Raw genomic sequence first — 144,179 nt, forward strand, 5'->3', positions numbered from 1 at the left:
CTTAGCTGCTCTTGTTTTCACTAATTCTTTCATTTTGAATACTATTTAGGAATTCTTAACTGCTCCCTGATAATATTCAAGCACTTTCCCTCTGCCAACATGATCAAGGATCCTTGACTGCCCTTCATCCACTAGCCTACATCCCATAAACTTCCATATCTAAAAATTGTTCCAAAACTGATTATCTTGCTCTGTAGCATTGCCCTTTACCAAAGAAACACCTTCAGCAGTACACCATCATTGACCCCATTGCCCAATGGTATAAACTGTTTTGGACTTGCATCCCAGCTCTATTTGAGATCACCATCCAACAAACTAAAAACCAAACTCTGTGCATCATAACTAGCCTAAAATACTTCAAAACAAAGTTAAATTACAAAGAGAGAGCCCTCTCTGGTTGCAGATTGGCTAGAATCTGCAGCTAAAAGATTGGTTAGTGGTTACCTCAGTCGTATTCCCTTCTAGAGGCAGGGAACAACCTGAGTGATAACATAATTGGCGCCTCCACTGGGGAACTGAATGACTATTTGTAACTACGGTCTATTTTCTAAAGCTACAGATGGAGCCTAAAGTTATCCAGGTAGCCTCTAAAACTGTTCTTGCTGTCCATTTACAGGAGTAAGTAAAAGCTGCTTCAGTTGATCTCTAGTCTAGTTTTAGCCCTTAGACAGTTGTCCCAAAGATTTGACCAGTTTCCTTCCTTCAACATATTCAAAGGAAAGCCCAAGGCCTCCCATATTTCAAAGAACTTCTTGTAGAAATATTGTAAAAAATTGTGATCTCAAAACATTTCCAGAAAATACCAAAAATAGATTTAGAAGCTAGCTCCAAAGAAGAAAACTCGTTACACCAGGTCAAATCTTGACCCAGATCCTCCAACTATTTTTGAAAATCCTAACTTGATCTCTAAGACCCTTAGAAAACAAGAAAGTATAGAAAAATCTGTTGATTTAGACCTTGATATACCTCAGCAAAACCCTACTAAATCTAAGTTCACCCCTGGGAGAGCAACATTCATTTCAACAGCCTCTCCTAGTTCCTCATCCACACCTCAAATTATCCTCTCCACTCCCCCATCCACTGCACAAATTTCCACTGTTGTCCCTACTGTTCTAGCTGTTTTATTTCTTCCTGTTGTCCCATTTATCCCTGTAAATATGGCAAACCGTTATGCTCCTCTGCAGTTGCCTGGAAATCTAGGGGCTATGCCTCAGGATTATCATAGAAAAATCACATATTTTGATGGTACAGGCTCCTATACAGCCCAGCAACACACTAAGAAAATGCAAGACTATTTTGAGAACTATGAAATTGATGATGATGATGTGAGAATGAAGATCTTTGTCCAAAGTCTAACTGGTGATGTAAGAATTTGGTTTAGAGCACTTGCTGTAAATTCTATAGCCGATTCAGAAGCTCTTTATCAACATTTTTTAAACAGATAGGAAAAGAAGAAAGACCCTTTACACATTTTAATAGAATATGACAATTTGAAAAGAGGCCCACAAGAAACTGTCCAAGACTATTGTGCTAGGTTCAAAAATGTCTATAATGCTATTCCTCAGAACCTTAGACCTCCACCTGACTTGGCCTTGATCAAATTCCCTGATGGATTTGACTCTGACATGGCATATCAACTGAGGGAAAGAGCCCCTCCAAGCTTAGCATACATGCAGAATATAGCTGTTAGTGTGGAGACAAACCTGATTGCTAAACGAAATAGGGCAAGAGCCGAAAGAAGAACCACTTTCAAAGAAGAGCCTTCAGCATTTGAGCAAAAACTTGATGCAATCATCAAAGGCATGGACAGACTTGGAGATAGGGTGGAAACTATTGAAAGGAAATCATCTTGCGAAGGTCAACCAAGTAACACTACAAGAAACCCAAACTTTAGAAAAAACCAAATTCCAAATGTTGGAAGGGTTGGCCCTGACCAAAGCATCAAACCTCCGTTTCAAGAAAACTATGCAAAAGCCTCAACATCTAGTGAACCAACAGAGGACACCCAAATCAATCTAATGGGGTTAAACAGTGAGCAACAAATCTTCCTAACCCAAGATGACCAAGAAGCTCATAATTTCAATCAATTTCAAACCAAATCTGGAGAGTCATTTGATTTCAGGGAAGGCTATGATGCAGCGGTCTATGAGGTTCATAAACAGTACAAATTAAGAAGCAGAACAATAGATGTGCCTAAACCTGCCAAGCTGAAAGATACTAAGCAGCCAAAGAAAACAAAAGACAAAGCTGTCCTGACAGAACTCCCTGCTAGAATAGATCCCAACCCAAAGGAGGCCACTGTTGAGGACATATCAGAGGTACAGCCCTCAAAAAATCAACCATACACACCCTCTACTCCGAAAGAAAATGTAACCAGCCCTCCTAAAAATAATTTCAAAACAGATTTAGTTCAGAACAACACTCATGATCAAGAGAAGGTCACTGAAAATTCAGCTGAAAAGGAAAAGTTTGTTGTCCATAACACAAGAATTCAAGTGGAAAAACCTTTTAACTTAGAAACAGAAATTGGCAAGCTAAAAATAGCTATTCCTCTGTCTGAATTGGCTAAACACGAAGTGTATAGGGAACAAATCAATAGGTCACTCCAAATACCAGAGAATAGGGATGCAGTCAATGTTTTAGATGACCAACCAGAACTGATTTTTGGTCCTGAAGTCAATGGTAAAATAGTAGATGGAGGGGTTCCTCCATTCTATGTGAGCTTAAACATTCATGACAAAGTGTTGCATAATGCAATGTTTGATTCAGGAGCTTCCCATAACCTAATGCCTAAGTCTGTGATGGAAAGACTAGACCTAGATATCACAAGGCCATACAAAGACTTGTTCTCATTTGATTCCAGCCAGGTCAGGTGTCTAGGCCTAATTAAAGACCTTTGTGTATCTTTGGTCCAATATCCAGCGAAAACAATCTTGATGGATGTGGTGGTAGCTGATATTCCACCTAAGTATGGTATGCTTTTGTCCAGATCTTGGGGTGCAAAACTCCAAGGGTCTTTGCAACTAGACATGTCCTATGCCACTATTTCAGTCTTTGGCCAGCCAAAGAGATTGTACAGGGAAACATTAATGAAATATGTGGTTAGTAGTCAAGAGAAACCCCAAAACTTCCCCATCTATTCTATGCATTCTGATATGGATTCATTCATTTTATATAATGCTGAGATGTGTCCCAAAACTAATGTCAAACTCCTGAAAATAGCACAAACTGAAAGCATAAATGAACAATCTAGTGCCCAAGATCAAAAAAATATTGATGTGATTGATGCAACAAAGGAAAATGACATATCATATGAGTTACGAGAGCCAAATCTGCCCACTGAACAAGGTTCCAAAACTCTTAAGGCTAGTCATAACCAAGAAATCTTATGGTACTTAGAGTTTGATGGCTCAGTGAACAAATTAGGAGCAGGGGCAGGGGTTTGGACACACAACATGCAAAATTACCATGTTGAATGTCATGCATATAGGTTAAATTTCAGATGCACAAACAATATGGCCGAGTATGAAGCCCTTTTATTAGGACTCAAACTGATCAGAGGTCTAAGGGCAACCAAGGTTTCAATTCTAGGGGAGTCATATTTGATTATCCAACAAATGAAGGGAAATTTTGTTACAAATTATCTTAGGTTGAGAGCTTACAGAGGGGCAGCCATTGAAATACTTAACACCTTCTCAGAATCTCAACTCACCAAAATTCCAAGAAAACACAATTTACGTGCACATAGCTTGGCAACTTTTGCTAGCACTTGCAAGCTACCATTTGAACCCAACCACCGCTTCACTGCTAAAATCAAACACAGACCTGTTGTCCCAGATAATGTCCAAAATTAGCAAGTCTTTGAAAATGATACACAAATAAACAATTTCCTGACTTTGAAAGAGGAATTCTCAAGTATAAACATCGACACTAGCACCATTGATGATCAACGCCAAATAGACACAAGGGAGCAAAGCATATCAGCTGAAATAGCAAATTTAATTTTGCATCCAACAACCTTTGACTGTAAAAATTTGCAAGAGCTGGAGGAATTAGACCTTGACGAAATCGTTGAGGAAGAATCTGAAGTAATTGAACTAAAGGATAATTTTCTGCCTACGGGCTTAACTCCTTTAGAGGATATATTTGATTCAAATGATATTCCAAGAAAGCCAAAAATGCAACCACTGAATGCAGAAATAGAGGACTGCAACATTGGAACCATAGAAAATCCCAAAATGATAAAACTCTCCAAAGCATTACCTGCTGATCAAAAGTTGAAATGTATTGAGTTGTTTAAGGAGTTCCAAGATGTCTTTGCATGGAGCTATGAGGACCTCAAGTCCTATGATACTTCGATCATCCAACATACTATACCTTTGAAAGAGAATCAAAAACCTTTTAAACAAAAGCTTAGAAGGGTGAACCCTGTCCTCCTTCCCCTCATTGAAAAGGAAGTTAAACGAATGTATGAAGTTGGAATCATTGCACCTATCAGGTTCTTAGAGTGGATTTCAAATCTAGTGCCTACTAGGAAGAAAATGGGAGAGATAAGACTGTGTGTTGATTTGAGAAATTTGAAGAAAGTCTCTCTCAAAGACCATTACCCTTTACCAAAAATGGATCATATCCTACAAAGGGTAGTAGGAGCTTCTAGGATCTCACTGTTAGATGGATTCTCAAGATTCAATCAGATTTTAGTCCATCCAGATGATCAAGACAAAACTGCCTTTACAACACCTTGGGGAACCTTCAAATATGTGAAAATGCCTTTTGGACTCAAAAATGTTGGGGCCACATTTCAAAGAGCAATGGACATAGCCTTTGCCAAGAAGATCCATGATTTCTTGGTCATATACCTTGATGATCTCACTGCTTTTTCAAAGTCAGACCAAGAACATTTAGAGCATTTAAGGCAAGTGTTCCTAATTTTTAGAAAGTATGGCATATCATTGAACCCAAAGAAATCATTGTTCGGCCTAGAAGAAGGTAAACTCCTAGGTCACATAATTTCAAAAGATGGCATTAGAATTGACCCGGAAAGAATACAAGCTATCCTCCAAGTGCCTCACCCAAGAAACATCAAAGAACTGCAAGCTTTTTTAGGTAAGATCAACTTCCTAAGGAGATTCATTCCCAATTTGGCCGAGCTAATAAGACTATTGACTAACATGCTGAAGAAAGATTCTAAAGTCAAATGGACAATGGAAACTAAACAAGCCTTTGAGGACATCAAAACAGCCTTAACAAAAACACCAGTCCTCACCAGCCCCAAGTTTGATAGAGACTTCATGATTTTTTCTTTTGCATTTGAGCATACTATTGCTGCTGTCCTATTGCAAAAAGATGACCAAGGATGTGAGAAGCCCATTGCTTTTTTCAGCAAAGCACTTAGAGATGCTCCACTTAAATATCAGATCATGGAAAAACAAGCTTATGCCCTTGTAAAAGCCATCAAGGATTTCAGAGTTTATATCTTGTACTCACATGTGATAGCCTATGTTCCAAATGTTGTGGTTAAAGATATTTTAACTCAAGAAGGAATTGAAGGTAAAAGGGGCAAATGGATAGCTAACATTTTAGAGTATGACATTGAAATCAAGCCTACAAAACTCATAAAAGGACAAGGGTTAGCTAAATTAATGACTGAAACCAATTTCCAAGCCCTTGACATCAATGATCTGGATAACGAACAGGAGATGGCGACTCCATATATCAATCAGGCTTTTCTACAATCACCTTGGTATACTGATATTTGTTTTATATTGTTAAACCTGAAAGCTCCTCCAAGGTTATCCAGGACTAAAAAGAGATTCTTGAAAATGAAAGCATCAAAGTTTTTTATTATAGACAATGTTTTATTTTGGAAAAACCATGAAGGTATTTTGCTCAATTGCCTAATTCAGGATGAAACTGACAAAATACTCAAGGAATTTCATGCAGGGGACTGTGGAGGACACTTGTATTGGAAGTCAACAGTTGATAAGATTCTAAGAGCTGGTTTTTATTGGCCCTCCCTATTTGCTGATGTGAAAAAATTTGTAGTTTCATGCCATAAATGCCAGATCTTTGAAGGCAAGAGAAAGTTGTTGCCTTTACCCCTCAGGCCCATTTCAACTGAAAGACCATTTCAACAATGGGGTCTAGACTTCATTGGATAAATTCACCCTTCTTCTTCTGGCCAACACAAGTGGATTTTGACTGCCACAGACTATTTTACCAAATGGATAGAAGCCATCCCTTGTAGGCAAGCCAATGACTCAATCATCATGCAATTTTTAGAAAACAAAATCTTGTCTAGATTTGGTTGTCCGGAGAAGATTATTACTGACAATGCTGCTGCTTTTAAATCCAAAAGAATGACCAATTTCTGTCATAAGTACCACATTACCTTGGGCCACTCCATAGCCTATTACCCTCAAGTTAATTGCCTAGCTAAGTCATCTAATAAGAGCTTGATCAACATCATCAAAAAATTCTTGGAGGAGAATAAAAAGAATTGGCATAAAAAGCTTGTAAATGCACTTTGGGCAGACCGATTGACCACCAAAAGATCCATTGGAACAAGTCCATATGAATTGGTTTATTGCATGGAGGCAAGATTCCCTTCATCTTTGGGAATCCAAGTGATAAAGTTACTGCAAGAAATACAAGCAGAACCTAATGATATTCAGAGAAGTACCAATCAAACTATTCACTTGCAGCGGACTAGAGAGGAAGTATATCAGAGAACCCAGGTTCTGCAAGATAAACTCAAGAAGATCTTTGAGAAAAGAGCAAAAGCTGAAGATTTCCTCATAGGAAACAAAGTGCTGAGGTGGGACTCTAAGAGGGAAGACAAAGGAAAGCATGGCAAATTTGATTTCTTATGGAAGGGACCTTATGTCATTCAGGTTGTACAAGGTAACAACACCTATTTGTTGAAGAGTTTGGATGGCACAGAAGCTGAGGAGGGCCCAGTCAATGGGCGAATACTCAAGCATTATTTTGATTCTCTTTGATCAACATAACACAACTGTATATTGTACATAAATAGTTGTTTTTCCAGCAGTTTTCATTTACAGCAATTAGATAAGGAACAAGATGCAGAAGATTTTGAGGAAAAAGTCAAGGAATTATACCACCTTTGTGTATACTTTGAATTTATCAGAAGAGAACAAAAGAAAACCTGGGAATTATAAAGATGATGATAAACACTCAGAGAAACCAGCAAAAACAGAGATGTAATTTTGCACAGATCAGCTCATGAGAACTGCACACATGCTACAAAGGTTCAGATTATTGGTCTCCAGGAGAAGGAAGTTTCAGATTACAGCAGCCAACTAAGAATAAGGCCATCTGACTTGCTATTCTTGGCTTTTCACCTGAAAAATCCATCCCCAAGTGGAGCCATTGTTCGGTTCCTATACCAATAGGTATCATTTCTCATGATTGACTATGGAAGGGCCAAATATGATCATCCTTTCCATGCTGTAAGGGTTCCATATTTTGTATATAGATATGTTGGCATTATGGCTAAATTTTTGTCCTTGATGGCAACCCATTCAGGTGATAGATCACAGTACTTCAAGTCGGCAGCAGAGATTGATGATCAGCTATCAAATATTGAAGAAAATAAGGGGTACGCAGGTACACCTTACATAAGGTGCGTACACACAAGTCAGTGTTACATAAAGTGCGTACATACCCGCAGTTATCCCGTTCAGGAGGTGCGTACCCCCAGTGCACACATTTCAAGGCAAAGAAATTCACATGTGGGGTTTTCTTATGTTTTACTCTTGGTATTTAGTCGACGGTATTGGGTTATTATGGTGTCGGCTCGTGGTATTGATCCATGTTTTAAGGAAGAGCTTTCCTATATAAAGCAAAGGAGATCATTTGGCTTGAGCATGTTTTTGGGTTGAATATCTTATGAGGGCTAGATCTAGTCTAGATCTAAATAAGGTGAATCTATTGATGGACTGAGATCTCTTCGGCGCATGTTCAGATCTGTAGATCTGATTGTCTGGGTTATTTCTGAAGTCTTTAAATCATCTATGCCCGAAGGTACGCAGGTACAGTGAAAGAAAAGTGCGTGCATACGCAGGAACGAAGCGTTTCAGGTGCGCCGGTACGTAGGCACAGAAGGGTTTCAGGTGCGCCGGTACGCAGGCACAGAAGGGTTTCAGGTGCGCCGGTACGCAGGCACAGAAGGGTTTCAGGTGCGCCGGTACGCAGGCACAGAAGCGTTGCAGGTGCGCCGGTACGCAGGCACAGAAGGGTTGCAGGTGCGGAGGTCCGTAGGCAGTTCAATGAACTCAGAGCGAGGTACGCAGGCGAACAGTTGAGCAGGGTGCGTACTGTAAGCAGTTGAGCAGGGTGCTTACTGTAAGCAGGCAAGCAGTTGAGCAGGGTGCTTACGTAATCAGGCGAGCAGTTGAACAGGGTGCTTACTTCTCTTAAGATCTTTGTTTATCATTACTGTGTTCTGGGTTTGGTTCTATTATTGTTGATCTGGTCACTACAGTTGACTGGGTGATTTTCTTATACTTTATGATCATTTGATGCTTATGGATCCAGTTTGAAAATTTATGAAAAGTGGTCCTTGTAAGAAAAGAAGTAGGGGGTTATAGCTCCCTTCCAGGAGAGACTGGAAAACGAGAGAGAGTTGTAGCTCTCTGCAGGTTGCAGCCTGTGTACTGTTAAAGGACTGCACCAGTACAAAACCATTGTAAAAGGAGTTTCTAATTTGAAAGAAGATAGAGACATATTGCAGCAGGTGGTTTTCACCCACATTGGGTTTCCACCTTACATCTTGTGTTCTTTGGTGTGACTATCTGTTTTCTTTGTTCATGCTCATTATTTGATGGTACTGACATGCAAAAATAATTCAAAGAACAAATAAAGAAGATTTATTAAAAGAATTAGATAATACTGATTCACCCCCCCTCTCAGTATTATTTCCAACAATTGGTATCAGAGCAGGTCCTTCAGAGAAGCTTGATCGCTTGAAGGTAGATCGTTCATCATGAGCAACTACAAGAGAGAAGCATCAATCAGGCCACCGGTTTTTGATGGGACAAACTTCAATTATTGGAAGGTAAGAGTTACTGCCTATCTTCAATCTCTTGGTACAAAAGTTTGGGACATCGTAGAGACAGGCTACGCTTTTCCTTCAGCTACTCCTACAGATGCAGCCGAGAAAAAGAAGTATGAAACAAATGCAAAAGCAGTCAGTACTCTATTAGGATGTATATCTCAATCAGAATTCATGAAGGTAATGCACTATAAATCCGCAAAAGAGATATGGGACAAAATTGTCACGATCTATGAAGGAGATGAACAGGTAAAGCGTGCTAAACTTCAAACTCTCAGAATTCAGTATGAGACTCTCAAAATGTATAATGATAAAAGTGTGGCTAACTATTTTCTTCGGGTAGATGAGGTTGTTAACTGTATGAAAAATTTGGGTGAAGAAATAAAAGAGGCTATTGTGGTTGAAAAGGTTCTAAGATCATTGTCCCCCAAGTTTGAATCTAAAGTATCTGCAATAGAAGGAAAATCTACGAATTCTTACTATGTCTCAGCTACATGGAATTCTAACTGCTTATGAAATGAGAAAGGGAGGTCCATCAGACAGAAGAGAAGTTGCTTTCAAGGCATCAGGCAAAGGAGATTATTATGAAGCGAGCCATGTCCCAGAAGAAGAGGAAGAAGAATCAAATTTTGTCAGAAATATTCAAAGGGGTTCTGGAAGGTTCAGAGGTAAGTTACCTTTTAAATGCTTTGCTTGTGGAAGTGTAGGTCATTATGCTGCAAAATGTCCTTATAAGGATAAAGGAAAGGAACCTGCTAGATGGAACAAGAAACAGAATGCAAATAAGAAAAGCTACTACACTCATGAAGATAGTGATGGTCTATCAAACAGTGATGAAGATGAACAAGGTAATGAATATAAGTTGTTAATGGCATTTGAAGATGATGATTATATGGATGCTATAGATGTGGATAACCTTTATGATGAAATTACTAGACTCAAGAGATGTATAGAAGAAAAGAACATGATCATTGATACTCTACAATTTCAAATTGATGAAAAGGAAAAACATCTTGAAAAATTAGAAGGTGAAATTGTTGGTCTTAGAAAAGAAATTGAGAAAACAAAAGCTATTAATCTCAAGTTTGTCAAAGGATCTGAAACTTTGGATGAGATTATCAATGTGCAGCGGTCTCCACTAAACAAGACAGGTCTAGGCTATAATGGAGAAACTTCTCAAGCATCCACCTCAAAAAGTTATCTTGATGCAGCAAGAAGAAATGAGCAAAAGCACAATGAAGATCATCAGGTAAAGCAGGGACAAATTACAAACAGAAACTATCAGGGGCAATCCATCTTAAGAGTGAAAAAAAGCTACAACTAGCCGCAAGTAAAATCTTCTCAATTTGGTTCAAGAATAGATGACAATAGAAATTACAATCAATTGGCTGGTAGATTCGATAACCGCAGAAGTTTCTTCAATGGACAATGCTTTTCTTGCCATAACTTTGGTCACAAAGCAGCTCAATGTGTTGCATATAAAACGATCATGACTAGGGAAGCTCAAAAACAAAGAAGTATGACCGGGATTACAAAAAGGACCTATAACAAGTTTTCGGTTCTTGAAAATGAAGTTGAATGTTCTATTTGCAATGACTTTGGTCATGAAGACTCTGAATGCAGGAGCAGGTTTCAGCAGAAAAAGGAACAAGCCTCAAGCACCAAAACATGGAGAATAAAGGAACCACAAATAGAAAGATGTGGGATAGCTTTTTATGCAGAGGGATAGGAAAATCTATGGTACATTGACAGTGGATGTTTGAAGCATATGACAGGTGATAAAGAAAAACTTGAGTCATATTCTGCTCTAGAAAAAGGAAAGAAAGTCTCTTTTGGAAATGATACTCCTGCAACTATAAAAGGAAAAGGCATTGCTCAGTTAAAAGAAAAGGTCAAGGCTGGAAATGTTTTGTATGTTGATGGATTGAAGCATAATCTTCTAAGTGTCAGCCAGATGTGTGATCAAAGAACCGAGGTTATATTCAGATCAAATGGATGTCTTGTTCGTGATCTTGATACAGGTAAAACAGTGATCAAAGGCAAAAGAACTCCAAATAATCTGTACATATTTGAAGAAGGACAACAACAATGCTATCTGAGTAAGGATGATGAGCACTGGTTATGGCATCGGAGGTTGGGACATCTAAGCTTTTCACAAATAAGGAAAGCATGCAAATATCAGGCAGTTCGCGACCTTCCAGATATCAAAATTCCTGACAACACCATATGCAAATCATGTCAGTTTGGAAAACAAACCAGAACTAACTTTCCAGAGAAAGAAGGATCAGCTAGCATGCCTCTTGAGCTAGTACATACAGATACATGCGGTCCTTTCAGGAAAAGAACACCTCGAGGAGAAGAATACTTGATATTATTCATTGACGATTTCTCCAGGTTTGTCTGGTTAGGACTTATGAAGCACAAAGATGAAGCATTCGAAAAATTCAAATCCTTCAAAGCCTTGGTTGAAAATGAATCAGGTCACAAAATTAAGTGCCTCAGATCCGACAGAGGTGGGGAATTTACTTCAAATGAATTTTTCGATTTCTGTGAAGAACATGGGATAAGAAGAGAATTCTCTACAGCAAGAACTCCTCAGCAAAATGGAGTTGTGGAAAGAATGAACAGAACAGTCCAACAAATGGCTCGTGCTATGCTTGATGAGTCAGGAACTCCCGCAACTTTCTGGGGTGAAGCTGCACATGCTGCAGTTGTTATTCTCAACAAAACAAATGTCCGGGTGAACAGCACTCAAACTCCTCATGAGCTCTGGAGTGGTAGGACTCCTTCGTTAAAGCACTTCAAAATCTTTGGGAGCAAATGCTATATCAAGAATACTGATGAGCAGCTTGGCAAACTTGAACCTAGAGCAGATGAAGGCATTCTTCTTGGTTACTCTCCACATAGCAAAGCATACAAATGCTACAATAAAAGACTTGGCAGAATTGTTGACAGCATTGATGTAGTGGTTGATGAGAAGGGATACATTCCTAGGCAAGTACATCATGAAGACATCGAAGAAGATGAAGGCTACCCCCAACGACAGAATGATGAAGAAGAAGAACCAGAGGAGCAAACAAGAATAGAAGAAAAGACTCCATCCAGATATGTTCAGAAGAATCATCCAGAATCTCAGATTATGGGGCAGAAAGAAGCAGGTGTACAAACAAGAAGAACAGTTGCAGAAGCTTCAAGCTATTTGGCATTACTCTCCTCTACTGAACCACAAAATGTGAAAGAGGCATGCGAAGATGAATGTTGGGTGAAAGCAATGGATGAAGAACTTGAGCAGATCGAAAAGAACAACACTTGGGAGCTGGTTCCTAGACCAAAGGATAAGAATGTTATCGGAACAAAATGGGTCTTCAAAAATAAATTGAATGAAAATGGAGAAGTAATTAGAAACAAAGCCAGACTTGTTTGTAAAGGGTATGCACAGCAAGAAGGAATAGACTTTGAAGAAACCTTTGCTCCTGTTGCAAGACTTGAGGCCATCCGAATGTTCCTTGCTCTCTCAAGTTTTCAAAACTTCAAAGTATTTCAAATGGACGTGAAATCAGCCTTTCTAAATGGAGACTTGGAAGAAGAAGTATACATTGAACAGCCAGATGGGTTCATTCTTGGAAATGATCCAAATCTTGTATGCAGATTGAAAAAGGCTCTCTATGGTCTCAAACAAGCTCCAAGGGCTTGGTACTACCGTTTGGACAAATATCTTCATCAACAAGGTTTTTCAAAAGGATCAGCAGATAGCAATCTTTATATAAAAGTTGAAAATGACAAATTGCTAATACTTGTTGTGTATGTAGATGACATTATTTTTGGGAGCAATGAAGAAGCTATGAGTCAAAGTTTTGCCTTGGTCATGCAGAAAGAATTTGAAATGTCCTTGCTAGGAGAACTGACATATTTCCTTGGTTTGCAAATCCAACAAAAAGAAGGAGGAATCTTTTTATCTCAAACCAAGTATCTCAAACAGATTTTGAAGAAATATGGTATGGAAGATGCAAAACCAGTATGTACACCCATGGTCACAGGATGTAGCCTCAGTGCAAATGATGAATCTGCAGCAGTACATCAACCAACCTACAGATCTATGATTGGAAGTTTACTTTATTTGACAGGTACCCGACCGGACATCATGCATGCAGTTGGAATAGTTGGAAGATTTCAGGCAAATCCGAAGGAGACTCATCTTCAGGCAGTGAAGAGAATTTTCAAATATCTTCAAGGGACTCAAAATTATGGCTTATGGTATCCTAGAGATACAGATCTTACACTTCATGCTTATACAGATGCAGATTGGGCCGGAAGCGTGGATGACAGGAAAAGCACAAGTGGTGGTGCGTTCTTTATGGGTTCCAGACTGGTATCTTGGTTCAGCAAGAAACAGAGTTCGATTGCCTTGTCTACAGCTGAAGCGGAATATGTTGCTGCTGCATCTTGTTGCACCCAACTCCTTTGGATGATGCAGACTTTGCAGGATTTTCAAATCACTTGTACACCACCTATCCCCATCTTATGTGATAACACAAGTGCAATCAGCATCTCAAAGAATCCGGTTATGCATTCAAAAACCAAGCACATACCAATCAAGTATCATTTTCTCTGGGAACAAGTGCTTGAACAGAAGGTCAAGTTGGAGTATGTTCCTTCTAAGGAACAAGTTGCTGATATTCTCACCAAACCATTGCCCAGGGACACTTTTGAATACCTCAGGCAAAAGCTGGGGGTTGTTGATGCATCATCTTATTGCTGAACCTCTTCTCATTGATGGTACAGGTTCAGGGGGAGCATATAATGCATTGTTGGCATTATGGAGGATGTGCAGAAGGAGATCTTGGAAGTAGCTGCAATATGTCTCTATCTCTTTCATGGTGGATTATGGTTCTTCGTTGCAGATATGGTTCATATTCAGGGGGAGCATGTTCTTAGGGGGAGCATAACCCTTTGCCCTTGATGTCAAAGGGGGAGAATGAAGCTGAAGTTTTGAGGTTGCCATCAAGTCCAAAGGGGGAGATTGTTGGCATTATGGCTAAAGTGTTGTCCTTGATGGCAACCCATTCAGGTGATAGATCATAGTACTTCAAGTCAGCAGCAGAGATTGATGATCAGCTATCAAATATTGAAGAAAATAAGGGGTACGCAGGTACACCTTACATAAGGTGCATACACGCAGGTCAGTGTTACATAAAGTGCGTACATACCCGCAGTTATCCCGTTCAGGAGGTGCGTACCCCCAGTGCACACATTTCAAGGCAAAGAAATTCACATGTGGGGTTTTCTTATGTTTTACTCTTGGTATTTAGTCGACGGTATTGGGTTATTATGGTGTCGGCTCGTGGTATTGATCCATGTTTTAAGGAAGAGCTTTCCTATATAAAGCAAAGGAGATCATTTGGCTTGAGCATGTTTTTGGGTTGAATATCTTATGAGGGCTAGATCTGGTCTAGATCTAAATAAGGCGAATCTATTGATGGACTGAGATCTCTTCGGCGCATGTTCAGATCTGTAGATCTGACTGTCTGGGTTATTTCTGAATTCTTGAAATCATCTATGCCCGAAGGTACGCAGGTACAGTGAAAGAAAAGTGCGTGCATACGCAGGAACGAAGCGTTTCAGGTGCGCCGGTACGCAGGCACAAAAGGGTTTCAGGTGCGCCAGTACGCAGGCACAGAAGGGTTTCAGGTGCGCCGGTACGTAGGCACAGAAGGGTTTCAGGTGCGCCAGTACGTAGGCACAGAAGGGTTTCAGGTGCGCTGGTACGCAGGCACAGAAGGGTTTCAGGTGCGCCGATACGCAGGCACAGAAGGGTTTCAGGTGCGCCGGTACGCAGGCACAGAAGGGTTTCAGGTGCGCCGGTACGCAGGCACAGAAGCGTTGCAGGTGCGCCGGTACGCAGGCACAGAAGGGTTGTAGGTGCGGAGGTCCGCAGGCAGTTCAATGAACTCAGAGCGAGGTACGCAGGCGAACAGTTGAGCAGGGTGCGTACTGTAAGCAGGCAAGAAGTTGAGCAGGGTGCTTACTGTAAGCAGGCAAGCAGTTGAGCAGGGTGCTTACGTAAGCAGGCGAGCAGTTGAACAGAGTGCTTACTTCTCTTAAGATCTTTGTTTATCATTACTGTGTTCTGGGTTTGGTTCTATTATTGTTGATCTGGTTACTACAGTTGACTGGGTGATTTTCTTATACTTTATGATCATTTGATGCTTATGGATCCAGTTTGAAAATTTATGAAAAGTGGTCCTTGTAAGAAAAGAAGTAGGGGGTTGTAGCTCCCTTCCAGGAGAGACTGGAAAACGAGAGAGAGTTGTAGCTCTCTGCAGGTTGCAGCCTGTGTACTGGTAAAGGACTGCACCAGTACAAAACCATTGTAAAAGGAGTTTCTAATTTGAAAGAAGATAGAGACATATTGCAGCAGGTGGTTTTCACCCACATTGGGTTTCCACCTTACATCTTGTGTTCTTTGATGTGACTATCTGTTTTCTTTGTTCATGCTCATTATTTGATGGTACTGACATGCAAAAATAATTCAAAGAACAAATAAAGAAGATTTTTTAAAAGAATTAGATAATACTGATTCACCCCCCCTCTCAGTATTATTTCCAACAAGATAAAGAGAATTAAAAAATGTAAAGAGGGTATGCCCTAAAAGAAAAATCAAAGGGCAAGAAGAATGAATTGGTCAACAAAAGAAAAAGAAAATGAACCCCAAAGAAAGACCAGGAAAGTGGCCAGTCAAAATGCCACTACTATCTTATTTTGTGCAAAGCAAGTTCACAAAGTGCAAACACTGTTTCATCACACTTGATGGATGGCCCAACAGTTCAATCTGGGCCAACCCATATTTAAATTTCCTGTTGTAGAATAGAGAATGAAGGTCTGTCCAAACAGTTTAAGCTTGGCAAATCACTAGTTAAGTAGAGAAGAAAAGGGTCTCAACTGCTTAATCTGAGCCCTTGGAGGCAATAAGGGTAGACCTAGATAGGAGGGCAGTCAAAAGAAATGAGCTAAATCAGGGTTTGCAAGTTTAAGTGCACCCAATCAAAAGGAAGAAAAAATGGTAGGAATTGTAGGATGGGCAAGTAGATTGAAGTTGCAGAAACAAGTCTATCAGCAGTATCATCTCTTTCAATATGATCTACTTCATGGATATCTCTAATGCCATGGCAAAGGTGTGATGACAGATTGGATGTTGCATGTCTAACTTCCCCTCTCCTCCCTCACAACAAACACTCACTAACATCCCTTAAAGAGATTGGGATCTGCTCAAAAACTCTTAGCTTCATTCCATTTCCATCAAATCTTAAATGAAAACTGCAGGTTTGCTTGAGATCCAAAAGCCACATTACTTGTGTAAAAGTTTTGTTTCTCCTAACACCCTAAAGCCTAGGTGATTTAGTTTCATACACCTAGCGCTTCTCCTTCATATTCATATTAATATTCTAACTTTACTATATAAATCCCCTATATTTCCCCTCCCCTTATTATGTATAAAAATCCACAACAACCCAAAAATATTGTAAATACCCTGCCCCGACCTAATATGGCTATAAAGTTTCTTTCGGGAGTCATCGGTCCACCTGGGACCAATAACAACCTGCCATTTGTCACCCTTGGATTCGTTAACCTCCGGTTGAATGAATAACCACAGCTGTCGCACAAGAAACATTGGAATTTGATTAATATTTGATTAATCAAATAACCGCAGCTATTAAAAAGCTCTTAACCCAAAGTTAATAACCCCGCTAAACTCTATTAAGCATTAAAATAATGCGCGGGTCCCCCGGCGTAAAGCCCCACCACCTACCTCTCCCGTCAATCGTCCGATCCGGCGCTGTAGATCCAACGGCCCTCGTTGATATCGGAGCCGCCCCCGCACCCGCACGTTAGCTCCTGATGGAAAGTGGTTTTGTCGCCGTACGCGGGGACGCGTGTCCCATTCCTATTGCATCGGGCCCGCTCTGACAGAAACTGCCCCCGTACCAAAAGCGGTCCGATGGAAACCATTTACCGCCTGTTCTCCCCGCCGCGCACGTCATCCCCATGTCTGCGTCTGTGTCAGCACCCCCGCCACTATGTCCTCTGTCATGTACGCCCCGTCACCCATCCACATCAGCTGCCATGTCACCCTCTGTACCCGCTACGCGACAAAGCTATGTCATGATGATGTCATCCCAAAAAAAGTGCCAAAAAGGCCCAAATTTTGTCAAAAGTCGCAAAAGTCACAGTTTTTGTTTATTTTCTGTTTTATTGGTGGTGGAGACTGTGCATGCGAATTACGTTGAATCCGCCATCAACGTCCAAGTCCGCCACCCAGGCGTCTTCATGCTGCAAACCTGACCTCCTCAACTCCGTCTGCAACTACATTTCGCACTAAACTCTTCTAAAGAAGGTATTTACCCGTCAATCACTCATAAACCTTGTTTTTTACGTGATTTCTCTGTTAAGATCACCAAGAGAGCTGAATTCAACTAAAATACACTGTTGCATGCAAACCTCTGCACTCTAACTCGTTTTTTAACCGTGTTTTTGGGCAAAACCTGCCAATTTTGTGGCCCTCTGATAAATTGTCCATTGAACTTAAACTCGAGCTCGTGTTCGCCTGCAAAAGCCGCACTTTTTCCACAGTTTTTTAGCTTCCTCATTAAAAAAACCCTACAGACTCTCTCCTCCCTTAAATTTTTACTCAGTAAGACCATTTTCATATAAAACTCAGATTGCAGAATTCCTGTTAAAAAACCCACTGTCACTACTCTGTTTCCTGTTGAGACACAGACTCAAAATCCAAGTATAAGCACAGTGAATCATGGAGGCTCCAATGGCCCTAAACATTCCACCCTTGAATGCACCTCATAAACAATTGGAGTGGTTACCTTTTGCTGATAGGGATTTCCAGATGGATGACATGGAGGGTCAAAAGCCTCACCTACAAGCTTTTTGTGAAATAAGGAATAGTCATAAGAACAACACTGACATATTTAGAATCTGGGAGTCTAATATGCCTATATACTACCTGCCTTCAGTCAATGTCTTCCCTGACCTCATCCATCAATGTTGTGCTAATTATGAGCCTTCTCAAAGGGCAGTGATGGACCCTGCTGGAAATGTCCTCTTTTATATCACCCCTCAGTCTATAAATGAGATGCTGCACTTCGAGCCAGCTCAGCCTTTGGTCCCTCTCACCATGAAAAATTTGTTGGACCAAGCCTCCAAGTTGTCCTCTGCAGAAGTTGACCGAATTGCCAAGTTGTTTATGCCACCAGATTGCTACTCCAGATACAAAATCCCCTATCACCATGCCTGGTTTACTGAGGCTGGAAAATTGCTCATAGACATGATTTCCTACATCCTGGGATTCAGAACAAGTGAGATTGTGGATGAGACTGTCTTTGCTTTGATGTCCATGTTTGCTCGAAGACAGCCCCCTGCTGTCAAGTATGACTATGCCACCTTCATAGCTAACAAAATTCACGAGCAATTCATGAACTTAGAGAGGGAGAGAGTGTTCAAATACACTGCATATATATACCATTTGATGTTGTACTATCAACCTGATAGTTTCCCAGTTCCCCTCAAAAAATTGGATGCTAAGGGGGAGCGAAGGTCTGTAATATTTTGGTCCTCAGTATTCCATCATGTTGGTAGCTCCCCATACACATATTGTGAGTTTATTGACCTTTTCATATATCCAGCCACCTGCTTGTTGTCAATAACTCCTCCTGCCAGGCTCTCTGCTGAAATGCAGAAAATCTTACACCTCTCAAAGGAATACAACATTGGTGATTGGTATTTTTACCAAAACCATACAGTGATCAGGATCTATGGCTGTCAATTGGCTCCCTACAAACTGCAAAAATATGTCCCAATGAGACTCTTCGCCCTAGAATACTATCGGCAATTCAGTAGTTCAGACTTGACTCATTTCTATGGTGCTAGGAAAAAAGCACAGCTCAAGATAAGGCACTAATGGAATGAGGCTGATACTATTTTAAGAGACAAACTTACGCTGAAACAAAGTTTTCTTTGGTCACCATATGACCCTGAACATTTCATAAGCTTTAGGAGAGTCAAACACAAGCTTACAGGATATGTGCACTATAGTATCCCTCAAATTGAACAATATGCCAATCAACAAGATTGGATAGAAGGCACACTAGTTGAGGAACTTACTGAAGAAGAGAGATTAGAAAAAGAAATGAAAGAGTTTGAAAAGACACTTGACTTAGACTCTGTTGGACATGTGTTTTTCACATTTCCTCGACACCTTGGAGAAGGTACATCATCTGCCACAACTATCCAACAACCTGCCCAAGAAAGTGCTCCACCTGTAGGGACATCTAAAGGCAAGGAGGTGCAGCATTCAGAGCAGCAGGAGACAATGGCAGACCGACCAGATATAGCAAAAGAACAAGGTCAAGGGCAAGCCCCTTCAACACAAGCAAAAGCACCTGAAGTCCCTGTCTTACAAACTCCTCTCAATGAGGAAAGAGCCAAGAAAAGGGACAGGCAGGAAGAGACACCCACAGGGGCCTCCACAGAACAGCAAGGAGAGAAAAGGCAAAGGTTGAACCCCTACTCTGAGGAAGAATTTACAGAGGAGACAGCAGGAAATCAAAGAGGTGAGGAAACAACCGAACAGCGGATTCCTCCAAGCATGGAAACATCAGCTAGCTCCTTTCAGCAGGAGCAAGAGAGACAACAAAGTGTGGAGGTTACCTCCACCAAGCAGCAGAGCAAGCAAGGCTCTGACATAAAGAAGGCATTCACTGAAATCAAGGCCCGAAATGAGCCGGTAAGGTTCCAGCTCTATAACCAATTACTAAGAATGGCTCCCACCAATCAATAGAGGCTAATGGCAGCCTATGATATCCAAGAAGGGAAAATGACCCTCATTCATTTCAGGCCTACAGTACAGCAGCCCCAGTCAGCTGCTGATTATATCAGAACCAATCTGGAAGTCCTTGTTAAATACATCCACCCAATGGACCAGATTGAGTTACACAAACAAACTGGAGAAATGGTGTACTCCACCCTGGCAGATAAGGCAATATTGGCCCACAGATTACAAAATTCACTTCACAACACTTATGCCCAATTGGAATTAGAGAAAGCCTCATCACAAGCCAAGGACAATAGAATCAAATTGTTGGAGGAGATCATTATGGAGCTGGGACATGATCCCAACGATCCCAAGGGCGTACAGGCTTTTATTAAGAAGAAAGAAGAAGGCATAACATCCCTCAAAAAACAACTCAAGCTGCCAGCCACAATACATCCTCAAGCTACAGAGGTAGCACAATAGAAAGAAGAAGAGGATGTAGTAAGTTTGCTTATGAGGATGCATGAAAGACTGATAGAAACAGAGAAAGCCTTGGAGGCATCACTGCAAGGAAAACAGGGAGAGTTGGCCTCTCAGCCAGCTCAAACAGCTTTAACTCTAGGAACTGCTCCTTGTACAGTCACCACAGCAGTCCCTCCTACTGATCCAACATCAACGGCAGGTACCTCAGCTCCAGCCTCAACTTCAGCAACAGTTACAGCAACAACTACAGCAACAGCAGAACAAGAAGCCAGCCTGAGTATGGAGGAGATGATGAAAGAAATAAAGGCTCTGGAACTGCAAATGGCAGAATTAAAAGAGGCCAAAGAAAAGCTGGCCAAAATCGAGGTAAAATATGACAAATCAAAGATGGATGTAGCTGAGAAGACAAGGGAAATAAAGGCCTTGGACAATAAAATAAAGTCCTTAGAGAAAGAGCTTACTCTAGATAAAACTCTAGCTGAAATCAAGAAAATTTTGTGGGCCAAAATCAGCCAATCTATCACTGACCAATGGCAATCGATTCAGACTATACATGAGCAAATAGAATTGATAGGCTTAGCTCAATTTGAGGCTCAAAAGGCCGGAGAATCATTGGGAAATATGCCTGAGCAAGCCAATAGAATGATTCAATTTTTGAACACTCATACCAAAGAGCAGTTGGCAGCGCTAGATATCAGGAACAGGACAGACACCATTTTGATGGTGAAAAAGGTGTTGACCCTAAGGAATTTTGTACAGACTTTAGAAAGAAAGTGCCAAGAAATGCAGGCATAAATAAATGCCTTCAAACTAAAGTTTGCCACATTGCAGAGCAAAGGATTACCCATCTTGTTAACCAACACTGGAAGACTGCTAACACATGAACAATATGCCAACAAGGTAAATAAGTATGTCTCCAATCAAATTACAACATCCTCAAGCACCTCAGGAGAAACAGGGCCTCCCTCTGGACAAAGTCTTTATGACAAATTAGAAAATCTGTTCTACATTGAACATGAGATAAACCATCTTTTTGAAGTCCAGCCCAATTTTTATAGATACACTGAAGCTGATGAAACACTGATAAAGATACAAAGAAATTAGTTGCCTACAGAAGACTGGTGGCAAGGAATGTTGGAGGTTCTACCGAGGTAATTTTGTTTCTGTTTCCTTTTTTGGTCAGCTACAGGTCAGCAAACTCAAATGCACGGGCCACCTGTCAAAGGGTAAAAACAGCAAAAAGAAGAAGTCAAATTGTGACTGCAGCTCATTAATGAATAACCAAGCACTGATGACAAGGCCAACACAGCAACACAGCAAGACATCAAGGCAGCAAATGCAGGAAACGCAGAGTAAAGACACAACTACCAGCCGACTCACTTAGTCCAAAAGGTCAAAAATCTCTGACAAATTGGACAGCCAACACACCAACATTTACTACGCCAACACACCAACATTTACTACGGCATTTATTTCTCTCATCAACTTCTTCTGAAGAGTTGGTAAAGGAAGTTATGGCTTGAGAACTTATCTACACGATATTTTGTATCCCCTTTTTGTATAAATACCTCCCCATAATATGTATTTGAGGTTGGTGATTTTCTCTCTGGACTGCGCTATAATTTTGAGACTCTCTAATACAAAGGTTGTTGAAGTTCACTGTTGCTGCACCATCTGAATGTGGATTTGATGTTCTGGGAACTGCTACAGAATTCCTGTGTCTTTCTATGGATCAATAAGTTGCTCTAACCTGCGTTTATGTTTTCTGTGTTTGCAAATTTCATACATGTTTCATGATCTTAGTAACAGAGAAAAAGAATAGCCCAAAATTTGTTTAAATACACTCTGTGTTCAATCTCTGCTATTAATTATGTTTTCTTCAGAGTTAGTCATAAATAGGAATTCTTAGCTGCTCTTGTTTTCACTAATTCTTTCATTTTGAATACTATTTAGGAATTCTTAACTACTCCCTGATAATATTCAAGAACTTTCCCTCTGCCAGCATGATCAAGGATCCTTGACTGCCCTTCATCCACTGGCCTACATTCCATAAACTTCCATATCTAAAAATTGTTCCAAAACTGATTATCTTGCTCTGTAGCATTGCCCTTTACCAAAGAAACACCTTCAGCAGTACACCATCATTGACCCCATTGCCCAATGGTATAAACTATTTTGGACTTGCATCCCAGCTCTAATTTAGATCACCATCCAACAAACTAAAAGCCAAACTCTATGCATCATAACTAGCTTAAAATACTTCAAAACAAAGTTAAATTACAAAGAGAGAGCCCTCTCTGTTTGTAGATTGGCTAGAATCTGCAGCTAAAAGATTGGTTAGTGGTTACCCCGGCCGTATTCCCTTCTGGAGGTAGGGAACAACCTGAGTGATAACACAATGGAGCCATTTTCCATTTTTCCTGAGTCAATTAGATGCTTGAAAAGATGATACAAATATAGAATATTCAGGGCCTAATTTCGAGAGAATCAGAAGGATGAGTTGATCTTCCTCTTTCTTGACGCCACATGCATCAAGTTCAACGAGAAGGGATTTAAACTTGGTGAAATATTCTTGCAGGTTTATTAAATGATTTGGACTGATGGATATGAGTTCATTCTCCAGTTGATGCACTCTCATTTCATCCTGCTTGTCGAATAGTCCTTCCAATGTGGTCCAGACCGCATCGGGAGTAGTGGCTCCACTGACATGAAAGAGGAGTTCTCTAGAAATTGATAGGCATATCAGCCCAATTGATTCATCTAATTTATTGAAATACTTGATATTCTCTGCTGCAGAAGTCGGTTCAGTCTCCGTTCCCATTGTTACCCTGTAAAGCCCTTTGCTTCAGAGGAGCAAAGTGATCTCTGTCTTCCATTCGAAGTAATTGAAATGATTTAGAATGAGTTTTGTGGGCTGAGAGAGATGATCCATTGCTGCTTGTTGCACCTCCTGATGATCTATACCTGCAAATAAAACCGTGTACAATCCACTAGATTTGAACTAGCTCTGATACCATGTAGAATTCCTGCAGAAACTCCGATAGATCTAGAATTCTAGTTAAATTAAACACAAGTAATTTTCTGATATTCAAGAGAGGAGAGAAAGAATTTGCTCCATAAAATCAATGTATTAAATTAATGAACAATAGTAATACATGAGCAACCAAACCTCTAATCCCAAAGGGAGGTGGTTATATAGAAATTGTCGAATCTAGAAACTAGGAAAAAACTAGTAAAAAACTAGAAAAGGCTAAGAAAAGCTAAAGGGAAGCCTAAAATAGCAACAATAAATCAATATAACCTATGCCAACTATCAGCCATGAGGAAAGCATGAGGAGGGGCACATTTCACAAGGCAACTTTAAAACATGCTAAAATGGTATGGGGGACCAAATCCCTTGATTTAAGGGGGAATCTTCATCTGGGGCATCAATCCTCAAATAACTCAAGTGGATGAGGTGTGGTTAGGTGTGAACATGCACTTAGATGTTTAAATGGTTTAGGAAAGTGGTTGGACCAATATTTCCATAATATTAAGCCTTTAAAGGCAAAAAAATGGGAAAGTTGGTCCACCGAGCTAGTTTACCAAAAACCAAGTGTGAATATGATTCTTAGTGCATGTGGTTAAGTCAAGGATACTTAGGCTAAAAAATAAATGTAGATGTTAGGATTATATGCCAACAATATTTTTTAATAAATATTTTCGAAGATATAGAATTACTCTCATATTTATGTGATATTTTTGAATAAATATTTTCAAAGATATAGAATTATTTATTTATTAAAGATGTTTTTCCAATATAAATGAAATATCTCTTAGGAAGGCTTTTAAAGTGTATTTTTAAATAATTAAAGAGATTAAATATTTTTCCCATTTTATATTGAAATTTTAATAAATATTTGTAAAATATTATTTTATTTTATTTTAAATAAAATTAAAATATTTTTTATAAGTTTATAGGTTTTAGTGGACATTAATCATCATCATTTTTTTCAAAGGAAAAAGGCATAATTTTATTAATGAATAAAATTATATGTTGCATTTGCTAATTACCAAGCATCACCAAGCCATTGGCCAATGATAAGCATAAACAAACAAAGGAAAATGAACTAAAATACAATGGGTGAAAAACTAAGTTTTCCTCCCTTTTTTCTTCTCAACCTTGCGCCAACCCCCTTGAGATGGCGAAGTAGTGACAAGTGTGAGCTGAATATCATCAGGTCTAGTATTGTCTTTGTCTGAATCTGAATTGTCTGATGAATGTGTACGCTTGTACCCACTAGGTTCCATTGTTCCTGGAATGTCTGTTATTTGTACCTGCTTGATCTATGGTTCCATGGGTTCTTGTGTGTGTTCCCCCTGGGCTTTTGGTGCCTGTGTTGTCTGGGTGTTCCCAAAGACTATGGATTCCTCATCTGCCTCATCCTCCTACTTTGGTGGAGGGAAGTTCCATCCTTTAGGCTATTTACTGGTCTTCTTTATTCTACTGGAGTCCTTCTTAGCATCTGGACACATGTTCCTAAGGTGTCCTGTTTTCCTGCAAATTATACACCTAAAATTTGTGTTCTCATAGTCTAATATCTGAGTCCAGTTCCTCTGTTTATGGATCAGTTGGATATGATCCGGTAGTCCTTTGCTGAGATCTACTTCCACACATATCCATGCATATGTGTAGATCCTCTCCTCCAATCTTTGAGTATATGTCTTAATATATGACCCAATAATGTTCCCAATACCAGTAAGAACATGTTCATCCCAGAAATGAAGAGGAAGATTGTGCAGGCGGACCCATACAGGCATTCTGGAGACAATCATGGTGTTTGCATCAAATTCTGGGAACCAAGGAGTGATGAACAGGCCATCGATACCTAGAAACATGGACCATCCTGTAGTATGATGTCCCTGGCCTCTGAAGAAGGGAATTTTACTATGAAGAACCCTTTTGAGCATAGATGAATTTCACAATCCATAAACCAGTTGGTCAAGATCTAGTGAAAAAGCTCACTTGGTTTTGGCCAAAAAATAGTTGAAATGACAAATGATAGCTTCTGATTCAAACGAAAAACAATTTACATATGTTTGTGTTATCAATTTCAAGTTTAGGGATGGAATTTAACTGCTCCACTATGTATGGGTTGGGGGAAGAACTTCCTGATTTTGTTTTTTCCACTTCTTCTCTTTTCCCCTGTAGAATATTCTTGAAAGATTCTTTCCCCTGCTTTTGTTTCTGTTTGGCCTCTGTGTTTTTAAAATTACTGCTCTAATATCCTCCTCCATGGTTTTTTGATTTGTTGCCTGATGCAGCCCCACCACGAAGTCTCAGATTAAGAATAATGGTAGAAGCTGCAAAGATGTGGCACTCCTTTAAGGACATGTTGTCCTACAATGTGCTGCCCTCATATATCAAATATTGCATTTGGGTTGGGTACCCAAACAGTTCCATGATGTTTTTCTTCAGATGTTTAACTCAGTCTGTACTTTTTACTCGGATTATCACTGAGGACCCAGCAGGGGTTTTAAGAAATATTTGGAAGCACAATGGACATACCTTGTTCTAGGAGTTTAAGACCCTTTCATGTTCACTGGGCCACACCACTGAGGGGAGCCCGAAAGGCCCAGAGGGCAGCGTTGAGCACCGCATGACCAAGGAAGGAAACAGGGCCTCCGCATACAAGCCCCGACCCAGATCTCGAACCCACTGAGGCAATGGTGGGCCAAAGAGAAAGACACTTTAGAGGGGGGAAAGGCACAAGGGATAAAAGCCCTATAGCGAAGAGTTGTGTGTCGAGTTTAGATATATGCCCACCCCCCGATGCACCAAGGCACAGGGGATGGAGAGCCCTCGTTCCCGCCCCCTTCGCCGCGACAAGAGTACCATGAACCAATCGTCGTAAAGAGCACTATGTTTTTCCCTGCGCCATTGAGCGATTGTTGGGTCCCTATAATACTAGTGATTACCCCATTACTATTGTAGTTATACCCCTTATTTATATTTTTGTGCCCCTATTACCCCCATATTGTTAATTATGTGCCCCATAGAATCCCTCTATTTTTATTTTTGTGGCTTTATATTATTATTGTTAGGTCGGCTGGATTATATTGTGACTCCTTAGACTCCTATATATAGAAAGGAGGTTTTGTCATTTGTATCATCCAAGAATTGTTCATTTATGTAATGTAAAGGAGGTTGCCCCCTCGAAGAGGCTGAATTCTAAGGCGTGGATCTCTCTTTTCTATCTTTTTGTGAGCTGGTTTCATAACATTTGGTATCAGAGCTTTGGATTCTAGGGTTTCGCTGCTCCAAACAGGTCATCGTGGAATTTTCGCTATAACTTTTTTTCTGTGAAGTTTCAGAAGTCGCAAAAAAAACCCATTTGAGAAGCAATCGATCTGAACCTTGGGTCCGAATTTCAGAGCTTTTTGCGTGATATTTGCGGAGATATGATCTGAGGAAGTTGGTCTTTTTGCAGACTCCTGAATTACATTCAAAACAGGTGACCTGGGGAAAATCGTCATAACTTTCTCTCTGGGGATCGGATTGAAATTTCGTAAGAAGGTATAGAAAGAGGACGGACTGTAGTTTCTTGTGTGTGTGTTTCAGATTCAAAGGTTGAAACAGTGACTCGTGGCATGTCGTACAAGTTCGCTCTACTGAACCAGTCTAAAAGCAAGTCACTGTGGGAGATTTCACATAACTCTTCCTTGGAGAATCCAATTTGGCTCAGACTTGTGGCATTGGAAAGAGGACGTAGAAGGCTACTACAGGTAGCAATTTCAGAACTGGATGATCCGAAATTACAGAGATACATCAGATTCAATATCAGGCTTCTATAAAGTGAAAAAAGGTGTGTAGTTTTTTTTTTTTAATTTTTGTGTAAGCTTGGTTTAACGGAATTCAAAGGGCATAGTAAAGCATTATTATCGGTAACTGATGCCCCGAGGAAAGAAAATGCAAACACCTAGTAAGGAACCTGAAAGCTCTAGCATGACTCATGAAGAAGAGGAAGAAATGCTACATGATATATCAAAATTACAAGAACAAGTGCAACAAATGTCACACTCACAAAAGCTAACAGAAGCTAAGATAAGTGGCGTGGAATCTAAGATAAATGGCGTGGAATCTAAGATAAAGGGCATGGAAGCTAAGATGGAGGATTCGATGGCAGATTTGAAGACAGACATGGAAGAATTGAAGAAGTTGCTACAAGAAAGGGTCACTAATGGTGAAAAGGTAGTAAAGGAAACTCATGATGAGAACAAAAGAAATGTTAATCATGATTCCATAGATGCTAATGTTGGATCGAAGAATCACCATATTCCAAAAATCGATATGAGGAAGTTTGATGGCAAGGATCCCGCCACATGGATATTACAGATGGAGCAATTCTTCGATCTCAATAATGTGCAAAACGCACAAAAGGTACGTATGGCAACTGTATATTTGGAACCAAATCAGTTTGTATGGTATCAATGGCTTTGCTCTCGTAAACAATTTATCACTTGGGCAATTTTTACGGAAGAATTGATAGCACATTATGAAGATACAAAAAGCAACACTTTTTTTAGCCAATTGATAAGTCTCAAACAAAAGGGTTCAGTAATGGAGCACATTGAGGAGTTCCAAAAATTGAACATAAGGGTAAAAGATATTCCAGAGGAGCATAGGATTGATGTGTTCATAGGGTCTTTAAAGGATAATATCCAACATGATGTTCGCCTTTGGGAACCTGATTCATTAGAGAAGGCATTCAGGTTAGCAAGAAAAATGGAAAGCAAAATTATGGCAACCAGGAAGCATACCACTCACAACTATAAAGACGGAAGTGTTGTTGCCCCTAGTCTTCCACAACCTATAAGGTTGACACCACAACAATTGGAAGAAAAAAGAGCAAAAGGGCTTTGTTACAGTTGTGATAGCAAATACACTAAAGGTCATAAGTGTGCTGAGAAGAAATTATTCTACATAGATTGTGAAGAGGAAGAAGAAAAGGAGCAAGAAAGGTCAAAAGAAGAAGATATACTCCAGGAACAAAGCCTAGATGAAGAACAAATAAATCCGACCATATCTTGTAATGCATTGGTGGGAATTACCACTCCTCAAACCATCAAGATAGAAGGACAAATCAAGAAGAAAAAGGTAATAGTGTTGATTGATTCAGGAAGCACCCACAATTTTATTCATTGTAGGGTAGCAAAAGAATTGAATTGCTTCCTATATCCAGCACCAGAGTGTCAAGTGATGATTGCAAATGGAGGAACAATAAATTGCTCTGGAAAGTGCCATAATATCAAGCTATCCATGGGAGAATATGTATTGACTAGCCCAATGCTTTCCATTCCAATGGGAGGTGTTGATGTTGTACTAGGAGTCCAATGGCTACAATCCTTGGGTACAATAGCTTTTAATTTTCAAGAACTTTTCATCAAATTTTCTACGGAAGGAAAGGAAGTTGAATTAAGGGGTATTGCAGGGAAACCAGGAAAGATAATCAGCTCTAATGGCATGACAAAGCTTCTAAAAAAGGAGCAAAGAGGTGTAATTGCACAATTATGTTCGCTAGATGTTTCCACATTGGAATCATCTATTTCTCCAGATCTCCAAAAAGTCCTGGACAATCATTCCAAGGTATTTGAGACTCCCAAAGGTCTCCCACCTATGCGTGATCATGATCATGCTATTCATCTGATTCCAGGAAGTGTTCCTCCAAACATCAGGCCGTACAGATATCCCTATGTCCAAAAAAGTGAAATTGAACGTATGGTTGCAGAAATGCTAGAGGCTGGTATAATTCAACCAAGTCAAAGTTCTTTCTCAGCTCCAGTAGTATTGGTGCACAAGAAGGATGGATCATGGCGCATGTGTCCGGATTATAGGGAGCTCAACAAGCTCACTATTAAAGATAAGTTCCCCATTCCTGTTATTGATGAATTACTGGATGAATTGCATGGATCAATTTACTTCACCAAGTTGGATCTTCGTTCGGGATATCATCAAATCAGAATGAAGATTGAAGACATTCCGAAAACGGCATTTAGAACTCATGAGGGTCATTATGAATTTTTGGTCATGCCTTTTGGCCTTACCAATGCACCTTCAACATTTCAAGGTTTGATGAATTCAATTTTCAAACCATTCCTTAGAAAATTTGTGTTAGTATTTTTTGATGATATACTAATCTACAGCAAGTCTTGGAAGGATCATGTTGAACATGTTGACAGGGTGCTACAACTATTGGAGGAGAAACAATTATATGCAAAAAGATCCAAATGTTTCTTTGGAGTCCAGGAGGTGGAATATTTGGGTCATATTGTATCTCATGAAGGAGTTAAGGTAGACCCTAGCAAAATTAAAGCCATTAAGGAATGGAAAATCCCCACATCCATAAAGCATCTGCGAGGATTTCTTGGGTTGACAGGGTATTATCGCAAGTTTGTTAAGAATTATGGGAGAATAGCAGCACCTCTAACAACATTATTGAAGAAAGATTCATTTTCATGGACTCCGGAAGCAACAAAGGCCTTTGAACATCTTAAAGAGGCAATGTGCCAAGCACCGGTCTTAGCTACACCGGACTTCACAAAAACCTTTATTGTGGAATGTGATGCTTCAGGAAATGGAATTGGTGCTGTTCTAATGCAAGATGAAAGACCCATTGCTTTTGAAAGTCGTCCAATCAAGGGAAAGTTTTTAAGCAAAGCTATTTATGAGAAGGAAATGTTGGCAATACTCCATGCACTTAAGAAATGGCGACCCTACCTAATGGGAAGACACTTCAAGGTAAAAACGGATCATGATAGCCTTAAATACTTTTTAGAACAAAGATTATCCTCTGAAGAGCAACAAAAGTGGGTCACAAAGATGTTGGGTTATGACTTTGAAATCATCTACAAAAAAGGGAAGCAAAATGTGGTGGCAGATGCACTCTCAAGAAAGGATGAGGATGTGGAAGCATTGTTGTGTGCCATTTCTATTATCCAACCAGATTGGATAAACGAAGCAAGGGAGGAATGGAAGAATGACGAAGAAGTGTGGGCACTTATTCGAAAGCTACAACAAGATTCCAGTACTTCTGATACATTTAGCTGGCAAAATGATTCGTTATGGTACAAAGATCGCTTATACCTCTGTAAGAATTCCCAGCTAAAACAAAAGATTCTTATGGAATTGCACACTTCTCCCTTAGGAGGGCACTCAGGATTTTTAAAAACTTACCACAGGGTTAAGAAGGAATTTTTTTGGGATGGCCTTAAATCAGATATTCAAAAGTTTGTGGCGGAATGTTTGGTTTGCCAGCAAAATAAAGTTGAAACAATTAAGACACCGGGTCTATTACAACCTTTATCCATTCCAAGCCAACGTTGGGAGGAGGTTTCAATGGATTTTATCACAGGTTTACCCAAGTCTGAGGGAAAGAGTGTCATCATGGTGGTAGTTGACAGACTTACCAAGTATGCACACTTTTGTGCATTATCACATCCATTTAAAGCCAGTACAGTTTCTACTGCATTTATGGAAACAGTTCAAAAGCTACATGGAAACCCAAAGATTATTGTAAGTGACAGAGATCCCATTTTCACTGGAAATTTTTGGACAGAATTATTTTCTTGTCTTGGTACTCAGTTAGCTCATAGCTCATCTTATCATCCTCAATCTGATGGGCAAACTGAGATAGTAAACAAATGTTTGGAAGGATATCTTCGTTGCTTTGTATCTGATAAACAGACACAATGGGTCAAATGGTTGCCTCTGGCTGAATGGTGGTATAACACTTCCTTCCATACAACAACAAAAATGACCCCATTTATGGCACTTTATGGGTATCAACCACCATCCATCACATCATATTTAAGAGAAAATTCTAAGGTTCAGGCAGTGGAACATCACATCGAACATCAACAACAAGTCCTCCAACTCTTAAAGGATAACCTCGTGTTGGCACAAAATAGAATGAAACAACAGGCAGATCAACATCGCAGTGAAAGAAGTTTTGATGTAGGTGATTGGGTATTCCTACGGCTACAACCATATAAGCAAATGTCCCTAAAGCAAGCTAAGAAGGATAATAAATTATCACCAAAGTATTATGGTCCGTACAAGGTGTTGCAAAAGATTGGTACTATGGCATACAAATTGGAGCTTCCTGCAGCTTCTCGATTGCACCCAGTTTTCCATGTTTCATGTTTAAAGAAGGTTATAGGTGACAAGCTCCCAATTCAAACAATATTGCCAGAACTTGACGAGGAAGGAAAAATTATATTGGAACCGGAAGCAGTCACAAAAACAAGAACTCGACAGCTACGAAATCGATCAATTTCAGAGTATCTTATCAAGTGGAAGAACTTATCCACTGAAGATTCCACATGGGAGGATGAGAATTTTATGCAGAAGTATCCAGAACTACTCAAGCGTTGAGGACAACACTTTTTTGAAGGAGAGGGGCATGTTGGGTCCCTATAATACTAGTGATTACCCCATTACTATTGTAGTTATACCCCTTATTTATATTGTTGTGCCCCTATTACCCCCATATTGTTATTTCTGTGCCCCATAGAATCCCTCTATTGTTATTTTTGTGGCTTTATATTATTATTGTTAGGTCGGCTAGATTATATTGTGACTCCTTAGACTCCTATATATAGAAAGGAGGTTTTGTCATTTGTATCATCCAAGAATTGTTCATTTATGTAATGTAAAGGAGGTTGCCCCCTCGAAGAGGCTGAATTCTAAGGCGTGGATCTCTCTTTTCTATCTTTTTGTGAGCTGGTTTCATAAGAGCGACTAACTGCAGGATTCCGACCACTGCAAGAAAACCAGGCCCGAAACCTGCATAGGACAATAGCATAGCCCTCTGCACTATATCCCGACCACGTCCACTGTAGGTCCATCCTCATGCTCCATATCAGCCTCACCATCTGGTATGAGCAGACAACAGAGTGCCTAAGTCAATAAAAAACTCCAAGTTAGCCAAGTGATGATGGTCTTACTACCTGGGATGCAGAGACCTCCTTTAACCTTTTTTCTCCTATAGTCACAAACTCCAGGGAGCCTGCGACCTAGCAAACGATTTGATCCCGCATCAGATCGCCCAAAACTACAAATCAAGACCCTTCATCTACCCGGTGCTTCGACTTCCTTGATACACTGTGTGCAGGCAATGGCAGCCGCATCCAAACCCCAGTTCTCAGACCTAGATGACCTAACTTTGTTTTGCTCCATTTTCCTATCCATTAACCATCATCATTATATATATATATAATCTATATTATTTTAATTTTTTCTTATATTATATATTTTTATAAAATTTAAATACATATAAATTTAATTTAATTATTTTTTTAATAAAAACATAATATATATAATCACGATCATAATTATAATTAAAAAATGATTAATTAAAACTACGTAAAGATTTTATATTTTATTTTTATTTTTAAAAATTATTTATTAATTTTATTAATTTAATAAAAAAATAACAATATTTTATAAATTTTTGAATAATTTTTTTATACTAATTAAATTTAAATTTAAATTTCAAATTTCAAGGATTTTGTTAAAATGTGCATAGATACTCTTTCAATTAAAATATATAAAACTGACCATCTCCAAGTCTGGCTCAATAATAACTTTATTTGCTTTCTAGAAAGGAAATTCCATACCCCCACCTCTTAAGGGAAACGAACTTTACTTTTCGAATTGATTACTAGTTTCTCTCAACCAAAAAGCACACTTTAAACTTTACTATAAAAATATAATATAAGTATAAAATTACTTTATAACTTATTCTATTTAAAATATAAATAAAATATCATTTTTTTATAATAATAAGAAGTAATAATCTTAATGATTTATTTTTTATAATACTATTTTTTTTTTTAATTCGATATAATTATATAAATTAAATAACTAATAAATATAAATAAATATTATTATACATCATACATTATTAAAATTTTAAAAATCATTAAAATTATAATTATAATTATATATATATCTATATATATATATATATATACATACATACATGAATATGTTTTTTAAATTAAGGAGATTCAACTCCACTTTTTTATGAGATTCTTAACTTATAAATAAGATTTGTTACAATATCATGATTTATTAATACCTCATACCTAATAAATGTTAACTCATTTCATATGACAATTTTTTTTAATTAATCAATTTAATTAAAATAGAAAAAAATGTCTGACTACTTTCAAAATGAATCTTAACTTTTGATGTGTGATTGTTACTAATAATATTCTAAACCATTTTGTGGATTTTAAATATCTACCATCCATCTAATAATTATTGATAATTAAATAAAAAAATTAGAAGTTCTATTTCAAAATAGACACAGCTATCGACATAAAAAATAAAATTTTAGAAATCATACTCCAAAATAGACACACATACTAATATAATTATAAGAAATTTGCAAATTCACAAATATATTATTTAGATTAAATTTGTTTTTTTTAATCCAAAAATATTTTAAATATATAAAATAATATTAAAAGAGTTTATATATAAATGACTTTGAAAAATAATTTATATATAATATTAATTCTAAAAATATTCTAATTAGCAATAAACTTGATAATAAAGTGTTATAGATTTAGAGATTCCAAATTCAAATTTCTCTGATTTATTTGTTTCGCACATGTGTGCATGGTCCAGCGGCGGGGCGGCAGGCTTATACGCTCCCCGCCTGCGTTCGATCCACCATCTTGATGCTGCTCGGCAGTGCATTTGATATATGGAGATTGATGTTGATTGATATGACGGTTTATCTGCCTGTATTCATGTAAATATATTGTACATATAGCCTAATAAATGCTTCTTCAGGGGACTAGCCACCCCATTTAAAAAAAATATTTAATTATAAAAATGTGATATATAATATTCAATAAATTAATTATAAAAATATTATTAATTTAAAACTAAAGTTTTTTAAACTCGTCCATAATTTAAAATTTTATTTTATCTATTTTAAAACAAATTCGTGGAAAATCTAAAATGAAAACTTTGAAAGTTGTATGCAGTAGTATGATTAAATCTTTTGAAAACAATTTAGAATGGTTGAGTAATGTCAACCACTAGACACATGTATGGCTAATAGACAAATAATATTAAATAGGTTATGATGTCATCAACTTTATGATGACAAACATGTCTTTAACAAGCAAATGCATGCTTCAACTATATGATATTCAACTTTTGATGTTGGCAACCTTTTATGGTCGGTCAATGAGATGATTAGATTGGCATTGACAACGATGTAGGGCCACCAACAACCAATGTGATTAAGTTGGGAGTTTGATATTTTGCATTGATTGAATTCATTACACCATCAATGTCTTGATGATTGTCAAGAAACTTGGATAAAAGTAATCCACAAGCATATAACTAATTGCCTGGTTTGAAAGTCTCTTCTTAGTGAACACTTTATTGGAGTATGGTTCGTGGATAAATTCTCAGTAGACACCTTATTGAAGTATGGTGTGTGTATAAATTGTCATGTCAATGGATACCTTGTTGGTGGCCTCCTTATTGGTGACTGGGTGACTTTTCTAATAGTGACCAAAGTCACTCTCTGGTTAGTGATCTTCTTTATTAGTTCATTCTTTTGTCAGGTTGATTATCTTAGTCATTACTAATTTTGTCAATACCTGGTTGATTATCCTTTCATTAGTAATTACCATTACTATTTTTGTCCATACCTGGTTGATTATCCTTTCATTAGTAATTACCATTTTTGTCAACACCTTGTTGATCACCCCTTAAGGAATGTCTTACCATTCATCTCTTTACATGTGGCTTACTCATCACCACCCTTCCATCGCCAACTTCCTTAGTAGAACAACCTTCTATTAATAATGCTTTTCATAACTTCCTTTTCGGCCACTTTTTCATTCAAAAGTCTTTTATTAATGAATTATTTAATGTTGAAGTCCATTCTATCATCAAAAACTTAATATATTAAGCATGGTCTTACGAATCATCTCTTGTCATGTGGTACTAAGTGCTAGCACATGATGGTAGTACATTGCAATGATCTTTATCTTTCTACCTTCTTTATCCCTTATGCTTTTGTGAAATTCATCTTCAATTAAATGTAAATGTGAATAAATAGGGTTACCTGCCATATACTAGATAGATTAATCATATTGGGCTTTTTCAGAAGAACATATATTACATGCTTAGTTGATTTAGCTTGCTACCTTTACTATGGAAGGAAAGCATGGTTTTTTCAAAGATACCTTCTCCATATATTCATTAATTATGTTTTGTATAACAGCCATGTAGAGTATTTAATTATTCTTTAATATATTTAAGACGTTTCTTATGTTTTGTATAACAGCCATGTATAGTATTTAATTATATTTATGTATATTTAAAAAAAAAAAAATCTAGTTTAACATTATGTTCCTTGGTTTATATGTGTATTGTAAAATCATTTCTAATTTAGAAATGAGGTGATATTTTTGTTGCAACACTATAAAATTCGCAATTAGTATATATGTCTTTTATGACTTATAATTATTGGATATCTGCTATATTCCTTACATAATTAGCCTTGTGCACTATGAGCACAGGGGTCAATATCCCCCTGCCTCCCCTCACCTGTTACATTAGGACGGAATCCCTCAAAATGAAATTGGGTTCTTTTAGGCTTTTTTTTGGCTAATAATTTTTTGACTCGTGTAATATAATTTTTATTAATAAATCTAATATAGATTAATATATTAGGGTTTCGGGTATTGAAAAATCCTATATGTTGTCTTTTAATGGTGAAGTTAATATAATTAGAGTTATAGGTGTAGTTCCAATACTATTTTGTTGGTTTTCCCAATTAATGATTTTTAGGATAAATTACTGAGTACTGTGTGTGAATGTTATTGTTTAGTTTTCTATTTTAGTAAGAATTCATGCATGCATTGCTTAATATAAATGTTTACAACTTGCAATAATATATTCCTGTTATGACATATAAGCTATGAGAATATCATTTTAGGCATATTTAACAATTAATTATCCATGCTTGGGAAAACACACGTGCAAAAACATACGTGTGTGCAAATTTAGTATTCTCAAATTATTGACACATGTATATAGCAATATTCTCTTTTATTCTTCTACTTATAAATTTCACCATAACATATTGAATTTTCCACACAACCTTGTTATACCTACCCTTGGTCATGTACCTATTTAGTGTAACCTCATGAAGTTTTTTAAGAATGATTATATATCCTCACTGACACACTTACAAGCCAAAGCATAAATCTCAATGTAAAATTAAAAAGAAGTTAAGAACCTATCCTAAAAAATAATGGAAACTTCAACCACTGAATACCCATAACACTAAGAATGTCACATATTTGAAGTTTTTAAATTCTCTTTTCTCAAACTAAGATTCTAAGCATTCTTAAACTAAAATTACTTGTCTCACATTTCTAAAGTTGGCACTAGAGTAGGCACAAATTTTAGAGAAATGCACAAGAGAATGTATTGTGGGCCTAAGGGATGGTCCACACACACCATGTGTTGCACCATGCATTTAAGATTGTTCACCATGAGTTGTATTGTTATATATCTTGTCTATTTTGATATAGGAATATTTCAATTGTAATGAGCTAGGTAAGTCAGTTATGGGGTCATTATGATTATTAGGGTTTTGATTAAAACCCTATAAAAGGATGTATGAGGGAATATTTAGATAGTCTTTTGATAGGCGTATTGGGAATCTTATAGGCCCATTAATAACAACATGTTTTCCTAAACCGATACAATTTGACCTTGCTTGATGTGTATTTTGGTTGTTTTACATGTTTAATTATGATTTTGGTAAGCCGCCTGAATAGTATAACCATGCTCATGTTTTTTTTTGGGTACAAATAGTGCATTAAGTATGTTAGGATGTTATGTAAAGCCTTTTACCAACAACCATAAAATAAATCAAGGATATTTCTCTTGATATAATTAGCACTCAACTAAGACTTCCTGATTTCACTTAGGGACACCTCATCTAGCTAAAGATCAAATTTGGCCACTGCAGTTACTCTGAAAGACACGGTCCTCTAATATAGAAATTTTGGAGGGAATCAATCCATCTGTAAAGGGGGGAAATTCCCTATTATTTATGTATAAATATGGCATTTTAAACTTAGAAGAGTTAATTCTTTGTTATATTTTTTCTTTTAGTCTCAAGAAACTATTCACTACTTATACTCGTTAGATTACATATTATGTTTTATCATTTTAATTAAAAATTTCTTATCATTAGTTGTTTACTAGTGATTATTTTTAGTTTCTTTAAGTAACTTGGGGAGTGACCACCCAAAGGAATCTAAGAAAAAAAAATATTATGCTTCATTTCCGTTCATTCTTTACAATTTTGTTGTTTATTCATAATTTGTTGTTCTAGAAATTTCTAGAAATATAGTTATTTTCTTTCCTGTAGAGATTTATTTCATGACATACTCACTTTCCTTATTGTAGATTCGATATCCATGGTTTTTCTTAGGCCAACCGACTAGTGTGCATGAGTATAAATACATTTCATTTCCTTTCATGTCTTTCTTTAACCCTTTGTGTAGGTTTCTTGTAGCATCATTGGGTTTTATGTAGATAGTATAGAATTTTGTTTTTCAACATATTTCTCACCTAGTAATGCATATTATATCCATAACATAACTATTGTCACCAAGAAAAGATGTTCAACAAAGGGGAGTTAGGAGTTAGATAGACTTCCTTCAATCTTGTTAATGTTATGCTTGTTTCCTTTATGATTTGAATTCTAAATTTTGCAAATTGATTAGAGAGAAATATTTCCTTTTTTCTTTTTTTCATTTTTCTTTTTCTTTTTTTTTTGTGGGGTGGGTGGGGAGGGGTGTGGATCTCTTTCCTCAAGTTGACTAAATTTAAATTAATAGAATAGGGCTGATTTGAAGCACTAGTTTGATACTCTTGCTATTAACTAAATCTCCCATTCTTTGGTAGGTAGTAGCCATGAATTGTTAGTAAACTTTCCCTTTACCTAAATATACAGAGTGATACCTAGGGTGCCACTTGCCCTACACTTATTTAGAATATTCAACATATATAGCTACATAATAAGGAAATCAGTGTGAATTTTGTATGAACCTTGGGTTGATAATTAAAGTTGGAAGCTATAGGACAACAACATTCTTATTGCAATTCTTAATTCCATCACTTTTTGGTACCATAATTGAGGAGGTGATAAAAGACATCTATTTATTTACGTATCATGAAACCATCTTGTATTATCTCTTTCGTTAAAATAGAAATAAAAAACAACAAATTATTACATTTTTCGAAAACTTTCATTCCTCCACATAGGGATAGATCAAGAAATTTTTTACCAAAAATCTCCACCTTCAAACCTAGAAATGACAACGTCCATGGGGTTTTTGATAGACGGTGATCAGGTGCTCTATTAAGGCACTCCTTGATGTGAAGTCACCGGTTCAATTCCTCTCCTCGATCGGGGTGATATATTGGACATGATGAAGATGTAGTCCTCCCAAGCTTACAAAAAAAAAAACCCTAGAAATGATAACCAATAACAACAATTTGGTTGTAATCCTTCCTCTCCAAAATAAAAAAGAACCTTACAAATTTTTGGGAGAGGTGGGAAATAGATTTTGAGAATATCTCAGAAGAAGAAGTAGCTCCATCTCACTATACCATATTTGAATATGGAGAATAATAAATGTTTTTTTTGAATTTCCTATCAAGGAAGTTAATGGGGAGGCAAAGATGAAGAACATGGACCCTTCTATGCTCCATCACTTTTATTGATTACCCATTGAAAACATTGTTACCTTCTTACTTATGTTTTCTATTGTATGTGGACTTATGACTACATAATTTATCAACAAAAGCTTAAAATATGTCCATCCACATTGAAAAAATTATCTCTAACATTGTTCATGAGCTTGGGAGGTATATCATCTCTAGCTAAGATCAAATAATGCACGCCTTTAACAACAATTACATGGATTACTATAAATAAAGAGATAAAATGGATGAAATATTTTATATGACCCAAAGAGAAAATGAATCCCTATAAGAATATGAAAAATATCCCAACTCAGCTACAAAGAACACACAATTGCACTATATATGAGGAACCTTTAGAGCTTGTTTTCCTAAGAGGATTCAAGTAAAATATCATGTAAATACTAAATATCTTGTCAAATGGGACATCGACAAACTATACTATGGATACATCAAGAAAATATTCAAAAACCTCTCTAGTTCAAGTTAGAAAAATGACAATAATGGTTAGATTTTGGTAAATCCTTCTTTCACGTTTTCTACAATCACAAAAAATTAAATAAAAGTAATGCTAAAAGAGAGAAAATTAGAAATTTTATATTCATTAACCTTAGAAATGGATACCTTACAAGCCAAAACAAAGTGAGACAAAACATATATGACAATAGCCATATTTTTGTGCTAAATGAACAAATGGGAACTCTCACAGTGAATGCCACTCAATACTATAAAAATATATCCTCTTTTTTATTAATTTCATCCAACTAAAAAATGTTCTTAATTTCCATATTTAAATATTGTGTATCAAGGAACAGAAGGAACTATGGAGTCAGTGTGCTTCTTCAATCAAAAGAGACCAACATCATCAAGACCCTTCCAACAAGGTATGCGCTATAACCCTCCCTCATATTTTGGTGGATATAATGAACAATTAGACCCTAAAACTTGGTATCTACCTCATTAAACCCCATGGGCTACGCAAGCTCCATTGTCCTATACAAACCAACAAGATCTTCCTCCATATCCATATCAACCTTTCCAAAACTAAGGCTCCTAGTGGAAAATTCCTCTATAGGGATGGAGACCTTGACTCCCTTGAAAAGAAACCTTAATGCATCCACTTCCTCCTCAACCAAATAAGATTATTTAAAATACTACCCTCCAAAATAGCCTCAATTATTTTCTCAACCAACTCTAAGTCCTAACAATAAGAAATTCCAACCAATTTACAATAATGAGGTTTCCTACCAAACCTACCCATTACATGTCTAATAGATAAACTTATGATCAGGTGAGGTGCTACAAGATCATCCCATTCCTCCATAATATCCACCTTATCCTAATGTTAAACATCAAGAAAACATAAACATCTAAGGAAAATAAACTACTCTGGAACTCAAGAACTTGTGTGTAAAAATACCCTTTTTTGCATGTTATTAAGAATGTCCCCATATATAACAAGTATAGCAAGGAAGAATGCATCAAGAAGCTTGCGAGAAAGAGAAGGTATTCTCTCACTAGAAATTTCATGGGAAAATTAATAGGCCTCCTGCTTCGAAGAGCAATCATTCCTAAGTATTTGGAACTAGTAAATCCTATGGTAAATTTCTAAATCAACCAAATCCCAATCCAAAATTCCTTTTTTTATTTAGGTGTTGCAATCAAAAATATTATGACTAAGGGCACAATAGTGAAACTAAAACTTCAAGATTCACTAAGGGAACCCACTAGTGATGGATCAATAATGGAACGTGAAGGGATGTTAGAAAATGTCACCATCTCTATTGATTCCTAGAAATATCCCACTAACTTTCTAATACTCCAACCTAAGACCAAATTTAATGGATATCCACTCATTTTGGGAAGGCCTGGGTTGGAAACAATAGATGCTTATATCAAGTATAGAGTAGGAAACAAGACCATCACAGATGAAAAATCACAAAAACAACTTATACTTTACCCTCTTGCTTAGCCATTAATTTAAATATAATTCCCAACATGGGTAGAGGAAGAAGAAGAAGAAGACTACATCCATACTTCCACCTATCCTGTTATTTCCCTGGAGATAGTTCCTAAGTATAAAGAAACTAGTGCCCGAGACATCTCAAGATTGATAATTTTTTTTAGAAATTGTTAAAATTTGTCGCTTGAGGGACAGGCCATGAGGGCTTGCAATAAATCTTCTAATTCTGAAACCCTAGCCTCCAAAAAAGAATGGTCGAAAACTCTAGGGGTTGTAGGGTCTTGGATTGAAGGAGTGGTTTGAAGAGAAATAAAGGAGTACAAAGTTTAAATCAGGCACTTAAAAATCTAATCTAAACTTATATAGAAAGAACAATGGAAGACTGAGAAAATGTGGATGAATTTCCCAGATGTGGACCACTTCATTAAGGGTTTCAAGATTAACTAACAAGAGTACAATTAAGCGAGTTCATGAAAATTAACATGAAGAAACCAACGGCATCTTACACCGTCTAATAAAAGAAAACCATAAATGAAAATATGAACATAGAGAAAAACAATAATTGTAGTTAACCCCAAAGTTGAAATCAACCCACTATGTATTCTTTGATTTCAGAAAGACTTTCTAATTACAAGCCACTCATGAACACTGGACTCTGAACCCCTTCAATGTACTAATTTTGGACTTTTATTTCTGCCCCTAAACTCACTGAGTAATTGTCCCAGAATTGATTACCAAACTAATTCTTTAAAAATTATAAAATTATTTCTTTCTTTTTCCTTTTAAAAAAAATATATAATTTTTATAATTATAAGAAATTTGCAAATTCACAAATATATTATTTAGATTAAATTTGTTTTTTTTAATCCAAAAATATTTTAAATATATAAAATAATATTAAAAGAGTTTATATATATATATATGATTTTGAAAAATAATTTATATATAATATTAATTCTAAAAATATTCTAATTAGCAATAAACTTGATAATAATGTGTTATAGATTTAGAGATTCCAAATTCAAATTTCTCTGATTTATTTGTTTCTACAAAAATTAAAAATTAAAAAAATAAAAATGTTGATATACAATATTCAATAAATTAATTATAAAAATGTGATATATAATATTCAATAAATTATTCTATAAGTTCGGTACTCACACAGATCCAGAGTGATTATATTTTTCTTATTAATGTGCTATTCTACTTGAAGGAAGCGGTTATGATTCAGAACTATTCGACAGGGTCTTTAAGCAAACATTTAACCAACATAATCGATTCACGCACAGAATGAACCCAGATTCGCATACACTTATCACATTTGCATTAACCAAATATAGAAAGGTAAACCATAAAGACAGATAAGAGATAACACATAATTACAAAATCAAACTTATCTTTATTATTATTCTCCACCAATACATCCAGATCTACCCTGCGCACCCAGCTGCAAGGGTCCGAGCACATAGCTACAAACTTTCCAGGCCTTTGCGCACACAGCTGCAGAGCCTCTACTTACTACCCAACCCTCGACTCGGACTTATAGACGCTTTCAGACTCTCTTCTTCATGAACCCATTACATTTCATCACTCAAAAGAACTGCCTTTCCCTCATAGAGTCGTGCTCTATTTATACCCTCCCTTAGCCCGCAATCCCTGCACGGGCTGACTCTATTTACATTAATTTTTATTATTTTCGGATGGGCTACCCTTTGACTCGACCTATTATAATTCACGCTCCATGCTTTCAGCGGAGTCTTTTCCCTAACTTTACCCAAAATGTCCAGCTTCGCGCCCTCTAACCATTGCGTGGGGCTTTCGCTACCCAACAGTCCCCCAACACAATCATCGTGACTCGTCCCAAGTCACTCGTCGGCATGGCTAGACGCTCTGCCTTGGCTTCGTGGTTTGCCTCCCTCTGAGTGGTGCTCATCATCCTGCTGCTCCTTCCTTGTCTCCTGCAACGCTTCAGCCATCTCCTGCTTCAGTGTTTTTACCACATCCCGCAACTGATGATGCTCATTCTGCTCTGCTCGGTTAACACAGAACACCTCCTCCGAGGATTCTAGCGCGAGCAGGGGAGTCACCTACGAGATGTCCTGGTACCACCATAGCTACTTCCAACCTTCGTATCTGCCCTTCACACTGTCCATTGCAGCTTGTGTTGCAATTTTGCAAGACCCTGGTTGTTGTCCACAAGATCCCAATCTTCGAGGGACATCAAAGACGACTTATTAACTACATATCTACCCGTGGTCACCATCTGTTCATCCTTTTGTTGTTCTGTTGTAGTGCGCTGACCTACCCCTAAGTGAGGCGATGACCTTCGGACCAATTCTGCTTCGTGTTCCCTCTTTTCCGGTACATCTCCTACTGGTGATGCTGCAGCCTGCGGGATGCCCGCAGCTGTCACCCGCATACTCCTTAGAGAGTCCTGCCTCTCCATCGACCAGATTACTACCTTCAGGTGCATACCTTGTGCATAGATAATGAATAGCTCCATCTGTATTTCTGAAACATAGGCCACCTAGTGGACTCCCCTCGATAATTTATAAGTCATGGGAAATTCAAATGCAGTGATTGTTGCTCGTTTCCATTCATGTAACATTCTCGTGTGGAATCTATGGCCATTCGTTCCAAAGCTTACTCGTACTGTTTCTCTTAATTTCCCGTCGTCTGCTCCCTTTTCTCGTGATGCAGCCATCTTGTCATACCTAGTGATATCAATGGTCGTCATTCCTTTTATCAGCACGTCCGTGTAAGCCTTCTCGTGCGACCGCAACCCTTGCGTGTGGTCAAATGTACATGTACTATAGTACTCGCGCATCCATCCCCCAGACTTCTTTATCGTCCCCCGCTCTCTTGCAACTGGGTGGAATGGTGAGACTATCCTCGAAATGGCTAGTAAGGCGGTCGGCCCGTCCGTGTAGAGCTTTAGGCGACTGCCATTCACTCTTCCTGGAAAGGGGTCTCCATTGAGTTTAGCTAGCTGAACCGTGCCTCCATCAGTAACTTCTTTAATGACATAGGGTCCCAACCAGTGCATGTGGAGTTTTCCTAGGAATTTTTCAAACTAACTGTCATACAATAAGACTAGATCATTCTCCTTGAAGGTGCGCACCTTGATATTGCGAGCATGCCACGCTTTCTCGCATTGTTTCTGTACCTGCTGATGGAATCCAGCTAGAAACCGTTCCTCCCCTAATTCTTCTAGCTATGCGAGCCTTTCTTCCAATGCCCGGCGGTCTACCATACCGATGATTGCCACAATCCACAGACTAGGCACAATATATTCCATAGGCATAACGGCCTCCTGGCCATAAACTAACCGAAACGGTGTCTGGCCTGTCAGCTTCTTGCATGTAGTTCTGTATGCCCATAGCACAGCAGGAATGCACAAATCCCAGTCATTTCGTCACGCATTGCAGACCTTCGTCAGCACAGTCTCTAGAATTTTGTTGAATGCCTCAATGGTCCCATTCGCTTGCGGATGGTAGGGCGTGCTCTATTGGTGATAGATCTAGAATTCCTCAGTGAGTGCGCTGATCGTTTCATTCAAAAAATGTGTTCCCCTATCACTCATGAGAATTTTGGGGCAGCCAAACCTGGTCAGTACGTTCTCGAACAAGAATTTTTCTGCTGTCACAGCCGTGCAATCTTTAACCAGCTGTGCCTCGGCCCATCGGGTCAAATATTCAGTCACAGTGATGATATAGCACGCACTCGTCTTTCCTCGCAGTTCAATAGGCCCGACAAAGTCAATTGCCCATTTCTCAAATGGTTGTAGCGTCATCTATGGTTGAAGTGGCATTTCGTCCCTCTGTGATGGTTTGCCCATCCATTAACATACATTGCAGGCCCAACAGTATGCCTTTGAATCTTGATGTAGAGTGGGCCACCATAACCCGACGCGAAGAATCTTCTGGGTTGTGGCACGGCCTTGATAATGTCTGCCAGCAACTCCTCCATGTGCTTCGGCCAAGATTTGTTCGCGCTCGAATTCGGGTACATATCTGTGCAATATTTCATCATTGCCCATTTTGTAGATGTGGCCTGCAATTACAGTAAAATTTGTTGCGCGTATCACTAATTTCTTCCTTCGCTGGAAAGAATACCCTGTGGCGTAGTGCCCGTAGTTAAAAAGTGGATTATATCTTCAAAGTGGCCATCTGCAATACACACGGCATATAATTGAGTGTCTAGGAGTCCCTCCTCTAGATTTGTTGGTTCTTCGCCAGTCTCAATTCGAGACAGATGATCCGGTCCTGCTCCCTTAAATACTGGTAACTGAATTGTGTTTGCCATCGTTACCCTTGATCTATTACCATCCCTGATCCTCTTGAATCTTCAACACTCTCTCTCTAGAGGGTCCCCACATCCCACACCTAAACACCCCTTAGGCAGATCCCGGTCCCAGCAACAGAACCATTTGTTGGCTTATATGGGCCTGACCCAGGTTTGGAAGAGTTATTTAGACAAACAAATCCCACAACTACCAACCCTTTCGGCAACAGCCCGCGGAGCGCAGACTAAGGTCTCACCCGAGGTAGCAGGGGAGGGTGCTGGAACTAGGTTTCCGCACCCTAGGGATGTCTTAGTGTGGTCTAGAAGTTTCACACACTGATTTACAACTCTGCATTGTTCGGTACTCGCACAGATCTAGAGTGATAGAATTTTTCTTATTAATGCACTATTCTAATTGAAGGAAACGGTTATGATTCAGAACTATTCGATAGGGTATTTAAGCAAACATTTAACCAACATAATCGATTCACGCACAGAATGAACCCAAATTCGCATACACTTACACATTTACATTAACCAAATATAGAAAGGTAAACCATAAAGATAGATGAGCGATAACACAAAATTATAGAAGAAAACTTATCTTTATTATTATTCTCCACCAATACATCCAGATCCACCCTGCGCACTTAGCTGCAGGGGTCCGCGCACACTGCTGCGAACTTTCCAAGCCTTTGCGCACACAGCTGCAAAGCCTCTACCTACTACCCAACCCTCGACTCGGACTTACAGACGCTTTTAGACTCTCTTCTTCAAGAACCCATTATATTTCATCACTCAAAATAACTACCTTTCCCTCATAGAGCCGCACTCTATTTATACCCTTCCCTGGCTCGTGATCCCTGCGCAGGCCAACTCTATTTACATTACTTTTTAGTATTTTCGGGCAAACTACCCTTTGACTCGACCTATTATAATTTTCACTTCGTGCTTTCAGCAGAGTCTTTTCCCTAACTTTACCCAAAATGTCCAGCTTCGCGCCTTCTAACCATTGCGCAGGGCTTTCGCTACCCAACAGTGCTATTTTTAGCAATTCTATTTTTAGCATTTATTGTTGTTATTTTCAACACGGAAGTTTGGTGTCTGAAGTGTAAGGGCCAGGGGCACAATAAAAAAAACTATCCTGTATTCATGAACTATATCATAGGAGGGGGACCAATTCCCTTGAGGCCAGAAGCTCTAGAAGGACTGAACATAGGGGTTGTGCTATGGTGTGTTATTTTTCAGGTTTCTGGTCAACATGCAACAAATAATTTCCATTTTCTTCAAAATTTCATCCAGACACCACTGTAGTTTTCCTGTAACTTCTGCAAATCAGTGAGCCACGATGAATTCCACTATCACAGTTATGAGTTGATGATGGAAAGAATGCCTACCTACTGGATGCAAGCAAAAACTTAGCCTCCAGAGTAGGGTGTCAGAGGAGCACGCGAAGGATATCAGGGATGAAGATGAGGCCAAGGAGGAGGACCTAGTAGAGGCTGAGGGTAGGTTATCTGTTACAGCTGCGGAACATTATGGCACTATAAGCGGGAGTGTCAGAATCAGACACGCCCGTCATTTCAATACTGTAGCCAGGTTGACCACACTATAGAAGAATGCCTGGTGTTGATAGCCAAGATTCGGGAGAAGAAGGCACAGCCTTAGAAACCTACGCAGAACTTATAGATGATGAGAGATGATCCCCGCGAGGAGGATTAGAGCATGAACATAGTGTTGAGAAGTGGAATAACAACTGGTGATGATAAAGGAAAACAGCCTAAAGAGGATGGATGGGTCTGCAAGGCCCCAGAAAAGGAAGTTGGTTTTTATTTGGCGTGCTCGAAGGAAACTTTTCTGAAAGCCAAGCAGAGCTTCGTTAAGGTCTCTACCTCAGGAAGCCAGAACAAAGTGCAGGAAACCAGCACGCCTACAGAGGTTGATCCCTCTATTCTTACCAGGTTCTTGGAGACCTGCATGAAACTATTGCATGATAGAAAAGCTATGAAATTCCTGCAGGAGTTAATAAAAAAATGTGGCGTCAAAGAGAACACCCTTGATGGACACCTCGTAGTAATAAAAATTGGCAAGCATAAGGCTAGAACAAGGCATGAGATGAGGCTCATCGTGCAGATAGGATATTATGAGATGGACCAGGTCATCTTGGATCTGGGGTCCAATGTGAACGTTTTGCAAACAAAAAACATGGGAAAGAATGGGGAGACCTGCGTTGCAGAGGTCTTCAATCCAGCTCAGAATGGAAAACCAATAGAATATCATCCCTATGGGACGACTATATGGAGTAATTGTTGATATCGAAGGTGCGAGTGTGATGGCTGACTTTGAGGTGATAGATATCATTGACAATAGTAATCCATACCCCACGCTCCTGGGAATTGACTGGGTCATTAACATGAATACGGTCATCAACTTGAAAAATAGGACAATTTCGTTTGAAAGGAAATCGCTTTGAGTTGTAGTATTGTTGGACCCTGCAGAAGGGGCGGGTTACACTAAACCAGTCCACAACTATGAAGAAAATGAAGATGAACTAGATCAGATCTACAAAATAACAGCGCGTGACTAAGACTGGATCCATCCGACGGCAGATGGGAGGATCGTATGGGATCAGCAAATTTCCTACATCTCTAATTTAGATGAATAATTTTAACACTAGAAGAATCGGTTGCACGAAGTATCCATGCTGCGATGAATATGATGACAAAATCGTTGTGTTATGTTTCTTCGGAAGTAAGGAACTTGCCTTATTGTGATGGTTTAATTGACGTGGATAAGTTTTTGGATGTGTTTGAGCGTGAAGTCCCTGAGCATCACTACTTCCAAGCATTAGATTTGGCACTGCGCGCTACACCCGCACAATGGTGGGGTACGCACAAGGATATCTTTGATGGATGGTGGGATTACAAAAGGATGATGAGGTTATGGTTTGGACGTCCTAGCACTTGATTGATTGAGAAATATGATGGGAGAGATGATTTGTGCAATCACCTAGCGGAATGGACTAAAGCTTATGGAACAGAGCCGCAGCCGAAGTGGGTACACTTATTTTGCCATACTTTGGATACAATTCCCATGAACTGGTATCTGGGAACAGAGCTCCACCATGGCACTGCGGAGTGGGATATGTTGAGGGAAGGATTTTTATTTTATTTTTGTTTGTGGAAAAACCTGTGAACAGTTATTGAGCCAACATTTTGGACTAGCTTAGTGAGTCCATCATCAGGGCAATGAGATTTGTATTTTGAGAAGAGAGAGCGTGAAATTATGGAACTATTAATAGTTGATTGAGAAAATATTCAATGTTTTTTTTTTGTCGGATATATTGAGGGAAGGATTTTTATTATCCTTCAGTTTTGAAGATGGTTTCGAGAGCATTGATGAAGCTCTGCAGGAGATTAAGGTAGTTATCTTCAGAACACTACAAGAACCTCTCAAATAGGTCCAGCCAAATTGGAGCACCCAATTGTTCCATGCACTAGAATGTTATAATGTGACGCTGAGGAGGAGGATGAACATCCAATAAATATTAATATTCCAGAGGCTGAAGGACATCGCGAATGAGAGGGCCCACAAATAGAAAACTCAGACATCACCGCGTTGTTGAAAACAAGGCCAGTAAACATTGGGATTGAAGCAGAAGCAAAGATTGCAAAGGTTGGTGATTATTGGGATGATGCTACTATGGATAAAGTTGTTGAGTTACACCGTGAATATCAAGATCTTTTCCCTACAAAATTTTCGGATTTAAGAGGCATAGTTGGTGATTTGGGCGTTATGATAATCACTCTAAAGCCAGACGTGAAGCCTGTTAAACAGAGGCTGTATCACCTTAATCCTAAATATAAGGAAAAGGTTCGCTTAGAGTTGGATAAGATGCTGGAAGCAGACATCATAGAACCGATGGAAGAATCTGATTGGGTGAGCACAATGGTGGTTTAGGAGAAGAAGCAAAAGTGCGAGATAAAGATTTCCATAGACCTGAGGAAGCTTAATGATGTTTGTGTCCATGATCCATTCCTAATGCCATTCATTGATGAAGTATTAGACAATGTTGGAGGGAAAATGGCCTACTCGTTCACTGATGGTTCTATGGGTATCATCAGATTAAGATCGCGCTAGAGGATAGGAGCAAAACAACCTTCACAATGGAATGGGGATGTTTTGAATACACTGTGATGTTTTTCGGACTCAATAATGTGCCTGCGATATTTTCTCGTGTAGTCATTACAACATTTAAGGAGCTCATTCATAAGTTCTTGGAAGTATACTTTAATGACTGGAAAATGTTTGGATTAGTAAAGCGCCATGTAGCAAGTCTGCGCTCGATGTTGGATGTGTGTCGCAGATATCAAATCGCACTAAATTTGAAGAAATGCATCTTATGTGTTCCCTTTGGAATATTGCTAGGTCATGTGGTCTGCATGCAGGGGCTGATGGTGGACCCTGCTAAGATTGCGGTGATAGTGAAATTGGAGGCCCCAAGAAACGTTAAGAAGGCTACGCAAAACTTGGTTGTGTAGAAAAAGAAGGACGCTGTAAAAAAGGCTCGGGTTGAGAAGGAATACGTTGCCAAGGAAAAGGTAGAGTAGGAGCAGCACGAGACCCAAAAAGGTGACAAGTCACCTTCGCCAGAAACAGAAACAAAAGAGCTTACAGAACAAGGTGGCAAAGGTGAGGAAGGGAAGTGCACACCCTTCATTCTGAAAAGACGGGCGCTGCAGCAGCAAGTGGGATTGCGGAAAAAGCAAAAGGCCCAGAAAACATAAGTTGATCCCATGGTGCTCACAGAAAGTGATCTTGATGAGATCGGTGATAAAGTCAGGGATGCCACAAAATAATTACTGCAGCAGTGGGAACAACACTACCTACAAACATTGGGAGTAGTTGAGAAGGATCTCCGAGAGTTGCAACTCCAAGCAACCAAGATCTGAGCAGATGTTGAGAAAGTGAGCGGCACAGCAGGTAGTTTGGTGCGAGGTCAAAGTACAGGCGTAGAGATAATTTTGTGGCCGCAGGTTGTGCGAGTCTTCCCCTTGCCTACAAGTTCAGTCCGCGTTGACATCGAGAAACAACACGCCCTCCTTTAAAAATTCCCAAATATGGGCTTGAACCTTGTATGATGCAACTAGAGTCATTGCATGCATTATTACAAGGAGTCATGGAAGAGCTTTGCATCAGGGAATAGCGAGCTCTCAGTGTTTTCAGCGAGATCAAAGTTAATAATCAATAGTTATTCGCTGAAAAGACACAAGTTTTGCAAGAGAAGGAAATGCTCCAGGCGCACAGTTCACGACTGGAGTCAGCAGTCGTAGAGGCATACAGAATAGTGCCTGAGCTTCATATTCCCAAGGATGCATAACCAGAAGTGAAGATTAGAAAATTAGCTACTGGTGTGTGCGAAGCTAAAGTTGAGGTTAATCGAGTTCAATTTGAACTCAACATGAATATCATTGAGCTACAATTGAAGTTGTAGCCTACGACTCTGCCAGACATCTGGGAGCAATGTGGAGCCGCAATCAAGGAAGGACTGGCCACTCTAGATGCCATAGTTGCAGACTCCACAACATTATTAGAGCATGCCATGGAGTTGGTAACAAATTTGTAAGAGGATCCGAACCTGCGAACACTGAATACAGAGATGAGGGAGTTGTTGTGGCGGTATGACGAAGTAAGGGCAACGGTGTCTTGCAAAATTACAGGAGAGGAAGCAGCTCCTAGTGAAGGTCGAGGCAACATAGAAGAAGGAGGCCTTGCTTAAGTCTAGGCTTGAACCTTCGTTAGAGGAGGATTATCAGGTCACAACTGCTATTCAGGACAAGCTTAAAGGCTTGTAGCAGACATAGCAGACTATGAGGCTAGTCGCAGAAGAAATAGCTACGTAGAATTTAGTCGAGGAGGTCAAGCAAGAAGCCACTCAGAGCGCTACCGAGGTTGCCATGATCCACGTCAAGATGTGGGATATTTGCAGCAAGATCGTCACGCCAGCCGAGTGACTCAAGGGCAAGTCATTATCTTTGTGTTGGGGGCTTGTTGGGATGGGGTCCCCTGGATCAGTTTTGGGGTTAAAATAACCCAAGTTTTGATGTATATTTTGTAACTAATGTAAAGTCTCCGTGATTTGTGGATTTGAAGTGCGTAGATGGCTAGGAGTCAAAGGGATTTTAGCCCCTTGTTTATGTAAAAGTTGAGTAGGTTTTGAGATCCACCCATGGTTCGCGGACCATGGGATTGTATGTAAAAGGCTATAAATAGGTGTGTCTTAGAGAGTAAAAGGCATGTTTATGAATGTAATGGGTCAGTAAGAGAAAATCGATAGCGTGGAGAGTGGATCAGATAGGAGAGAAAGGCTTTGCAACTGAGTGCACAGAGACCTAGATAGAGTCTGTGGCTGAGTTATCGGACCCCTACAGCTGAGTGTGCAGGGTAGTTTTGAGTTTGTAAAGTTGAACTGAAGATCAATAAAGAATATTACCAAAGAAGTATTGTGTCTATCTTTTCATTTCTGTTTACTTTTGTTTGCGATATACGTTGTGGAAGAATAAGATGTTTATGAAATATTGATCTAATTGTGCACGATTATATTGGATAAATGTTAGATAATGTACGCAAGCATGTTTATGTATTTTCCCGAAGACTATGTGGAATTATCTAATGTTTATTAATAACACAAGGTTATCTACGCAAGCCCTAATCTAGAATTGTTCTTTGATGCGCGTAAGTGGGTAAATCAACTGATAAGGGTCTGCAAAAGCCAATTGTAGACCTTTGCGAAGGTCTTGAGATTGTTTGAATAGAGTTGCAGTACCAGGCCATAAGGGCTTATCAATCTACGTGAAGGTAGATCTAAGGTGCTAAGACATCACACTCATCTCTAAATGCAGAAACTTGGTTCTTGCATCCCCCCATACTGCTTCAAGTGAGACTGCAGGCTGCGTTATGCGGGTTGTTTCCAAAAGGGCCAGTAGTGTAGGGATTTTTTGGTTGGTGCAACTAACTCTAAACTTGGGTCACTACCCCCTAAGCCAACAGAGAGAAAAAGGGGTGTGTAAATTTGATGTTGAACATGCAAGGAATTATTCTCATTTCCCTCGTACAAGTTATAGAAATGTGCCTCCATCACAATAAGCATTTCTTATTTTAATTCCTATTTGCAACTCCATTTTATAGACTTTGGAGATCAAATGTTTTAATGTAATAGTGTGCAGAATATTGTGAAATCTCATATTTATGTGATAATTGTAGAATTCCTGTAGAAACTCCGATAGATCTAGAATTCTAGTTAAATTAAACACAAGTAATTTGTTGATATTCAAGAGAGGAGAGAAAGAATTTGCTCCATAAAATCAATGTATTAAATTAATGAAAAATATTAATACATGAGCAACCAAACCTCTAATCCCAAAGGGAGGTGGTTATATAGAAATTGTCGAATCTAGAAAACTAGGAAAAAACTAGTAAAAAACTAGAAAAGGCTAAGAAAAGCTAAAGGGAGGCCTAAAATAGCAACAATGACTCAAGACAACCTATGCCAACTATCAACCATGAGGAAAGCATGAGGAGGGGCACATTTCCCAAGGAAGGCAACTTTAAAACATGCTAAAATGGTCCGGGGGACCAAATCCCTTGATTTAAGGGGGAATCTTCATGTGGGGCGCCAATCCTCAAATAACTCAAGTGGATGAGGTGTGGTTAGGTGTGAACATGCACTTAGATGTCTAAATGGTTTAGGAAAGTGGTTGGACCAATATTTCCATAATATTACGCCTTTAAAGGCAAAAAACAAGGGAAAGTTGGTGCACCAAGCTAGTTTACCAAATACCAAGCGTGAACATGATTTTTAGTGCATGTGGCTAAGTCAAGGATACTTAGGCTAAAAAAAAATGTAGATGTTAGGATTATATTCCAACAACCCCTCTTCATCCTAACTCACTTATCTAAACTGAGTCCCGGCCAAGATGCCATGTTAGGTACTGAGGTATAAGAAATAAAAGATCCTCATAAAATGAATAAAGAGGGAAAAGCTCGTGGGAAACCCCCCTGCCCCCCAAAAGAGGAAAAAAGGGCTAATTGGCCAAGAGGGCCTACTCAGTTAGTCTCCACCACTCCAAGCATAGCTCTCAATTCTGAAAATTTCTTTTCAGTGAAAGACTTGGTGAAGATGTCTGCAACCTGGTACTCAATGGGGTAGTACTGTAGTGATATGACTCGGTCACGGATCAGCTGGTGGATGTAATGCACGTGAATCTCGATGTGCTTGGTCCTCTGCCTCTGAACTATATCAATCAATATCTGAATGGACCCCTAATTGTCACAAAATATGACAGTGGGAAGTGGATACTGAATACCAAACTCGGAGAGAAGCCCCTGCAACCAAACAACCTATGTCATTGCATTCATTGCACCTCTATACTCTGCCTCGGCTGTAGATAAAGCAATCATGGATTGATTCTTAATAGACCAGAAAAAAGGCCCTGAACTAAAGCTAAAAACATAACCAGAGGTGGACTTGCGGTCTGTACCATCGCCAGCCCAATCAAAATCTTTGTACCCAATCAGTGAAAGTGGGCAATCTGCAGCATAAAAGATACCAAAATTGGAAGTACCTTTTACATATCTAAGGATTCTCTTTGCAGCTTTCCAGTGAAGCTCATGGGGCTCCTGCATATATCTAGAACAAAATCCTACTGCAAAATATATATCAAGTCGGGTGTGAGTAAGATACAACAAACTCCCAACCAACTGTCGATACAGTGTACTGTCCACCAAAGGTGTAGTACCCACATCCTCAAATCTGATCCCCGAAAGAAAGGGAGATGATGTTGGCTTGCATTCTGTCATCTGAAAGTGGACAAGTAGATCTGATGCATACTTAGATTGTGCCATCTTGATCCCTGAAGTAGACTAAGAAACTTCAAGACCAAGAAAGTAGTGCAACAGTCCCAAATTTGTCATGGAAAATCGATCGTGCAATGTTGATTTTTCCGAATCAATAGCTGAGGTAAGGTTCCCTATCATTAGTAAATCATCTACATAAAGTACTATCAATAAAAGAGAATCATCATGTTGCAGCAAATAAACATTCGGATCATATTTGCATGGAATGAATCCAATGGAAAGCAGGAAAGAATCCATCTTTTCATACCAGGCTCTGGGAGCCTATTTTAGGCCATACAAATATTTCTTTAATCTGCAAACAAGGGAAGAGTTATGAATTTATCCCTATGGATGCTCCATATATATCTCCTCCTTGATATCTCCATGAAGAAATGCACTCTTCACATCCATGTGATGAACTTCCCATTTGCGAGAAGCAACAATGGCTAAAACTAGTCGAATGGAGTCCATTTTTGCAACTGGTGCAAATGTCTCTGTGTAGTCTATGCCATGTACTTGTGAGTATCCTTTTGCAACAAGTTGAGCTTTGTACTTGCTGTTCTCACTATCTGTAGCAATCTTTTTTCGATAGATCCATCAGCATCGAATAAGCTTTCTTCCTTTCGGAAGTGGAACCAAGTCCCATGTGTTGTTTTCCATGAGAGCAGAGTACTCTTCATCCATGGCAACCTCCCAAAGAAAGTTTCCAGTAGCCTCAGAGTGTGAATGTGGATCTGAACCAAGTTTCATATAACAATTTATGGGAATCAATGGTTCAGTGGTAGCCAGGGCTTGAGGAGCCCCAAAAAACTATGATCTAGTCCTTCTTACATCTGCAGGATCACCGACTAGTTCACCTGCATCTTGCAGGGTTTTCTCTGCCCAAGTTGGAAGCTGAGTTGGAGCAGCCATGACCTAATCCTCATCCTCTAAATCAGAACCAAGAGGCTTCTCTGATGGCTACTTTGAAGTGATCAAAGAAGTTTCAGACTCCTCCTCATCAGTGGCAACAAGCGATTCCTCAATAGGGTCTACTGAAAAATCATGCAGTGATTCTTCTTCAAACTTCATACTTCTAGCTACAAGGAACTTTTCAGTGTGAGAGTCCAACAATATATATCCTTTGACAGTGTTAGGATAACCAACAAATATACATTCAACACTTTGAGGCTCCAAAGCCTTCCTCTTATCTGTCGGAATGTGAGCCCATGCTCGTGAACCAAAAATGCGAAAGTGCGACATTTTCGGTTTCTTACTGGTCCAACATTCAAATGGAGTGGTGCCTTTGAGTGCTTTGTGACGAATGCGGTTCTGAATGTATGTTTCAGAATTAATAGCTTCAACCCATAGCTTAGGAGCTAATGGTTTGGACTGTAGCATACAATTGGCCATTTATTTTAACGACCATTCTTTCCTCTCGCGACACCATTATGCTGTGGTGTATATGGCATTATGTTGTAGCTATATACTTGCATCAATACAAAGTTGCTGCACAACTTTGTTGACATACTCCCCCCCATTATCAGTATGAAGTATCTTAATCTTACACCCAGACTCATTCTCAGCAAATGCTTTAAATTCTACAAGGCATTCAAATACTTCCGATTTTAATTTCAGAAAAAAAACCCAAGTAAAGCAAGATAAATCATCTATGAAGGTGAGTACATATCGAGCCTTACTAATTGAAGGCTGTGGGAATGGGCCTGTGATGTCACTGTGAATCAGCCCAGGAGGTGAATAATCTCTCTGTGCTTTCCCTTTGTCAAACTTTTGCTTCAGATTCTTGCCAAGAATGCATCCTTGACATACACCGCTTGTGAATTTAATAGCAGGCAATCCTTCTACCATGTTTTCCTTGCTGAGTTGATGCAAGTACTTGTAGTTTAGATGGCCAAATATTTCATGCCATAACTTACTGATATCATTATATTGGGACAGAAATATAGTTCTAATAGATTTAGGAACAAAGTGGGAGAATAAATACAAACAAGAACCGTGATCTACAATTCCATGTGCAAGTTGTGAGCCCATGGAAATGTCAGTAATCACTCGAAGTCTGGAGTGAACTCCACCTTCCTTCTAGATCCGGAATGAGTGATCTGATATATCGAGAGAAGGTTTGTGAACATCAAGGGAACATGAAGCACATTTGTGAAGCATCCCCCTTCAAGGTCTACAATTCCTTCTCCACACACCTTTATGGGTGTGGCATCTCCCAAGTAAAGTGGGGATTTGGTGCTTTCTTCGATGGAGGAAAATTCATCTTTTGAAGTAGCCATATGATTCGATGCACCTGAATCAAGGATCCAATTTGATGGAGTGGATGTGATAGCCATTAAAGCATGACCATATCATTCTCTCCCTCTCCCATCTCCCGTTCTGTTATCATCCTTTTTCTTTGCATTCTCGAGCACAGTGAGATTGTGCTGCTGCAATTGCTTAGCCATCTCATCCATTGTTTTCCTCATGCAATTTTCTTCAGGATGAAAACCTTTGGAACAGTAGCTGCAAAGTGTTCTTTCCTTCTTCTTCTTCTTACCCTTAGGCAAAGAAGAGCTCTCTGAAGATTGTATGGGTCTCTCCTTCTTATATTCATTAAATTTACCCTTCCCTTTTTTCTTGTCTCTTCCACTGCTCTTTGGAGCATTAGTAGCAGTAAGTGCTTGGTTCTTTGAACGCTTGATGGCACCCCATTGGATTAACTTAGCTTACTCTTGAGTCAATGTTGTAATGAAGTCATTCAATGGAGCCATTTTCCATTTTTCCTAAGTCAATTTAGATGCTTGAAAAGACGATACAAATATAGAATATTCAGGGCCTAATTTTGAGAGAATCGGAAGGATGAGTTGATCTTCCTCTTTCTTGACTCCACATGCATCAAGTTCAACGAGAAGGGATTTAAACTTGGTGAAGTATTCTTGCAGGTTGCTTAAATGAGTTGGACTGATGGATATGAGTTCATTCTCGAGTTGATGCACTCTCATTCATCCTGCTTGTCGAATAGTCCTTCCAATGTGGTCCAGACCGCATCGGGAGTAGTGGCTCCGCCGACATGAAAGAGGAGTTCTCTGGAAATTGATAGGCATATCAGCCCAATTGATTCATCTAATTTGTTGAAATACTTGATATTCTCCACTGCAGAAGTTGGTTCAGTCTCTGTTCCCATTGTTACCCTGTAAAGCCCTTTGCTTTGGAGGAGCAGAGTGATCTCTGTCTTCCATTCAAAGTAATTGAAAGGATTTAGAACAAGTTTTGTAAGCTGAGAGAGATGATCCATTGCTGCTTGTTGCACCTCCTGATGATCTATACCTACAAATAAAACCGTGTGCAATCCACTAGATTCGAACTAGCTCTGATACCATGTAGAATTCCTGCAAAAACTCTGATAGATCTAGAATTCTAGTTAAATTAAACATAAGTAATTTGCTAATATTCAAGAGAGGAGAGAAAGAATTTTCTCCATAAAATCAATGTATTAAATTACTGAACAATAGTAATACATGAGCAACCAAACCTCTAATCCCAAAGGGAGGTGGTTATATAGAAATTGTTGAATCTAGAAAACTAGGAAAAAACTAGTAAAAAACTAGAAAAGGCTAAGAAAAACTAAAGGGAGGCCTAAAATAGCAACAATAAATCAACTATCAGCCAACTATCAGCCATGAGGAAAGCATGAGGAGGGGCACATTTCACAAGGCAACTTTAAAACATGCTAAAATGGTTTGGGGGACCAAATCCCTTGATTTAAGGGGGAATCTTCATGTGGGGCATCAATCCTCAAATAACTCAAGTGGATGAGGTGTGGTTAGGTGTGAACATGCACTTAGATGTTTAAATGGTTTAGGAAAGTGGTTGGACCAATATTTCCATAATATTAAGCCTTTAAAGGCAAAAAAATGGGAAAGTTGGTCCACCGAGCTAGTTTACCAAAAACCAAGTGTGAACATGATTCTTAGTGCATGTGGCTAAGTCAAGGATACTTAGGCTAAAAAATAAATGTAGATGTTAGGATTATATTCCAACAATATTTTTTAATAAATATTTTCAAAGATATATAATTACTCTCATATTTATGTGATATTTTTGAATAAATATTTTCAAACATATAGAATTACTTATTTATTAAAGATGTTTTTCCAATATAAATGAAATATCTCTTAGGAAGGATTTTAAAGTGTTTTTTTAAATAATTAAAGAGATTAAATATTTTTCCCATTTTATATTGAAATTTCAATAAATATTTGTAAAATATTATTTTATTTTATTTTATGTTATGTTAAATAAAATTAAAATATTTTTTATAAGTTTATAGGTTTTAGTGGACATTAATCATCATCATTTTTTTGCAAGGAAAAAGGCATAATTTTATTAATGAAAATAAAATTATATGTTGCATTTGCTAATTACCAAGCATCACCAAGCCATTGGCCGATGATAAGCATAAACAAACAAAGGAAAATGAACTAAAATACAATGGGCAAAAAACTAAGCTTTCCTCCCTTTTTTCTTCTCAACCTTGCACCAACCCCCTTGAGATGGCGAAGTAGTGACAAGTGCGAGTTGAATATCATCAGGTCTAGTATTGTCTTTGTCTGAATCTGAATTGTCTGATGAATGTGTACGCTTGTACCCACTCGGTTCCATTGTTTCTAGAATGTCTGTTATTTGTACCTAGTTGATCTATGGTTCCATGGGTTCTTGTGTGTGTTCCCCCTAGGTTTTTGGTGCCTATGTTGTCTGGGTGTTCCCAAAAACTATGGATTCCTCATCTGCCTCATCTTCCTCCTCTTCCTGCTTTGGTGGAGGGAAATTCCAGCCTTTAGGCTATTTACTAGTCTTCTTTATTCTAATGGAGTCCTTCTTAGCATCTGGACACATGTTCCTAAGGTGTCATGTTTTCCTGCAAATGATACACCTAAAATTTTTGTTCTCATAGTCTAATATCTGAGTCCAGTTCCTTTGTTTATGGATCAGTTGGATATGATCTGGTAGTCCTTTGCTTAGATCTACTTCCACACATATCCGTGCATATGTGTAGATCCTCTCCTTCAATCTTTGAGTATATGTCTTAATATATGACCCAATAATGTTCCCAATACTAGTAAGAACACATCCATCCTAGAAATGAAGAGGAAGATTGTGTAGGCGGACCCATACAGGCATTCTGGAGACAATCATGGTGTTTGCATCAAATTCTGGGAACCAAGGAGTGATGAACAGGCCCATCGATACCCATAAACATGGATCATCCTATAGTATGATGTCCCTGGCCTCTGAAGAAGGGAATTTTACTATGAAGAACCCTTTTGAGAATAGATGAATTTCACAATCCATAGACCAGTTGGTCAAGATCTAGTGAAAAAGCTCACTTGGTTTTGGCCAAAAATAGTTGAAATGACAAACGATAGCTTCTGATTCAAATGAAAAACAATTTACATATGTTTATGTGTTATCAATTTCAAGTTTAGGGATGGAATTTAACTCCTCCACTATGTATGGGTTGGGGGAAGAACTTCCCAATTTTGTTTGTTCCATTTCTACTCTTTTCCCCTGTAGAATATTCTTGAAAGATTCTACCCCCTGCTTTTGTTTCTGTTTGGCCTCTGTGTTTTTAAAATTACTACTCTAATATCCTCCTCCATGGATTTTTGATTTGCTGGCTTATGCAGCCCCACCACGAAGTCTCAAATTGAGAATAATGGTAGAAGATGTAAAGATGTGGCACTCCTTTAAGGACATGTTGTCTTGCAATTCGCTGCCCTCATATATCAAATATTGCATTTGGGTTGGGTACCCAAATAGTTCCGTGATGTTTTTCTTTAGATGTTTAACTCGGGCTGTGTTTTTTACCTGGATTATCACTAAGGACCCAGCAGGGGTTTTAAGAAATATTTGGAAGCACAGTGGACATACCTTGTTCTAGGAGTTTAAGACCCTTTCATGTTCACTGGGCCACACCACTGAGGGGAGCCCGAAAGGCCCGGAGGGTAGCATTAAGCAACGCATGACCAAGGAAGGAAATAGGGCCTCCGCATACAACCCCCGGCCCAGATCTCGAACCCACTGAGGTAATGGTGGGCCAAAGATAAAGACACTTTAGAGGGGGGAAAGGCACAAGGGATAAAAGCCCTATAGCAAAGAGTTGTGTGTCGAGTTTAGATATATTCCCACCCCCCGATGCACCAAGGCACAGGGGATGGAGAGCCCTCGTTCCCGCCCCCTTCGCCGCGATGAGAGTACCATGACCTAGTCGTCGTAAAGAGCACTATGTTTTTCCCTGCGCCATTAAGCGACTAACTACAGGATTTCGACCACTGCAAGAAAACCAGGCCTGAAACCTGCATACGACAATAGCACAGCCCTCTGCGCTATATCCCGACCACGTCCACCGTAGGTCCATTCTCATGCTCCATATCAGCCTCACCATCTGGTATGAGCAGACAACGGAGTGCCTAAGTTGATAAAAAACTCCAAGTCAGCCAGGCGATGATGGTCTTACTACCTGGGATGCAGAGACCTCCTTTAACCATTTTTCTCCTATAGTCTCAAACTCCAGGGAGCCTGCGACCTAGCAAACGATTCGGCTTCCTTGATACACTGTGTACAGGCAATGGCAGCTGCATCCAAACCCCAGTTCTAGGGCCTAGATGACCTAACTTTGTTTTGCTCCATTTTCCTATCCATTAACCATCATCATTATATATATAATCTATATTATTTTAATTTTTTCTTATATTATATATTTTTATAAAATTTAAATACATATAAATTTAATTTAATTCTTTTTTTAATAAAAACATAACAATTATATATATATATAAAAGCAGGATCATTTTTATAATTTAAAAAAAAAATGTTTAATTAAAACTACGTAAAGATTTCATATTTTACTTTTATTTTTAAAAATTATTTATTTAATTTTATTAATTTAATAAAAAAATAATAAAATTTTATAAAATTTTGAATAATTTTGCATACTAATTAAATATAAATATAAATTTCAAGCATTCTGTTAAAATGGAAGTGCATAGATAATCTTTCAATTAAAATATATAAAACTGACCAAGTCTGGCTCAAGAATAGCTTTATTTGCTTTCTAGAAAAGAAATTCCATACCCCCACCTCTTAAGGGTATCCTTCCCCTTTAAACGAACTTTTCTTCTCGAACTGATTACTAGTTTCTCTCAACCAAAAAGCACACTTTAAACTTTACTATAAAAATATCAAAATATAATATAATTATAAAATTATTTTATTACTTAAAAAAAATTTGTAGTATAAAATAAAAATTCTATTTAAAATATAAATAAAATATATTTTTTTTTATAATAATAATAAGTAATCATTTTAATGATTTATTTTTTATAATACTATTTTTTTTAAAATTTAGTATAATTATATAAATTAAATAATTAATAAATATTATTATACATCATACATTATTAAAATTTTAAAAATCATTCAAATTATATATATATGAACATGTTTTTTAAATTAAGGAGATTCAAGTCCACTCTTTTATGAGATTCTTAACTTATAAATAAGATTTGTTACAATATCATGATTTATTAATACCTCACACCTAATAAATGTTAACTCATTTCATATGACAATTTTTTTTAATTAATCAATTTAATTAAAATAGAAAAAAATGTCTAACTACCTTTAAAATGAATTTTAACTTTTGATATGTGATTATTACTAATAATATTCTAAACTATTTTGTGGATTTTAAATATATGTCATCCATCTAATAATTATTGATAATTAAATAAAAAATTTAGAAGTTCTATTTCAAAAGAAACACAACTATCGACGTAAAAAATAAAATTTTAGAAGTCATACTCCAAAATAGACACACATACTAATATAATTATAAGAAATTTGCAAATTCACAAAGATATTATTTAGATTAAATTTGTTTTTTTTAATCCAAAAATATTTTAAATATATAAAAGAATATTAAAAGAATTTATATAAAAATGATTTTGAAAAATAATTTATATATAATATTAATTCTAAAAATATTCTAATGAGCAATAAACTTGATAATAAAGTGTTATAGATTTAGAGATTCCAAATTCAAATTTCTCTGATTTATTTGTTTGTACAAACATTAAAAATTAAAAAATTAAAAATGTTGATATACAATATTCAATAAATTAATTATAAAAATGTGATATATAATATTCAATAAATTAATTATAAAAATTATAAAAATATTATTAATTTAAAAACAAAGTTTTTTAAACTCGTCCATAATTTAAAATTTTATTTTATCTATTTTAAAACAAATTCATGGAAAATCTAAAATGAAAACTTGAAAGTTGTATGCAATAGTATGATTAAATCTTTTGAAAACAATTTAGAATAGTATGATTAAATCTTTTGAAAACAATTTAGAATGGTTGAGTAATGTCAACCACTAGACACATGTATGGCTAATATACAAATAATATTAAATAGGTTATGATGTCATCAACTTTATGATGACAAACATGTCTTTAACAAGCAAATGCATGCTTCAACTATATGATATTCAACTTTTGATGTAGGAAACCTTTTATGGTCGGTCAATGAGATGATTAGATTGGCATTGACAACGATGTAGGGCCACCAACAACCAATGTGATTAAGTTGGGAGTTTGATATTTCGCATTGATTGAATTCATTACACCATCAATGTCTTGATGATTGTCAAGAAACTTGGATAAAAGTAATCCACAAGCATACAACTAATTTCCTGGTTTAAAGGTCTCTTCTCAGTGAACACTTTATTGGAGTATGGTTCGTGGATAAATTCTCAGTAGACACCTTATTGAAGTATGGTTTGTGTATAAATTGTCATGTCAATGGATACCTTGTTGGTGGCCTCCTTATTGGTGACTTGGTGACTTTTCTAATAGTGACCAAAGTCACTCTCTGGTTAGTGATCTTCTTTATTAGTTCATTCTTTTGTCATTGACCTTCTTGGTTGATTATCTTAGTCATTACTATTTTTGTCGATCACTGGTTGATTATCCTTTCATTAGTAATTACCATTACTATTTTTGTCAATACCTGGTTGATTATCCTTTCATTAGTAATTACCGTTTTTGTCAACACCTTGTTGATCACCCCTTAAGGAATGTCTTACCATTCATCTCTTTACATGTGGCTTACACATCACCACCCTTCCATCGCCAACTTCCTTAGTAGAACAACCTTCTATTAATAATGCTTTTCATAACTTCCTTTTCGGCCACTTTTTCATTCAAAAGTCTTTTATTAATGAATTATTTAATGTTGACGTCCATTCTATCATCAAAAACTTAATATATTAAGCATGGTCTTACGAATCATCTCTTGTCATGTGGTACTAAGTGCTACCACATGATGGTAGTACATTGCAATGATCTTTATCTTTCTACCTTCTTTATCCCTTATGCTTTTGGGAAATTCATCTTCAATTAAATGTAAATGTGAATAAATAGGGTTACCTGCCATATACTAGATAGATTAATCATATTGGGTTTTTTCACAAGAACATATATTATATGCTTAGTTAATTTAGCTTGCTACCTTTACTAGGGAAGGAAAGCATGGTTTTTTCAAAGATACCTTCCCCATATATTCATTAATTATGTTTTGTATAACAGCCATGTATAGTATTTAATTATTCTTTAATATATTTAAGACCTTTTTTATCTTTTATATAACAGCCATGTATAATATTTAATTATTCTTTAATATATTTAAGACCTTTCTTATGTATATTTAAAAAAAAAAAAAAAAAGAGTAGCTTAACATTATGTTCCTTGGTTTATATGTGTATTGTAAATTCATTTCTAATTTAGAAATGAGGTGATCTTTTTGTTGCAACACTATAAAATTCACAATTAGTATATATGTCTTTTATGATTTATAATTATTGGATATCTGCTATATTGTTTACATAATTAGCCTTGTGCACTATGAGCACAAGGGGTCAATATTCCCCTGCCTCCCCTCACCCGTGACAATAGGACGAAATCCCTCAAAATGAAATTGGGTTATTTTAGGCTTTCTTTTGGCCAATAATTTTTTGACCCGTGTAATCTAATTTTTATTAATAAATCTAATATAGATTAATATATTAGGGTTTCGGGTATTGAAAAGTCCTATATGTTGTCTTTTAATGGTGAAGTTAATATAATTAGAGTTATAGGTGTAGTTCCAATACTATTTTGTTGGTTTTCCCAATTAATGATTTTTAGGATAAATTACCGAGTACTGTGTGTGAATGTTATTGTTCAGTTTTCTATTTTAATAAGAATTCATGCATGCATTGCTTAATATAAATGTTTACAACTTGCAATAATATATTCCTATTATGAGATATAAGCTATGAGAATATCATTTTAGGCATATTTAACAGTTAATTATCCATGCTTGGGAAAACACACGTGCAAAAACATACATGTGTGCAAATTTAGTATTCTCAAATTATTGGCACATGTATATAGCAATATTCTCTTTTATTCTTCTACTTATAAATTTCACCATAACATATTGAATTTTCCACACAACCTTGTTATACCTACCCTTGGTCATGTACCTATTTAGTGTAACCTCATGAAGTTTTTTAAGAATGATTATATATCCTAACTGACACACTTCTAAGCCAACACATAAATCTCAGTGTAAAATTAAAAAGAAGTTAAGAACCTATCCTAAAAAATAATGGAAACTTCAACCACTGAATACCCATAACACTAAGAATGTCACATATTTGAAGTTTTTAAATTATCTTTTCTCAAACTAAGATTCTAAGCATTCTTAAACTAAAATTCCTTGTCTCACATTTCTAAAGTTGGCACTAGAGTAGGCACAAATTTTAGAGAAATGCACAAGAGAATGTATTGTGGGCTGAGGGATGGTCCACACACACCATGTGTTGCACCATGCATTTAAGATTATTCACCATGAGTTGTATTTTTATATATCTTGTCTATTTTGATATAGGAATATTTCAATTGTAATGAGTTAGGTAAGTCAGTTATGGGGTCATTATGATTATTAGGGTTTTGATTAAAACCCTATAAAAGGATGTATGAGGGAATATTTAGATAGTCTTTTGATAGGTGTATTGGGAATCTTATATGCCCATTAATAACAACATGTTTTCCTAAACCGAGACAATTTGACCTTGCTTGATGTGTATTTTGGTTGTTTTACATGTTTAAGTATGATTTTAGTAAGCCGCCTGAATAGTATAACCATGCTCATGTTTTTTTTGGGTACAAATAGTGCATTAAATATGTTAGGATGTCATGTAAAGCCTTTTACCAACAACCATAAAATAAATCAAGGATATTTCTCTTGATATAATTAGCACTCAACTAAGACTTCCTGATTTCACTTAGGGACACCTCATCTAGCTAAAGATCAAATTTGTCCACTGCAGTTACTCTGAAAGACACGGTCCTCTAATTTAGAAATTTTGGAGGGAATCAATCCATCTGTAAAGGGGGGAAATTTCCTATTATTTATGTATAAATATGGCATTTTAAACTTAGAAGAGTTAATTCTTTGTTATATTTTTTCTTTTAGTCTCAAGAAACTATTCACTAGTTATACTCGTTAGATTACATATTATGTTTTATCATTTTAATTAAAAAGTTCTTATCATTAGTTGTTTACTAGTGATTATTTTTAGTTTCTTTAAGTACCATGGGGAGTGACCACCCAAAGGAATCTAAGAAAAAAAAATATTATGCTTCATTTCCGTTCATTCTTTACAATTTTGTTGTTTATTCATAATTTGTTGTTATAGAAATTTCTAGAAATATAGTTATTTTCTTTCCTGTAGAGATTTATTTCATGACATACTCACTTTCCTTAGTGTAGATTCGATTTCCATGGTTTTTCTTAGGCCAACTGACTAGTGTGCATGAGTATAAATACTTTTCATTTCCTTTCATGTGTTTCTTTAACCCTTTGTGTAGGTTTCTTGTAGCTTCATTGGGTTTTATGTAGATAGTATAGAATTTTGTTTTTCAACATATTTCTCACCTAGTAATGCATATTATATCCATAACATAACTACTGTCACCAAGAAAAGATGTTCAACAAAGGGGAGTTAGGAGTTAGATAGACTTCCTTCAATCTTGTTAATGTTATGCTTGTTTCCTTTATGATTTGAATTCTGAATTTTGCAAATTGATTAGAGAGAACTATTTCCTTTTTTCTTTTTTTCATTTTTCTTTTTTCTTTTTTTTCTTTTTCTTTTTTTTGGGGGGGCAGGGGGGGGTGTGTGGATCTCTTTTCTCAAGTTGATTAAACTTAAATTAATAGAATAGGGCTGATTTGAAGCACTAGTTTGATACTCTTGCTATTAACTAAATCTCCCATTCTTTGGTAGGTAGTAGCCATGAATTGTTAGTAAACTTTCCCTTTACCTTAATATACAGAGTGATACCTAGGCTGCCACTTGCCCTACACTTATTTAGAATATTCAACATATATAGCTACATAATAAGGAAATCAGTGTGAATTTTGTATGAACCTTGGGTTGATAATTAAAGTTGGAAGCTATAGGACAACAACATTCTTATTGCAATTCTTAATTCCATCACTTTTTGGTACCATAACTGAGGAGGTGATAAAAGACATCAATTTATTTACGTATCATGAAACCATCTTGTATTATCTCTTTCGTTAAAATAGAAATAAAAAACAACAAATTATTACATTTTTAGAGAACTTTCATTCCTCCACATAGGGATAGATCAAGAAATGTTTTACCAAAAATCTCCACCTTCAAACCTAGAAATGACAACGTCCACAGGGTCTTTGATAGACGGTGATCAGGTGCTCTATTAGGGCACTCCTTGATGTGAAGTCACCGGTTCAATTCCTCTCCCCGATCGGGGTGATATATTGGACATGATGAAGATGTAGTCCTCCCAAGCTTACAAAAAAAAAAAACCCTAGAAATGATAACCAATAACAACAATTTGGTTGTAATCCTTCCTCTCCAAAATAAAAAAGAACCTTACAAATTTTTGGGAGAGGTAGGAAATAGATTTTGAGAATATCTCAGAAGAAGAAGAAGCTCCATCTCACTATAACATAGTTGAATATGGAGAATAATAAATGTTTTTTTGAATTTCCTATCAAGGAAGTTAATGGGGAGGCAAAGATGAAGAACTTGGACCCTTCTATGCTCCATCACTTTTATTGATTACCCATGGAAAACATTGTTACCTTCTTACTTATGTTTTCTATTGTATGTGGACTTATGACTACATAATTTATTAACAAAAGCTTAAAATATGTCCATCCACATTGAAAAAATTATCTCTAACATTGTTCATGAGCTTGGGAGGTATATCATCTCTAGCTAAGATCAAATAATGCACGCCTTTAACAACAAATGCATGGATTGCTATAAATAAAGAGATAAAATGGATGAAATATTTTATATGACCCAAAGAGAAAATGAATCCCTATAAGAATATGAAAAATATCCCAACTCAGCTACAAAGAGCACACAATTGCACTATATATGAGGACCCTTTAGAGCTTGTTTTCCTAAGAGGATTCAAGTAAAATATCATGTAAATACTAACTATCTTGTCAAATGGGACATCGACAAACTATACTATGGATACATCAAGAAAATATTCAAAAACATCTCCAGTTCAAGTTAGAAAAATGACAATAATGGTTAGAGTTTGGTAAATCCTTCTTTCACATTTTCTACAATCACAAAAAATTAAATAAAAGTAATGCTAAAAGAGAGAAAAATAGAAATTTTATATTCATTAGCCTTAGAAATGGATACCTTACAAGCCAAAACAAAGTGAGACAAAACATATATGACAATAGCCATATTTTGTGCTAACTGAACAAATGGGAACTGTCACAGTGAATGCCACTCAATACTATAGAAATATATCCTCTTTTTTATTAATTTCATCCAACTAAAAAATGTACTTAATTTCCATATTTAAATATTGTGTATCAAGGAACATAAGGAACTATGGATTCAATGTGCTTCTTCAATCAAAAGAGACCAACATCATGAAGACCCTTCCAACAAGGTATGTGCTATAACCCTCCCTCATATTTTAGTGGATATAATGAACACTTAGACCCTAAAACTTGGTATCTACCTCATTAAACCCCATGGGCTACGCAAGCTCCATTGTCTTATCCAAACCAACAAGATCTTCCTCCATATCCATATCAACCTTTCCAAAACTAAGGCTCCTAGTGGAAAATTCCTCAATAGGGATGGAGACCTTGACTCCCTCAAAAAGAAACATTAATGCATCTACTTCCTCCTCAACCAAATAAGATTATTTAAAATACTACCCTCAAAAATAGCCTCAATTATTTTCTCAACCAACTCCAAATCCTAACAATAAGAAATTCCAACCAATTTACAATAATGAGGTTTCCTATCAAACCTACCCATTAGATGTCTAATAGATAAACTTATGATCAGGTGAGGTGCTACAAGATCATCCCATTCCTCCATAATATCCACCTTATCCTATTGTTAAACATCAAGAAAACATAAACATCTAAGGAAAATGAACTACTTGGGAACTCAAGAACTTGTGTGTAAAAATACCCTTTTTTGCATGTTATTAAGAATGTCCCCATATATAACAAGTATAGCAAGGAAGAATGCATCAAGAAGCTTGGGAGAAAGAGAAGGGATTCTCTCACTAGAAATTTCATGGGAAAATTAATAGGCCTCCTGCTTCGAATAGCAATCACTCCTAAGTATTTGGAACTAGTAAATCCTAAGGTAAATTTCTAAATCAGCCAAATCCCAATCCAAAATTCCTTTTTTTATTTAGGTGTTGCAATTAAATGTTATGACTAAGGGCACAATAGTGAAACTAAAAATTCAAGGTTCACTAAGGGAAACCACTAGTGATGGATCAATAATGGAACTTGAAGGGATGTTAGAAAATGTCACCATCTCTATTGATTCCTAGAAATATCCCACTAACTTTCTAATACTCCAACCTAAGACCAAATTTAATGGATATCCACTCATTTTGGGAAGGCCTGGGTTGGAAACAATAGATGCTTATATCAACTATAGAGTAGGAAACAAAACCATCATAGATGAAAAATCACAAAAACAACTTATACTTTACCCTCTTGCTTAGCCATTAATTTAAATATAATTCCCAACATGGGTAGAGGAAGAAGAAGAAGAAGACTACATCCATACGTCCACCCATCCTGTTATTTCCCTGGAGATAATTCCTACGTATAAAGAAACTAGTGTCCGAGACATCTCAAGATTGATAATTTTTTTTATAAATTGTTAAAATTTGTGGCTGGAGGGACAGGCCATGAGGGCTTGCAATAAATCTTCTAATTCTGAAACCCTAGCCTCCAAAAAAGAATGGCCAAAAACTCTAGGGGTTGTAGGGTCTTGGATTGAAGGAGTGGTTTGAAGAGAAATAAAAGAGTACAAAGTTTAAATCAAGCACTTAAAAATCTAATCTAAACTTATATAGAAATAACAATGGAAGACTGAGAAAATGTGGATGAATTTCCCGGATGTGGACCACTTCATTAAGGGTTTCAAGATTAACTAACAAGAGTACAATTAAGCGAGTTCATGAAAAATGAACATGAAGAAACCAACTGCATCTTACACCATCCAATAGAAGAAAACCATAAATGAAAATATGAACATAGAGAAAAACAATGATTGTAGTTAACCCCAAAGTTGAAATCAACCCGCTAAGTATTCTTTGATTTCAGAAGGACTTTCTAATTACAAGCCAGTCGTGAATACTGGACTCTGAACCCCTTCAATGTACTAATTTTGGACTTTTATTTCTGCCCCTAGACTCACTGACTCACTGTCCCAAAATTGATTACCAAACTAATTCTTTAACAATTATAAATTATTTTTTTCTTTTTCTTTTTTTTTAAATTACAAATAACTTTAAAATATTATATATATAATATATAATATTTAATTTTCTTTTCATAAATCAAAACCCCGATTATTTTCAGACCTTCTAAACTCCCATGTCGCATATATAAACATATAAAAATGAATTATAAACATAGACCAGCGCTATGTGGGTCCCTTTTGTCGTGCATGGGTAGTTTTGAAGATCTTCCAGTGGGTTGTGGTACGAAGAGTAGGTTTGAGAAAAATCTAAGTCGTAGATCACTTGGATGATGGTTTTGAAAAACCGCTTTCGACATTACAGAAGTCGTTAAACTTCGTTGATCTATGTGCCATTGGATACCGTTGGATATGGATGTGCGTGCTGTGGACACTCGATGGCGTTAGCACTTGAATGTTACCCATTCATTTTCATGTGCATGCACAACAACTTTGATGATTTCACTACTTCCTTTGACGTAAGCTCATGCTAGCTTGTCGATGTGTTCTTTGATACATTGGCTTTGGTGGGATTCTGCCTTGGTGCCTTGTGAGTGCGCTGGCATATATAGAATAAGGCTGTTGTCAAGTAGTGGAATTTGATTGTCCATTGATAAAACATGATACTTGGCTTGTGGCTTGTAGATGGAATTCAAACCCAATTTTATTTTTTAAAAGAAAGAAAGCCCAACAAACTTTTGGCAAAAGACTCAGTGTGGAATGCTCATGAAAATATAATTTCTCCAAGATAATTTTAAAAAGAAAGAAAGAATATTACAATCTTTAATAAAATATTATCTTTATTTGCAAGGCAGTGAAGCATTTAAAGACTCGGTGTTATAATTTCATGAATTTTATTGGCAGAACTATTATTACTTTAACTTGAAAAAGTGTGCTACAATATATTGGCTTGAAGGACAATGCTTTGCGTGCAAAGCGCTGATAGCTGCAGAACAATGGCCTTTGTTGGGCATGGAGTCAAAAATCAAGTTTGAAATCTGAAATCTCTCAAAGTTGTTTGCAACTAAGACTACTCCTCTTTTTCACCAACTAAAAATTGAACAAAAGAATTGCAGCTAAAAAAATAAATACTCAACACCTGAGCTTATTTATGTACATGTCTTGTCTATAAAAAGGATAGACTTCACTCAAGTGAAATCCACCTTCTAGTGGTACCAAGCCAACATTTGAGTATTGAACCTAATGCCTCTATGCTTTTGACTGAAGATAAAAACAAACATGCACCAAGTGAATTTCTCAGGCAAAAGATTTAACAGATACCCCATAATTGATACCTTTTGCTAACCAAAGAAATATGTCATATAGTCAGCTACTAGATCATAATCTTGATGGAAGAGAAAATTTGCAGTTGCCTCCCTTTCTTGAACAATTTGTTGACATGTATCTTCTTGAATAGGGAAACCACTTTTACTGCTTGACTCTTCAACTTTGGGTTGTATAACAACCCGTTTCTTTGCACAATCAGAGAAAAGGGCTTTTGCTTCATACATATGTTTGCATAATTCCTTGTTCAATTCTTCACACACCTCTCCTAAAGCCAAATTAATCTTATATGAAAATTTTGGAGAATCTGGCATGTACTCTTCATTGACAAGTTGATATGAAAGAAAATCCATAAATTTCACCATTGTCAACAAAATGCTCTGTACCATTATTTTTTATAATGGAATCTTCAAGAAATCCCATATCAAAAACATTCATGTATTCAAGAGTAGAAAAATCATCTACTGTATATGTGAAAATATTTTGCTGGCAAAATTTATTTGACACCTTTGAAAAATCTGATTTGCAAGCTATGAGATCAGAAGAAGTGGAAACATTTGAAGATGATGTATCTTCATTTTTCAACATGTATAGACTTAAACCTGGTGGTTTTTGTTTAGATCCCTTCTCTTGTTGATTTATTTCCAGATTTTCTTGCAAATTTTGATATGGAAGCTTCCCACAAGCCCAAAGGTTATCCTCAATTTCTTGAGCATCAATGAACATTTTCTCCAGAGTTTCGGATTCCCTCTCCCTAAGATAAAATGTTACATTAGGATGAAGGCATGCTAAATAATATACTATAGCAGCAGCCTCATCAGGGAGAATTTCTTTAGGTATGCTGAAGTAAAATCTTTGAAATCTCATGTTGAATTCACTCACCATTTCAATTCTTCTCCTATGGATTGCATACAATTCGAAAAGATATTGCTCATGAGATTTGTGTTCACCCAGTACCTTAGGAAAATATGTTGAAATTCTTGCCATGAACTAATTGTATCTCTCCTTAAACATTGAAACCACTGTTGAGAATCTCCCTTTAATGAATGATAAAACAACCTCAAAGCCACATCTTCATGAATAATTTCCAACCTATCCAGAAAGCATTCAAATTCCAACACATGTTTCTTTTCTATAATACAACCTTGTCCACTGAAATGAGGCATATATTTAAAACATCTCGGAGGGTAATCATGAAGAATAGGTGGCAGCCTCAGGGGCTTAAAAATTTCTCAGATTTTGGATTGAATATTAGTTGGTTGATTAGAAGGCACGTCAATCACTGTCAAAGAAGATGATGAACCAAAATTTTTATGTTGAAGTTGGCAAGATTGGCTATTCTCATGAGGGATCATAATGCAAATGGGATTTTAGTCTTTGGACTTTGAGGAAAGAAAAGAATCAAGATTTACAATACAGAAATAAGATGAATTCTCTTTCTCTAAGGAAAAATGCACAATTGAGGTTTTAAATTGTTCAGAATATACAAGACATGAAATGATCCTCTTGACATGTACGGGAAATAGATAATTGAGGTGATAACAAAGAATAAAAATTCCAACATCTGGTACATGGTCTTTCTTAGTTGTCTCTTCATTTTTTGTCATAATTTTTTTTCTCTTCATTCAAATATTTTTCATTAGAGTCGCTAGATGAATGACTAACAACCAATCTTCAATATCTAAATCTTGTTCTCCATCAAGAGATATATCTCATTACCGAGGGAAAAATACGTTCATTTCTATGTTCCCCGACAACAATGCCAATTTGATATTGTTTCCCCGGAACTACTGCCTGGGACATCTCAAGATTGATAAAACTTTTTAGAAATTGTTAAAATATGTGGCCAGAGGGACATGCCACGAGGGCTTGCAACAAAGCTTGTAATTCTGAAACCTTAGCCTCCAAAATAGAATGGTAAAAAAAATCTAAGGGTTGTAGGGTCTCAGATTGAAGGAGTGGGTTGAAGAGAAATAAATGAGGACAAAGTTTAAATTAGGCGATTAAGAATCTAAATCTAAACTTTTGTAGAAAAAATAATGGAAGACAGAGAAAATGTGGATGAATTTCCGTGATGTGGAGCGCTTCATTAAGGGTTTCAAGATTAACTAACATGAGTACAATTAAGTGAATTCATGAAAAATTAACATGAAGCAACAAACTGCATATTACACCGTCCAAGAGAGGAAAAACATAAATGAAACCCCAAAGCTAGAATCAAATTGTTATGTATTCTTTGATTTCAGAAAAGAAATACTCGTCTTCCAACCCCTTCAATGTATTCATTTTGGACTTCCATTTCTACCAAGTCCAACCCCTTCAATGTATTCATTTTGGACTTACATTTCTAGCCCTTAGACTCACCTGTCCAAGAATTATAATTTTACAAAATAAAATTAAATTAAAATATTATATATATATATATTATTTATTTTTCCTTTTCATTATTCAAAACCCCAATTATTTTTGGACTCTCTAAACTCCCATGTCGCATATGTAAGCATATAAAAATGAATTATAAACATAGACCAACGCTATGTGGGTCCCTTTTGTCGTACATGGGTGGTTTTGAAGAAACCATTTCCCACCCTCGGGATCACTTCTAGAGGGTTCTGGTACAAAGAGGAGGTTTCGTTGGGGGTAAATCTAAGTCGTAAATCACTCGGATGATGGTTTTGAAAAACTGCTTTGGATATCACATAAATCGTTAAACTTCGTTGATCTATGTGCCATCGGATACCGTTGGATCGGGATGTGCATGCTATGGACCGTCGATGGCGTTAGCACTTGAATTATACCCATTCTTTTTCATGTGCACGCATAACAACTTTAAGGATTTCATGACTTCCTTCAACGTAAACTCGTGCTAGCTTTTCGATGTGTTATGTGATACGTTGGCCTTAAGAAATAAGCAAGTTGAAGAAGACACTTTTATTTCCAATTTCCTGCAAAATTAGCATCTCGTTCTTATACAAATTAATGACTTAAATTATTGAAAGAAACATAATTTTTTTTTTATTCTAAAATTCTACAAATTAGTACAAGTTTTTTTTGGTTGATCAAGAGCAAAGATCAATATTGGCTATTTAAAAAAACATGTATTTTTTTTGTAGAGGACAATAAGGAAATGAATGAAAGTCATTATTCTATATTTTCTCACCACATATACATCAAAAAGGATTGTAAACATGTCAACATGTTAGGCAACCTAAAAGGATTGTAAACATGTCAACATGTTAGGCAACCTGAAAGGAGGATGAACTTTGTGATAAAAGATATTGTTAAGGAAGAACTATAGAAAATTTTAGATGTTGGATTCATATATCCAATGTGTGATAGTGAGTGGATCTCACACTTAGTCAATGTCCCCATGAAGAATGGTAAATGAAGGATATGTGTGGATTATTGGGAAATTAATAAGGTAATCATAAAACACCATTTTCCTTTACCATTCATTAATCAAGTCACAAAAGTCTTAGTAGGTAATCTATATTTGTCATTCATAGATGGATATGGGGTATAATTAAATACAAATCAACCTTTAAGACCAAGATAAAATCCCAAGTTGATAATTAAATTTGGAAACTACAGGAGGGAAATATTTTTGTTGCAATTTTGAAGCCCACCAAGTGTCATTTTGTAAGAGGTTTTGGTGGGCCCTTTTGCATTTGTAGAATTAAAACAAACAATTCTCTATAAGAAAAACCTCATGGTTGAATGCATGTGATATAAGGATCTTGTTTCTTGAATGAATGTAATGAGATATTGGTCTATTATTTCTTATTTAGTATTATGAGGTGCAATGAATGCTTTCTATGAATTTCTAATGAGTGCTTTTATGTGAAAGTTGATGTACATGAGTAGGTTCTAGAATATTGTCGTGAGTTCATGAAGTTCCTATTTTTTTTTCTTTTTTTCTTTTCATGTGTCTCAAGTGATAGCTTATTCATTTACTAAATATTTAATATGATGATTATTTTGAAATATTTTTTGGTTGCCTTTCAAACCTTGAGTCTAAAATTCTTTGCCAATAATTGGTTCCATTGTTAGGACCAAACAATTAGGTTCTTCTTGAAATAATGAGGAAATGATATGGAAACATTCAAGAAAAGAGATGTAGGGTTGGATCTCAGAGAAAGAAAAAGGGTTTGTAACTTTTAACCTTGTACAATTAATTGTTGCAAACATATTCTTAATAAAATAGAAATTATACAACAACAAACACACATTTACACAAAGGTTTTATCTTGGAATCCCAAACCTAGGAAAACCAACAAGCTTTCTTTCATTATATTTTATGTACAATAATATAATACAATATATATATTGTGGCATATGAACCACCAATTGAATCGTAGTTCCATAGTTGAAACTACAAACCATGGGAAAAACCACCATGCACCACAAAACCACTTTTATCAAGACTGTGGGGTAAAAAATGCCAAACAATATTTCTTGGGGAGCTTCCCAAAACCACATTTAGGAGGGTTCCCACCCCCACGCTATGAGGGGTTGAAAAATCCCCGTAAAACCCCCCTTTGTTCATGGTTCATATAAGTGTTATAGATCAAATTGTCACCCCCTTAGGTTCATTAGAGAAGAACAACATCTTTCAAGTTAATATGTGAAAATGGTTTATGGAAGCTTAAAAAAAGCCATGATTTGTTCATTTAACACTCCCTCAACACTAGTAGACAAAACTACTAGGCTCAACAATTCTCCAAATGACTTGGTGGGGTGAAATAAAAGGCTAGCAATGCACCAGTTGCACTGTAAAAGGCAAATGAAGTGACAGTTTGAAAGGATAAGCATAAACATGGTCAAATTTGACCACTTTATATGGATAAGGATGAAAGGACTAGACATATAAACAAGTTGTCTAGGTCTAATGTGATCACTCCTCAAAGATAACTATAATAGCATTATCATTCATAGAGCAAAAGATGAAAGTTTTGCGTAATGGAGTGTTGTTGAAACTTAGACTTGAATGCATCCTTGCGATAAGCCACTAACATTGTTCATCTCAATAATGAGTTGTGATGAGAGGGATACTAGGGATATGGACTGTGGAGGAGCAAAGATGTACATCTTAACTATGGTATAATATAAGAAATTGATTCTTTCCCCCATTAAATTGAATTATTTTTGTTGGATAAATGCTAATATATTTGATTTCATTTATGTACTATTGCTAATGGGTATTACATGGATTTGGATCTGGTATATTGTTGATTGTGTGCAGGTATTTAATGTAGGTTGACTAGGAGAAAATATCTCTAAAGGTATTTCAAGTTGGCTACTACAAAAATCTCCTTCTCTCGATAGAAGGTGCATCATGTTCCTTCCCCTTACTATTTCCTTATGTGCATATGCATGTGTGTGGTATGGATTAATTATAAACCCTACTGTATGGACAAGCCCTATGTAGGATTATTGGTATAAAGTAACTTACTCTTGGAGGAAAAAACTCCATAAACAGAGTTGGTGAATACATTGCAGATGTCCCAATGAGTCTTTTTTAGCCTTCTGTGTCTTAGTGTTCAACAAAATTTCTTTACTTTTCTCACTCTTCTATAATGTTTAAGAGTCATAGAACAACTTGTATCTAAAGCTCATGTGCCTAAACACTCCATATTTGGGCTTAAACCTATAAACTCTCCTCTGTAGTACTAACCAGAGTGTTGTTCACCCTAACAAATAACTAGTTTGTTCTAAGATAGAGTATTATTGCCCTTTTAGTGCTTAGTTTCTTCTGTGATAGAGCATTGAAGCCTCCAACTAATGGTTTTAACACTGTTTCTCCTGCAATTTATCCAATTTTTCTGCATGTATTTTTGCCTAGTTATGATTTATCTTCAAATCAGTATTATTGTGTCTTCTTTTCTATTTAAAACTCTTATATCTACCTCAAATGGGTGGATTTTTCTTCCTTGTTATTGTTGGGAAAAATAATGAGAGGGTGGGGGGGTGAATCCGTATTTTAAAACTCACTTAAACATTTCAATTTCTTATTCAGATTTCTATACGCTATTCTCATTAATTAAACCAATGTATGTACGTGACTATGATGAAGACAAATAACATATATCCAATTAACTAACTTTTCATTTATTTCATCATTTGTTTTACTTGAACTAGTGCATCATTACTTCATTAAAAATTAATTAAATAGTAACCATGGGCACTAATAAAAGAATAAACCATCACACATGAGGACACCAAGATTTTTTAGGTGGAAACCCATTGTGGGAGAAAAACCCCGCTATCTTCATCTTTGTATTCTTATTTTATTACAAATAAAAATGTCTTACAACCCTGTATTGGCGTAGACTCATACCAGTACAAAGGTATTGTTATCGACGTATTTGGGCACTGCAACCCCAATCATATATGTCCATAAACCAAGGGCTTCTAAGCCCCTAAAAATGTTGTTTCAAGCCCTAAAGGAGCAAGGTCAGTTGATTACATCATCTCCCAGAAGTTCTCCATGAAAAATTACTCAGAACTGGTCAAAGCAGGACCATACAGACTGCCCAGTGCTAAGGGTGCGATGCATCTCACCTACCACATGCAAGAAGTGTGATGCATACTGGAAAGCCCTTTGTAGGGTGCGATGAGTGAGAGCATACAAATGGCATAAGCAGTTTACTAGGTGGAGACCCTGAAAATCTTCTAGAAGCAGCTTATTTGACACTTGCCTCTTTGAATTCGCCCAAGGATGAGTAAGAGATCATGAAATCTCCAAGTGGAACCAAGAACTATCAGAGAGATTACACTAATCAAAATCCTAGAAGCTGACTCACCCCCTTGCAAACATCTATACATGGATCCCTCATCCCAGAGATCCAGAGGCTGGAATTTTGTAATTTGCAAGGAAGTGTTGTTGGTTTCTCTTTAAAGACATTGTTGGGTGATCTTGCTTTGTATGAGGTGAAGAGGGCTTTCATGCTGAGAGGATGGCGCTGGGTCAGACCAAGTGGTTGTAATTCTCTCTTCTACTACTTCTATCAATAAAGATATTTGAGTTTTCCTCCATATTCTTGTGTATCTCTGAATATTGTGTTGATATATGCATTTGTATGGTCAATATATATCTGATCCTATATTGTTTACAGTGATAGATCTCTATGCTTTGATGGTATTATGTTGCTTTGACTCTACAGGTGCTCTTTGAAGCGGGACAAGTAAGGAAGGAGTGGCGAGATTCTGTCAAAGGGGAAAGGAAACAAGCAAGGAGCCAAGCGAAAGACTGAGGTTGGTACTCTCTGCTTCTTTCTCATCTATCTCTCGTAAAGGAAAACACAAGTGACTTTAGTTTGTTTGTTTCTAAGATAGCTACCCGTCTTAGTGGGACTAGCAGCTCTGAATAGACACTAGTTTTCCCGATAACAAAATGGCGACTCCGCTGGGGAACGAATAGTTTGATTGCTTGTCTCTATTTGTTTGCTTCATAAACTACAGACGGAGCCTGAAGTTAAGCCAGCTAGCCTTCGAACTGCATTTGCTATGCAAGTGCAAAGTAGATCAACGCTGCTTCAATCAATCTTCGAGTTTGTTTATGAACTGAACAACTGACTTGAAAACATCATAAGTGCCCTAGAGGTAGCTCAAGTAACCTCATTATATCAGCCCCTATACTTTGTATTTACTGACTATCATTAGCTCGGCCTAAATCCCTGAACTAAGCTGCAAACTGTGACCAAAAACCAAGTTAAAGTCTCGTTCCTGGACCATCGCACTGTCTCCTTTTGGCAGACTGGATGCATCGCACCTCCCGTGTGCAGTAGGTGGGATGCATCCATGTTTCCCTGTGTTACAGGTGCGATGATCAGGTAAGATTGTTTTTGCCTCCAGATTCTGGTTTTTTCTTCACTGTCTTCAGCTTTATTCAGGAGTTTTACTGTCTGTGATCAGTGGACCACTATGGAAACCCCCTTCCTTTGCATTATTCAGCCTCCATTGTACAAAGAATTGTTATTTTTTTAATGTATTTTTCGCCATTTACATTTCTCCTTTACAAAATAGTAACTTAATCAAACTGTCGTCTTTTGATTTGAAAGTGTTGCAAGTGTCGTTTTCAGTCAAAGAAAAGAATCTTCCTCTTTTTGATAGTCTATTACACTATTACTCTTGTATTTGATCTGAATTTGTAGTATTTCAAGTGATGAAAGCAGTTTTCAATTCAAAATCGCAAAGTGTCATCTTGTCTCCCTTTCGTTTTTTTGAAAAGAAAATTGTTAGTATTGTCGCTTTGAAAGAAGAAATAATTCAGATTTGTATTGAGCATTCTTTTTGTCATTCACACATGAAGGAAACGGAAAACAAATACATGCATGTGCATTTGCATTTAGACTGCTTGTTGATTTTGATTTGGGACAGTGCATCTAGTGTGTGCTATCTGCTCTATGTTGAAAGGATTTCGCTTCTCTTTCTTTAGGAGCTAGGATTTTCATTGCAAAAAGAAGAGTAAACGACTGTTTATCATCTTAGATTGCATATTTAGGAGTTGTATATCTACATCACGCGGTGAAACTTAAAGGCAAACTTCTTAAGAAAGATCAACTGTAAAATAAATTCAATGAACACAAAAACGCTTTGAAACCTAACGCACAACATCTAGAAGTCTAGGCTAGAGACGTATTACGGCGTCGTAAAGCCTGGTAACTGTCGCTTTCATCATAGGTTGGGTGATTCCTCCTCTTTGAGACGACAAGTGCCAGTACGGACTTGTGCTCCCACGTACCGTCAAGTATATATTGGGAGACCACAATAGGCTATATCCTTTATCCTTAGGAAGTTGTGTCTGCCTCCCTATCGATCACAATGCACTGAACACAGCATTCGGGAAGATTGACTACCGTATCGTAAAAAATATTCTGCAGTTCTGCGATTGGTTTGGTAATCCCTCTATCTAGATTTCCAGAGTAGTCTCTTTCGTTCCTTTTCAGACTCCTTAAAGGAAAAGGTCTATCTGAGCACTTGTCACTTTAGGCTCATTAAAAATCGAAGGCGACTAGAGTCATCTTTAGCTTTTTCTCGACTCTTAAAAATTGTAAAAGCAGGTTGTGTCAAAGCATCTAAAATTCATTTAATTCAGAATAACATTTTCCCCTCCTATTTTGAGTTGATCAAATAATCTGCAATCGTGGAAGAAATTCAATCAAAACCCCATCGTTCGCGAAGACTGACGAGTCAACCATCTTTGACTCTGGAAACGAAACCATTCCGGGACAAGCAAACTCGTTTAACTGGGTCAAAGTCTCCTAGTTTGTTTGAAACTTGTGTTTCAACATCCTCTGAGACTCCAGTTACTCCAACCATTTTTGGTATCCCTGCCTCTATAGAATAAGTTCCGCAGTTACAAGAGGACATTAGAACTGATCCTAGTGTAACAATAAACACCTCTATTCCTAAACCAGCTCCATCTAGAGTCGATTCGGAAGGTGTTACCCCTCTAGCATCTGTCACTGCAGAATCTATACCTTCTTCAGCACCAGAAATATTTTACGGACCTGATGGTCTACCTCTTCCACCTGGATTGATTGCTATAGAAGAGATTACGGAGGATCTTCCATCCAGTACTCCATCACATTTTGGAACTGGGATCCACCTATATCCTTCTGCTTCAGAAGTTAATACCCCTTCATCGCAAGTTCCTGTAGAATCGCTAGGAAGTCTTTTGGATAGACTCGATATGTCTAGAAAACCATCGACATCTAGGACTGTGTCATCTGATACAGCGGTAGCAAAACCTCCTGCCACCACTCCGACGATGTTCGTTGGCATACCATCTGTCCCAACTAGCTCTCAACCACTAGAGGGAGTCCACCCAGGGACTGTTTCGATAGTATGGTCTATTCCCATTTGTTCGTCTAGAATGATATTTGGAATTTCTTATATTGAGTCTCAGCAAATTGATCCTTCACAACAGTATCAATTTGGGTAGTGCGGTCTCCAAAGGCCAATCTTTCCTGTCAGTACTGGATTGCCACCGCATGGGGGGCAGTATGCCCTTTCGTTGTTCCCTCCGGGAGAACAACCATATCAGAGTTCTCAACCGAATTAGGGTCAAAATGGAATCACATCCAGTGGTTGGGTGCCAATACTGCCTTAACAACCAAGAGTTTTATACTCAATGCAACCGAGTCTACCTGTGTTGAATATCCCCACTACACCAGCTATTGTGACAGTGTCGCAAGTACAAGCGTTGACTGTTGTATTCCAACCTCAAGTTTCTCAGGTCGTAATACAACAACCTCTTGTCTCCACGACGCAACCACAAATGTCGGTTAGTGGCTCCTTAACTGGAGCGACTCAAGCTCAAACGGGTACTATTACCCCTCATCTTGGTCAAACATCCAGTATTGTGCAACAGCAAACAGTTTCACAACCATGGCTGGTGCAACATCAACAACCGCAATTCCAGCAAGTGTACCAAGAACCTGAGCAATCGTATATTCAAAACGGTTATCATCAATCATCCCAAATTGGTTATGCCTAGCAACCCTATCAAAGTTATCAGCATCAAATGCATTATGCTGGTATGCAAAGACCCACTGCTCAGGCAATCCCATCTTATCCTGGGTATGCTTCGCCGAACCTGAATCAATAGTTGCCCTTTGTGGTGACTTTAGAGTTACCAGATCTAAATCGGCTAACAAACGATCCAATTGCTTATGCCCCTTTGTGGCCAGCGATTCCTCATAAACTTCCATTATATATTCCTAAATTTAATGGAAATCCGGGTGAAGATCCATCGAATCATGTGATGACCTTTCATCTATGGTGTTCCTCCAACACTCTAAATGATGATTCGATTAGGCTTCGCCTTTTTTAGCGAACGTTAACTAGTCTGGCAACAAAATGGTACATCGAATTTCCTAGAGCTTCGTTTGATAACTTCGGCACCCTTGCCACCACCTTTTTAACCCATTTTCAGTTACTAATAAGGTACGAAACAGGAACAAAGCTTCTTACCAATTTCAAGCAGACAACGGCCACTCACATATCTGATCATATTCATGAGTGGCAACATCGTCGTAGAATGGTAAAAAGCTGAATGGTTTATTAAGTCATTGTTACCTTCTATTACAAAAGATGTGGCAAAAGGAGGAGTCGTTACCGAAGAGAAAGTCATTGCTCATGCTCAATATCTAGACTTGATCTATACTCAGTCTGGCATGCTCTATGACAAAGTCCCTAATGCTCCAAGACCAGAATTTTCCGTTCCTACTCCTCCTAAATCAAACAAGGACTCTCATGCCGACGATGGTGTGATAGGTACGACAAGCACGAAATCGACAAAGGCTACATCTAAGAAAGCCCATAAGGTTTCTGGTCAAAATGCAAATGAAGAACTTCTAGCCTTGGAGGTTAATGCCGTGTTGATCGACAAAGGCAAAGAACCGAAGCAACCAGGGGGCAAGAAGAAAGGGAAGAGAAAAAAGAAGAAACAGGATGATTCGTCTCCTGAAAAATCTTCTGCAAACCCTTCTGGGCAAAAGAAACCTAGTCAGCCATGCCTCATATGCGATGAGGATCATTAGACGAGAGATTGTCCATACAAAGCTGAAGTTAAGAAAATCTTTAAGAATTCAAGAACTTCAGCAGTATTGACTGACCCATTTCCGAACCCAAGAACCAATCTGGTTGCTAGCGACAATGCTTCCCCATCCCAAGTGCTTATGTTGTCCATTTCAAAACAGAAAAATGATGCTTTGATATCAACAAGGAATAAAGATTACGGGAATCCACAGTTGTCGAACAACAAGGCTACTGATCAACCTAGTAGTTCGACAACAACCTCGACCGAAGTTGTGCAACCCATCATTCCTAAGCTAACGATAAAGCCACCAAAGGGAGTAGTACACAAATCGACATTTAACCCTCATGCCAGAGCAGCACAGAATTATAATATAGTATAGGACCTGGCTCAATCGTCGTCTGCTATGTCGACACTTGAAGTACTGCAAAATTGCCCCTCCCAAAATCAGGCTCTATTATCAGCAATAGGTGGGATTGACCCAGCGGATTCCAATCTTGTGGCCTTTAATCATAAAGGATATGAACCTCAGTTACCAGCTCAACTTGCTTTCCTCATTCAAGTGAAAGCCCTCAACAAAACTGTTCATCGAACAATTATTGATGAGGGGGCATCTACATGTATTATGTCAATGAGTTGCTGGAAAACTTTAGGATCACCACCCTTGTCGCGATCGTCAACAATGTTAAAAGCATTCAATGGACGAACATACACTCCATATGGGATTTTGAGTAACTTACAAGTTGAACTGGGGGGCAAAACAGTAGAAATTGATGTTGAGGTTATTGATGGAAATCTCGATTATAACATCCTACTGGAAAGGCCTTGGATTTATGCTATGGTCGTTGTTGTGTCCACATACTTTAGAAAGATTGCATTTCCTTTTCAAGGAGGAATTACAATCATTGACCAGCAAATTTTTCTCCCTAACAGTTCACAAGTTACGGGAAGCATCCCAATGATCCACGGAAGCTCTCAGTTGCTTCAAAATATCGGAGTAGGCCTGCTAAAAGACCCTACATTGATGGGTACTTTTGCCCTACCACCTCCAAACAACCTGGCGGAAGTGGCCACGGTAGGAACCTGCAATATGGTATCTTCCATTTAGAAGATGTCCAAACACAATGTTAGCATGGATCATCACCAGGTATTGCCTCCAAGCCCAATAGAAATATTGTAGCAATCAATGTTCTCAGCATGGGAGGCAAACCCAAATCAACGCTCATCAAGCGTTTGGGTAGATAGGTCAAAAGAGTATGGTACCTCTTCGGATCCTTGGTCGCATGTACATCCTACAGACGAAGGAATTGTTCAGTCAATGATCATAGAGGGGGCACCATGGGAAGATTACCACCATCGTTCCCATCTTCCGAATTACAACGAAGATTACTCTAGCGACCTTAATCATCCATCAGTTTTTGATTTTCTATCAAATACTGTAAATACGGTGGATTCCAAGCGAAATTTGTCCAATATTGAAGAAACTATCGCCATAAATATCTCGACCAAACCAGATGTTGTAGAGAATATTCATGTCGGCAAATCTTGTTCTTCTTCAGAACTAGAAGTATATTACGCTCTCTTTCGCAAGTTCAGAGATGTCTTTGCATGGTCATATGAAGAAATGCCAGGCATTGACTCGAGCATAGTTGAACATGAAATTAAGATGTATCCAGATGTCAAACCAGTAAGACAATGGCTTCGGCAGGTGCACCCAAAGAAAGCCATTGCCATCAAGGCAGAAGTTGAAAAACTTCTCCATGCTGGTTTCATTTACCCGGTTCCTCTAACTTATTGGGTATCAAACATTGTTCCTGTGATGAAAAAGCAGGGAACGATTAGAGTGTGTGTTGATTACAAGGATGTAAATCAAGCTTGTCCAAAAGACAACTACCCTACACCCTTCATCGACCAGATAATTGATCAATGCGCCGGATGTGAAATATTTTCGTTTATGGATGGCTTTTCCAGGTATAATCAAATAAATATCCGCCCACAGGACCAGTCAAAGACTGCATTTATTTGTCCGTGGGGCACATTTGCATACCGTAAGCTACCTTTTTGTTTAAAGAATGTAGGGGCAACTTTTCAGAGGGCAATGAATTATGCCTTCCACGACATCAAGAACATCGTTCGACCATACCTCGACGATCTTCTGGCTCATTCGCGAAAGCGGATCGATCATCTGCAGCATTTGAGAGCAATATTTCTACATTGCCGACACTACAAAATAAGACTCAATCCGCACAAGTGTGTGTTTTGTGTCGGTTCTGGTCGATTACTTGGCTTTGTAGTTTCAAAGGACGGAATTTGTCTCGACCCATGCAAGGTTCAGGCAATCATCGATTTGCCTCCACCTTCAAATTTGCTTCAGATTCAGAAACTCCAAGGGAAAGCAAACTTTTTAAGGAGGTTCATTCCAAATTACGCCGAACTTGCTAAAGGTTATACGCGTCTGTTGAAAAAAGAAGTACCCTTCAACTGGGATCAGGTTGCGCAAGCTTCCTTTGATGCTCTAAAGGAATCCCTAATAAAAGCATCATTAATGTACGCTCCTGATTATCAAAAAGACTTTAACCTGTATCTGGCTACAGCAGATACAACCATCGCAATGGTTTTAGTTCAAGAAGACAATGGAATCGAACATCCTATTTATTATTTAAGTCAAAACTTAAATGATACAGAAAGCAAGTACTCCTATGTTGAAAAGCTGGCTCTTGCAGTTGTTCAAGCAATACAGAGATTTCGACACTATGTTCTCTTTCGAAAAACTACCATTTTGTCAGAGTGAAACCCCATGACTTACATCTTGTCACGACAATTGCTTGGGGGCAACTATTCAAAGTGGATAGCAATTTTGCAAGAGTTTGATCTGGAATTCATAAAATCCAAATCAAAGAAAGCTCTAGTTTTCGCAGAGTTACTATGTGATTTCCCATCATCATCCAACGATTCAACATCCAAAGCAACAATCGTGGATGAATATTTGTTTCTGATATCTTCAAGCGATCCGTGGTATGGAGATATAATCATTTATCTCCAAACCCAAACGTATAGGTCTAACACCACTCGCTCAGAACAACGACGTACTTGATACCAAACAAAAGACTACATGATCATCTGTCGTGGTGTCGATACAGTTCTACGAAGGTGCCTCACCCATGAGGAGGCCGAAAAAGTCCTGAATGATTGTCATTCAGGCGCATGTAATGGGCATCAATCCGGTTATGCTACGACACAAAAGATTTTACGAGCGGGATACTTCTGGCCAACAATGTTCAAAGATTGCATAACCGTAGTTAGAAGTTTCCATGCTTGTCAAATCTTCGACCGCAAAACCAGAATACCACCCGCACCTCTGCAGCCAATAGTTGTTGTTGGGCCATTTGCCAAATGGGGCATAGATTTCATGCAATGTAACCCCACCTTGGCCAAGGGGCATGGGTATATCATAGTCGTAGTTGACTATTTTACAAAATGGGCCGAGGCGATGCCTACATTAAACAACAGTGGCGAAACGGCTGCTCTTTTATTTTTCAATCATGTAGTCTCCAGGTTCGGCGTTCCACAAGCTATAGTCACAGATCATGGATCACATTTTCGCAATCACATGATGGTTGAATTGGCTGCCAAATTAGGATTGTCCCACGACAGCTCTACTCCGTATTATCCGCAAGCTAACAGGCAAGTTGAGGCGATCAACAAAGTCCTGAAACGCATGCTGCAAAGGATGATTGGAGTCCATAAATGGAGTTGGCACCTAATCCTGTACTCAGCCTTGTGGGCATACCGGACATCGGTAAGAAATGCGACCGGGTTTATTACCTTTCAACTGGTGTATGGCCTGGAAGCGGTCTTACCAATTCAGTGAAAAATTTCGTCTCTCAAGCTCATAATTGACCTCCTCCCTGGAACTTCAGAGGAAGAGGCTCGTTTCTTAGAGTTAATCCGACTGGATGAAACCCGTCGTGACGCCACCTTGGCTAACGAAGCACATAAGAAGCGAGTCAAAGCACAATTTGACAAGAATGTCAAACCCCGCGTTTTCTCAGAAGGTGACCTGGTCTTGCTTTACGATCAAGAATTCGATAAATTGGGAGTAGGTAAGTTCTAGTCTTTGTGGATGGGTCCCTATATTTTTAAGCGTGTATTAGCAAAATGAGCCTACGAGCTAGTGGATTATGACAGGATTCCACTGTCGCAACCCCGAAACGGGTTGTACCTTAAGCGTTACTATGTTTGACTCAGCATGGTAACCTCTTCGTATGCTTTTGTTACATTTTTGTTTTCGTTAAGAGTGATTGTTTTGGTTAGGTGATCCACTTTTACGTTTTGTTGCAGATGCCGACCCTATTGGAATCATTTTTTGGATATGTCGACGGGGCAAGTCGTAGTACACGGAACCTATCTTCTATAGCTTGGGCCATCTTTGATCCAAGCAATGAGTTAATGAGTTTCAGAGGGTTGTGTATTGGTCGATCAACAAACAAAATCGCTGAATATAACGCGTTGATAGAAATCCTCTCTGATGCCATCGCGCATGGCATACGCCGACTTGTCGTCAGACTAGACTCACAACTCATCATTCTACATCTTATCGGCATCTATTCTGTTCGGAATCCAGCTATTTATCGTATGTTCCTAAGGGTCAATATTTTGGAAAGGCAGTTTGATTCTATTCAATATCAACATAGTTCCATAAACTTAAACACATTAACTGATTCATTAGCAAATTATGTGTTAGATAGACATTTGCAACATTTCTAAAAGAAAAGAATTTCATCAATATCTGCATCAGGATCATATAACTTAACCAAAATAATGCTCCGAAAATCAAAAATATATATAATTGTTTATAGTTTGTACATAATGTTCTGTGTCCAGGACAAAATCGGTCATATGACCCAGAAACTCAAAATGCAAGGGGGCACCCTAATCTAATGGTGCTGGTGATAACTGGTCACCGCCTGTGCAATCATGCGCAAGAGCCTAGTCCATCAGCTCAGCACGCCAGTGGTATGGCGTTGTAATCTCAGAGGAAGCTCATCGGTCCTCACATCCGGAATACCGAGGGTGAGACCCTCGATCTGATCCTACAACATTGCAAGGGTCTCGGATACATCCAGATTGCGAAGGATGGCCCTCCCTACAACCTCTCCTGCTGGAACAGCAGCTGCTGCTCTCGGGCACACTGCTGGTCGCACTGGCTCGATATTTGCATGAGCACATGAGTTTTGATTAGTCTTGATAAACATTTGAAAAGCACAAGAACATTATAAAAGCAATAAACAGAGATATGGTCAGAGATTTTTACCTATGACACCCCACTGCTCGCTGGCTGGCAGCACCAAATCTGGGTCACCCCGGAAATCCATCCCAGCATATGGATACTCAGCAAAGACCATCTCCTGACGGTCGAACCACTCAAAGAAGGCATCAAAGAATGAAATCTATGACTGACTAGCATGTCTGGCCATAAGATCGACCCATCTCTGCATCTGTGGTTCCGTTGGTATTGATGGTCCGAGTGAAATGTACTGTGGCTGCATCAGTGGGATCTTCTCCAAGGCGAAAGCGGTCAAAATAGAACCATAGCCAAAGTTCTTGGATCTTCCGTTTTTCACCTTGGTAAGTTGTTCTTTTATCACTGGAAGTACTGCATCACACCAGTTGAATACCTTGGGTTCGAGGCATTCCAAGGCATACTGCATATAGGACCTGTTGGCCAAGTGAAGGGCCACGCTACCAGCCAATATAGAAAAGGTAAATAAAATAGTCCTCAAGGATCGATCTGTGACATCTCAGATATTGATCTTGCCATCCCTGCTCGGCTGAGATCCTTCTCTACAGTATCGGCGAATATAATCCCTCACAGATTCACCCCCATGGGCAGAACCTGATAATGAGAGAGGGGCACCACGCCTCGATAAACCGGTCAAAAAGTAGATGTCCTCAATAGTCATGGGGATGGATTTGCCTCTTATCTGGAACACTTGGTTGGTAGGATCCCATGCATCGAGGAAATATTGCAACAAGTTGATTTGTTGCCTCATGCTAGATATGCGGAAGAACTTAAGCAAGCCACAATTCCACAATGCAGTTACTGCACCTGGGTCATGTAGGGAAACCATGTCCTCTTCTTCATGCTCACGTTCACGCCATGTAACAACCATTTTTTCTCTAATGAATCTCTGAAAAACAAACAAGAGAAGAATTAGGATCCTGATTTGGCAAAAAACAGGCAAAATTTCCATGAAAAAATCAGTGCAAAAGTTTTCCTCCTTGCGCCCATCGCACCCTAGCTGTGTACTAGGTGAGATGCATATTGACTGGCCAATGGCTAGCCTAGGATGCATCGCACCTTTCGATGTATACTAGGTGCGATGGGGGCAGAACGAAATGTTCAAACCCCAGGGGCCCAGAAAAGTAGGAAAACATGCTCAGAATTCAAAAAGGAAAGAATGCAATTGAAGAGCTTAGGTTTAGCTCCTACCTAGTCCAGACAGCGCCAAAAATCATCCACAGAATCTCCCAGAATCAGCTGATGAAAATCAAGGGGGAAAACACCTCCAGAGCTCCAACAATCACAACTCCAAATGAAATGGTAAAATGAGGGGTAAAAAACTATTTTTAAGTTACTTTTCACGTAATTTAAGTAGGGTATTAGTTTTTTAACTCATTTTTCAAGCATATGTCCTCATTTCTAATCAGTTTGATGGAGCAATTGAACAGGTAGTACGACCGTCAAAAGAACATAGTGTTAACGGTGAATCGAATATCAATGACCATTATCACGATCAGTTTTACGCGAAGTTGAAGCTTGTTAAAAAATAAACCTAGCAATGAGCATATGTTCCACCAGAGTTTAAGCTCGTAAAAAAATGAACCCACCTTCGGTAAATAACCAGTGTGATCACGTTATTATCAGCTTTTGAGCCTTGGTCGTGTTCTTAACATCACCTCCACTCTTTTTTTTTAGCCGATCATACGCCTCCGTTTGATTGTTTACCCCTTTTGAGGAACAGCTGCGATAAGTGATCCTATTAGCCACCTTCTTTACACTGCCGAGATTGAAAAGTTCCAAACATTACCTGGAACCAGTTGCTATCCAAGAAAATCACTCGTTCCTCAAAAAACGAGTCTCCTTTAAGCTCTTTTCATCTGACTCGTAAAATATGAAAAGATTGCCGAGCAATTGGCCTCTCTAGCTCGTTAAAGTGATTGGAAGTGCCATCCCTCCTCTAGATTTTAATCTTTTTGGACCTGAGGGATTATTACACAAAAATATCGAGCGTTTGTCTTGTTCGGCTCATTAAAACTATCGAAAAGTCATCCCTTTCGCATTGTTTTATACTTTTTCGGACTTAAGGGATTATATTACGAAAAAGTAATATTGGAGTTTCCTTTCTGTCTCTTTTCAGACTCTCTAAAATTGAAAAGAACCGAGTTATCCTTGTCGTTAAAATCGTTAAAACAATAGCGACAAACTTGTCCATTCAAACAAGAGCGAGTCTCACTATCGCTAGGCTCGTTAAAACATAGTGACGGCTTTGCCTGAATGGAAAACCATAGAACAAGCATATGTTATCATCCTCAAGCTTGACAAAAATAAAGAGGTATTGGTCAGAAATGACTGGGGAAAATTGGGAAGAAAACTTGAAGAAACTTTATTGGTAGCAGGTCACTCTTGAACATGACACTTTCGCTCCATCACCATGATTGAGTCGGGTTGGGTTATTCTGTTCACCGGTCATATCACCATTGGTCCACCGTACCATCCACTTTTGGGGTTAATGCTACCAATCCATTTCAGTGTCGCCGATATGTTCAAGAGAAGTCGCTCAGAGAATTCACCTACCCAACTTGTGTCTCATCCGCTGCAATACCTTTACGCTTCATTCTTTCATGACCACCACCCTGAACCTTGTATCATCATATTGATTTCACCTCCACAAAATCATTTGCTCCGTTTCGTGTCGTAGATGTGGGATTCATTAAGGCCCTCCTACGACGGGTCACTTCTTGTCGACATCAACACATTATCCAAGAAGTCAACCTAGGAACAACCATTTCAGTACTTTGAAGCTTGCATGCCTCAATGGCAAGTTTCTCACTTCCGGTGACAGGTTTACATTAATGGCCTTCAACTAAAAGATTTTGCGTGGTTTTCGACATCGACTCATGTATTCGCACCATGCGAATTGTACTGCAGTACCTTGAGGGTCATCATCATCATCGATGATTCCTCTCGCACTTGTTAACAGCTTAATCATTAGCTGGTAATCAGGCTATGTCTTTCCATGTTCGACATCAAAACATCTTTTCACATGGACCGACTTGTACTTTCGGGCGAAGATTGAACAAGTTTTGAAGACCCCGGATCTAGTTTCATCCATCTGAGATGCGATATATTCAGGAAAATAAATACATCAAATGTACATCATTGCTGCATAGATAATCATCCAAACCAAAGGATGATGACTCTACCAGATTCATCAGTCTGCTACACAGACGATTGTCTGTCCTATGTACATGAAAATGAATTTATAAAGCTGAGCATGGGAATGCCCTCCTCAGCTAGATCATGAAAATATTATGAAGATAATGTATTGTATTGTATCTTATTACAGGTCACCTTCCAGTTCGAAAAACCTCGGATCCTCATTATAAATCATTTCACCCGACATCAAAAGACTTCCGACCTCATGCTTTAGGGGGCAACTATTATCGACATATTTGGGCACTGCAACCCCAATCATATATGTCCATAAACCAAGGGCTTCTAAGCCCCTAAAAGTGTTGTTTCATGCCCTAAAGGAGAAAGGTCAGCTGATTACATCATCTCCCAGAGGTTCTCCATGAAAAATTACTCAGAACTGGTCAAAGCAGGACCATACAGACTGCCCAGTGCTAAGGTTGCGATGCATCTCACCTGCCACATGCAAAAAGTGTGATGCATACTGGAAATCCCTTCGGTAGGGTGCGATGAGTGAGAGCAGACAAATGGCACAAGTAGTTTACTAGGTGGAGATCCTGAGAATATTCTAGAAGCTGCTCATTTGACACTTGCCTCTCTGAATTCACCCAAGGATGAGTAAGAGATCATAAATCTCCAAGTGGAACCAAGAACTATCAGAGAGATGACACTAATCAAAATCCTAGAAGCTGACTCACCCCCTTGCAAACATCTATATATGGATCCCTCATCCCAGAGATCTAGAGGCTAGAATTTTGTAATTTGCAAGGAAGTGTTGTTGGTTTCTCTTTGAAGACATTGTTGGGTGATCTTTCTTTGTATGAGGTAAAGAGGGATTTCATGCCAGGAGGATGGCGCTGGGTCAAACCAAGTGGTTGTAATTCTCTCTTCTAATACTTCTATCAATAGAGCTATTTGAGTTTTCCTCCATATTCTTGTGTATCTCTGAATATTGTGTTGATATATGCATTTGTATGGTCAATATATATCTGGTCCTATATTGTTTACAGTGATAGATCTCTATGTGTTGATGTTATTATGTTGCTTTGACTCTACAGGTGCTCTTTGAAGCGAGACAAGTAAGGAAGGAGTGGCGAGATTCTGTCAAAGGGGAAAGGAAACAAGCAAGGAGCCAAGCGAAAGACTGAGGTTAGTACTCTCTGCTTCTTTCTCATCTATCTCTCGTAAAGGAAAACACAAGTGACTTTAGTTTGTTTGTTTCTAAGACAGCTACCCGTCTTAGTGGGACTAGCAGCTCTGAATAGACACTAGTTTTCCCGATAACAGGTACCCACCTGCAGAAGGCTACAGCCTTCTCTCGTTCTCCATCACCAACTTGAAGGTAGCTCTACTCCCTGATCTCATTTACCAACACCCACTAAAAGGGAGCTCCAATCCCTTGATTAGATTTACCAACTACCATTGGAAGGAAGATTCGACTCCCTCACTGAAGGCTCCAACCCTTAGCACCTATGTGAACCACGTTTCATAATATTTCATACTGGATCCATGTGACTCACAACATCAAACCTGTAGGCCACCTTTCATCATATTTTCAAAATGGATCCACTTACATCATTTAAGACCAATATCAAGTAACAATTCTAAAGCCAATCACTATATCAAATCACTGAACCAACTGAATCCTCAAAACAATCACTGGATATTAATCAACTAATGCAACTAGATCAAACCAATTCATAAAAAATCATATCATCTCACATCCATTCACAATTATACCAAACCATACTATGTTCATCACAAAAATTAGATCATGTCATTGCAAAGCTTGATCAATCGTATCTCAGAAGGTATATGCTACTGTTCTTAATCATACCTGCATATGTACGCACTTCTCCTTAAGAGGACCTGCGTATAGATATTAAAATACTAAACAACCGAGTCTAAATCATTGTCACACTGAATCACATACTAAAACCCTCACATTTTACTAAACCAAATACAGATCACCACACAGTAGTATCATCACTAGACAACATTCCATACCATAATTAGTTCAACCCAAATAATATTGTCAAACACAGATCATCATAAGAGAGACTTCATCGACAAACAACATAAAACATAATAGAACAAATCAACCATCATCATTAGCTTGTATTACAAACCCTAGCATGTATACGTGACTATTTCAAAGAACATCTACATATGCATGCACTTCTTAAACTTGACACTTGCGTATAGATTTGAATTTTCATAGAATGTATACGTGACTACTTAGAGTAGATCCATGTATGTACACGACTTCTCAGAGACAAACCCGTGTATAGATCTGTAATCACTGAATTATTCAATCGCTACAACCATAACACCCACTCTGAAAACCTCAGTGTCACACATTCATGTCAAAGTATCATTACCACCACAAATACATCATTGTTAGTCATGACCATAAAATATCAAGCATACATATTCATTAGTCTCTACTATACTTTCAAATTTATCATATCTGAACCTCCTCCATGCTCCTTGATGCACACCTATTTTAGATCAAATCATTCATCAATAACCCATCACTTTCACACCGTAACACTTTGATCTCCATCTCATTATATAGCTTAGGCCTTAGCCAATACCTTAGGCCAATCCCTTAGTAATGTCGATGGTATTCTTTGATGAGATCAAATATTCAGTATCACGCTTAATACTATGGACCAATACCATGGTAAATACCCCTAGTATTCCAATTACCATGGTGTGGAATATGTACACGACTTTAATTCACCATACTTGTGTATGTACGCGGTCTTTATTCACAGGATTCACATATACTTTCTCACATTTTATCTTTACCATTCCATTGTATCTAAACTGATATTATTTTGTTCATATTACCTGTGGAATCTGCATAACCATGATTTTGAAATCTCTATCAAGTAGGTTTCCATCAAGGAAAACACTTTAGTCATAATGTCAACAATCTCCCCCTTTGGACTTGATGGCAACCACTTTGGTGTTTGGTCACCATCACTTGTAAATACCTGCAAATACATTTGTAAGCACACCAAACTTCACTCCAAGCATTTTGCTCCAAACACCAAGCTACTCTCCCCCTTTGACATCAAGGGAAAAGGGTGTACCAATGTTGAATGAATACTTCTCTCTCCCTTTGTAGAGATGAGCATTGTAGATCTGATCTGCTGAATATGAACATTGTATACTGACCATGCTCCCCTTGAGCATATGTTGAATCTTCTAGAAGATATAGAAAGAAGTACATGACTCTATGATTCAACCAAATATGGATTTTCCTATCACCAAGGACTCATTCTTACATCAATCACCCAACACAGTGGGGTTTTGACTCAATATTACATCAAATGCCAAAAATAATGGGATTACATACGTAATTGACTTGACCCCAATAGTCCAAACATGACTGAATATTACAATTATTACATCATGGATCATTAAATGACCTTTACATGAAGATATATATATATATATATATATATATATATATATATATATATATATATATATATATATATGATATTTACAACCAAAACCAAACACCTCAATAGTGAGGTAGCAAGACCATGATAATCATCAACAATCATTGTATAACATTTCAATGCTCTGTCCTCCTCTGCATCCCTGGTCCTTTCCACAGGTAGCTCCAAGTTGTAAGAAGCCTTGATTCCAGTTCAGATATCCTTCTCATCCTGCATTAGAGGTAGTGTATGCAATGTATGAAATTGACAATGAGAAAAGTAAGCTGGGTCCATTCATTCACCCTAAGGGCAAAAGGAGGGACAGGCGAGAGTGTTCTCCTTCTCTGTCTGCACTTCACTGACAATGGGCCTTTCTGTGCTTTGATAATGATGGAATAAGGTCCTGGGCATTGATCCCTTTGCCGACGCTTACAGCCAAGGATAAGCAACCCAAGAAGCTCCTTCGGATTGGATTTGCTGAGAAGGTTTTCATACAAGCGACGAAGCAAATGAATGATCTTCCTCCAAGTGCGCTTGCTGTGGTGGATTCCGATGACATAAGGAAGAAGTCCAGTAAGATATCTCCGCCCTCAAAAACTACGGCTCTGTGCTCGTAAGAGGCTCAATTCACCTGTTTACCCTCCAAGAATCTGAGGAACCTGCTCGAGTTCCATTGCATGCTGGTACAGGTAAGGTCTAAAGAAATCAGCTGACAGCAATCGATTTAGCGGTCTCAGCAGGGCGACTCTTTCATTCAAGCGGTGCTTCTATAATCTACTCAACCATTGCTTCTGTTCTGATCCGCCGCGATGCAAATCATTGTTCTGGGTGTGAGCTTGACAGAACAGAGAGGAACCCTATCCTTCAGAAATGAACAATAATATGAAGCTATGAATCCCATCTGAAATGTAATTGCCAGCGGTAGGCTGTTTGCCGCCTTAATTCAAAACCATAACCGTTAATGTCAAAAAAAAAACATATAGGATCTTGCAACATGAGCATCATCATCATGAAGTAAGATAGGATAATATAGCATAAATCTTTATCAACATCAATGTCTTCAAGAATCACCAAGCACTATAGTATAAGTGAAATAAAGTTATGTCAATAACTCATCCCCTTGACCTCATATCATCAAGGTCAACATGCTCTTTCCATTTGTAGAAAGAACCACAATCCATGTACATCAAAGACATATAGATATTTTGCAACAACATATCTTTTCATGCATCAACAACATATCAAATGCAACATCATCATAAAAAAATTTCACATGAAGCTCAAACAACATATAGGCATCATTCATAATGTGTCTTCAGCATCATCACTAATGATATATACTATTCATGCACACCATCATGCGACAGGGAATGCTCAAGAAATCATAATGCCAACAATGAATTATTAGAAGCATGGTAAATGCTCCCCTTGAACCTATGCCAACTATTCATTGTTAGGCCTGATCACATCCAACTTCATTAATCAATAAATCCATCAAAAGAACCAAAAAAACAATGTCATATTGCAACAACTCATAAATTGTTGGCTTGAGGGGTCTTGACCCAGTTTCAAAGTTAGTTGCACCAACCAACAAAAGCCTAAATGTTGGCCCTTTCGGAAAAAACCATCGTAGCGCAGGTTGCAGTCTCACCCAAAGCAGTGTTGGGGTATGATAGAACCAGGTTTTTGCATCTAGAGGTCAATGTGATGAGTTCCTGTGGATTCTAGGGCTTCTTTTAGTCTTCGAGAACCCTAACCCTTAAAACATAAACGATTGCAGTAACTCACTGAAACAAAATCTTAACCTTCATGAAATGCCTTAATTATTCATAATAATAAGTAAAAACGTAGATCTTCTACTTTCACGCATTAATTAAACATTACTTCATATCAATTCATAATATCCAAGTGAATACACAAAAATTACATAAGTAAGGGTAGATGCATAGATACACAAGTAGAGCTTCAAAATATTATTTTATTGATATAATTGTTTTTCACACTCTTCTTCCATGAGCACTCAATTGCAGGGGCGGGCATACACACTCACCCTGCAGACTTACCAAGGTCTCTGCGCACTCAGCTGCAGGAGCCTTCCCCTTCGCCTAAGTACAATAAATAGACTTTCCTGCCTCAACTTACTTGCTTGTACACTGATCTTTTATATCTCTTTACTTCCTAGACTCGCTATGACTCTTCTATATATAGCCTTTTATTTTACAATACCATGGTTCACGAACCATGGGCAGGTCACAAAACTCCCTATCTTCTAGCACATTAAGTTCTTGAAGCCCATTTTGAATCCTATGACCTTTGCGCTCCTCTCCCTCAAAACGCGAAGAATTTACAAGTATACCAAGATTTATTACAAAACTTTACCCTAGGGGACCCTATCCCAATAGGCCCCCAACACAATTTTGTGATTCATCCTCGAGTTACTCTGCTCTTGGCCTATAGTTTGTAGAATTCCAACTTCAAAACCTACAGGTCGGCGGTTCCTTGTGTAACAACCTGTTGCACTTCTTCGGCCAACTTTTCAGTAGTTGGGCCTTCAACTGCAAGGCCCATGGTCCTCTGAGTCTAATGCATCCCCTTGAGCTTCTTCTGTCCATGGTTGCATCTGTGCATAAAGAATTGCTTCCTTGCGGTGCAACTCTTCAATTTCTTTTTGGATCATCTTCCCTTCAACCATGCGAATTGTTGTACTAGTTCCAGTGTTTGTGTAGTCGATTGGATTTCATCGAACTGTTGCTGCTTCTATATGATATCTACTCCAATATTTTGCAGAGTGGGATCCTCCTGTAATGAGGTCCACATTTCCATGGCTTTGTCAAGGAGCTCCATGTAGCCCTTTACTGCGTCTTCTATCATTGCCATGCCTTCTTTGATAACAACTCCATGCTTCTCTCTAACTTCTGGAGGAGTCGTGGGCTGCGACTTCAATTATAGCTCTAATATTTGCAACTGCAGCTCGAACCAAACTTGGCTGATTTTATCTTTATACTCCTTCACTATAGTGGCCAGCTTTTGGATCTTCTCCGCATAGGCTGCGTAGGCTGGAATATTAAGGTCTGGCAGGTCCCTACAATATTTGAAATGGTTGCTTCCAGTTGTTGGCTCTGCGATGTAATTTCCTCTTTCTCCTTAAACGCCTGTGCCTTCTCCTTAAAGAACTGCTGGTTGTTTGTCTTAACTTCACTGATTACCAAAAAAGCACGTTGCTCCCTAATCCACAATTCACCAGACACCCCTTGGTGTAGCTCATGCAAGGTCTAGATAGGGAGTGCCACAATTTTTAAGCCTGGGTTCTTTATCTACATTAGTTGGACCCTTTATTCTTCTATTTTGGTGCGCGGGGATCCTTTTGGCAACTAAATGACGCGGAGATCCAAAGACTAGTCTGTATCCATAATTGACCCGCTCGCTTGATGCAGACCTTCTTGTTGCTTGCTTGCCTAGCCCTAGCTCACCTATAACCTGCCTGTTTGGATCTGCAATTCACACAGATCTTGCTAAACCTTTCCCAACACCTCTTGGTACTATTCTTCGAAGTGGCCCCAAATATCAGTCATTGTGTCACATACCATGTTGCCTATCTTATTTAAATCCCCTTCAGTAAGGACTAAAGGGTTCACACCTTTTGATCGGTTGGATTTTTGTTTCTTGCGCGACCTAGTGTAGGTTTTCCTCTTCCTTTTCTAGACTACGAAGGGGGAGTCAAACTTTGCACCCCCTTCATCACATTCCTCTGTTTCTTCTTTAGGCATTTTGAATATCGTATCTTTGATCATTTGCAGTTCTTCATCTATACATTCAAACCCATCTTCAAAGCTAAAAGTTAACAACAAAATTTCTTTCAAAATGTCCCATTTTGTGGTCCCATGCCACAGCTCCATTTCCAAATACCATTTCATTGGTGTTGCATCCAACGTGTCACAAAAGATATGAACCCATTCTGGTTGTGTTTTTTCTCCCCATGGTTTCGTCCATCCCACCAAATGCTCATGCGGATCGTCCTTCTTAGTGTATTTCTCCACCAAGCGAGTATTGGCGAACCCAAATCTCAACTTCATCATTCTTCGGTACTCCTTCCAATCAACAAATTTGTCTTTATGTGTACCCCACCAACGGGAAGGCATAGCTCGCAGAGCAATGTCTAGAGCTTCGAACTGTTGTTCCTCTGGTACATCCCTTTCAAACTTATCCAAAAATAAATTAACCTATTCTAAAACATCATAATAAGGAAAATTTTGTACGTCAACGGATATGAATCGAAGTGATTTTGTCAGCATGTTACAGTGTGTTGGCTTAGTGGGGCCTGACCTAGGTTCGGAAGTGATTTAGCCAAGAAAATCTCGGTACTACTGGCCCTTTCAACAATAGTCCACGAAGCGTAGACTGAGGTCTCACCCGAAGTAGTATGGGAGGGTGCTAGAGCCAAGTTTTCACACCCTGGGGATGTCTGATATGTGGTGATTGGTATGCGGTCCAACCTTCGCACTTACTGAGCTATGCGCACTTGCGGGCACCCTGTGCCCTGTGATATTGTCTTCGCGCAGTTCTAGTCACAGCACGACTCGTGTTATTTACCCAAGTCTTCCTTAATTAGTCTCCGTTAGCTGATTACTTAGATTAAATTTACATACAAGCATTCATACGAGTATTCATCTAGTGCGCGCAGTAAATAAATAGAGTAACAACAATGTATAACATCAAAATAAGGATTCAAGAATAGATGCACAGAATAGTCTTCTTTATTAACTTTCAGTTCCAAATACAGACCCGACTCCGCCCTGCACACTCAGTTGTAGGGGTCTGCGCACTCAGTTGCAGACTCTACTAGGCCTCTGCGCACTCAGCTGCAGAGCCTCTTCCTACAACTACGACCCAATACACTTCAAATTTTCCCCTATGCTCTAACCATGCCTTCGCATATATCTATTACTTGCTTTCCAAAAAACTCTCTTTACACTTAGAGCCTCGCTCTATTTATACAATCCCATGGTCCGCGGACCATGGGTAGGCCGACCTAACTTTACATTATTTTACCATTCTTAGGGCGGAGATCCCTATGACTCATCCTAGACTTTCGTGCTCGGCGGCCACATTTCGCGGAGTATTACAATACAATTAACCAAAAATCAGGCTTTAAGCCCCAAAACTTGTTGTGGGGGATCCCATGCCCAACACAGTGCATCAACGATACTTCATGTAATTGGTTCTACCAATGCTTAAGCTCCTCGTCAAAATCTGAAATGCAGGAAATGTCCTTATCCCACATGATTCGTCCATTCATAGTACGGTTGATCCAATCCTCATCACGCACAGTGATATTATAGATCTGATCCAGGTCGTCTTCTTCACCATAATCTTGGTCTGGTTTAGTATATCATTCACCCTCAATCGGATCTAGTGGAACAATAACCCTAATCTCCTTCCTTTTGAATGTCATTCTGTGCTTTTTGAGATTTATGACGCATCCATATCAAAGGCCCAATCAATTCCAAGTAGCGTAGGGTACGGGTTATTATCATCAACTATCTCAATTACTTCAAAATCATCTACGGGACTTGACCCTTCAATATCTACCATTACCCCATATCGATACCCCATAAGAAGGATTCTTTTCTAATTTTCCATTCATAGTTGGATGGATGACCACTGCAGCACAGGTCTCCCCATTCTCTGCCAAGTTTTCTTTCAAAAAATGTTCGCATCATATCCTAGATCAAAAATTACTTGATCCATTTCGTACTCTCCAATTTGCGCAGTCAGCCTGATCTCGTGACCGGTTCGCTTCTTGTTTTTCCTACTTTTTGTACTATACACTATTCTAGAAGAGGTTTATTTTTACCCATACAATTATATATTAATTCATGTAGCCCTTCCACTTCCTTTCTATCCCTTAGAAGCTTCATACAAGTCTTCAAAAATGTTGCTAACAACAAAGGGTCTACGTCCTGCCCGTTGTAGTTTCCTCCAGTTTTTCCCTGACTTCCAGATGCAGAGGCTTCCATGAAGCTCTTCTTAGCCTCCATAAAGGTTTCCTTTGCTTTGATTAGATTGAACCCCACTTCCTTTTCAGCAGCCTTGCGTACCCATCCATCAAATTCTGGCTGCTTACCCTTATCTTCTCTTGTGTCGATACCACTTCATATAACAATATTAATACTAGGCTCCTCTTTGCGAGGCTCTGACATCATCATTTGGATGTTTTGCGTAGGTTGTTGGGTCCAAGTCTTCTTCTCTTGCATCTATACGATAAGTATCGGTAAATCTTCAATGACATGGTCAAACTGCCTGCAATACTAACAGGAAGGGTGTGTCAGATACCTTGTTGGTGGTCTCCTTATTGGTGACTTGGTGATTGTTAGGGTCCAACCCTAAACCCCTTATTTATGTAATAGGGTCGAGTCATAGTTATAGTTAGTTAAAGATTCAATAAATCCCATATTAATAATTGTAAGTGGTTGACCCGCATTTAAAGAAGGGACCACAGTTAGTTGCAAATGGGACATGGTATTAGATAGATGGTATTAATAAGAACCATGGTACTAACCCATGGTATTGCATGTATGAATCCTATATAAAGCATAGAGGCTCCCCATTGAGGAGCATCGTGTCTTATTTCGTAATCAAGCCCTGCTCTATTGGAGGTTTCCCCCTCGAAGAGGTAAGTGAACATTGCTTTCCTTTCTGAATAATAAAATACATGGTATTATTTCTCATTGTTCTATGTTCTGGGTTATATTTCTTTGCATATTTGGTATTCTAGTATCTTCTCGTAGGTCAAGAGCATAACAAGTGGTATCAGAGCACTTTCCAAGGCCGGTGGGATCTCCATTTTTAGCAGAATATTTTTTGGCTAGAGACATGTTCCGGCGTCTTTAAACCACGGGATCTATCGTTGAGCACATGAACATGCGGATTTGGGGAGGCATGCACATAGGAAATACAAGAGGTGGTCATGCTTGTTAGACTCCCTTGTAACCCTTGTGGGTAACCCTTCGAGTAGTAGCACATTAGACAGAACCGCGCACTAACTGTCTTCCACGTACCCTCTGGGTATATCGGAAGCCCCCTAGGCTCACCTGAAACCTCGCCATAGATAAACCGTCAGCCATCTTGTTGCTACAGTACACCGAGAATAGCACTCAAGGAGATTACTCGCACGTACGATAGGGTAGTTGGGTAGCACGGCTAAGGGTATGGTTGATCCTCCTTAGTTAGTGCCCTGAAAGATTGGGTCGAGTACTACTATTGGACCCTTATGTATATTGCAATATGTAGCAGTTGACACTCCTTGAGACCATAGTTCCCTTGTCTCTCTACAGATCTACCATCATCCTCTTTTCTAGATCAGATCTAGCAGTTTGGGTTTTGTTGCAGCAACAACAATCAGATCTGCCATTCAGATCTAGCAGTGGGGGTTCGGTCACTGCCACATTCCTACTCACACTCAGCAGTTGAGGGTTTCGCAGACAGATCTGACTATTTGTGCAGGGAGGCTTGTGGCTCCTATACGTTGGGGTGATTCTCGTAGGACATTGGTCAGGATTAACTTTTCTGAGAATTGGCTACTGCAGTATTCCTAAGCGAGGAGTAAAACTCCGTTCAGAGTAAAAAAAAATTGCAGTATTCCTAAGCGAGGAGTAAAACTCTATTCGGAGTAAAAATAAAAAATAAAAAATCTGAGGCCCTCCCATGACGCTTATAGGAGACTTAGCCCATAAGAATCAGGATGATGGGCTGAGCAAGGTGGTACCATTCACTTGCCAGCTTCAAATTTTCGGGTGGTCCTAATTTTTTTTTTCCAGTAACAACAAGTGCACTGGATCTATGCATGGTACAAACCAGAGCTCAAGCTATGGCCAATGAGAAGATAGACACCCTTGAACAAAAGTTGGATGAATTAACGAAGCAGATCCAGTCCTTAAGTGACACAATCACAAAGGGCAAGTCGGGGTTACAATCAGAGGCATATGCTTTTAATGAAAACCATGAGGGTGAATCTAGCCATTCTCTTCACTTCTATGGAAACCACCAATAGTCCCACCCTCGGCCACCCAAGCTGGACATGTATAAATTTGATGGCTCTCATCTGGCCATATAGCTATCACAAATGGAGCAATATTTCACATTGAATCACATCAAAGATGATGTGACTAAGTTAAGTGTGGGAAGCCTTTACTTGGACCAAGAAATATGGCAATGGTGGCAATGGAATCAACAATGCTATGCAAGGCCAATGACTTGGCAAATATTCTCAAAAGCTCTTTTTGATCACTTTGATCATGAATCTAACTTTTTGGGTCGTCTTACTAAGCTGAAACAGACAGGCACAGTAAAATAATATATTAAAGCCTTTGAAGCATTAGCCTTCCACACAGGAGGTCTAGCAGATGAATTCTTCTTGGAATGTTTTATCAGTGGTCTCAAAGACACCATACAAGCCCACGTCCAGATGCACCACCCAGTCACATGGTTGACAGCTTGCACGACAACTCATGAAGTAGAACGCACGTTAGCGGCCCAGTCGACTTGTCCAAATTTCCTAGCCAAGGGATGCCCCACCCAAGCTTCGAGCACTACCCAGACACTTAAGTTCCAAAAAGTGTCACCAGCAGAAATGGCGGAAAGAAGAAAGCAAGGATGTTGTTACTATTGTGATAAGAAATACTCCCCTGGGCATAAATGCAAGGAACCCAAATTATTTCAAATTGATGCTACTGATCACAGTTCATCTGAGGAAGCCCCACCATTTGAGGGACCAAAGGAGGAAGATGAGGACAACCAGTGGGACAATGAGCTCCTAGCTACACCAGAAGAACCAGTTATCTCACTCCATGCTTTGGCAGGCATTTCTTCTCCCCAAACTCTCAAAATTAGAGGTTTTATTAAACATCACCCTGTAGTAGTCTTGATTGATAGTGGCAGTACGCATAACTTTATCCATCAAAGAGTCGCCGAAGCAGTGCATTGTTTTGTCAGAGCAGTCTCTAATTTCCAGGTCCAGATTGCTGATAGGGGACAATGAAATGTGACAGCCACTGTAAAAATGTCAAACTTCAGATGGGGGATTATCACCTAAAGACCCACATATTTTCCATCAACATGGGTGGGTGTGACATTGTCTTGGGTGCTAAATGGCTCTGCACACTTAGCCCAATCACAATAGGAGTTATATATGACCTTTAAGCAGAATGACCATACGCATACTCTCTGCAGACTCCATGCAGGTGCTCCTACTATCATCAGCTCACATAGGATGGAAAAGTTTTTAAAAAAGGTCCATCATGGAGTTATAGCCCAATTTAATGCCATCCAGGCCTTCGAGCCCACTTCTCTTCATATTCATCCTGAGATGCAACAGGTCTTAAACAACCATCTACAGGTCTTTGACAAACCTCATGAGCTTCCACCCTCGAGAGGGGAACATGATCATAACATTACTTTGGTCCCAGGGGCACAACCACCAAATGTGCACCCATATAGATATCCTTTCGCCCAAAAGAATGAAATTGAAAAAATCATCAAGGAACTCCTGGAAGCTGGTGTCATTCGTCCTAGCATTAGTCCTTATTCATTTCCTATGGTCATGGTGCTCAAGAAAGATGGGGAATGGCGTATGTGTCCAGACTTCAGGGCCCGCAAAAAGCTGATGGTCAAAGATAAATTTCCCATCCCGGTTGTTGATGATTGTTTGGATGAACAAAATGGGGCTCAATTCTTTATTAAGCTTGACCTTCGCTCGGGCTATCACCAAATTCGTATGAAAGAAGTAGACATTCCAAAGACTGATTTCAGAACTCATGAAGGCCATTATGAATTCCTGGTTATGCCATTTGGTCTTTGTAAGGCCCCATCCACTTTTTAGAGCCTCATGAATCACCTGCTCAAACCATATCTCAGAAAATTTGTCCTCGTTTTCTTTGATGACATCCTCATCTATAGCCTCACCTGGGAAAAACATCTTCAGCATGTAGACCTACTCTTGCAACTCCTCCGGAAGCATAAATTATTTGTCAAATTGTCCAAGTGCTCTTTTGGCATGAAAGAAGTTGAGTATTTGGGCCACATTGTAGGGCGTGAAGGTGTCAGGGTGGATCTCAAAAAGATCTAGGCAATGCAGGATTGGCCTCAACCAAAGACCTTGAAGAGTTTGAGAGGATTTTTGGGTCTCACGGCTACTATCACAAATTTTTCTAGAATTATGGTCACATTACTAGACCCCTCACTCACCTTCTCAAGAAAAATTCATTCCTCTGGAATGATGAAGCGCAACAGGCATTTATAGCTCTCAAACATGCCATGTGTTCCACTCCCGTATTGGCACTACCCGACTTCACCAAATCTTTTGTGATTGAATGTGATGCTTCAGGTACGAGGATTGGGGTCGTCTTAATGCAGGAAGGTTGACCCTTGGCCTTCACTAGCCAACAACTAAGTGGAACAAATTTGGGACAATCTACCTATGAGAAGGAGATGATGTCCATCTTACATGCAGTGGCATTTCCAAATCCACATAGACCATCAAAGCCTTAAATATTTTTTGGAGCAAAGCCTATCCTCGCCAAAACAAAATAAATGGCTAGCAAAATGTTGGGATATGATTATGAGATAATTTACAAGAAAGGGCGTGAAAATGTCATAGTAGATGCTTTATCGCGCCAATTTGAGGAGGAAAGTACCCTGCTAGCAATCTCTCTTCCCATTCCAGATTGGATTGAAGAGGCTCGCAAGGAATAGCTTTCACATCCTTCACTCTCCCAAATCATTAATAAATTGCAAGCAGATCCAAATTCCACAACGGGCTACTCTTGGCAGGATGAAATTCTTCGCTACAAGGACAAAGTAGTGATATCACCAACATCCACCCTCAAAAGTCGCATTTTTTCAAAGTTGCACTCATCTCCCACTATAGGCCATTTAGGCTTTCATAAGACTTATGCTCACACTCGGCGTTCATTCTTTTGGACAGGCATGAAAAATGACATTCTTACTTTTCTAGCTGAGTGTGATGTGTGTCAATGCCACAAAGGAGAAACAGTCAAATCCCCAGGCGCTTTACAGCCATTGCCCATCCCTGCCTCAATCTGGACGGAGGTTTCTATGGATTTCATCACTGGTCTTTCGAGTTAGGCAACAAGTCAATCATCATGGTGGTTGTGGATAGACTTTCTAAGTATGCTCATTTTTTAGCCCTACCTCACCCTTTTACACTTGCTTTGGTGGCTCAATCTTTCATGGACCAGATCTTCAAATTGCATGGCATGCCCACTTCCATTATGTCTGATCGTGACTCGATCTTCACCAGTAACTTTTGGCAGGAACTATTCAGGCTACAAGGTTATTAACTACAACTCAGTACTTCCTATCATCCCCAAACGGATGGCCAAACTGAACTTGTCAACAAATGTCTGGAGACCTACCTCAGGTGTTTCACTTCAGAAAAGAAACATCTATGGGTACAATGGTTACCTCTAGCCGAATGGTGGTATAATACTAACTATCATGCCACCACCAAGATGACTCCATATGAAGCAGTTTATGGTCAACTCCCCCCTTCACCTACTTCTTATATCCCGGGATGCTCTAAGGTACAAGCAGTGGATCAACTACTACAGAACCGTACAACCATGCTTGCTCACCTCAAAGATAATCTCCATCAAGCTCAAAATTGCATGAAGCAACATGCAGACCAACATCATTCAGAGCATACATTTCAAGAAGGGGATCAGGTATTCTTGAGGCTGCAACCATATAAGCGAACATCACTCAAAGACAAGGGTTTTCAAAAATTATCTCCAAAATGCTACGGATTGTATCAAATACTTCAACGCATCAGAGAAGTAGCCTACAAGCTAGCCTTGCCACCCACTACAAAAATCCATCCCGTCTTCCATGTCTCATGCCTCAAGAAAGTGGTGGGGAACAATTGCAGAATTCAAACCAGTCTACTGGAATTGGATGAAGAAGGTTAAATCTGGCTCCAACTTGAACAGGTTCTTGACACGCGAGAACAGCACCTGTGTGGCCGTACGATCAAGGAAGTCCTCGTCAAGTGGAAAGACACCTCTCCAGAAGATGCGACCTGGGAACCAGCAACTGTTCTTCAGTAGTTTCCGCAGCTTCAACCTTGAGGACAAGGCTGCTTTTATGGGGGATGGCATGTTAGGGTCCAACCCTAGCCCCCTTATTTATGTAATAGGGTCGAGTCATAGTTATAGTTAGTTAAAGAGTCAATAAAGCCCATATTAATAATTGTAAGTGGTTGACCCACATTTAAAGAAGGGACCACAGTTAGTTGCAAATGGGCCATGGTATTAGATAGATGGTATTAATAAGAACCATCGTACTGACCCATGGTATTGCATGTATGAATCCTATATAAAGGGTATAGACTCCCCATTAAGGAGCATCATGTCTTATTTTGTAATCGAGTCCTGCTCCATTGGAGGTTGCCCCCTCGAAGAGGCAAGTGAACATTGCTTTCCTTTCTGAATAATAAAATACATGCTATTATTTCTCATTGTTTTGTGTTCTGGGTTATATTTCTTCGCATATTTGGTATTCTAGTATCTTCTCACAGGTCAAGAGCATAACAGTGACTTTTATAGCCATGACAAGAGTCACTCTCTAGCTAGTGATCTTCTTTATTAGTTATTAGTTCATTCTTTTGTAATTGACCTTCTTATTTGATTATCCTTTCATTAGTCATTACCATTTTTGTCAACACCTGGTTGATTATCTTTTCATTAGTCATTACAATTTTTGTCAAAACCTTGTTGATCACCCCTTATTAATGAATGTCTTATCATTCATCTTTTTACATGTGGCTTACTCATCACCACCCTTCCCTCACCAACTTCCTTAGTAGAACAACCTTCTATTAAAATTGCTTTTCATAACTTCCTTTTTGGCCACTCTTTCATTCAAAAGTCTTTTATTGATGAATTATTTAATGTTGAAGTCCATTCTATCAACAAAAACTTAATATATTAAGCATGGTCTTATGAATTGTCTCTTGTCATGTGGTACTAAGTGCTAGCACATGATGGTAGTGCATTGCAGTGATCCTTATCTTTATACCTTGTTTATCCCTTATGCTTTTGGGAAATTCATCTTCAATTAAATGTAAATGTGAATAAATAAGGTTACCTGCCATATACTAGATATATTAATCATATTGGATTTTTTTATAAGAACATATATTATATGCTTTGTTAATTGAGCTTGCTACCTTTACTATAGAAGGAAAGCATGGATTTTTTGAAAGATACCTTCCATTATATATTCATTCATTATGTTTTGTATAACAAAGCCATGTATAGTATTTAATTATTGTTTAATATATTCAAGATCTTTTTATGTATATTAAAGTTTTTTCTAGTTTAACATTATGTTCCTTGGTCTATATCTGTATTGCAAAATCATTTCCAATTTAGAAATGAGGTGATATTTTTGTTGCAACAGTATAAAATTCACAGCTAGTATATATGTCCTTTATGGCTTATAATTATTGGGTATGTGCTATATTCCTTACCTAATTAGCCTTGTGCACTATGAGCACAGGGGGTTAATATCCCCTGCCTCCCCTCACCCATGACATTAAGGCGGAATCCCTCAAAATGAAATTGGGTTCTTTTAGGCTTTCTTTTGGCCAATAATTTTTTGACCCGTGTATTATAATTTTGATTAAGAAATCTATATAGATTAATATATTATGTTTTGGGTGTTCAAAAATCCTATATGTTGTCTTTTAATGCTGAAGTTAATACAATGAGAGTTATAGGTGTAGTTCTAATACTATTTTGTTGGTTTTCCCAATTAATGATTTTTAGGATAAAATACTAAGTATTGTGTGTGAATGTTATTGTTCAGTTTTCTATTTTAGTAAGAATTTGTACATGCATTTCTTAATATAAATGTTTACAACTTGAAATAATATATTCCCATTATGACATATAGGCTACGAGAATATTTTTTTAGGCATATTTAATAGTTAACTATCCATGCTTGGGAAAACACACATGCACAAACATACGTGTGTGCAAATTTAGTATTGTCAAATTGTTGGCACATGTATATAGCAATATTCTCTTTAATTTTTCTACTTATAAATTTCATCATAACATATTGAATTTTCCATACAACCTTGTTATACCTATCATTGGTAATGTACCTATTTAGTGTAACCTCATGAAGTTTTTTAAGAATGATTATATATCCTCGGTGACACACTTTTAAGCCAAAGCATAAATCTTAGTTTAAAATTAAAAAGAAGTTAAGAACCTATCCTAAAAAAATATGGAAACCTCAACCACTGAATACCCATAACACTAAGAATGGCACATATTTGAAGTTTTTAAATTATCTTTTCTCAAACTAAGATTCTAAGAGTTCTTAAACTAAAATTCCTTGTCTCGCATTTCTAAAGTTGGCACTAAACTAGGTACAAATTTTAGACAAATGCACAAGAGAATGCACTGTGGGCCTAAGGGTTGGTCCACACACACCATGTGTTGCACCATGCATCTGACATTGTTCACCATGAGTTGTATTGTTATATATCTTGCCTGTTTTGATATAGGAATATTTCAATTGTAATGAGTTAGGTAAGTGAGTTATGGGGTCATTATGATTGTTAGGGTTATGATTAAAACCCTATAAAAGCATGTATGAGGGAAGATTTAGATAGCCTTTTGATAGGTGTGAATGGGATTCTTATAGGCCCATTAATAACACCATTTTTTCCTAAACCAATACAATTTGACCTTGCTTGATGTGCATTTTGAATGTTTTATATGTTTAATTATGATTTTAGTAAGCCGCCTGAATAGTATAACCATGTTCATGTTTTTTTTTTGTACAAATAGTGCATTAAATATTTTAGGATGTTATGTAAAGCCTTTTACCAACAACCTTAAAATAAATCAAGGATATTTCTCTTGAGATAATTAACACTCAACTAAGACTCCCTGATTTCACTTGGGGACACCTCATCTAGCTAAAGATCAAATTTGGTCATTGCAGTTACTCTAAAAGACACAGTCCTCTAATCTAGAAATTTTGGAGGGAATCAATCCATCTATAAAGGGGAACTATTCCCTATTATTTATGTATAAAAATGGCATCTGAAACTTAGAAGAGTTAATTCTTTGTTATATGTTTTCTTTTAGTCTCAAGAAACTATTCACTAGTTATACTAGTTGGATTACATATTATGTTTTATCATTTAATTAAAAAGTTATTATGATTAGTTGGCTAATAGTGATTATTTTTATTTTCTTTAAGTACCTTGGGGAGTGACCACCCAAAGAAATCTAAGAAAAAAAAAATATTATGCTTCATTTCCGTTCATTCTTTACAATTTTGTTGTTTATTCATAATTTGCTGTTATAGAAATTTCTAGAAATATGATTATTTGCTTTCCTGTAGAGATTTATTTCATGACATACTCACTTTCCTGATTGTAGATTTGATTTCCATGGTTTTTCTTAGGTTAACCGACTAGTATGTGTTGGTGCACTAAGATGTCTTATTATAAACAGTCTCAATACCTACATTCATTATCAACCCAGGGCAAGTCTTTTTATTTCAAGAGTGTCAGTGCTATATATGCAGTGAATTCAGAGGTCAATTGATAATGAAATAAATTGGAATCGTTGCAATTGCTAATAACTATCTCTTTAAATTCAATCCAAACAACTCTGAAAGAAATTCATAACACACTTTGAAATTCTACTTAATCTATTCTGAAAGCAAATGAATCTGAATACAAATAGAAAGAATCACACTTGGAAATCTTAACTGGTATTGAAACTAACTCATTTAATATGAAAGAGAACTATGACAATTGAACAGCAAATGATAATTTAACAACAAATAATAATTGAACAGTAAATGACCATAAAATCACATCACAGAAAGCAATCAATTCTAACTTTGAAATCTATGATAATATTACTTAGAATGAACAACAACCTAATGCTGGAAATAGCATAACTAATTCGATAAAGAGCATCACGCATATGTAACACAAAACTAAATCTTGAATCTTGAATAAACAACAAATGTAAATCAAAATCGTCAATCCTCAAGGTAATCATAATGATATTAACTTAACAATAACAAATAGTAAAGAATAAACAGAAATGATTATACACAGGTGAAGCAATATATCTTCTCTTGACTGGGCCCAAAGTCTCCAGAAGTCCCCACTATTAGATACTCAGAATACGATTATGAATTAAGCGTAGTATTCTTCATTAAAATAAGTAGCAGAGTGTTGTGGTCACCAACAACCCCCCTCTTCGTTTGATATTAGTAATAACATCAAGCAAAGGGGGACCCTTAGCCAAAAATCCAAAAAAATATTTTTGTTTAAAAAATTCTTTTGTATCAACTCCCTAAAAGCTATATCGCGTCGCAACGGAAAAAGGAGCACTTGCCCAAAGCGCATAAATACACTAAAAAAGAGCGACGCGAGAACCCATCGCATCGCGCGCATTAAGAGCGTTTGAAAAAGGAGAACCTAAAGAAACGCCGATGGCCGATATGCGACGTCGCACGTCGCAATGCCACACGAGCAACACAAAATGACAAAGTGAAAACCTTGCGATGTTGCAATCTGCGATTTGCGACCATGAAAAGCTGCGATCTGCGATATTAGCGATCTGCGATATCTGCGATCTGCGACCTGCGATATCTGCGATCTGAGACAACACTTAATAACGTCGCAGCCATCGCAAGAATTCTCCGACATACACGGTAGATCCAAAAATGAAAGCGCGCCTTAAGGGAAATTAATGACCGCATGCTCGAATATCCAGAAATGATTGTATCGCATTTATCGAAGAGTCAAGTTATGATGAGTGTCATTAATTTCGCATTCATTAGAATTTAATGCTTTCATGTCAATCTTTTCGTCATTTCCCTTCTTCTTTGCGTAAACTGCAAGACATGCAACTTATATAAATCTATATGCAGGAAACATCTAAGGAGAAGGGAAGAGCGCCAATAGGACAACAGAAAGAAGATGCCTCCGCAATTGGATACCGCATGCAGCAGAACCGCGGATTCCAGAGTATCGCCCAACAGCCACTAATGAAAATAGATTGTCCAAGACTCAGAGTCAAAGGCGTACAAAAGCAGCATGTTTACAAAAGATCGTGAAGCTCAGACTTGGTAAAGCAGAGAAAGAAGCGCAAGAGAAGAAAGACGCTCCAGAAAAGCCTGGAACAAAGAACGGAAACAGTTCTCGAAACAGGGGATTGTCCATACAGCGCAGCTTCTAACTCACTGAGTCATTCGCGCAACCGGAAACCGAAATAGCAACAGCAAAATCAGTTTGAAAAGAAACTGGGTTGTACTAAGTGTGCGCACAGCAAATACACCCAGCTAGAGAAAGGTTTTCGAAAATATCTTCTAATTTAACAGAAAGAGGTGACAGCGCTTGTTGTTTCTAATTTTCAAGCTCGAACAAAAGGAAAGGACAACCAGCCGACTCTTTCAGGGCGAACAGTGCATTGCTTACAGCACTAAGGAGCAGATACAGAAACGGTTAGAAATTAGATTCAATTTTTAGAAATAAATTTGTTTTTAGTAAAAGGGCGGTCATTTGAAGCCGTTCCCTGAATTTGTGTAAAGTAAAATTAGTTGGTTACTAGTATTTAACCCTTCTCGTTGCATTGGAGAAGGGTCCGAAATTTTGTCAAAAAACTTGTCCTCATAACATGCACTTTTGCACCCTCGGAGGGGGTTTTTGATGAATGGACGGATCAAGATTTATTTATGTTTGCATTTTAATACCTGCTACTGATGTTGCACTTCTGTACTCTTAGTAGGCATTAGAAGCAAGTAGAAATAGATCATTATTGCTTAAGGTCTGTAAGTTTAAAATCAGTCATAAATGGTACTTTTATCTCTTGACTAGTTTCTGCTTGCATTCTTAGAGTAATATACAGCTGATGTTATTTATATGTTAACGTATGAATGAGTGGACTACCATTTGGCACTTTTGTACGGTGGAGTCATTGATTTGTGCTTAATACATGAATAGCTGACTATGCAATATGCTGTTCACAACCGTTTTGCTTAACTTCTTACGCAAGAGGGTTCATCTTACTTTGATTTATATTCTCATAATAGCTGAATAATCTTCATTACCAGTTATTCTGTGAAATCTTTCTAGATTTCATAATGGAAAAATTCTGTCCCGGGTTAGTGTAGATTAGATGTATTGTTTTTGTTAGATTAAAGTAGTATAAAGTCATCTCAGAATTTAGAATTAGATTAGTTAAGGAATAATTACTTATTTTCTACTATCATTTTCCACACACACACACATCACCATTTTCTACACACACACACACCCCTTAGAACGGGAAGTTGGTCCCGTCATCCCCAATCGAACCCGCCACACCAAACGAGCACGGAGCCACCAACCAGGTTCCCGACCGGGTGGGTATCCCCCTTGTTGTTGACCCGATTTCGGGGCCCTCAACATATTTGGCGCTAGAAGGAGGGCACGAACTATGAATGGCACCTAAAGCAATATCCAAATACCATTCTGAGAGTAATACACCCTCATCAACTCCCTCGACTTCTCCAACACGGTTAAACCCGGAGTTTGAAGTCGCTCGAGTATCCACCACTGCTACATATACGAATATATCAGACCGATCTATTATTGAACCCCCTGAAATTCAAACTTTGATTCGTAAACTCCAGGGATTCTCCATTTTTAACCAGAAGTCTGATAAATCTAAAAGCAGTGTGACTTCACAGTACAACCCTGCTCATCCCCTTACCAGATTAAAGAGTGAAAAATTTGGCATACAACCAAGTGAACTCCCTCTTCCTACCAGAAAAAGAGCAAGGAAAACACCTCAAGAGTCTGATAGAGAGACTCTCTCATCCACTTCGTCCATATCAACTCCCTCACCGCGAAGTCAACCACCCACTTTTCCATTCCAACTCACTCACCCGTCTTCCACAAACCTTCCTCTTCGAACATCAAAAATCCTGATTTCTTCACCTTCTCAGCATCAGGGGTCAGTTTCTGCACTTCCATTAGCTAGCAGCTCCACGATGGCCCAATCTCCATGGAACAATCCTGGGGTGGTTTTAATGCCTCCACCCCTGAGCCCTATACCGGCCCATCCAGAGAAGTGGCTACCTAAATTCAACCCAGAAACAGGTATGCTAGCCGAAGAACATATCAATAATTTCATGCTTTCTGTTAATCTCAACGGAGTTACTAACGAAGACACTGTTGTCCGGCTCTTCCCTTATACAATGCAAGGAACGGCCGGGTCATGGTACTTTTCGTTACCTTCCGGATCCATCACAAGCTGGGACATTTTCCAAAGTCAATTCCTCACTAAGTTTGGTGATGACCGATCTACGGCGACATTGATTAATGACCTATCTAATCTTAAGGCTGAAGCCAGAGAACCCATTAAAGACTTTAACTTACGGTTCAATAAGATCCTCAACAAAATCCCCGCTGCTTCACAACCCAACGAGGAAGTAAGATGTGAATGGTACATCACGGCTTTACCTCCAAACTTGGCTATCTTCGTAGATAGGGCAAACAAGACCACATTAGTTGACAACTTGACAGAAGCGTTAGCAGTGGAAAGACGCGCGGTAGCCCTAGAAAAGAGATCTGCTATAGAAGAACGCAAATCAAAGAATATCTCTTTCAAAGAAGACACCAAGAAGAAGCAAACGAAAGATCCTTTCGATTTGGAAGGGTTACAAAAAGTGTTGAAAGCCATGTCCAATGAGATGGTCGATATCAAGAAACAAGTAGCAAAGACTTCTTCGAAAAAGCCCTTTAGGACTTTTAAAAGAAATCCTCCCATGGACATAAAACCACCCAGTGTCGTCTCAAACGTTGAGTCTGAAGAAGACGAAGAAGAAGAGAATACCACTGAAGGGCAGACCGATGAGGAAGAAGTTGTAGAACTTCAAGGAATGTGGGATTTCATCCTCCCACAGGAAGAGGATCAAGAAGCATTTCCTGTTAGCACGAGAAGCAAAAATCAGCTTGATCCTCCCCAAACTACCCCAAAACAAAAGGGCGCAAGCCCTGCAACAAAAGAAAGGGCCGTAACCAAAAAGACAACTGCTAAAGTGACCCAGTTTATCCCAGTCCAATCTGAACAAGCACCTCCATCAAGAACACTAATAGTGTCGGATGAAATGGATTATAACATCATTGACGACATGAAGAAGACTAGGGCTAATATCACTCTGTACGAATTGAGTAAACTGAAACACCAGCAGAAAATCATGATGAAAGAGTTACATGATGTGCCTACTACATCTTTACCTACAGCTGTGGCTTCCCACAATCTGGGAAGACCTCCAACCAATACGATAAATAAAATTGATCCAAATGACATCGCCTTGATTGGAGGAAGATCAAGGTCTCATACTCCTCCTTTTCTGCTCACATATGAAATCTTCAACAAAAACGTGCACAATTGCTTGGTCGATTCTGGTGCTTCAACGAATATTTTACCCAGGTCAATATGTGCCAAATTGAATGTGCAACCTCAAAAATCTGCAGTACATATAGTTCAACTTGATCGATCCCAGGTCGAAGTGATTGGTGAACTTAATTAGGTGACCATAAGATTGTCCACTAACCCAAAAGTGTGTCAGGTTATCGACATTCTGGTAGCCGATATCCCTGAGTTCTATGGCTTAATTCTTAGCAGGGATTGGTCAGAGAAACTCCACGGATATTTCTCAACCGACTGGTCGCACATGTGGTTACCATACAATGGTAAACCAAATCAGATAAAGGTTGAACGAGAGTTGCACCAAAAATACATAGTGACAGAACTAGAAGGAGAAAATGAAGCCATCACATACAATAGCAGCATTGTAGGCAATTACGCAATAGATTCTTTCCTAGGCAATTTCAGTGCTCATATTTCACCATACTTAGAGAATTCAGTTTTATCCCAAGTTGAAAATTTCTCCCAAACTGATGACTCAAAATGTTTTAGTTTTTTAGATAATTCTGTAAATACTTCTTTATTTTGGAAATTATATTTTGACGGATCTAAATCCAACAAGGGGGCAGGAGCAGGATGCGTTCTGATCAACCCAGACGAGAACAAGATTATGCTCACATGCAGACTTGAGTTCGATTGCACGAACAACATAGCGGAGTACGAAGCCTTGGTTCAAGGCCTATACAAAGCAATCGGATTGAATGTTAAGTATCTTCAAGTCTTTGGAGATTCTGAGATCGTCGTAAAACAGGTACGTAACACCATACATTGCCTGTCTAGTCATTTAAAGCATTATCAATCGTTAGTGGAAGATCTCACTTCACATTTCATAGCATTCAACATATCGTCAATTCCAGGAATTCAAAACGCAAGCACAGACCTGTTAGCTAACGTAGCCTCTCGACTTATCCCTTCCGAAGATTTTAGTCCTGATAGCTTTTCAATAGAATTAATTTTTAAACCTTCCATTCCTGACAATATCACCAACTGGAGAGTGTTCAACGACGACCCAGACATCGTAAGTTTCCTCACCTCTGAAGGATCTTACACAAACCAGATAATTGACGAAGACTGTCATGATCACCAGATACAACAAAGTAGCACTGATAATGCTATACCCAAATCGGTGGTCAAATTAGAAGACTTATATGACTTGAAAAGTCGGTTCAAAAGGTCGGCTAATGCTAAGCTTTATAGTTCAACTCTGAACTACGAATCAGTCAACCTAGGAACCGACGAAAAGCCGCAAAACGTTAATCTAGGCCAGGGCTTAGCCCCTGAAGAAAAATCAGCATATATCTGCCTTCTGAGATAGTACAAAAACGTTTTTGCCTGGAACTACGATGAGCTGAAGACTTACAACACTTCCATCATTCAGCATGTTATCCCTATGACTGACAACGAGAAACCTGTCCAGCAGAAGCTCAGGAAAATACACCCTAACCTAGAAAACCAGATAAAAACCAAGCTTAATAAGTTGTTGAGAGCCAGAATAATCTTCCCCGTTAGGCATTCCAAATGGGTATCCAATATGGTGCTCGTTAGGAAGAAAAACGGAGACATTAGAATCTGTATCGACTTCCGAAATCTCAACAAAGCCTGCCAGAAAGATAACTTTCCCCTCCCACCTATGGAGCAAATTCTACAGGCAGTAGCAGGCTCAGAATTAATGTCATTCCTGGATGGATTTTCAGGATACAATCAAGTACTGGTGCATCCCGATGATCAGTTAAAGACTACGTTCCGAACCAAATGGGGCACTTATGCATATCGGAAGATGCCATTTGGTCTGATCAACGCCGAAGCTACCTTTCAGAGAGCCATGGACATTGCGTTTAAAGGATTGGTCAATAAATCAGTAGTGATTTATCTGGATGATATAACAGTGTACTCCAGAAAACGAAACAACCATCTCCAAGATTTGAAGCAAATCTTTCAAAGATGCTTGAGGTATGGGATTTCGCTCAATCCAAAGAAATCTTTCTTTGTATTAAGCGAAGGGAAATTGCTCGGGTTCATAGTATCTAAATCTGGTATTCATATAGAATTCGACAGAATCAAGGAAATTTCCGAAATATCCATACCTCATAACAAGAAAGCCATGCAATCCTTCCTTGGACAGATCAATTTTGTCAAAAGATTTGTCCCGGATTTTTCACGTATTATTTCACCCTTACAAAATATGATAAAAAATAATTCAAATTTCAAATGGGGTCTAGACGAGCACGAAGCATTCAACTTAATCAAACAAGCCATCATCAATGCTCCATCTTTGGCTACCCCAAATTTTTCAGAACCTTTCATCTTATACACGTTTGCCTCAGAAAGATCTTATGCTGCGATTTTAACTCAAGCAAATCACGAAAAGGTAGAGGCCCCAATCGCATTCTTTAGCTCAAACTTACAAGGTGCTGAACTCAATTATTCTGATGTCGAGAAACAGGCATATGCCGTTTTCAAAGCAATCAAATATTTCAGACCTTTCTTGCTAAAAGCCCATACCAAAGTCATAGTACCGTTTCCAGCGGTAAGAAACCTCCTGATACAGAAGGATGTGGGCGAGAAGAGAGCGAATTGGATTACTGCCTTACAAGAATACGACCTTGAGATCAAACCGGCACACATCGTAAGAGGCCAAGGCTTCTGCAAGATGTTAGCTGGAGCATTGCAAATCCCCGAGAACTCGTCTGAAGAGGTATACGCGTATGAGGTAAGCCTAAACGACTCAAAATCATTATATGCTGACACATTTATTTTCTTAAGAACGGGTATGCTCCATCACATCTGGATCATACCAAGAAAAGAGCTCTGAGATTAAAAGCTAAGTAATACCAGCTCATAAATGATGTCTTGTTTAAAAGGAATTATGATTCTGTACTTCTTAGGTGTCTTGAGAAAACTGAAGCCGAGAAGGTTTTGCAGGAACTTCATGATGGACCAGCAGGTGGACACTATGCCGGAGATGCGACTGCACACAAAATCTTGCGTGCAGGATATTATTGGCCCACGCTGTTCAAAGACTCATACAATCACGTAAGGAAATGCCAAGTCTGCCAGATTGCTACAGGAAAACAAAGGAAAGCGTCCATGCCGCTACAGCCGGTCAACATCGACCAACCATTCAGTCAATGGGGCTTGGACATAATAGGTGAGATCGTTCCTCACTCTTCTAAGCAGCATAAGTATATCCTTACGGCAACTGATTATTTTACCAAATGGGTAGAAGCAGTTCCTCTCAAGACAGTTCATTCTGAAAACATTATTGAATTCATAGACCAATTTATCATAACTAGGTTTGGATTGCCAACGGCCTTAATGTTTGATAACGCTTCATATTTTTCTGGAAATGCTATGACTGAGTTTGCGCTCAAAAGAGGGTTCAAACTGAAATATTCTGCCAACTACTACCCGCAAGGTAATGGATTGGATGAATCAACAAACAAGAACCTAATCAGAATTATCAAAAGAACAGTCGACCAAAACCAAAAGAATTGGCACAAAGCGCTGGTAAATGCTTTATGGGCTGATAGAATCACAAAGAAAGCTTCGATCGGCACTTCTCCCTTTAATTTAGTTTACGGGCGGGAAGTGGTTCTTCTGACTCACTTAGTCATTCCCTCTTTGTCTTTAGTACAGTACATCGATGAAGTACCTACTTCCTCATTACAATTAAGACAAATGGAAATAATCAAACTAGAAGAACAAAGAGAACAAGCTAGGAAAACCCATGCACATCACCAAGCGCTAATAAAATCTTCTTTTGACTCAAGCATCATAACCAGAAAAAACTTTCAGATGGGTGATTTAGTTTTGAAATGGGATAAGGCACATGAAGAAAAGGGCAAACATACGAAATTCCAGAAGCTGTGGCTTGGCCCTTTTCAGATTGTAGAAGTCGTAGGCCCGTCCACATTCGTGTTGCAGGATCTGGCAGGTAGTAGAGATTCTTTACCTGTCAACGGATTGATTCTTAAATTATATTTTCCATAGAAGAGAAATTCTTCTAATTTTTGTAGGATAGATTTAGTTTTTATATTTCAGTTTGTTTTGTTTTTCTCTTTTTGATGAATAAAACCCGTTGTAGATGATCATGTGAAAAGGATTCATGAAAAGAGCACGCCAATTCTCTATCAGATTTTGATTTCGCTTGTACAAATAGCAAAATTTTTGAAAAAACTGAATTTTATTATTAACAAATAGAGTTAACTTCACCTTGATTACGATATTAGTTTCAACCTCAAAGAACTTTGACGAAGGCAACCTTTGGTGAAAAAATTGTTTTGTATCAGCACCATGAAAGGTATCATCAATAATAAAATAAGTACTCTCTGCAAAACTGTTGTTTTCAAAAACTCTATTATTGTCGTCCAGAGCTTTCTTAAGGAAAAACAATGACTTCCTCCCTGCTAAAAGGGAATTGCAGCATTCAGAGAAATAATCCAAGCAAAACACTATATCTCAAAGAATAAGAGGTCTCATCATGAGCCGACTTATCATGATCACAGATATTATAACTTGCTGACTTTGCCAATATTGTCTATCAAAACAGGGCAACGACTTAAGATTGTTGCAATCAAAAGACAAGAGGTCTCATCACGAGCCGGCTTGTTCAGCAAAAGTGTAAATCAAGTGAATGACTGTGTCATAATTTGGCCACCAAACCAAGACATTGTTCTTTAGAGAATTAAAAAAGGAAAAATGTGTCAAAAAGGATTTTTCTCTAGAATGTTGCGAGTAACCTCAAGCAGGAAAAAGGATCATTGCTGGATAACATGGTAACCCTGTTGAGGCTATGGACGCTTGCGGGCAGCAGAGGCTCTACCTACGACAAATGAGTATACTTTTAAGCCAGTACGCAGAGAAGACCTTATTTTATCTTTAATCAAGACCAAGTCATGTCTGGTGCGAATGCAAGAAAAAGCCTGAGGAAGCAAGCAATTGAGATTAAAAAGGTTGAGACAAAGTATCGTTGACAAGGTGAGGAGGTCTACTCTATCTGTTCATAACAAAATTTAGACATATAAGAATTTTGTTGTTTCGGAAGTGAACGGTCAATAGAAATGCAGAGATAACTGGTTCTTCACAGTGAATCGCCATTGTTGTGGTCACCAACAACCCCCCTCTTCGTTTGATATTAGTAATAACATCAAGCAAAGGGGGACCCTTAGCCAAAAATCCTAAAAAATATTTTTGTTTAAAAAATTCTTTTGTATCAGCTCCCTAAAAGCTATATCGCGTCGCAACGGAAAAAGGAGCGCTTGCCCAAAGCGCATAAATACACTAAAAAAGAGCGACGCGAGAACCCATCGCATCGCACGCATTAAGAGCGTTTGAAAAAGGAGAACCTAAAGAAATGCCGACGGCCGATATGCGACGTCGCACGTCGCAATGCCACACGAGCAACACAAAATGACAAAGTGAAAACCTTGCGATGTTGCGATCTGCGATCTGCGACCATGAAAAGCTGCGATCTGCGATATTAGCTATCTGCGATATTAGCGATCTGCGATCTGCGATATCTGCGATCTGCGACCTGCGATATCTGCGATCTGAGACAACACTTAATAATGTCGCAGCCATCGATACTGTGATAACAATCGCAGAAAAAACTCATCGCAAGAATTCTCCGACATACACGGTAGATCCAAAAATGAAAGCGCGCCTTAAGGGAAATTAATGACCGCATACTCGAATATCCAGAAATGATTGTATCGCATTTATCGAAGAGTCAAGTTATGATGAGTGTCATTAATTTCGCATTTATTAGAATTTAATGCTTTCATGTCAATCTTTTCGTCATTTCCCTTCTTCTTTGCGTAAACTGCAAGACATGCAACTTATATAAATCTATATGCAGGAAACATCTAAGGAGAAGGGAAGAGCGCCAATAGGACAACAGAAAGAAGATGCCTCCGCAATTGGATACCGCATGCAACAGAACCGCGGATTCCAGAGTATCGCCCAATAGGCACTGATGAAAATAGACTGTCCAAGACTCATAGTCAAAGGCGCACAAAAGCAGCGTGTTTACAAAAGATCCTGCAGCTCAGACTTGGTAAAGCAAAGAAAGAAGCGCAAGAGAAGAAAGACGCTCCAGAAAAGCCTGGAACAAAGAACGGAAACAGTTCTTGAAATAGGGGATTGTCCATACAGCGCAGCTTCTAACTCACTGAGTCATTCGCGCAACCGGAAACCGAAATAGCAACAGCAAAATCAGTTCGAAAAGAAACTGGGTTGTACTAAGTGTGCGCACAGCGAATACACCCAGCTAGAGAAAGGTTTTCGAAAATATCTTCTAATTTAACAGAAAGAGGTGCCAGCGCTTGTTGTTTCTAATTTTCAAGCTCGAACAAAAGGAAAGGACAACCAGCCGACTCTTTCAGGGCGAACAACGCATTGCTTACAGCACTAAGGAGCAGATACAGAAACGGTTAGAAATTAGATTCAATTTTTAGAAATAAATTTGTTTTTAGTAAAAGGGCGGTCATTTGAAGCCGTTCCCTGAATTTGTGTAAAGTAAAATTAGTCGGTTACTAGTATTTAACCCTTCTCGTTGCATTGGAGAAGGGTCCGAAATTTTGTCAAAAAACTTGTCCTCGGAACATGCACTTTTGCACCCTCGGAGGGGGTTTTTGATGAATGGACGGATCAAGATTTATTTATGTTTGCATTTTAATACCTGATACTGATGTTGCACTTCTGTACTCTTAGTAGGCATTAGAAGCAAGTAGAAATAGATCATTATTGCTTAAGGTCTGTAAGTTTAAAATCAGTCATAAATGGTACTTTTATCTCTTGACTAGTTTCTGCTTGCATTCTTAGAGTAATATACAGCTGATGTTATTTATATGTTAATGTATGAATGAGTGGACTACCATTTGGCACTTTTGTACGGTGGAGTCATTGATTTGTGCTTAATACATGAATAGCTGATTATGCAATATGTTGTTCACAACCGTTTTGCTTAACTTCTTACGCAAGAGGGTTCATCTTACTTTGATTTATATTCTCATAATAGCTGAATAATATTCATTACCAGTTATTCTGTGAAATCTTTCTAGATTGCATAATGGAAAAATTCTGTCCCGGGTTAGTGTAGATTAGATGTATTGTTTTTGTTAGATTAAAGTAGTATAAAGTCATCTCAGAATTTAGAATTAGATTAGTTAAGGAATAATTACTTATTTTCTACTATCATTTTCCACACACACACACATCACCATTTTCTACACACACACACACCCCTTAGAACAGGAAGTTGGTCCCGTCATCCCCAGTCGGACCCGCCACACCAAACGGGCACGGAGCCGCCAACCAGGTTCCCGACCGGGTGGGTATCCCCCTTGTTGTTGACCCAATTTCGGGGCCCTCAACACAGAGTTACAACACCACCACGCTGAAAGTATTATATGTCCAAAATAATAGTTGCAATCTGTGAATTTCTAGACTAGTTGTTCAGTTTGTCTTTCGACCTTATATAACATTTAGAAAAGTAAATAGATAAAAGCGAATCTGCAGGATCATGGGATTATGAGGATTTCACAATACTCGATCTAATTTCATCATAAAATAGCTTTGGTCTGCCCGGTCTTCCATTGTCTTTCTTGCCCCAGACACTGTATTTTTCCTTTATTGGCTACTGTTGTTCTGTCGATTAAACAACCACTGCCCAATCCGCGTCTCTAAACATAAAGATAGTAGAAGTCAGTTTTCTGTGCCCAGATTTATCGAATGTATTACTAATCACTTTTACCCAACTTCAGCTATTGTTTTCTCTATTTTGGTCCATAAAACGAAGATAAACATATGAAGGCAAATGCTAAATTAGGTTATTTACGAGGAGAAAACATACCTTTTTCTCATCGCAACATACTCGCCAGCATACCTTATTGCATATCCTCATGTAATCAAATGGTTAAGGTGTAATTGAGTTAAGGAATAGGCAGGAAATATCTCCTCCTTATATACTCTGAAACCATTTTTCTTTTTAAGCACTGTGAAAGCTTGGTTCACTTGTTGATTTGTTAGGTTATAATCACTGTGGTACCCATATGGGGGATACTAGATAATTGGGCTTCTATACTGGCACCCTATCCACTCAGGGCCCATGCTCAAGACCATGTTTTTGTACTTATGTAAGCGAGTGGAGGCAACTTTGAAATTCCTAAATTCGAATGGCTCTCTATTCCTAATAGTATTGTTGGAGGCTTACCATCTTTGCCTGGCTGCAAATAAAGCTTCTTCTTTGATTTCTTGGAAGTACTCCTTTCCGGCCTATATAATGTCTATGTGCATTGGTCCTAATTTTCCCACAACACTTGTTTGTTTCATAAACTATTTGTGTTGAACAGAGAGGTGCAGGGGTTTTGTAAGCTCTCCCCTAACCCACAGGTCTATGCCATATTCTCGTTTCCTAAAAGTGCCTTGGCCCATTTGATATAGTTAGTGGAAAAGGAAGGAAAGGCTTGGAATTGGATATCCCCTATGAAGAGGCCAGGATTGTTGTCTCTTTCACCTTCTAAAAATAAATTATGCATGTACAATTCACACAGGAGACGTTGTACTTGTTTTTTCTTCTCCTTGAAATGCTTAACAAAATTCGAGGTGGTCTTAGTTTCTACTGACTTGCCAGCGTTAACAACTTTTAACTTCAATAGGAGGTACCTTTTTATTAAGAACAATGTGTAGTTCGTAGCAGGAGATCGACATGACAGGGCATCTGAATAAATAGAGCAAACAATCTCCAATTTCTCTTTAGCTTTCTGCAACTTGACCTGTGATTTTTCAACCTTCTTTAGTTCATCCTTATAATTTGCAAATGTTTCATCCTCTGTGACTGTGGGTGCCTCAAATTTCTTTCGTAATTCTTGGTGTACTTGTAGGAGCGCTACTTCCTCTTTATGCTGAGTCAATTCCTCTTGAGTCTTGACTAGCTCATTCTGCAATTTCCTAATGACCACTTCCTTACCAAGGGAATGCAGGCAGGTGTCTCATCTATCTATACCTCATCGTACTGTGTTTCCATTGGGTCAATCTGAACAACAGCCTCGGCCGCTTCTCGAATCATGCAACAATCATCTTGGTTATTTTCATCAGTATCAGTTTGAATGGCAACATCAATAGTAGGGAAGACCATTTGAGTTTCCTGTGGGAAAACACAAGGATCCTCTGTATGCATTTCATTGTCTTCTAAAAGACATGGCTCTGTTTGGGTTTCTTTTGAATAAACCAATAGGGTTTTAGTCTTGTTTTCAGCATTTTCCCCAGGGAAATATTCAGTTTGGGTCCCTGTGGTCTCCAATTCTACTTTCACTTTCTTAACCTTGACTGCTTCCTTAAACCAATGTCTTAGCTGCTTAATTATTTTCTTTTTCCTCCTATATTTCCTGAGCATTTTCCTAAACCTTCCTTGTAGGTTTTCTTTGTTGTGAGACTTCTTACTAGTGGTGGTACAACTACATTTACCTCAGGTTCATGTTCAAGTGGAATTGTGTTGACATCATAGTGAGGTTCTATTGGAACCGTATCTCCTGAAGGATCTTCACCTTCCAGGTCTCTTTCATCATGAATTTCTCTCACAGGAGACCCCAATGGAATGGTGTCTCCTGAGCAATTATCGTTTTCAGGGCTTTCTTCTAGGTGGGCCTCATCCTCAGGGGACTTCATAAAACTAGCATTCCCTGGTTGATTTTCACCTTCCATGGTTTCTTCTGTAGGGTTTTCTTCAACTGGGGGTTCCAGTGGACTAATAACTACTGCTTGATATCATTCTCTAATGGTTTCCTCTGCATGCATTTCTGCTTCAAGGGGATTCTCCACAAAAGGGACTGGTTCCCTATGTTCTTCCAAATTATCAATAAACGATAGGGTTTGATCATGACCAGAACTGCCAGCAGGGGAAAACTAGTTGGGGGCACAATTCACTACAAGAAAAAAGGTCAATGGTGAGGGTCATTCCTGTGACGGACCTTTAAGGCCCGTCACCAATGTCGCATATGGTGACGGTCTTTAAAAAAGCGTTGTTGTAAGTGTGTATAGTGATGGTCCTTTAAGGTTTGTCACCAAAGCCATTTTCAATGACACTTTTGGTGAGGGTCGTTAAAGGCCCATCACTATTTTTCTCTTTGGTGACACTTTTGGTGAGGGTCGTTAAAGGCCCATCACTAATTATCTCTTTGGTGACACTTCTAGTGACAATCTTTTATTGGCCGTCACCAATGATCTTTTTGGTTACTTTTGGTGAAGGTCAATAAATGTTCGTCATAATTGATCATTCTAATGAATTTTTGATGATGTTTCATGCCTATGACAAACCTTTAAGGTCTGTCACCAATGTTGCATATGGTGACAGTGTTTAAAAAATCGTTGTTGTAAGTGTATATAATGATGGTCCTTTAAGGTTTGTCACCAAAGCCATTTTCAATGACACTTTTGGTGAGGGTCGTTAAAGGCCCATCACTAATTCTCTCTTTGGTAACTCTTTTGGTAAGGTCGTTAAAGGACCATCACTAATTCTCTTTTTAGTGACACTTCTAGTGACGATCTTTTATTAACCCTCACCATTGCTCTTTTTTGTTACTTTTGGTGGTAGTAAAAAAAAGGTTCATAATCATTAATCATTCCAATGAGTTTTTTATGACACTATGTACCTGTTACTATATTTTTTTTCAAAATATAATGATTTAAGACCATTCTTGTGGATTCTTTTTCATTATGTGTCCAAGGTCATAGTGGTTATAATAGTCAGTCAATTTGTTAAGAAGTAATTAGTGTGTATCATTTCCTCAAGTCATAAGAATATAGTTTTCCTATTAGTCAACACATTATTCAACTCTATTACTTTTATTATCTAGCAAATTTCATTTAAATAAATTTCCACTAGTGTGTGTAGGAACTGTTAGCACTCCAGGAAACTCTCCTAGATTGTAAATCGGAGATGCCTGGTAACATGTAATTTTCAATATTGTTCTCTGAACTATTGGAATAAATGATGGTTTGGATCAAGTTAGATAACCATCTCAGCTCTATTCTCACTCAAGATATGCATGAACACCCCCCAATAACACAAGGATTTAGACCACAAATGCTCAATAGTTTGTAGATTTAATGGATAGATGGAGAATACTGACAGTACCAGAAGATTACATACATGAACATGTATGAGTGGCTAGCTACAGGAAGAAAATGAACTTACTGACTATACTGGCATATGCATATATAATAACATGTATAAATGGCTAGCTGTAGGCAGCAAAGAAGATTTAAAATCTAATATATCAAAGTAGAAATAAGATGACAGTTATCTGGCCTTAAACACAAAGAAAACCTGAACAAATTGTTCAAGTGCAAGCATAGAACATAAGAGAAATGGACATTGAAAATATAACAGCAAAAGAAGCTTGTATTACTAAATAATGCAAATGAGAAGCTTGAAGGAACAAAGGAGGAATAATCTCCAAAAGTTGAACCCTTACTTCATCTTATTTTCAACTATTTATAGCTAATTTACAATGGTCCTGAGCCTTTTGAGGCTTCAGATGTCTTAATATATCCCTCTGTCTTGTTTAACCATTTGATTCCCTCAATGGGCAGCATGATTCATAGGTTTCTTCTTCTGACAGAAGACTAACCATATTCAGGTATTTTGGGCAACTTTGCTATGATGCCTAGGAGCTCTCTCATGCCAGAGATGCCCCATAATTTTTTTTAAGATGGATGTTGCACTGGCCGGACCGTCAATGCTCCATGATCTCATTTGATTCGGGTTGCAGCGTGTTGTGGCCCCTCTCTTTCCCTTTCCGGGATCTGTCCGCCAGCCACTGTATCCTAAGCAAATACCTCTTCTGGTGTGTAAACATTTCTGCACAACGCTTCTAAGGATGGTTGGCCACATGATCTTGCAAATGGAGTGGCTATCGGGCCTATGAAATCCCTGTAATAGTCCCTTTCAAATGATAACCATGATTTTTTTCTATTTCATACATAAAACGCTATAACTATGTAAATCCTGCCCTTCTCTGTTCTTTTCGGACCTCAAAATTCCTTAAATATGGCCTATTCTCTCATCGGTTCCACCCCCTGGGTCGCTGTTGTCTATCGCAGCCAGCCTGGTCCCTTTGTTCCCCTTGTATTTTGAAATACTTAAAAACATAGGAAATACATGGAAATTGGCCTCCCTCTGGACTTCAAATCTTATGGATTTCATTCCTGAACCCTTTCGGGTCCGGGACTCATCGCAATCAGCGTTACTACCTATTAGAGGCCCTGCTCCTTTGCAATATTCCGATGCGATCTGATCGCAATCACATATCGCTCCAGCCAATGGTCTTCATATAACACGGCGTATGTTCCTGCCGATTGCGAACCTGCGATGCGATGTGGGCCCCCCGACCCTTGGTAATGTTCCGCTGCAATGTAGCGATGTGATCCGATCGTAATTGTTGATCGCTCAATGCCGGGGCTTTATAGATTATGCTCTCCACCACCACGACTACCGATGTGACTCACCGATTAACTGTCCCTTCAGCTTGGCTGATTGCGATTTAGCCGGTTAGATCTGGGCCATTGATTAGCCAGATCTAACGGTAGCTGTGCGTTGCTCTGTTTGCACCTATAATAGTCTCTTTGTTTCATTGTTTTGGAGTATTTTAGCCTCCCGATAGCGTATTCCGCCCTTTTAGGGGCTTTTGGCATATGATTTTTTTCAGTCTTGGGAGGATCTCAATCAACTCTTGAAGACTTAAGGAGTGTTTTGGATCCATTTTTTGGGCCAAATGCCAACAAGGCTAACATTGGCTCCTTCTGGGGATGAAATCCTCCTTGTGAGGTTTCAAGAATCACAGAGCAATGCCTTTACTGTAAAACAAAATTAAATCTTCCCCCTAGTGTTCCATTAGGCATGAGTCTTTTTAGCATAAACATAAAAACTAAAAGAAAACATATGTACAATAATAAGGTTTTAAGGCCTTAAATGAAATAGAGTTTCAGGAAACACTCGTTTACTGGGCTACCAAAAGTGTCTCCTCCTTCCAGATTGTGCAGGATGAATGTATTGTTGTGCTGAACTTGAGCAATGACAAAAGGACCTGTCCATAAGGAGTCAAACTTGCCATGGTTACCTTTCTTTTCCTTCAATGCATCCCATTTGAGCACCCAATCACCAACTTGGAAATTGTCCACTTTTGCCTTCCTGTCAAAGGTTTCTTTGATTTTCTTCTGATGGACTTGTGACTTCTCAACCAGCTGCTCTCTGATCTGCTGTAGTTCAACTAGGTTATTCATTCTTCTTACCATGTCATTTTCTTCATCTTGTTCTTCTTGCAAGAACTTAGCCACAAGGAGGATCATCTGGATAGGGAAAACAACATCAATGCCATAAACCAATTTAAATGGAGAGTTCCTTATGGACTTTTTAATGGAAACTCTGTTAGCCCATAGTGCAAACTTCAACTTTGAATCCCAACTCTTTTTGTTGTCTTCTAACAATTTTTTGATTATCCTTAACAGACTCTTGTTAGATGATTCTACCAGGCCATTGCCTTGAGGATAATACGAGGTAGAATGTGCCACTTGAATGCCCATGGATTCAGTCATGTCCATCAATTCTTTTGCCTTAAAAGTTGTTGCATTATCAGTGACTAGTTTGGTTGGGTAACCAAATCTAGGGAAAATATTCTCATTCAAGAAATTTATGACAACTTGACGATTGGCACTCTTAGTGGGTATATCCTCAATCCACTTGGTGAAATAATTAGTGGCTACTAAGATCCATTTGTGTTGGCCACTGGAATGTGGGTTAATCTCACCTATAAAGTCTAAGCCCCACTATTGGAAGGGACAATTGACATGTATTGGCTTCAAAGGCAAAGATTTTAGCTGTTGTCTTCCTGCAAACCTCTGGCACTTATCACAAGCTTTTACAAAAGAAAACACATCAGAGAACAGTGTAGGCCAATAATACCCAGCCCTCAAGATTTTGTGAGTTGTGGTTTTCCAATAATGATTCCCACCACAGATGCTAGAATGGAACTGGTGTATGACCTCTATGAATTGTTCTTTATCTAGACACCTCAAGAGGATTCCTGATGGGTCTTTCCAGTAAAGTAGATTTTTGTCAATGGAGAATTTGGCTGATTTGACTCTAGTGGTACGAGCTTGACTTGAACTAAGCCCTCGAGCAACTTCCAGCTTCTACAAGAAATGAACTATGCTGGAATACCATTCGCATGTGGCTAGATTTTCAGTCAAGGATTGATTCTACTTTTGCTCTTCTGATGCTCCCTTTTTTTGCTTATCATTTAAATTTAGACCCATGCAATTTATGTCTAACAAGCTGCAATTTTCTTCGGCCATGAGCTTATCCAAGCACTGGCCTTTGACAAGCTTAGTGGGCTTCACCTCTATGTCGAATTCTATGAATTTTGCAATCCATTTTTCCCTCTTTCCATCAATATCTAGCTGAGTTAAGACATCTTTCACTGAGGCTGAGGGCACATATGCAATTACTTTGGAATGCAGAATATAAATCCTGAATACTTTCAAATATTTTATGAGAGAATAAGCTTGCTTCTCAATAAGATCATACCTTAGTTCAACATCCCTTAGAGTTTTGTTGAAAAAGGCCACGGGGTGCTCTATGCCTTTATTATTTTTCTGCAACAAAACTACTACCAGTGTATCATAAGAGGCAAAAGAGAAGATACAAAACTCCTTAGTGTAATCTAAGCTAATTAGAGTGGGAGCTTCCATGATAGCTTACTTGATGTCTTCAAAGAGCTTCTTGAAGCAGCTGTCCATTTTATCTCCGATCCTTTCTTCAACATGGAAGTGATGTGCTTTACTAAGTCTGCAAAGTTTGGAATGAACCTCCTTATAAAGTTGATCTTACCCAAGAAAGATTGGATACCCTTTTTCGACCTTGGGATGGATAGTGTTTGAATGGCTTGAACCCTTGCTGGATCAATCTTCACACCTTCAGCAAAAACAATATGTCCCAAAAGTTTGCCTTCTTCTAGAGCAGACCGTGACTTCTTTGGGTTTACCGAGATTCCGAACTATCTGCACTTTAGGAAGACCTTCTTCAAATGCTATAAATGGTCTTTATGGCTGTTGGAGAAGACTGTTATGTCATCAAGATAAATAAGGAAAAACTTGTCCTTCTCTCCCATGAAGGCTCTGTCCATGGCCCTCTGAAACGTGGCCCCAACATTCATCAGTACGAAAGGCATCGTGGAGTACATGAAAGTACCCCAAGGAGTAGTGAAGGCAGTCTTTTCCTGATCTTCAAGATGTACAACAATCTGATTGTAACCTGAAAATCCATCTAAGAAAGACATGACTCTAGCCCCTGAAACTTTTTGCAGCAAGTGTTCCATCTTGGGCAGGGGATAGTTATCTTTTTTAGAGCACTTGTTCAAATTTCTGAAATCGACGCAAAGCCTGATTTCTCCATTTTTCTTCCTTACCACCACAAGGTTGGCTATCCACTTTGAATACCTTAGGGGAATTATGATTTTGGCATCCAATAGCTTCTTGATTTCTTTCTCGATCAAAGGAAGTAAGAGAGGGCTGACAAGTCTTAATTTCTGCTTAAAAGGGGTGGTGTTATTTTCCAGTGGGATCCTATGCTGAATAATGTCTGGGTCATAGGTTTTAAGATCACTATATTCCCAGGCAAAAATATCAGTGAATTGCTTCATGAGGGTGCAATACTCAGAATTCTGGGCAGAAGACAAATGAGTAGACAGATTGATGAATTTTGGATGGGCTGGGCTCCCTATATTATGTTGTAAAACAACAGAATCATTCTCTGTTTTGGCCAGCCTGTAGGGCACATCATTATGATTGAAAATATTCTCTAGAGGAACCAATCCCTTTGGTATGTGATTATTGGGCAGCTGGATGATTCTTTCTCAGCCGATTTCACTTTTTATCTTGGATTGGCCAAACTCTTCCATGTTTTCATTTTCTTGGTCGATGTGCGTCTCAGCAAATTCCTCAATGACTTGTAAAAACCTGTTGATTTCCTCATCGTCTTCAAAAAATCTCCAATATTTGACATTGTTTGGTAGGGACGGTCTGTATTTTACCTGAACTTCATATGTCAATTTAGGAGGCAAAGGAGGAACAAATGTGCTAGCAGAGACAACAAGGGAGTCGGCAAGTTGGTTCTTCATTCATATAAGAAATGTTGAAAACTTTGAAAGAATCTTTGAGCCTCCATACCTCAACCCGGTATGCTTTCAGCCTTGGATGCTTTGCTTGGAACGTTTTATTTACTTGCTGAATGATGAGGTCTTCATCTCCAAACACTTGCAGGCCTTTGATACCCATTTCTTTAGCGGCGCTGAAGCCCAGGATCAAAGCTTCATACTCTGCTATGTTGTTTGTGACCTGAATGGTTAATTGAAAGAAAAATGAATGCATTCCTGTGTTGGGGACACAAGGACTACACCTGCCCCTGCAGCTTCTTAAGAGCAAGCCCCATCAAAGAATACATGCTCCAACTGGTTTCTTGAGCTGCGTGGAGGCCAACTGAGATTCTTCGATATGAAGAATACATGCTCCAAAATCAGTATCCACAACATAGATGGGATGATTCTTAGGGTTCTTCTCATCACTGATGATATAAGCCAATTGCGCCTCTCTATATAATCTCTTGCTTTCACTTCCAAAAATTGGGACAGTAGCATAGGACAGATCATCTTGTAATGATCCACCTAATCTCTTGATCCAACCTCTGGAAAGTAACATGCCAAACTTGGGTGGTACATCTGCTACCACAATATCCATCATAATGCTTTTCATGGGTAGCTGAGAGAAAGTGATGTCTAGGTCCTTGATTAATCCTAGACATTTCACTTTTCTAGAGTCAAAAGAGAACAGGTCATGATAAAGCTTGGTAATGTCTAGACCTAGCTCATCCATAACAGCCTTGGGCATTAGGTTATGGTTGGCTCCAGTGTCCAAAAGGTATTTGTTAAGGATTTTATCATGAATAGTCAGAGAGACATAGAATGATGGGGAGCTATCCTCACTATTTTCAATCATTGGACTGAGAATAACAGCTGGCTTGTCATCTTGTAGATTTACACAATCATTGGAGGCTTGGATGGCTTTAGGCTCGAGAGCCTCGAGGATGGATCTTTTGAAGGACTCATTTTTCACTAATTCAATAAGAGGCATAATTATTCTTAGCTTCTGAATTTCTGATTGAAAACTGAAAGGGGAAGGAGACTTGTCAAGGCCTCTTACCTCATAAGCTCGAGCTTTGAGGGTGATGGGATCAACTGTCGGTTGTTTTTTCTTATTGGATTGTTGTACTGCAGGGGCAACAGTTCTTTGAAAAAGAGCTTCCTTGGCATTATTCATCTTTGACCGTAGATTATATCTGCGCTGATCTTCAGTTTGTAGGATAGCTTCATCATCCCATTCTTGGCTGATTTGGCCATTACATAATGACTTTTCATAGGCAGCTGAGGTCAGAAAGGAAGCATTGCCCTTGTCTTCCAGACAATGGATCTTATCTTCTTCTTCAAATTGCTCTTCTTCCTTGACCGCATTTTGAAAAGGAGCCTTCACCCTTTGGTTTTCATTTGCATCTTTGTTTCACTGTAAAATCTGCAACTACTCATTATTTTTTCTATATGGATTTGGGTTTTGATTTCTATGGGCAAAGGTATTAGGCATTCTTCCTTTCCCTAGCTGCTGATCAACCTTTAATTTGGAGATTTCAAAGGCTAATGGATCGATCATTTTGGTCATTTTATCTATCTTAGGGTCAGAGGGTGATGAAGACTCGCCCCTTTGTCTTCTTCTATCAACATTCCCCTTGAGCTTCTCTGCAGCCATGATATTTGATTCTACTTCCAAGGTTGCATCCTGCATGTCAGCCAAAGTAGCACATTGCCTCTCTCTCAATAGTAGGCAGAATTCATATTCAAAAGCATTAGCATATGTGAGTTTCGCAGAGGTAGTAGTGGGCTTTACTTCAGCTGGTATCTTGTTGTACATGCGGTTAAATCTCTTATTAAAATTGGACAGAAGTTCACCATTTTCTCTCTTCAAGTTCCCAAACTTAGTGTGGTAGTAGAGGAGATCCTTCTTATCCCCCCAATGTTTTAGGAATGCATCATCTAAGGCTTCAATATCTGCTATAGATCTTGGGGCTAGTTCTCTGAACCATTTTCTAGCCTCCCCATCTAGGCTTTGGACAAAAACTCTCATCCACACATCATCTTCACTAATGTCTAGATTATTAGCATAGCTATAAAATGACTCAAGATGTTCTTCAGCAGTAACACCTTTAGTCCCAGTGAACTTAGGCATATACTTCTGGTATTCTCCAGTAGGCATAGCATTCAAAGGAGCGGGCAGTATTAGAGGTCCGTACCTAGCAGCTATGATTCTTTCCATTTTGGTAGGTGCTTGTGGACCTGCCATAGCTGTGGTGGCTAAAAGGGTATTGGAAGTCTGAATGACAGAGGGCTGAGAAGTGACTGATGAGACTAAAGGAGTATGATGGATAGGAGGCGAGGTTTCCTTTGGGCTTTCAATAAAAGGTGAAACTAAAGAATAAGAAGCTTTATGAATTTCTGAGTTTTTTTCTTCACTGCTAGTATTAGAATCTGTACTCTCAACATGTATTTGTTCTATTGCAGGATTTTCTTGAAGAGATATAGAACATTGTTTAGGTTTACCTGAACCTAATGTTCCTTTCTGCAATGTCTTTCTTTCTTTGAAGGTCTTTCTAGGGCCAGGTATTGGATCAGCTTGTGATTTCTGAGGATTTCTCCAAACGTGCCTCACAAACTGAGCCAAAACTCTGGAGTGGAGTCGCTAAGAGGTTCGGCCTCCTGTAGAGTTGCTGGATAGATGACTACAACCAAAAATGTGCCCAGACTTTGTCTGTCATCAAATCCCAGTCTGTGTTGTTTCCCAGGGAAGCTAAGCTTCAGTTTCCTCTCCCCGACAACAACACCAATTTATGTTAGGACTCCAGGAACTCTCCTAGGTTTTAAATCGGAGATGCCTGGTAACATGTAATTTTCAATATTGTTCTCTGAACTATTGGAATAAATGATCGTTTGGATCAAGTTAGATAACCATTTTAGCTCTATTCTCACTTAAGACATGCATGAACACCCCCCAAAAACACAAGGCTTTAGACCACAAATTCTCAATACTTTGTAGATTTAATGGATAGATGGAGAATACTGACAGTACCAGTAGATTGCATACATGAATATATATGAGTGGCTAGCTACAGGCAGAAAATGAACTTACTGACTATACTGGCAGATGCATATATAATAATATGTATAAATGGCTAGCTACAGGCAGCAAAGAAGCTTGCAAATCTAATATATCAAAGCAGAGATAAGATGATAGTTATATGGCCTTAAACACAAAGAAAACCTAATGAAATTGTTCAAGTGCAAGCATAGAACAGAAGAGAAATGGACATTGAACATATAACAACAAAAGAAGCTTGTATTACTAAAGAATGCAGATGAGAAGCTTGAAGGAACAGAGGAGGAATAATCTCCAAAAGTTGAACCCTTATTTCATCTTGTTTTCAGTTATTTATAGCTCGTTTACAATGGTCCTGAGCCTTTTGAGGCTTCAGGTGTCTTAATCTATCCCTCTGTCTTGTTTAACCATTTGATTCCCTCAATGGGAAGCATGATTCGTAGGTTTCTTCTTCTGACAGAAGACTAACCATATTCAGATATTTTGGGTAGCTTTGTTGTGATGCCTGGGAGCACTCTCATGCCAGAGATGCCCAATAATGTTTGTTAAGATGGTTGTTGCACTAGCTGGACTGTCGATGCTCCATCATCTCATTTGATTTGGGTTGCAACATGTTGTGGCCCCTCTCTTTCCCTTTCCGGGATCTGTCCGCCAACCGTTGTATCCTAGCCGAGTCCCTCTTTTGGCATGTAAACATTTCTGCACAATGCTTCTAAGGATGGTTGGTCACATGATCTTGCAAATCGAGTGGCTATTGGGCCTATGAAATCCCTGAAAACAGTCCCTTTCAAATGATAACCATGAATGTTTTCTATTTCATACATAAAACACTGCAACTGTGTAAATCCCACCCTTATCTATTCTTTTTGGACCTCAAAATTCCTTAAACATGGCCTATTCTCTCATCGGTTCCGCTCCCTGGGTCACTGTTGTCTATCGTAGCCAGCCTGGTCCCTTTGTTCCCCTTGTATTTTGAAATACTTAAAAAGGCAGGAAATACATGGAAATTGGCCTCCCTCCGGACTTCAAATCTTATGGATCCTGAACCCTTTCGGGTTTGGGACTCATCACAAACGGCATTACTACCTGTTAGAGGCCCTGCTCCTTCACAATATTCTGATGTGATCTTGTGATGCGATCTTATCACAATTGCATATCGCTCCAGCCAACGATCTTCATATAACATGGCGTATGTTCCTGTCGATTGCGAACTTGTGATGCAATGTGGGCCCCCCGACCCTTGGTAATGTTCCGCTGCGATGTAGTGATGCGATCCGATCACAATCGCTGATCACTCAACACCGGGGATTTATAGATTATGCTCTCCACCGCCGTGACTGGCGATGTGACTCGTTAATTAACTGTCCCTTCAACTTGGTTGATTGCGATTTAGCCGGTTAGATCTGAGTCGTTGATCAGCTAGATCTAATGGTAGTTGTGAGTTGCTCTGTTCGCGCCTGTAATAATATGTTTTTTTCACTTTTTTAGAGTATTTTAGACTCCCAATAGCGTATTTACGCCATTCTAAGGGCTTTTGGCATATGATTGTTTCGGTCTTGGGAGGATCTCAATCAACTCTTGAAGACTTCAAGAGTGTTTTGGATCCATTTTTTGGGCCAAATACCAACAAGGCTAACAGGAACTATATTATTTAATACATAATCAAGCTCTATCAATTCTATTAATGAGAGAGACCTAGCACTCCTCAACACTCATGGCACACCTTAACATGCTTTGGAACAATACACTAACATTCCTTGGTACCTTGCATGTCTGTGAACATCTTTATACCTGGAACATATTTGTACCTAGAACATCTTGCCATGAGTAGGATGCCCAAGCACATGTTGGCATGCCCTAGCATAGCGTAGAACTCCCCTATCATGTGTTGGCATGCATTGTAGTCCCTAGCATCCCCTGGAACATGTTGGCATAATATTGCATTGATAAACATTAGCACTTGGCACACATTGGCACTTGGCATGTATTGGAACATATTATTAGTGTGCCTAGCATGCCCCTTTTGAAAAAGATAAAGTCCCAACTTATTAACCTTCTTATGTGTTCATTTCCTTTCATTTTAGCTTGGTTATTCATTTTCTTACCTTGAAAATCCTTGACACATATTGGCATACTCTGGCACCATGCACATCCTAGCATGTCTTAGCACCTGACATGCCTTGGCACTAATTGGCACATGTTAGCACACCCCAGAACTACCTAGCACACTCTAGCACTTCTTGACATTCCCTGATATTCCCTAGCATGCCTTACTTATGCTTAGCATATATTGTCACTCCCTCCTTCACATGATAGCTAGCACTCATTGACACTCCCTAACACACCCTCATATTCATTCACTTCCATGCATTTTGACCTAGTGATCCCTTGTGTTTTCCTAGTACTCCCTAACACTCCTCAGCATGCATTGGCACTCTCTAGCACACTTGATATGCTCTGCCACTTCATAGCATGCATCACACTCCTTGACGCACATTGGCACTTGGCAGGTCTTAGTATGTCTGGCATGTGTTGGGTAGCGGAGGTCCTGCGTAATGGGTTTTGGGGCAGAAAGCCCAAAAAGTAAGATTAAATTATTGTAAAAACTCCGAAGTATGCGGAGCGCGAATTATTGTAGGATTGAGTCAAAGGGTAGTCCGCTCGAAAATAATGTAAAGAAATATAAATAGAGTCGGCCCGCGCAAGGATCGGGGGCCAAGGAAGGGTATAAATAGATCGTGGCTCTATGAGGGAAAGGCAGTTCTTTTGGGGGAGATGAAATGTAATGGGTTCATGAAGAAGATAATTGGAAAGCATCTGTAAGTCTGAGTCGAGGGATTGGGGTAGTAGGTAGAGGCTCTGCAGCTGTGTGCATAGAGGCCTAGAAAGTCTGTAGCTGTGTGCGTAGACCCCTGCAGCTGAGTGCGCAGGGTGGATCTGGATGTATTAAGGACAAAGTGGAAATAAAGATAAGTTTCTTCTAGAATTCTGTGTTTCTTCTGAGTTGTCATAATATCTGTTTAACCTTACCTGCTTATGGTTGGAATGAGATTAAATCTGGGTTTATTTTAATACACGAAGCAATTGTGTTGGTTAAATGTTTGCTTAAAGACCTTAGAAATTGATAACCACATCATCTAATAGAATAGCGCACTAATAAGAAAGATATACTCAAGCTGGATCTGTGCGAAACTGAGCAGCGCGAAGCTGTAAACCAGTGCGCAAAACCTCCAGACAACACCAAGACACCCCTAGGGTGTGGAAACCTGGTTCCAGCACCCTCCCTTGCTACCTCACGTGAGACCTCAGTATGCACCCCGCGGGTTGTTGCCGAAAGGGCCAGTAGTTGCGGGATTTGTTTGGCTAAATAACTCTTCCAGACCTGGTTCAGGTCCATATAAGCCAACAAATGGTTTCGTTGTCGAGACCAGGATCTGCATAGGGGGTGTCTGGTGTGAAGCACGGGGACTTGATAGAAAAGAATGTTGAAAAATCAAGAGAATCAGGGACGGGAGTAGAACAAGGCTAACTATGGTGAACACGATTCAGTTACTAGTGTTCAAAGGAGTAGGAGGCGAGGACTTGGAACAATTTTGGTTTGTACTAACGTCAGTATGGAATACGCAGCAGGGCACAGATGATAATATCAAGAAATCCATCTTAGTCAGTGCACTACAGGATCGAGCGCTAACATGGTACATGAAGTATTCGAGCATCAACCCAACGGCGAGGATAGTGGACATCCATACTGAATTAACAAAGGAGTTTAGCCGGCCTAAGTCAGAAGCACGGTCACTTATTGGATTCAAAGAGATCAAGATGATGCCTATTGAGACTCCGTGGGATTTCGATCAGAGGTTAAAAAGCACCATTCGTGAGGCCAACATGACCCTGACGGATGCACAACACCGTGCTTGGTTCATCGCATCACTAATGTCATATCTGAAGTCGGCCTTGTCACAAAAAAAATCTCAACCCAAGCATAAGCACTGGAGGTAGCAATACGGCTGCATGAAACCCCAATATAGGACCCAAGGTTGGGAGTTCAGCAAATCCAAGCGCAGGTCCAAAATTTGTGTCTGGAAATATAGAAGTTAAAACAAGAATAGACACCATGCCTAGAAGTCCAGGAGGAAGTATGGTGTATAAAGTGCAAGATCCAAGGACACGATAAAGATCACTGTCCGGTCTCAGTGAATTTTGTGGTAATAGGGGGATTAACACCGTGACGACCAGAGGTACAGGCAGGGCCGAGAGCGATTTCCCCGCTATGGTTCACAGTCTGTCAGGTAGGAGGGAAGCACAACACTGACAACTATTATCCATTGCCCAAATACAACCAGACCCCCCAGTAGCTCTTTTGCAACTTTTGTATATCGGTTGTTGACGAGGAAAGAGATTGTCGTAGTTATCGAATGTTGATGGACCAGCCACCTGCCTTAGAATGCAAATTGAGGTGCGAGGTCAGGATCCAGCCATGGCGTTTGCGCACGGTGAGTTCCCAAGACGCTGTCGAGGACATGGCCAAATGGGACCAGGAAGGGGTTGTGGACAGCTAATCTATTACAATTGTGGAGGACCAGGACATTATGCACAGGATTATACCAATCCAACCCAAGTATCATGTCCTTATTGTGAGAAATTTGATCATGAGCTGCAAGATTTCCCCATGTAGATATTGCAGATTCGCGAAAAAAAATGCAGCGCCTCCTACAACAATGCAAAACGTGCAGATGATGAGATCTGAACCACGCGACGACGAACCCATGGTAAACATGGTAGTGTGAAGCAGCGTAGCCACAAGAGAGGTCAATGGGAAAACCAATATGGAAGCTAGGAAAAGCTTCACAGGTGTCTCTACCCAAGGTAGTAGGGATCAGCCTGAGTCGGATAGGGATCCCTCGATGTTGACTGGCTTCTTAGAGACATGCATAAAACTACTTCGCGACAACAGGGTAGTTAGGGGGTTACAAGAAGTTATGAATAGGTGCACAGGGTGGGGTGAACCTTGTGCAGTCTGGAAAGTAGGAAGACATGCATCGCGGACGGGTCGGGAAATGTGGTTAATGGCGCAGATTGGCAACTACGAGATAGATCAAGTCATTTTGGACCTAGGTTCGGATGCAAATGTATTACCTAAACAGAATTGGGAGTGCATGGGTAAGCCTACACTACAATGGTCTCCTATCCAATTGTAGATGGCCAATCAGTAGAAGATATTGCCCATGGGAAGGCTGCAAGAAATCACAGTAGATATTGATGGCGCAAGTACCCGGATGGACTTTGAAGTTATTGAAATCATGGACGAAAATAGCCCATACCCTACGTTGCTAGGGGTCGATTGGGCTACTGACATAAATAGGTTTATTGACCTCAAATAGAGGAAGATGATATTTGAGAAGAAGTCGCTCCGAGTAGTCGTTCTGCTAGATCCAACAGAAGGACCACGCTACACAGAACCTGTGCGCAACGACGAAAGGGACGATGCATTGGATTGTATCTACAAGATTGCTGCACATGGGCCAAAGGAAGAGAGGAGACCCTCGTGGGGCTACACCAGCTCATGCACCAGCGATTCAGATGAAGAAGACAAGCGATGGCGAAATAGGGTGAACGAGGTAACCACGCTACACTGTAATATGATGACAAAATCCTTGTATTGTGTTAAAGCTCAGACCCGCAAACTGCTAATGTATGATGGACTTACAGAAGTGGATGAATTCCTGGTTAAATTCGAAAGCATGGTACCAGAGTACCAACAGTTTGATGTGCTAAAATGGACATTATGCGCGACACTGGTGCGATGGTGGGGTACCCATGAAGGAACCTTCGAAGATTGGTGAAGCTGCAGGTGCATGATGCAGATAAGATTTGGGAAGCCAGCACTATGAATAATGGAGAAATATGATGGACGAGAGAATCTGCGCATACACCTGAGCAAATGGACCAAAGCTTATGGTATGGAGCCTCAACTAGAATGGGTGCACTTATTTTATCATACCCTAGATGTCATTCCAAGGAACTGGTATACGGAAACAGAGCTCTGACATGGCACCGGCGAGTGGGATATCCTGCATGAAGGGTTTCTGTCGAAATTTCTCTTTGAAGATCAATGGATGAATACAGTGGAAAATGCATTATAATTAGTAAAATCCACCATCTTCAGAACACTGCTAGAACTAGAAGAAGTCGTGCCATCAGACTGGCCGCAAAAGTTGAGCCAGGCCTTAGCATGTTACAATGTACAAGTAGAAGATGATGAGGATGACCCGCGTAACATCAATATACCAGAATCTGAAGGTAGTCGTGAGGTGCGTGGCCCCGAGATAGAAGATCTAGACATCACGACGCCATTGAAAACAAAGCAGGTAAATATCAGAACAGAGGAAGAGCCGAAGTATGCTACGCTTGGGGACTACTGGGACGATGCCACGATGGAAAAGGTCATCGAGTTGCTCTGCGAATACCAAGATTTATTCCCTACAAAAATTACGGAGCTCAAAGGGATTCTAGGAGACTTAGGGATGATGAAAATAACTTTGAAGCCAGATGAAAAGCCAGTGAAACAGTGACCCTACCGAATGAATCCAAAATACAAAGCCAAGGTCCGCGAAGAATTGGACAAAATGCTGGCAGCAGGAATTATTGAACCAGTCGAGGAGTCTAATTGGGTAAGTCCTATGGTCATGCATGAGAAGAAACAGAAGGGTGAGATCAAAATCTGCATAGATCTACGGAAACTCAATGATGCTTGTGTTAATGATCCATTTCCAACACCCTTTACCGATGAGGTACTAGAAAATGTGGGTGGACAGGAAGCCTACTCCTTCACGGATGGATTCTCTAGGTACCATCAGATAAATATCGTGCCAGAGGATCAAAGCAAGACAACGTTTGCTACCGAATGGGATTGTTTTCAATATACGGTAATGCCCTTTGGGTTGAAGAATGCGCGGGCTATATTTTCCCGTATTGAAGAAGTCTACCTGGATGACTGGACTGTATTTGGCTTGGTTAAGAAACATGTCGCAAGTTTACGATTGATGTTGGATACTTGCCGCCGGCACCAGATTGCGCTCAATCTAAAGAAGTGTACTTTCCTCGTCCCTTTCGGGAACTTGCTAGGCCATGTGGTTTGTAAGCAAGGAATGATGGTGTATTCGGCAAAAATGGTTTTCATACTAAATTTGCAAGCACCACGAAGTGTAAAGCAGTTACGCGCTACATTGGGACACACGGGCTACTACCAAAAGTTTATAAAAAACTATGCCCAGATCACGGCTCCAATGGAACAGTTACTGAAGAAGGATGCTACGTATTGCTGGAATGAGGAATGTAACAAAAACCTGGAAATGCTTAAGGAAAAGATGGCATCTGCCCCTATCTTGGTCTTTCCAAAGTGGGACGTTGAATTTCATGTACATGTCAACGCGTCATGTATCGCGTTGGGTGCGGTACTCACTCAAGAAGGCGCGGAAGGAATTGATCACCCGATTGCATTCGCAAGTCGCAGGTTGTCCAAAGTAGAAAAGAATTACTCTACTACTGAGCGAGAGGGATTGGCGATGGTATACGTGCTCCAAAAGTTTCGTCACTATCTGCTCGGCGGACATTTTAAGATGTATACTGATCACTCTGCGCTCAAATACCTAGTGAATAAGCCTGTGTTGGGGGGGCGCATCTGTCGATGGTTGCTACTGTTTCAAGAATATGAATTTGAGGTTGTTGTAAAGCCAGGACGTCTGAATGCAGGTCCGAATCACCTATCCTGAATTGAGACTGGCGAAGAACCAACAAATCTAGAGAAGGGACTCCCGGATGCCCAGTTATATGCCGTGCGCGTTGTAGATGGCCACTTTGAAGACATTATCCACTTTTTAACTATGGGCACTGCATCACAGGGGTATTCTGTACAGCAAAACAAAGAATTAGTGATACACGCGGTAGATTTTACCGTAATTGCAGGCCACCTCTATAAGATGGGAAATGACGAAATATTGCGTCGATATGTATCGGAATTCGAGCGTGGACAGATCCTGGCCGAAGCACATGGAGGGGTTGTTGGCAGACATTATGCGGGCCGCGCCATAGCCCAGAAGATTCTTTGCGCCAGATTATGGTGGCCTACTCTACATCAAGATTCGAAAGGATACTGTTGGGCCTGTGATGTATGTCAATGGATGGGAAAACCATCGCGAAGGGATGAAATGCCACTTCAACCACAAATAATGCTACAGCCATTTGAGAAATGGGCGATCGACTTCATCGGGCCTATTAAACCACAAGGAAAGACGGGCGCGCATTATATCATCACTGCGACTGAATATTTGACCCGATGGGCCGAGGTGCAGCCAGTTAAGGATTGCACGGCTGTGATAGCAGCAAAATTTTTGTTCAAGAACATCCTGACCAAAATTTTTGTTCAAGAACATCCTGACCAGGTTTGGCTGCCCCAAAATTCTCATGAGTGATAGGGGAATGCATTTTCTGAATGAAACGATCAGCACACTCACGGAGGAATTTCATATATATCACCAACAAAGTACGCCTTACCATCCACAAGTAAATGGGACCGTCGAGGCCTTCAACAAAATTTTGGAAAACGCCTTGACAAAGGTCTGTAATGCGCGACACAATGACTAGGACTTATGCATCCCTGTTGTGCTATGGGCATACCGAATGACATGCAAGAAGCTGACAAGCCAGACACCGTTTCGCTTAGTCTATGGCAAGGAGGTTGTTATGCCTATGGAATATATTGTGCCTAGTCTGCGAATTGCAGCAATCATATGTATGGCAGACCACAGGGTCTTGGAAGAGAGGCTCACATAGCTAGAATAATTGGAGGAGGAACAATTTTTGGCTGGATTCCATCTGCTAGTACAGAAACATCGCGAGAAAGCGTGGCATGATCACCATAGCAAGGTGCACACCTTCAAGGAGAATGATCTAGTATTGCTTTATGACAGTAAGTTCGAAAAATTCCCATGAAAACTCTGCATGCACTGGTTGGGACCCTATGTCATCAAAGAAGTCACCGATGGGGGCACGGTTTAGTTGGATAAACTCAATGGAGACCCCTTCCCGGGAAGAGTGAATGGCAGTTGCCTCAAGCTATACATGGGCAGGCTGGCCGCCTGACTAGCCATTCAGAAGATAGTCTCACTGCTCCACCCGGTTGCAAGAGAGCGGGGGACGATAAAGCAGCCTAGGGGATAGATGTGCGAGTACTACGGTGCGCGTACATTTGACCAAACACACAGGTCACGGTCACGCGAGAAGGCTCACGTGGATGCGTTAATAAAAGGAATGATGACCGTTGATATCACTATTCATGACAAGATGTCTACATCATGGCAAAAGGGAGCGAGCAGAAGGCAATTAAGAGAAACAGTACGAACCAGATATGGAACGAGC

This window comes from Pinus tabuliformis, chromosome 2_1, assembly GCF_031772625.1.
Source record: "Pinus tabuliformis cultivar Carrire ecotype Pingquan chromosome 2_1, CPIR1, whole genome shotgun sequence".
NCBI lineage: Eukaryota > Viridiplantae > Streptophyta > Pinopsida > Pinales > Pinaceae > Pinus > Pinus tabuliformis.